Genomic DNA, 131,687 nt, shown 5'->3' with positions numbered 1-131,687 from the left:
TTGTCCACCCAAGTTCAGCACCCGTGGCTGTCAGAAATTAGTAAATAAACATTAAATGCCAATTTCTTGAAATGTCAGTTCGGTAAAAAATACCGCGCGGGCCACTTACGAACCATCCCGCGGGCCACGGGTTGGACACTTCTGACTAGCAGGTTTCCATCCTAGCAAGATGTTCGAAGCTATTTATTTCAGTTCCCACAGCATATTGATGTTTCTCATCATGTTCAGAGCATATCATTGATTTTCTTTCACAGTCGATCTTTAGACTGCCAGTCCATCACATTTCACTAACCAGCATGTCCAATTGGTAATTAGCTACTTCGTGCAGCGATTGTTCCGGATTTCCTGTTTTTTGTAGCTTTCTTTTATTCCAAGTTCAAAATGTTGTTTTACTTTTGGCACTTTTCATCTATTTTGCATTCTTCTATCGTTGTCATACGTACATTTGCATTTCTTGTTCTTTAGTCTTTGTCCTTGTACCGAGGTAGAGAGTTATTTTTAATAAGATCGTTTGTGCCCAACCTTGCTCATCAACTGGGCATGGAACCAGCTTAATGCGTTAATGAGTATCAAGTTATACTGGATTATAAATTGATAACTGAAGCAATTGTTATGAAACATGAACGGTTATTATGACATCATATCAAATTTTAGAAAAAATTCTATCATGGTCAAATGTATATGCATGGCGTGCAAAGTATTTGAAAATTCAATTCAAAAATGGTTGATATTTTCAGTAATAATCTGAATTACAAATATATCCTTTGGTAGATTCAGAACTATTATATTTATACCCATGTTGACTGTAACTGCTGGAATGGTATCGGAACTTTTTCTTTAGTCATTGAAAGCTTTTACTCGTGTTGCACATAACTGACACAAAGAATAACATTTATATAGCGCCCCCTGGTGCCAGAGATCTGGTTCCCCCCATGACAGTTAGTTGTAAATTCGTGAAATAAATCAAGTTAACTTTTTAATTAATTTTAATTATATTGTATAAATTGAGCATGGAAAGTACATCGGTGATAACGTTAACGAAGCCACGAGGAATATTTTTACTTTGCGCAAAAGTAGGTCACACAGTTTGTTGTTACAGATATGCAATTAAGTTTGGAAAAATGTTTGTCGGGAAATAAATAAATTTGAATAATAACAATTCTTGTAAATAAATTTGGACTTGCTCAATTATTGCATAAAACAGAGATAAAAGTGTTCATTGAAACAAACTTTTTTATTTTGGTGAAATTCTAATAACAGCCATTGATGAAAACATAAATCTCAATTAACTCTTAAACAAAACAACAGTCAAGCTCAACTCAAACCAACAACCAGTTAAATTTCAATTCTTTGTCTCTGATACCATACCAGTCAAGATACCATACCAAAACTTTCAAACTCAAGATTTATGTTCATAAAATGTTTCTATTTTAGTTTTCTCAAATCATCAATTCATGTTCAATTTCTTGTATTTTTCAGGAGAAAATGCATTTAAAAAAGTGCTGAAACTTCATTCTAAATATTTGGATCGTGAAGGTGACCTCAGCATTCAAGGCGTCAACGTTTGCAAAGATGAGATTCCCGTTGTTCACCCTACTATCAGGGAAATACCCTTCTTTGAAGGGAAAGCCGCTCCAAAAGAAGAGAAATACCAGCCATCTGATAAACTCTCGGAGTTGCTGAACAATCAACGAGAAAAAAGAAAACAAATCCAATTTGATGAACTTTTAAAGAAAGATGGTGACTCCAGTTTCATCAGCATCATCGGATATCCAGGGAGTGGTAAATCGGTTCTAAGTAAAAGGTTGGCGAGATCTTACACCTGGCCCCATCACATCTGCTGGCACAGAAAGTTCATGGACATGAATTACAGGGAGAAATTGACAATTGAGGAGCTGATATTCAAAAAGGCTTTACCTGGCCTCGATGACGACACATCTGCCCAAGCATTCAACTGGCTGGTAGAAAACGACGACAAGGCCACGTTGATATTTGACGGCTTTGATCAAGCCGAGTTTGAATTGAAGGGAAACTCTCCTAAAGAAGATTACCAAACTCCAATGCATGTGCGTGATATTATGGCCAGTCTTTGCAGCAAACACTTCCTACCGAATTGTCGGCTCATTTTTACATCTCGTCCCCATTCTATGATATTTGTGCCCAAATCTTTACGTCCCAGCCCAACGTTGCTTCTTGGTGACCTGGCTCCTGCTGACATGAAGAAGCTGTTTGTGGCCTACACCGGCACAAAATCGGATGAAATTTGGACGAAACTAAACAACAACGCTCCCCACCTTGTCCCGCTTTGCCACAATCCGTTGATGCTGCAGATGATAATCTCGTCCCAATTCCATCCTTCCAAGAGGATCGGTGATGCCACAACTTTGACTCGAGTATTTGCGACGGTGGTTGAAAATCTTCGTCGTAGTGAGAATCTCAGGTACCAAGAGGATTTCAATGAACTCGTGTTAAAACTGTCGCAAGTCGCCTACAATGCAACTAAAAATGGAACTGTGGTGATTACCACTAAACAGCTGCGGAAAGTTGGTCTTGATCCCAGCACAGTCCAAGATATCGTCATCCAGTTGTTCGCTCACGATGGTGCCACCAACAGCAGAGTATTTGATGGCGACTGCAGACTGTATTTCTGCCACCAAACCTTTCAGGAGTTTTTTGCTGCTTTTTACATCGTCTACCAAATGCTGGTGAAGGACTTCAAGGCACTTTTGAAGAACCTGTTCAAAGACAACTGGTCTGTTGTGAGAAGATTCCTGTTTGGTCTTCTTCTTGACTTGGGTCATCTTCCTGACTCAGATGCAGGTTTGTCTTCTTTACCACATCCAGTGCTGCATGAACTGATAATTTCGTGTATAGCGGGCAATCCAGATGTCAAACATGATGTCTGCTGAATAAACAGATGTTAAACATGCGATCCAGATGTGGCCATTTGTTAACTGGAATGTTTTCGGTGGCGTCTTTAAGTTGATTGAAGTTGAGGTTATGATGCATCAGGTTTTAATACTTAGCCCACTCCACTTGGCAGTTGTTATCGTTGTGTTGACAGATAATTTCAATGACAAAATGAGAGGATTATTATGAGCTGGTGATTTAGTTATTCTGTGAGACCGATGGAAAGATGAAGGAGAGAATTATGAAAGAAGTGGAAAGAAGCAAAGGAAACAAAGCAAAACAAAGCAAAGCAAAGAAGCAAATGTTTGGTTTGGTGGTTTTATTTGTTTATGTTTGGTGGTTTGCTGACAGGAGTGACGAGTTACTCATCAGTAATGATGGTTTGGAAACGAGGAGGATGAGCGATGGATGGAGCGATGGAGGATGGATCATGAGGATGAATCATGGATGTAGTTGATGAGTTTTGCTGCTTGGACAATTTGCTGGAAACGATGGAGAAGTTAGAAATGCACAATTTGAATAATTCGATGATGTTAAGAGTTAAGAGCGAGGACAGAGATGGAAAACATCCGGGGAAGCACCTACTGAGATGGCTATATTGAAAGAAGGGACACAGCAAAGTTGACAAGAGGAGCGTTGATGAGGAAGCTCCAGGATCTATTGAGAGAGGCTGATCCAAGAAGACTTGGAATGAACAAGATGAGGAGGCTTCAATATTAAAGAAGTGCAGTTGAGGGAAAAGTGAAAACGTCGCTGCCCAAATCATGGTCGACCCTAGCAAGCCCAGGATAAAGATCTTGTCTTCAGCAAAATGAAGATGAAATAACCAGGGTTGGACCTGATTCTTGTTTAAGCCTCGTTAAATAAAAGCAAAGTTTTAGAGAACCGCAAGTGGCCACCTCTGATAACATAAACCAAACTCATGCAGCTATCATGGCATGAAATATTAGAAATGTGACTCGTAAATGTTGTGCAGCTTGACATGCCCGATCAATGGTGACATGTGCTTGTGCTGGGTATGCTGCCAGGTGTACCGGTTACCATTGATATTCAGTTTTTGTGAAATAATATGTTTTACTAATACATTGTTATTTGTTCAGCTAAATGCGTTAGTTTATAAAATGTAAAAATCTAATAAAGATTTTGTTCTAAACAGAAAACCTTGAAACAAAAAAGGAGATCTTTGTTGAAACTTTGCACCAACGACTGGCAAAGATCTCGTCAAAATATGTCAAAAACAGAGGTAAGATATATGAAGGTTTTATCGGTGGATTATGAAATGATGCAACGATATGGCATTTGTATTGTATAAGAATGGTTTAATGAGACGTGACCAATACAAATGCTTAATTGCGTAGAATCGATTTGTGAATGTTTGCAACCAAACCTTGACTTGTTAATCATCATGGCTCAATGTCTCCACCTGTGTACATAGGCAGCTGATGTCAATACTTTAACACACAATTCGATATAATTTTAGCAAAAGTGACAGCAAATATATGTCACAATGTTGATTATGAAGTAGAATATGTTTGTGACATCATCATGCAATTTAGTGACGTTATTTCTTATTTTCCATTGGGTAGCTGGTATCTCACGATACTTTCAAAGTCTGGATAAAATTATACAATGTTTCTGTTGATATGCAAGTTCACCATCAACCTGCGCAATACAATATAAAATTGTGATGTAACAATCATAATTTTTAATTTTGATGTTTCTTGATTATTGATTGTTTAGCCACATGTGGTTGCAGATTTACGAGACTACATAGCAATGTAGTTTATATTTTCATTTGTTTTATTTCCCGCTGACCACCAAAACATATCTGTATCGTCCCACTTTTATGGATATATTATTGTAGCAATTCTACCCACATAATCGCTTTATAACTATTATGTTTATTTAGATGATGAAGCACTCAGAGACAATCTAGTGGACCTGTACGCCTGCGTTGGAGAAGGAAAAGATTCGTCCATCGCAACCAAAGCAGCAGAGTATTTTCCAACAACAATCCATTTACCGCGGCCGATGAATTCAAACCTGGTCCCTGGGTTGTGCTTCGTCATGAAACACGTCACAAAGCAATTGGATGAGCTCAATCTGGATTACTGTAACCTGGATGCGAATTCATTTCACGAGATCGCTTCGGTCATAAAAGAGATGAAACCAGGACAAGTAAGATATTATTGACGTGGCATATTAATTTCCCGCATACGCCCTACAAATTTGATCGGTACCACAAATGAAAAATATTTTCCGTACTTTTGTATATAAAACACGCACATAGTATGTTATAACAAGATAGAATCTGTCCATCGATGTCATTAGCACTGAGTTGAACCGATGTTATAGTTGACGTCATCACAAATATTTCAACTCTAGATTGGAAAGATGGATATCGATCGTAACAATCTGCAACAATCAAACATCGATGACGTCATCGGGTTGTTGAGAGTCGTGAGAGATGAGCTGTCGATGTGGAGATACTTCATTGATGATGATGGAAGTAGTCGATTTCCTAATCAGGATGAACTCAACAAGATCCAATCAGCTCTCAACAACATTCAAACCGGGTTGGAAGTTGAAGTTGATGTTGATGGCATCACACTTCGCTCACAGAAGTGAGAAACGAGACAAACTCCAAGAAGTGCTAAATGATGCGGAAAACACCAGATCGGTTCATCCCTGCACCACACTACGCTCGCGATAACTATTGTGATGGCACTCTACAACATGGTTTGTTTTATGTAATTTGTTACATTATGGCGAGGAGATCGTGCTCATTATGACGTAACAAGCAGATGAAGACAAATTGTTTATATTCATTCTAAGAAATTCAAAATTTTGAAATTAATTTTGGTCGTTGTTGATGACGTCACTCATGCATTGAGAAATTCATTTACTCGAGCGCGATTACGAGTGGTCAATGCAGCGATGTCGTGGTCACTTCTACATTTCTTCAAATTGTTTTTAAATTTGCATTTTATGATCGCGATTTCTTATGTAATTGTTGACGCTGTTCTGTGCTTTACAACTTCTCTCTATTATCTTTTCTAGAATATCCGAAGGTTTTGATTGTTACAGTTTATTACGTCACACTTGTCTCTTGCAATCAATTTTACTCCCGTGCGTCATCTTACGAGTGCTTTTTTGTATAATTTTTTGTAACTTCACGATTTAATTTTGACAGTTTTCCATATTTCTATGCTGTATTAATCGTCGCCTGATTATTGATATATCGTGTTTTTATGAAGAAATTTTGATGATTTCTATGTTTGTTGCAGATGGGGCAATTTTGATATTGTTGTAGATATTGTAGCGAGTAGTTGTTTAATAGACAATTATGTTCTTTGCCTCCACAACTCACCGATTAACTAGAGTTGTGTGAGCGAGTGCTTCGTTTCAAGTCGTTTTTATGCCGAATTTCAAATCAATTTTTCAATCATCGCCAAATTCAAGTGATTCTTGCGATTTATTAAATTATCAACTGACGATTTTTCACCGGAATAAATCGCGCATTGAAGCTATTTTTCGCGGTCACTTATAAACCCGACCTCAATGTATCTTCTCATCCAAGTTTATGAAGATGAATCGCACGTGACCAAAGCAGTCTGCTGTGAATCGACGTCATGACTTTGGCGATAAATTAGTGACGTCATGACTTTGGCTGTTTATCAGATTGTTTGAAAGTAAACTTCTGGTGAAAGTTTAATTTAAAAGGACAGCAATAAAATAGAGAAAGTGACGAAGCAAACTCAAACCACTACGAGTCGAAATAAGACACATCACTTATTCTTATATTGTTTTAGCATAAGGAGATGTCTTCCTACTTCTGCTGGTTCTCTACAATCTCTCCTTTGCGGTTGGTGATGAAATACTCGCAGTGTTTGGTATTTACACATTTTAAATCGTAATATGAGTATTTAATATAAAACATTTCTTTTATGAAGATGATTTTATCCATATCGATGGTTGCGTCACTCAATACCAACGAGTTCGCCAGTTCGGGAAAATAGACAAGTTTATTTTCGTTTTTAATCAACTTGTTTAGCCGTGGAGGCTTCGAATCGCATTTTGGAAGTAAACTGAAGCATCTTGAGCCTCTATTTCTTACCAAGGGTCGTGATAATCTTTGTCTGATAAATATTCGAGCAACTTGACTTGAAGATCTAAAAGATATTTGTCGATGATTGACATGTCAGCAACAACCCCTTCATTGAAGCGCTCACATGAAATATGGCGACTTATAAGCCCCGCTTAGATCCCAAATAAACTTGAACACTTGCGCTCTCATTTTAACCAGAAATGTTTTGGGTCAAATTATCGATAAGAAATTCACTTTATAAGCTAACGAGGGAATTATCAAGACTTTTAAAATGGCAACTTTTCCTGGCAAGCTACGTCATCCACTTGACCATAAATTAAGTGTCGAAGAGAAACTCACAAGTCATATAAAGTTTTATCGTTTAGTTTGGCGGACGTGGAGATTTTGATGTCTAAATAAGGCAATGCATGGCCCCCTGGACCAAGCTTCGTCCACCAGAGGACGCTCCGTTACCTCGCGTTTTGCTCCGATACAAAAAGCATGAGACTTGCCCCAGTTTAAGACGCAACGTGGCCATAGTTTAGAGTTTTTTACGACCTCCACAACTTGCTTAAAATCACTGCTGCTTCCAGCTAACAGTCCAGGAGCGTCATCAGCTGGTGTCGAGACTTTGAACTCATTTGAACCCGATGCTCACAAATGTGAAAGGATCTTTTCCTAAAGCAACAGCCGAGCACAATATTGCCACCACGAACAGTGACGAAGATAACTTGCGTCCTCTTTCCAACCCTCTTTCTATCGCTGGCGTGATCGGGCGGAAGTTGGAAGTAAAAGATGGCCTTTGTTAGGTTTTGGTTAAAGGGTGACTATGTCTTGGTTCTGAACGGGGCTTACCCGAAGCAAGTGATTGGTCAACGCAGTCAGCGAATGCGCCTCAATTTCATAACTAAAATTGTCTAGAAGCGAATAGAAAGCCAGGCCAGGAGATTGATTGATGGCTGATCATTAGGTTTGTTGTCAATAGACGCATAAAGTTTTGTCGTGATGACGTTTTTTAAGGTTCGGGAAATATTTAGTGTTTTTTTTCGTCAAATTTAACCCATTTCGCTCTATTGAGTACCATTGCGCCTTGTTGAGGATTTTACTTCGAAAATGTCAGTGATGCGATTGTTGTAGCGCCAGTCATTGTGATATGATTGTGATATGAATATGATATGAATGTGATATGATAATATGTGATATGAATGTGATTGCATTCAGTCATTGATTGTAATGTTAAAGATTGACCGCACAAAGTCAGTAGTGAGATTAACCGGGCGTTAAACCCATCACCAGCTTACTACTCGTGTTTGTTGAATAAGTATCACTGACAGATCTTGGAACGTTAAAACAAGCCGAACGATGACATATTGTGACGTAATAATAGCTGGTTTGACGTCACTTTATACACAAATAAGTGCGTTTACTCTAAAATTGCTTTCATACCGACAAAAATGTTTACATTGTAATGTTTTTATGTTGATGAACACGTTCGATGTCCGATTGCTTTTTTTTGTTGTCGCTAGTCAGTAGTCACTGCTCATCATATAGTTACATCACAATAAACGACATTGTTGCGTCAAAGGTTCTGTATTTGAAATTTAATGAAAAGAAGAAATGAAAATAATTTCTTAAAATTTCTCTTTATGGGTTCTTGATAACCTTCTTGATGACGTCATAGTTTTGTCTGTTACATCATTTCTACGTAGCTGTTACATATACGTCTACGTCACGGTTTTTTCCGTGCACTACCTGTAGAAGGTATAAAGTTGTTTAAATATTCTTTGCCACGAATTATCTAATGAATTTGTATTCCATGATTTATTTTATTTACATGCAAGTATTTACTAAATCATACCTTCGGGAAGTTGAACAGATTTTAGTTCTGTAAAAAAATATTTGAAATTAGTTGAAGTCGTTCAAAGTGTCGGGGTCACCAAACCAGCATCGACTCTTATCAGGGTCAACAACTCGGCTCTGGCACTTACCGTCACCTCCGTGCTCTGCCCATTTACTGACGCACTGGCGGCTGCGAACGCCCCGCTAGTGGCGCCGGTCTTGATCAGTCCGGAAACGTCACACGGCAGCTTGATGCTTCCAACGTTGGCAGTGGCACTGGCTGCGGCCCCCCCACAAGGCATGTTGACTTGAAATTTCTGGCAGCCAGTGCAGAAGCAAGGGGCCTTGGTGCCAGTAGTCTGGCATGGCGTGGCTGGTCATAAATAAACTCAGTGAGATTGAAACAAATTAAATTAAGCAGAAAAGAAATTGTGGTGAACAACTGACGTAATGAATCACAGGACGACGTCATCTTACCTGAACTACGGACGCCACCTGAGTAGCTGGCTCCTGCGCATGCGTAAGCCCTTCTTCTGAAACATGGCCGACGAACAACTTTCGTCTGTGGCGCCGGTACACATGGCGTGGCTGGTCTGAAGACGACGTTGGTTGGTGGCGCACATGGCTCGATGGTTTTCAACAATGTGGCGCATGGCTGGTAGGTTGGCATCGGTGGAGGGGTTTCCCCTTCCTTCCAGACGCGAATGAAAGTGTTTCCCTTCTTCATTTTTTCCTTTGCTTCTTCGGCCGATATTCGGTTCCATTCGATGTCTGGATCATCGGAACTCACTTGGCGCCCATTTGCGGTCGTCAAAGTTTGGACTTGATCGCCGCTAACAACGCAAGGGTTGCTCGATTGCTGAGTGGTCTGGGCGGCGCAAGGAACACTTGCGGAAACGGAGGCAGCGCTGGCGGATACGCAAGGTGTCGTCGTGGAAGTAGTGCCCACGCAAGGAACCTTGAAGTCAGTGGTTACGCAAGGAACTTTGATGTCGCCTACGCATGGAACCGAAAGTGTTGATGACGATGATGATGACGTTGAAGCGTGGGCACTGGCGTAGGCGGATGCTTTGGCTCTTCCGGATAAGGAGCAGGGAACGGATGCGGAATCATAGGAGGAACCGGTACCGGCGCTGGCATAAGCGTGCGCTTTGGCTCCTAAAAACGAGAAAATGTTTTATTTAACTGAGAAGTTGGGGAGACAAAATTTAATTAAATTGAAGAAATATTTGAAATTAAATTCAAAGAAATAATTTTTGACAGAAATTAAACAAAATAATTCACATAATTATGAAAAAATTTACTGCGAACTAAAACTCAAAATTAACCACAATAAGATGGAAGTTTAATAAAAGTTTACAATTTAACATAAACTTATTTTTACAAAATAAAACCAGAATAAACAGAGAAATAAATGTCTTTTCAAAAAGTTACAAGTTTTGATGAAAGAAATCAAATAACTCACCACCAGATGGCAGACTAATGGAAGCGGATGACGCGATTCCAATGAAAACGGTGAAGATGAGGAGACGCATTCTGGAATATTCTACTGATCACGATTACGCTGAGAAGACAAATGAGGAGGAAATCGCGGCGTCGATCTTTATAAGCTGTGTTGAAACCGGATATCTCCATTGTTCTTTCTGCCAACCATCGATCGATTTTCCAAATATGGGCATGAAGTGTGCCAACGTCACAGCTGTCGACCGCTTTCAACTTTCTCGCGATTCAAATTTAGCTTTCATGGGATGAGTGAGGGAACGATGATTATGTCGTCACAACTGTTAACAACTTCAAATTGTTTGCGAATTGCGGAAACAATAAAGCGCGTCGGGAAGTTCCCAGATGAAATATTTAAATAGAGAAATAGAATGAAATAGATGAAATGATGAAATACTCAACATAGGCTAATTACGTCAGATGAAAACAGAACTATTACGTCATAAAATCATTGCCAGCAAAAATTTGTCACGTGACCAAAAAATCATGCAAATATTCCTCCCTGGAATAATCTCATCGCGCAGGAGACAAAGAGAAATAATTCCAGCGATAACCAGCGGAGGAACCTCTTTGAATTCTTGACCCTGTTTGCGATCACGTGCACAAGTGGTTCTGAGATTGTTTTCAAACAAACAAACATTTTTACTAAAACTTTCAATTTTCTACGTTGACCCACCCACTGTTGCGTCATATTATGGATTATGACGCTAACACTTCAACTTCACTTTAAAGCCCTCTGCATCTATAGTTCTATGCGAAAGCGGCTGATCAAACAAATCGCGATGGATGCGATTTTTGACGAAATCGTCAAATGACCAATCAGGCGACCTCTTGATGGCGACCCGGACGCGATTGCGAGTTGCAGCGGCAGAATCCGGATTCTCGGCAATTAAAGAATTTGGAAGAAGCGACAAAAGTTTTGTTTGTTATCGGTTGATTAAAACAATGAGTTTTGTAAGGAAAACTTTTATTACGTTCTCGATCAGAAAAAATTAAGCTTTTATTTCATTTTTTCAAACTAAGTCAAATCGATGAATTCCGATCTCAAGCAAACTTCCCATCATGCATCTGTGAACTTCATTGATTGGCCGATCTTGTAACAATGGCAACGGTATCCCATAATATATTGCACAATAACAATAGTCGACGCAATAATGGCCACCAATATGAAGTCATGGAAAATCAGGCCAACCAGGTCACTGCCCACTTGATTCCAGTTTAAACCGCTACCAACCGGATCTGGTTGCAAAGTCTCATCACCAGATGGCGGCGTTGTTGAGGTTTGTGGTGATGTCGATGCATCTGCGACTAAAATATAACAATTATAGTTGCGAAATGATGTAACAAGCTCATTGTGACTCACCAATCAGGCCTGTGTCGTCACAGAGACCTGGGCACGCGCACGGACTTTTCAAAATAAATTCCTGGCAAATAAAAAGGAAGCTCGGAACACACAATTGTGCTTGGTTTATATTTGAAAACGTCATAATTACATATTCTGTGACGATTAGTTCACCGACGAATTGAAGTTCATGATCACGTGATCCAGGAATGCATTCAAGGATGACCTCGGACTTCCTGTGTAATGGATGAGGATAATAAACCGCATGAGCTTGAGCTCTCAAAGCATTTTATGACCTCACCTTTTCGCAGCGCTCGCTGAGCTAGCGTAAGTGATCGAAAGTCCTTTCGATAGTGACGTCACAAAGGTTTCGGTTGATTGAATCCCCAAGTTGTATTCCAAATTGGAATTGTTTTCGTGGACTTGCAGAACCTTAAAAGTATCACAAATGCTATTGTTTCGTCATAAAAACCTTTCCCTTACTCGAGACTCTCACCGCTAAATCAGTGAACTTTTCGTTCTCGAACCCAACACAGGGATTGTATTGGTAGAAGTACCCATCACCGCCATCTAGCGTCCATCGTGGGCCGCCACTAGACGACGCTAGACTTTTTAAGTTGATATAACCGGAATTGTCTTCCATAAAGCATCTAGTCACAATCAATTTATTGTTATGACGTAATCGTTACGCCATTGGTATAGATAACAGTGACGTGATCAACTTACTTGCATGGTTCCGTCCTGAAGCAATTTTGAGCGAAAACTTTGACCGAAAAATTTAAAAGCAAGGTCAGAAAATATTTCATAGTTTCTGTTTTTCTGCGCAATCTGGTTTATTTTGAAATTAAATAGAAATCTCATAAAATATTAGCAACATCTTTTCAATTGTATGTTCGACTGAGTTATGCTTAATCTTCTAACGAGCTCATTAACTTAGTTTGGGAAACGCTGTACCCTCTGAAACGGCTATAAAGCTTTAAAGACTAATTCTCATTGCGGACCCTCTTAAACTACTTTACGGACCCCAGTTTGGGAAACGCTGTTCTAACGATCACCCATTCCAGCTTATGACGGGGCAGTGGACGACCTACTTAGATCTCACTCCATCTGCTTTGCTTTGCTGTTCTTCTGCTCTCTGTGCTCTAACTCTGCCTTCATTTTACGACCAACCATGCATATGCATACATTCCATTGTGGCGTCATTATCCTAACTCTATGACCTCATAAAGCCTCGAAAACCTTTAATAAAACGTCACATTGTTTGCTTACAAAGGGCCAGAGCCATAATCTCCATAGCATTTGCAACGATGGAGGACACTCGTGTAAGATCCCTTTCATCCACACCGAGAGTTTTACTTCGTATTTTATGACGTCGAACGCAAACAAATCATTTCACGGGCGAGAATATTCACAAAGAATCGGAGAAATAACAAATCATCGTAATTAGACAGCACAGTGATAGGTCAGGCCTGGGAAACGGTGATCCCTTTGTCGTAAGTGTCCGTCTGTCCCTTGTACTGTGCTGTAGGCTGGGAACAGTAGCACGTGTAGCCGAGAAGAAACTTTGCAATGGCGATGACGCAACCGATGACGACAACAAGTATGAGGTCATGGAATATGAGACTTACAATGTCGGCCCCGACCTGATTCCAGTTGAGACCGGTTTGAACCGGATTAGGGTTGCCACCGTCTGTGCTGGTCGTTGTGGTGTCGACGTCACTCTTGGTCGTGGTGGTCGCAGCAGATGTTGTCGTCGTTGGTTCTGTTTCATGCAAAGAATCATGAATGACGCAATATTATTATTGACGTAATACCCACGTCGTACATGTCATGCAGTTTATCCTTATTTTACGCTGGTGTGATGCGATATACTTACGTAAGACGCCGAAGTCATCACACAGACCGGGGCACGCGCAAGGACCTCGGAGGATAAAATCCTATAAAACGTCATCCAAGAATAATTTAAACACTTAATGACGTCACTGTTTCGTTATAATGAATGACGTCAACTTACGTATTCAGTGACGATGAGTTCACCTATAAATTGAAGCTCGTGTTCAAAGTCAAGTTCAGAAACACATTCCAATACCACTTTTGATTTCCTGTCAAAATTTGATGACGTCATTTACAGACAGCTTCATCAGTTACATATTTGATGACGTCATTACCTAACAGGATAGTCAGGGTCATCCGAGTACATAACAGAGGTGCCCTCCGTGAAGGAGAAAACAAAATCTTCAGAGGATTGGATTCCAAGGTTGTACTCCTGGGTCGGGTCGGTCTCGCTTATTTGATGAACCTTTCAACAGGATGACGTTAAACTTGAACTTGACGTACTTGATGACGTTACACTTGAACTTGAAAGACATCGCTTTCATTAAAATAGAAAACTAACTCACGGCCAGGTCTGAGAATTGGACAGAGTTGAATCCAACGCAAGGGTTGTATCGATAAATCCAACCAACCCCATCCGGTATCTCCCATCTAGGCTGTCCTGTGCTGGATGCCAGACTCTTCAGATTGATGATCCCGGAGTTATCGGACATCTCGCATCTGCGGAATATACGGGAGGAGTTTACTCCATCAAACAATTTCAAACAGAAGCGATGAAGCCGATATGTTGCTTGTTGGTCGCGATGAATAATTAACAAGTATTCAGCAAATGTTTATTTGCATCTCGTGACCAGCTACAAGCCTGGAGTTGTCCCAGCGCTGTTTGTTGACAAGTCGGTAAATATTTAACTCACTTGCAGTTGTCGATCTTTACACAGCGCTGGCCACCGACTGCGCAGCACGAGAGAGCGACCACCAGCAGCAAACTCAAACCCATGATCTGAGATTTTATCAAAATGTCAACAACACTGTAAAGGTGCAGGGTTTGATGAAACTGTACAAGGATTAGTTAAACAAAGATTTTTGATCAAATTGTTGAAAAGTTTGGTTTAATTGAAATTAATTATTCAGAAGTTGGTAAAAGTTTCTCATAACGTGTTTGTATATTTTGTAACACAAGAATGCGGCGACACCAACCAACAACAACACCTCATAAATCTCACCAAACTGAAAAACTGTTTCTACAGTTCTGCGATCTATCTAATTTATCTTATTTCCTTGAAAATGTACAAGTTATGCTGAAAATAATCAACTGTTTTTGCGAAATGTTTGCCTGGAGAAAAAAAGACAAAAAACTTTTTGGTTTACGCAAAAAAATTTTTTGTTTTTTTTTCAGTGAAATTCAAAACATCGTTTCATATAAATCCTCAAAATGATGTCATGAATATACTGACGAAGTTTCGCGGCGTTGTGCTAAAAGATGACGTCATTGTACAACATGAAGCCTGAAGCCCTGAACACAGCAACAAACTATTGAGCTAAACTTTGTCAAAATTTCTCCTGAGTTTTATGGCAGAGTTCAGGAAACACCGCGGAAGAGCTCGCCTTGCTGTTTGAACCCATATCTGGGGCAATCTCTTTGTTACGACACAGCTATGTCACTGAACAGCACGGAACTAACTTCTGCACAAAAGCGACGCGGAAGTTAATTATTACATAACACATCGTAACAATCGGTGAATGCTGAGTGTAAGCAAATATAAATCTTTGAAGTCAATCAAAGCGGGAATGAGGAGGACATGAAATATTAACATTTTGTGAAACAAGTTCTTAAAAAACTTGTGAAATAAATTTTAAAATTTAGCGGTAATGTACGAACTTTCATCAGTTGAGCAAAAATATCAAATTTGAAACAAATAGAAAAGTGATTTATTTTAATCTTTTATTAACCTACAATTTGCAATGAAATTTCATGAAGTAATTAGTTTGGTTTGATAAATGTTTATCTTTAAAACGAAAGAAATTGTCGTTGGAAAACTTACAAAAAAGTCGATCATTGGTTAATAAGCGCAACAAATATACAATTATCTTACATATTACAGACGTTACCTTTCTATTTGGGTGCTGTGACGTAATTTGTTTGTCTAATTAGGCAATTAATTTGTTGTAAACCCTTATATTGTGACGTCAGTCTATTATTGCGTCAGGTTAAGCCTCGTCTTTGGATTATTATGGTCGTTGTGGAAAAATTGCCTCCAGGAGAAAAGTGAAGACGTCAACCGTGTCTCAGTCATTTTTACGTCATAACAGACGTGTTCTCGGATGGCCCGGGGCGGACGAACGCTAAACAAGTTTGACCGGTGCTCGTATTTCACTTGACAATAAGCGCGATCACGAAATAAAAGAAACTTGTAACAAACGAAATATTATGCGATTTTATTAACGATATTTCCAAAGATCGCGATTAAAAGACGTTTTAATAAAAGTTTGTCGCAATGTGGAGCGCTTAAGAAGTTGTCCAACAAAATATTCTGAAAGAAATTGTTTCCATAGTTTTAAGCATTTAACGAATTTAATCTAAGGCAGTCTCAGCTTTTGCCACTTCCTAGTGTCTCCAAGTTCAAGTTCACAGATTTATGACTCGATTATGAGCAAACAGGTGATAGAATATTCAAAGAACTCTCGCATCGGTTTGTTGCAGGTCAAGGTGAGAGCTGTCAATCAACTGAAAATCTTAAGATTTGTGATAAATCTTTGAAATGATCCACTGACCTCCCTCCCTGACATCAACTCCTCCCCCCACAATGGGAGTGCTTTCTATGAACCCGGATAATCCGGGACTTGAATCGGCCCCGAAGCTTTCAAAGCAGATCGCTGAAACGGAGGAATATTTCGGACCCGACCCCGGGTCCGGGCCCGGAGCCGGACCCGAACTTCCGCCCGAGGAAGATCCCGAACCAAAGAAGATGAAGCTCGGTTCGTTTGAACTCGACACGACCTACCCGCGCACCCTCCCCGGGTTTATCAGATTATGCCAAGTTGTAAGTCTGATTCTGTGACGTTATAATGTGCATTTTGAAAGCTGAGTGGTTGCCACAGTTGTTTAAATTACTATTGTGATCTCCAAATATTGTGACGTAACAATCTTCATTTGTCTAGTTGCTGCTCGTTGTTTCCTTTATTTGTTTGATCATAAAAGCGGGGGAGTGGACGGACCAGGGAACCTACACCTTCTTCTGTCTCTTCCTCATCTTCGGAGCTCTCATCAGCGGTTACCTCTTTTTCACCATCCTCGCCGGACTACGCGGGGAGACCTTCTGTGGTAAGTTCGCTATATTACGCAATAAACATAATGTTGACTTGATGTTATTATGACGTCATCATATTCTATTGTTGTTTTCCAGGATTTTCTTGGATACTTGTGGTGAGTTTTCTATTGTTCCATAACTGTTACCAATTATGACGAAACAATCGCTAACTCAGTCTCGCTTCTTCGCAGGAGTTGATTTATTTCGTGAGCTTCGGGTTCCTCATTTTCATCGGATGCTGCCTGGCCGCCAACAAGGCGGGAGCCAACGCCGCCCTCCAAGCTTCCGCGGTTAGACTTTTACATTATGACGTTACTCAGCGAAGCGTGTTATATGATGACGTCATAAATACTGTATTATATGTGTGACTACTTTGACGTCAAGGTCGCTTCGCTGCGCAGGTGTTCGGGTTCGGCGCGGTCGTCACTTTCATTTATTACATCTGGGTCACGTGGAAGCTTCGAAGGAAGGGCAAAAGTGAGGATGAAAAACCCGCCGCTCCACCAGGAAGTGACGTCGGCGATGACGTCGAGAAAAGAACAATGACTCCGGGGTTTGAGAGGGAAGCGGAAGATTGCCGGATCGACATGGAGCGGATTCCTTCCCAACTGCGGAGGTGCGGATCTTTTATGACGTCAGACAATATCATTTAAATGTCAAGGATTGTGACCAGGTTATTGAAATAGTAATTGGTAATTGAACAAGTCAGATTATGACGCAATAATTGCAGTCGACGAGCGTCTTTAAGCTTGGGAAGACAAAATCATTCTTTGCCGATGAACATGACCAGCGACCAGATCTACGAGAACCACACAGCGGCCAGCGATGAAGGATTCAATCCACACAGGAGAAGACACAGGTACCATCTCATATCTACCAAGATAAGTCTCATATCACTAAACTTGTGTGTGACGTCACAATGTTGATTCAGTGCGTCGGAGAAAGACTCGGCGTACAGTGACGGAGATATGACCCCGAGCAGGGGCAGGAAAAAGGTGATTCCCCCGAAGATGCGTCGAACAGCGAGCGCTTACGACGCGGAACCAATCTACGATCTGCACAACGTCCTCCAGAAGCAACCTCTAGCTCACATGAGCCATCGCTCTTACGGAGGACAGCATCATGATGATCTGAGAAGAAGCAACAGCGTCAATAGGAGGTCGGTGTCATCGCGTTCAATCGACATTTCTTCACAAATTTTTGAAATTCGTCATAATGCAAATATCTTTCGAGTCAGCCATGACGTAACTAAGGTGGTTGATTATGACGTAGAACTGGATACGGATACCCCCGCGAGTTATCGACGAGTTCGTTCTCTAAGATGGGGTTCAACAACGACGGGTCGCCATTTGAGGAGGACGACCTCCACAGGACCAGCGGGAGAGGGAAGTCGATGCCGGATTGGCTCCGCGCCGCTCTCGGAAACGAAGTTGCCCCTAATGACGTCATAGACGACGAAAGCGAGATCGCGATGCCTCCGATGAAACGCGTCGCGACACTTCCGGTCATGAACCAAAAGGAATTTCCGCTCCTGAACACTTCGGATGAGGAGTCAGTGAACTATCCCTCCATCTCTAGGAACGGACGCGGAGGATTCACGATGCCGCATCACTCGATGCAGGACGAGATGGTGAGGAACCAACATCACCAACGCACCGGACACAGGAGGAGCCATCATCACCACGGGAAGCGGCATCGGCACCACCGGCATGGAGCACATCACCATCACGGAGGAAGACACCACGGGGAGCGGATGAGGAGACAATTCAACGGATCCCAGGAGGACTACATCCGGCAGATGATGGAGAGCGATGAGCTGGTCGCGAAAGATCGCGGGATGCGCGGATTTGCTCCCAGGGAGGGGAAACCGATTGAGGCTGGGAGGAGGAGAATGATCCCGGAGCAACCAGTCAGCATCCACTTCCCTGAGAAGTCGAGATGGGATGACGAAGTCGCTCAGTTCGACAACCAGGTCATGGAGAAGTATCTCGCCGACACCCAGCAGATGAGGTCATAAAAGATTTTAATGACTCGATCGTGACGTCACGATCCCACGTTGTTTGTAAATAATTTTTAGAAAATATTTTCCTTTTGAGAAGTTTTTATTGCGAAAACGTCCTTGTTGGCTTTTTTGTGACGACATAATACGGCAACTGCAATCATTTAATTATTATTCGCTTTTGAAAAAATCTTTAAAAAATTTCGCTCGCGGCTGCTGAGTTCATCGACAATTTTTCTTCTTTTGTGAAGTTTTTGTGAAATTAATAAAATTTTCTTTTCAATCCGCGCAAAAACAACGGGCAGGTGTTAATTATGACGAAATAAATATAGCGACGACACAAACTGAAAATCAGTCTCTTGAGACTACTGAAGCGTGAAGCGGACTTCTGCCGTTTATGCCGTCACACACAAATTACTCCAGCAGGTTATTGTGAGTATACCGCGTAGACAGAGCACAGCAGACGGCGTCCAAATCGATGGAACCTGAAACTTCTACGTTTGAAAAGAAGTTAAAAGTAAAGCGTTGTCTGTTCAACTTGTGACCAATTGATAACTTACTTGAAATGGTCTTGAGGCGCGACCATAGTTCATGGTTATTAAGTTAAAGCTTAAGTTGCTCTGGCTTTGTGGAATGATGCCAGTGTAGCCTGTTTGCATTCAACTCGACACGATTTGTCCATTTAAATTTTAAATGTTCATGCTGTTGACGTCGAAATATTTTCCAATTCTACTAAAGACTTGAACAACATCACCAGACAGGAGCTCAAATACTAGATTGTTGTTATTGTCAGAGGCAACTAAAAATGGAACGCTAAATCAGACTATGTATGCGCACATAATGAAAATCATTTTCATTGTTGGGTAAGACAGAAAATTGCGATAAACCAGCGACAGTTTTCTTTCTTTGCGTCGAATGACTCGACCGTAAACGCTGAAAATATTGGACATGGCTTAGTTAGTTGTTGACAACATATCCTGGAAAGTGGAAACATAATACAGGAAAATACATGTATTGCAAATGACATGAAATATATCGCTCATCTCCATCAACCAACCGACATAGTTTAGGTCAGTTCACAAGAAGCAAGTGGACGTGGGGGCGATAATAACCGGCTTTTTTAGGCTGGCACTGAGTCAGTGGCGACCTTCTGTCATTTTCTTTGTGTCTTTCTGAAATTTTTTTAATTGTCATTCTAAGTTTTGTCAAAACATGTTGAAACCAAATTGACGACAACAAATAATAAAAACGAAAATGAAAACACCGTTTAAAATAATTCAATTTAAAATCAGAGCTAAATAAAATGGAATTTTTACCAAACTTTTCTACATATTTTCGCTATTTTTACACTGAAACTCTTTACAAAACAAATTAACTTAAGACTGCTACCTTTTTCCGTTTACACAGACGCATTATTTTTGCTGGAAATATGAATATACGGCACCCGCATTATGGTGCTCTATGAGGTGTCAAACCGGTGTCGTACCAAATACTGACCTTCTTTATGACGTAATAAATTCAGAAAGCTCTGTACACAGGTAGGCTATAAAACTTCCAGACAGAGGTAGGCCAGCACCTTTGACCTGTATACTGTGTTTTATTTGCCAGTGTACATGCATTCGCAAAAGTTACGATATCATATTATTCAGCCACTGAATACCACTCACAGAACCAATTCATTCCCTTTGTCTTCTGCAATAATATGCTAAGACAACGAAAATATTGTTACGTCACTAAGGGGATGTGAGTGTGCCTATTAAGCAGGACACCAACTAGACTTGGACAATTAGTCGTTTTTATAGCTTTTTGCGATTAGATTGGAATAAGAATTGAGGAATTTGCATAAACTAGAATTCGAGCTAGAATTAGATTGACCACATATATAAAATAGATTCTGTTGTTGTTATGTGATTGACTGCGTGCAAGTGAATAGGCATTGTGACGAAACTATACATCAATGGAAAACGTCATATGATATGTACGGCACACATGCAACGGCAAAAACATCAGTTTCTTTGTGCGGCACGGGCTGTGTGGTATTTTTGGCGGAGATCTATAGCACTTTGATTTTTATTATTTTGTTACACGAAGGAGTTTCTTATTTCACTCACGAAAAACTTCCGTTGGACAAACTAACATTTTTAGCAAAATCAAAAATTAAATTAGAATTAAAATTACCGACATTTTGTTTTAATTCGTTGAACTAGACAACTATGGGAATTATTTGGTTGTCCAAGTCTGACACCGAGGCGCGTCCAAATAGAAGTGTTCCAGATAAATGTGGTTCATATCTTACTCAAAGTGAGCAGTCATCTACTAAGATTCTATTTTGGATACTTGTGGTAAAGACACCAAGAAATAATAATCGAATTTATATCGAACACAAACAAATAAATAACAACCAAGATCACGCATCGCTGTTCGGCAAGTTGGCTACAGAACAAATAAAACCAAAAAATTTAGGTTAACTGAGCAGGAAGCCGGGACGAGCTGTTTAACGGGACGGGCGTGTGGCAGCCTTCGACTAAATTTCCAAAGCGTTCACGTCAACCTTACAAAATAAACCAACCACTATGCACTAGAATAAACTATGCAGGTCCTTGATTACGTAACAATGGTTGCGTGAACGACGCTTGTGCAATCACTCACGATTTGTTGTGTTTGCAGAAGCATCATTTCCTACGATCGCGCTATAGCGAGTGATAAACAGAATATATTGGACGTCACAAACAGTTTAGTTCGAAATACCCAGGATTGGTTGGTTTGTGTTTGAGGATAATTTTGAAAAAGAAAAGACTTCATCTGATTGGCCAAGTTTGAAAGTGACAGACGTTCTAGAATAAAGTTGTTTTGAAACGATTTAATCCTGTAGCGATCTAGTTTAGTAAACGTCATCTAAGGTCATTGGACAGTGTGAAGCATGACGTCATTGACTATCAATGTATTAAGTCCCAACCAAAGAATCAGTTCGTCTAAAAAGGTCCTGGTTTTACTTTCATTGATGAGGTTTCAAATATAAGTCTTATATTCTCCAGGTTTCACATTTTGGTAAAATTTTCTTCGCAATTCACAGCAAACAAGTGAATATGAAGGTGGTGATGGCGGGCTACTCCAAGACTGGCACCAAGTCAATGGCGGCCGCTCTACGACTGCTCGGTTATAAGGTTTACGACTTCATGGATCACTTCTGGTATCACTACGAGGACTGGATGAAGATTATGGAGAGACAATCAACTGTGGAAGACTTCAGGAGGATGTATCAAGATGTCGATGCATTGACTGGTTGTCCTGCTTTTGCTTTCTGGGAAGAAATCCTCAAAGCTTTTCCCGACGCTAAAGTAACGTCACAGAACACATTGTTTGCTGGAATTCAAACCTCAACGTTTGCAGAAGTTTTTGTTTTCAAAATAAAATTTATCTCAGGTTGTTCTGACGACTCGCGAGGAGGAAAGCTGGTACCACAGCACTTTCGGCCAGGCGAGGGTGCTGGAGAGCTACTACAAGTTCCCACTCATGCAAATTCTCACACCGACTGGCAGAAAATACTTCAAGTTTTACAGGGCTCTCGGTGAGCTTTGTTTTGTGACTGAACTAAGTTATGACCGAACGATCACGTGAGTGTTATGCTTCAGCGCGTGTGGTTGATGGCGTCGACATGAAGCACCCGTTCCATTACACTTATCATTACAACGAAGTTTTACAGAGACAAAAATATCGCCAGCATCAGAAATACTGTGAACAGGTTGGTTGTGCATCAATATTTATCCTCTCATCTGTACTGCTGGCATTTCACAACCTGCAGCACTTTAACTCATGGAATGATTGCAGCCTGCAAGAAAAGGACGTCAGCAGTAGGCCCACTCGGTCTGGGAGAAATTTTATCCGGTTAAAGGCCCCTTAGCGGATAAAGTTCTTATTGGGGAAGAAACGTGTCACCCACTATCTAGAAACGTATGAGTAGGAGAGAATCTGGAGCAAAATTTTGTAATCCATTTACCCAAAAAATTCCGCTGCTCAGTTTATCAATGTAATGATTGAATATTTTGTATCATGATAAACTTTGCCGTCAAATATGACATATGTTGCTAATACCTCAAAATTTATTCTAATTTTTAAAAATTAAAAAAAACATTTTGCGTCGCGTGTGACTAACAAAGCGAAAAGCTAAATTTTCAGTTCTATTAAACATAAGATTTTCCTTATTTCCGGCATCCATATCTAGTTCATACTGTTATAAGAATATCTGGCCGCGAGAAAGGCGTTATCGCCTTGAATTAGTGAATTTCTGCTAGCCACATTTGTTGGATTTTGATTGGTTGAGATATATTGACGTCATACATCATATTTTTAGAATGCGCCGGAAGAGAAATTATTGGTGTACAGCGTCAAGGAGGGATGGGGACCGCTATGTGCTTTCCTTGGCAAGGACGTTCCTAGCGTGCCCTTCCCACACTCCAATGTTGGAGGAGTTTTCATCGAAGATCTTATGGATGTGCATCCGGCCTTCGACAGGATGGAGCGAGAGTGGAGGTGGGCTCTCTTCCTCCTCACCGCGATGGGACTCTACACGAGCTACAAGATCTACAGCCATGGCTGGATGGGGAAAGCCGCCAATTTCTTCTCTAACTTTGCACGACGAGGATTTTCTTACTTCAGACAATAATAATAATCAACCGCGGATTCTCAAACCATTGCCAGAACCTTCCCAAAAATTTGGTATTTACTCGTCATGTTTTCAAGTCGTTCAGGTCTACATCACAGAACGAACCAACCACTTTGTGCTGAAATAATTGATGCGTGCGTTTTATGTGTCCTACGTAACAACGGTTGCGTGAACGACGCTTGTGCAATCTCTCACGATTTGTTGTGTTTACAGAAACATCATTTCCTAAGATCGCGCGAAAGCGAATGATAAACAGAATATATTGGACGTCACAAACAGTTTAGTTCAAATTACCCAGGATTGGTTGGTTTGTGTTCGAGGATAATTTTGAAAAAGAAAAGACTTCATCTGATTGGCCAAGTTTGAAAGTGACAGACGTTCTAGAATAAAGTTGTTTTGAATCGTTTTAATCCTGCAGCGATCTAGTTTAGTAAACATCATCTAGGCCCTAGGGTCATTGGTCAGTGTCAAGCATGACGTCATTCACTATGACCTTGCGCTAACTGTGCGTATTGTTGAGGTTTGTGAACAGTTGTTGATTATTGCTTGATCGATTGTTTGTTAATCTGACTCCATTGATAGCGCATTCATTAACCCTGATAACCAGTTAAGCATCACAGTATCAGAACCAAACTGTCGAAGTCTTTAATATTGATGCTTTATTGATTCTCAACGAAACGGTTACAGTTATCAGAACACAGAACAAGGTTGCGTTCAGTGGATGGTTAATACCAGACTCTCCAATTGAGAACTAACGCATTGAGCGCTGTAGTACGGATGACGTAAATCAGAAGTAATCAAAACTGGGTCGTGTATACTAAACACGACCAAAATATAGTACAGCGCTTGTTGACAAAACACACGAAATAGAACACAAAAAAATTATAATATTATCAAATCTGCACGAGAACTCGGTAGGAATAAGGGCTAATTATGAAAATTACCACAATGTGTTAAGTCCCAACCAAAGAATCAGTTCGTCTAAAAAGGTCCTGGTTTTACTTTCATTGATGAGGTCTCAAATGCACTTCTAATATTCTCCAGGTTTCACATTTTGGTAAAATTTGCTTCGCAATTCACAACAAACAAGTGAATATGAAGGTGGTGATGGCCGGCTACTCCAAGACTGGCACCAAGTCAATGGCGGCCGCTCTACGACTGCTCGGTTATAAAGTTTATGACTTCATGGACCACTTCTGGTATCACTACGAGGACTGGATGAAGATTATGGAGAAACAATCAACTGTGGAAGACTTCAGGAGGATGTATCAAGATGTCGATGCTTTGACTGGTTGTCCTGCTTTTGCGTTCTGGGAAGAAATCCTCAAAGCTTTTCCCGACGCCAAAGTAACGTCACAGAGCACATTGTTTGCTGGAATTCAAACCTCAACGTTTGCAGAAGTTTTTGTTTTCAAACCAAAATTTATCTCAGGTTGTTCTGACGACTCGCGAGGAGGAAAGTTGGTACAAGAGCACTTTCGGCCAGGCGAGGGTGCTGGAGAGCTACTACAAGTTCCCACTCATGCAAATTCTCACACCGACTGGGAGAAAATACTTCAAGTTTTACAGGGCTCTCGGTGAGCTTTGTTTTGTGACTGAACTAAGTTATGACCGAACAATCACGTGAGTGTTATGCTTCAGCGCGTGTGGTTGATGGCGTCGACATGAAACACCCGTTCCATTACACTTATCATTACAACGAAGGTTTACAGAGACAGAAATATCGCCAGCATCAGAAATACTGTGAACAGGTCAGTTATGCATCAATATTTATCCTCTCATCAGTACTGCTGGCATCTCACAACCTGCAGCACTTTAACTCATGGAATGATTGCAGCCTGTAAGAAAATGACGTCAGCAGTAGGCCCACTCGGTCTGGGTGAAATTTTATCCGGTTAAAGGCCCCTTAGCGGATAAAGTTCTTATTGGGGAAGAAACGTGTTACCTACTATCTAGAAACGTATGAGTAGGAGAGAATCTGGAGCAACATTTTGTAATCCATTTATGCAAAAAATTCCGCTGCTCAGTTTATCAATGTAATGATTGAATATTTTGTATCATGATAAACTTTGCCGTCAAATATGACATATGTTGCTAATACCTCAAAATTTATTCTAATTTTTAAAAATTAAAAAAAAACATTTTGCGTCGCCTGTGACTATAAGCTAAATTTTCAGTTCTATTAAACATAAGATTTTCCTTATATCCGGCATCCATCCCTAGTTCATACTGTTATAAGAATATCTGACCGCGAGAGGGCGTTATCGCCTTGAATTAGTGAATTTCTGCTAGCCACATTTGTTGGACTTTGATTGGTTGAGATTTATTGACGTCATACATCATATTTTTAGAATGCGCCGGAAGAGAAATTATTGGTGTACAGCGTCAAGGAGGGATGGGGACCGCTATGTGCTTTCCTTGGCAAGGACGTTCCTAGCGTGCCCTTCCCACACTCCAATGTTGGAGGAGTTTTCATCGAAGATCTTATGGAAGTGCATCCGGCCTTCGACAGGATGGAGCGAGAGTGGAGGTGGGTTCTCTTCCTCCTCACCGCGATGGGACTCTACACGAGCTACAAGATCTACAGCCATGGCTGGATGGGGAAAGCCGCCAATTTCTTTTCTAACTTTGCACGACGAGGATTTTCTTACTTCAGACAATAATAATTAATCAACCGCGGATTCTCAAACCATTGCCAGAACCTTCCTAAAGCTTGGTATTTACTCGTCATGTTTTCAAGTCGTTCAGGTCTACACCACAGAACGAACCAACCACTTTGTGCTGAAATAATTGATGCGTGTGTTTTATGTGTCCTACGTAACAATGGTTGCGTGAACGACGCTTGTGCAATCTCTCACGATTTGTTGTGTTTGCAGAAGCATCATTTCCTACGATCGCGCGAAAGCGAGTGATAAACAGAATATATTGGACGTCACAAACAGTTTAGTTCGAAATACCCAGGATTGGTTGGTTTGTGTTCGAGGATAATTTTGAAAAAGAAAAGACTTCAACTGATTGGCCAAGTTTGAAAGCGACAGACGTTCTAGAATAAAGTAATTTTGAAACGTTTTAATCCTGCAGCGATCTAGTTTAGCAAACATCATCTAGGCCCTAGATTCTAGGGTCATTGGTCAGTGTCAAGCATGACGTCATTCACTATGACCTTGTGCTAACTGTGCGTATTGTTGAGGTTTGTGAACAGTGGTTGATTATCGCTTGATCGATTGTTTGTTAATCTGACTCCATTGATAGCGCGTTCATTAACCCCTGATAACCAGTTAAGCATCACAGTACCAGAACCAAACTGTCAATGTCTTAAACATTGATTTATTGATTCTCAACGAAACGGTTACAGTTATCAGAGCACAGAACAAGGTTGCGTTCAGTGGATGGTTAATACCAATCTCTTCAATTGACAACTAATGCATTGAGCGCTGTAGTACGGATGACGTAAATCGGAAGTAATCATACCTGGGTTGCGTATACTAAACACGACCAAAATATAGTACAGCGCTTGTTGATAAACACACGAAATAAAACACAAAAACATTATAATATTATCAAATCTGCACGAGAACTCGGTAGGAATAAGAAGGGTTAATTATGAAAATTACCACAATGTATTAAGTCCCAACCAAAGAATCAGTTCGTCTAAAAAGGTCCTGATTTTACTTTCATTGATGAGGTCTCAAATGCACTTCTTATATTCTCCAGGTTTCACATTTTGGTAAAATTTGCTTCGCAATTCACAGCAAACAAGTGAATATGAAGGTGGTGATGGCGGGCTACTCCAAGACTGGCACCAAGTCAATGGCGGCTGCTCTACGACTGCTCGGTTATAAGGTTTACGACTTCATGGATCACTTCTGGTATCACTACGAGGACTGGATGAAGATTATGGAGAGACAATCAACTGTGGAAGACTTCAGGAGGATGTATCAAGATGTCGATGCTTTGACTGGTTGTCCTGCTTTTGCGTTCTGGGAAGAAATCCTCAAAGCTTTTCCCGACGCTAAAGTAACGTCACAGAACACATTGTTTGCTGGAATTCAAACCTCAACGTTTGCAGAAGTTTTTGTTTTCAAAATAAAATTTATCTCAGGTTGTTCTGACGACTCGCGAGGAGGAAAGTTGGTACCGGAGCACTGTCGGCCAGGCGAGGGTGCTGGAGAGCTACTACAAGTTCCCACTCATGCAAATTCTCACACCGACTGGGAGAAAATACTTCAAGTTTTACAGGGCTCTCGGTGAGCTTTGTTTTGTGACTGAACTAGGTTATGACCGAACAATCACGTGAGTGTTATGCTTCAGTGCGCTTATGTGAGGGCGTCGACATGAAGCACCCGTTCCATTACACTTATCATTACAACGATGTTTTGACGAAACTGAAATATCGCCAGCATCAGAAATACTGTGAACAGGTTGGTTATTTATTGCTCTATGATATCATAAAGGCTTATTGTTTACGTATAATCAAATCCATCGATTCGAACACAGCTCCACATGCGGTGTTTGTGTTTCCTGTGAACCTGATTGAACTGTTTTCCTGATCTCTCTAAAATTGTAATTTCAATGCAGTCCTCTATAAAATGGATACAACCTATTTCATACAAGGAAATTACGTCAGCAGTGATCAGCAAATTCGTAATATCCGGTGTAATTCTCTGCTTTTAGTTGAGTTTTTGTGTAAGTTGCTGGGTCTAATTTATAAGACCAGCACTGCATCACCCTCATGTAACATCCTTGCTTTGGGTAAACTACGGCCTACCACCACAGAAATTCTAGTATTTTAGATGAGATTAAACTCGATAATCACGTGATAAACTAACCATGATGGCTGCACGTTGATTGGTCAAGATTTATCGACGTCATACACCATATTTTTAGAATGCGCCGAAAGACAAATTATTGGTGTACAGCGTCAAGGAGGGATGGGGACCGCTATGTGCTTTCCTTGGCAAGGACGTTCCTAGCGTGCCCTTCCCACACTCCAACGTTGGAGGAGTCTACATCGAAGATCTTATGGAAGTGCATCCGGCCTTCGACAGGATGGAGCGAGAGTGGAGGTGGGTTCTCTTCCTCCTCACCGCGATGGGACTCTACACGAGCTACAAGATCTACAGCCATGGCTGGATGGGGAAAGCCGCCAATTTCTTCTCTAACTTTGCACGAAGAGGATTTTCTTGTTTTCATCTCTCTATTTCTTAAAACTGCTTCTATACATTTTGTCCACGGCTGAAAATGCCTGACAAATGTTTTTTTTATTACGTCATAAAGATCTGTGTATTTGAATTAAATTAAAAAAAGCGCGGGCACAGTGTTTGATCAGTTGAGTTTCGAGTAGCTGGGCGGGGAGAACCTCTTGCGCAAGTACTTGAGCACGGCGAGCGGGAGGCAGCTGAAAGCGGTCATGGCCAGCACGCGCCAGACAAACCCGAGTGACGTCAGAAAGACGGGATCTACAAACAAGCAAGCCGGGTCAGTGGTGACGTATTTACAACGTCATAAAGCGAAGAACATACCGAAGTAGTCGCGTAGAATGGCGAGTGAGGCGACGTATATGGCTAGGCTGAGCGCTTCACTGAGCAACATGAGCCAATGCCAGGTTCTTATGGTCAGCGCGACCATGAGAAGTTCCGTGAAGACCAATGACGTGAACGAGATGCTCACGGCGTGAATAAAGTCGGCGTCGAACAACAACAATGCTCCATACATTATTGCGCCACCTACAAGCACACAGGTATGAGCCCGGGTTGAAAGAATGAACCCATATCGGGGAATTACCTTGGTATATGCTTATCAAGACCCATATAAGGAAAGTCTTCAGTGACAACGAACGGCCCTGTAATGCAATAACTTCATTATGACGTCACACTACTCTATTATTACACAGTTGTTGTTACTTTGTGGAGCTCTCTGTAGAGCTCGGGATAGGTGAGGGCGACACGGGAAGTGACGTCTTGATCGAGCACGAGGGAGAACACAGGCAGCATGGTGAAGATGGTTGTGTACCTGCGCAGAGAAGAGAAGTTAAGAGGATGACGTCATTGCTGATGACGTCGCTCTAACTCACCCCACCATGAGGTATCCCTGGTATAATGAGACGGAGGAGAAGTAGAAGATCGAAGAGAAGATCGCCTGCGAGGAGAGTGAAGAATCATTTCCATAAACATCAAATATTTCATGCGCTTACCTGCATGACAGAGATAATGAGGCCTCTGTGAATGATGAACTGGCTCAGCGATGCGGAACGCTTGTAGCTGTTTCTCCCATGGACCATCAGCAGCGGCCCCAAGTGGCAAAACTGAGTGATTGAAAAGTCTGCAGCGAGCGAAGCCTGTTTACCTTCCTGCGAGAAATATTGAGACGGTTAAAATTTAATGAACCTTTGACTGCTACGGCAACCTGACTATGCGCGACCTTCCCAACAATTCCAACCCCACAGTCGGCAGCTTGTATCATGCTCACGTCGTTGCCACCGTCACCTGCACAACATGCATCAACCAGTGTGAGAGTTAAAACAGTGATTCGAAGAATTTTTGAATATTTCAAGCAACGCTATTGATGTTATATTGAAAGAAACTTGAAATGCTAAAACGTTTTCACCCGAGTTCCCCGATATGAGATACCTTTAGCAGACAATCACCTAGCACACATAAATCTAGCAGACAATCACCGATAGCACAAATCCTTTTCCGGGTGTGGTTCTTCAGCAGATGAACGATCTGGGCCTTCTGGGTTGGTGAGCAACGACAGACGACAACAGCTGGACACTGGCAGGCAAGTTCGACAAATTCGACTGCATAGTAGCGGAGACACACCTCCAGCGATGATCCATGGATGACTAACGCAGTGTCTGGAGCGCGACGTCGAAACGAGTTCAACTCGAGATGCGCCTCCGTGCGGCTGCTAACCTTAATGACGTGGAAAACGTGTAACGCAGTGACGTCTGTATGATGTCATAATTGAGAAAGAATATAAACCTGCTGAAAAACGTGGATGTCCTGATCACGTGATACAAGTCGTGAACTTTTAGCGATGCAGGTGGCAGTTTCGAGTTTGTCTCCAGTCAGCATCCAGACCTGCAATACATCGACATCTTACATGGAGTCAAACTATCGACACCGCGCAGTTTCACTCAGTACCCTAATCCCAGCATTGCTCAGCATCTCCAGGGTTGGTCTGACGTCATTCTGCAATTTGTCCTCGACACCCGTCACACAGAGTAACTCCATATCGCGCTCTAGTGACTCGATGACAGCACTGACTCGAGTTGCGCGGTCCGTCACGCTCAACTTGGCCTGATTGTATCGACGCTGAGGATATTATCAAGTTAGATTACTCACTCAAACAAGACTCACGCTCAAGCCGAGTCACTTAAGCGGAGTGCGACTTTAATCAGACAAAGTTCACCAACTTCAAAGTCAAGATAGACATCTCCAGAAAGACGCTTCTTTGCGACGACCAAAGTCCTTAATCCTTCTCTCGCCATGTTGTCACACTTCAATGCACAACAAAATTAATACGTCACTGCAATGATGTCACCTGACTCCTCGTCTCACCTCCTCGTCCAACCAGTCGTTGTACTGCACGATTGACGTCATCACCATGTCCGCACCTTTCATGTAGAATACTATCTGTCCACTGCTCTCATCCTTTATAATGATGCCCATCCGCTTGCTCTCCGAGGTGAACGGGAAGAGCTGGAGGAGAGCAGGGATGAGATTTTCATGGAAATTACACAAAAGAGCAGAAACAACGAGACGGAACCTGCAGGATGGCGAAGTTGAGGATGGCGCCATACGGTGTCATGAGCTGGATGCGGTTCAGGTCCCTCTGGTACAGGGAGAGGCCGACTGATTCTGTCCATTTGACGAGAGCAATCTGGAAGATATGGAGCTCAAAGAAAGTCCCATTCATCAATAAACGAGGAAGAACTCACCTCGTCAGGACTTGATGCTTGATAAACTTTGCTCAAAGCGTTGAAGTCATTTTCATCATCAGAGTCATATACCGGCGTCACGTTGTGGCAAAGCGCCAGGGCTGGAACATGAAAATATGATTTCTATGGAGAAGCTAGTAACGCCAGCTTTTGTTATCGTCACATGGTGGTTCCATAAACAAGTCATGAACAAGAATTAAAAATAAAAGTTAACCCCATAGTGCCACCTTATGTCTTATTTTATTTTATTTTACTATATGCTGGGTTAACATGATTCCGACAGATCACAACGACATGTGCAACAAGTGGATGCTTCGAAGATAAAGTTCAATGCGACTGACCTTTGACCGCTTCAAGTGATTTGGAGTGGGCACTTTTCTTCACTTTTGACATCACAACTTCCTTCCTCCTTAAACCTCCCGAGACCACTTCCTCTGGTTTTCCTGAATCCTTGCTGCCTCGAGTGTTTGGATCCACAAACGACTGGCGGAGATGCATCACGACCTGATGAAACATCAAGTGCATTGTGAATTTGTGAGTCTCAATTTATTGCTTCCCGGGATGTTTCATGATTGTTACCTCGTCCATGGACTCTGTGCCATAAGCTACCGTGCCAATGTGGAGTCGCTTGAATATCATCTCATTCTGAGTCAGAGTCCCAGTTTTGTCGCTCAGAAGATAGTTGACTCGTCCAAGTTCTTCGGGGATTGTGCTCGACCTGTTAAATAATTAGCGTCATCGCTTATTGCTCAAAATTCAAAAGTGACCGGTTCATGCAAATTACAATGAACTCTGCGGGGGATTCCCGACATCAGTAGTGGGGGAAGCACCAACCTGACAACTGTCCCTGGGATTAATTTGTCTCTTTGGATGAACCAGCTGTAAACCGCCTTGCCCATGTCCAGGTTGACCCTGAGACTGATGGGGATGATGTAGGAGAATAATATGATGAAGCGGAACATGTAGCGATACCACGGTCCATTGAAGCCCTGCAACAAGAAATGTTACTGTGGATGAGATCGGTTAATTTTGTTCTGGTTCTTCTTATATTTGTGGCACCCAGAAGGTTAACATTCCAGTGCGTTCTGGTCGACAACCTACGCATTGGATTCCCTCCAATCACATCGAAGTATGTGATGACAACTCACCTTTATTGCGATCAACGCGAAAGACAAGATGACGACGGCAGCAAACAAAATCTTAGTCAGAAAATTTATTTCTTTATCCACAAGACCGACCTATTTAACAGAAGAAATCTTATGAAACGACAAGAAAAAACATTAAACTATGTCAGACTTCAAGATGATGCACGATGTTGAATTTCTTCAAAGAATTGCGTTGACTAACTTTGGTGGATGGATGTGATTGGTTCATTACACTCCTGGTGTCACGCCCAGTGTAAACAACGACGGCAACAACTGACCCGGATGCGAGGACAGTGTTGGCCCACATCGTGTTCTCAACGTTGAGAGATTCCTCACTCAAGTCCCCTGTAACTGGGTTCATCTGAGTGGATAAGATACGATGTTACGACAGACGTCACTCAAATTAACCAATGACACCATCTTAAAAATTGGAGCAACTAGAAAACATAAAAAATAGTATTTCTCCCCAAGGTGGCAGCATTGCATGATGAACTGACCATTGAGAAAGCTCCGACAAATCGATGAATGTCGTTGCTAGGCTCCTCCGCATGGACCTTGCTCTCGCACGTGAAGAGACGAGAGTTTTCCTCCATGGCTTGTGTGGAAGAAATTGACAGTTTGAGCTTCCAGTCTGTCTCCCCATCCAGCTGGTCGGTTCGGATGAAACAAGATCCTGCTCATCAAATTTTAAAACAAAACTCGAGTGAGGTAAAAAGTAGGAAGACAGCGATCTCACGCACAATATGGGAGCACTGACCACTCTTCTCAGAGGTTTTCAGCAGAACCAGATCCGCGGGGACTCTTTGGTCCTTCTCGATCACCAGTACGTCGGAAACCTGGGAATAACTAGCTATCAGCTTTTTCACAAAATTTCACAACTCACTGGACGTTAAATAAACAAACAAGACAAATTATGACCATTATGACATAACCAGTAATTTTGTGAAGCAATCATTGTTGCATGAAATCCAACCTGAATGTTGCAACTTTTGATGAAAGAAATCCCACCATCAGGTTTCAATTTCTTATAAATGGCAGAGTTGATCTCTTTGTCGCGATAATATCTTCGTATTTCGTCGATTGCTTCCCGCAGGACGGTGACGCTGAGCACAAACCCCTGAATGGGGCGCAACAGGTGATTATGTTCTTATGTATTTGTCGGGGGCCATTACTCACATCAAGAAATATCAACAGAGTTTGATCGAAGTTTAACCACTGACCAGGGGGGCCCAGTATGTATAGAGGTATCCTATCTTAAGCGCAGGGACAAACTGGGAGCAAGCCATGAGAAGAAAATACAAATTCAGGAAAAACTTGAACTGGTTGTACAAAACCTGACAATAAAGATGACTTTCAAACAAACATACTTTCCAAAAAGAATTTTGTGTCTGTAGGATAAGTTTTGAAATAAAGTAAAAGCTAATTCATCATTTTCAAGAATCGACGACTTACACCGGGAAGGAAAGTGACGATGTTGTATTTCTGATTGCAAATTTTATTCACAGGAAATGTTTCACTTTCCGACGGTTTCCCGACAAAAACATTCCTGGATTGCAGCTTGCCCTTGTCCACGCAGCAGCTAAACAACGAAATTTTTCATTGAAACGAAGCGATTGCCTAAAAAATAATGACATCATCAGCTCACCTGGCACAGCATGATGACATCACAAAACAGCAGGAGCAACATCCCGGTTGTTGCCGTGGAGACTGCGTGGTTGTCTCGCACTCGTCATGATCTGTGGTTGAGGAGGAACCCATCGATATCAAAGGGATCGCGTCGCCTCCATTTTCAAGAGAATATCTGCAACGACATGAGTAAGATGACGATCATCGTGGCATGCAAGTGCATGCGTGAGCAATTGTAAGTTTTGCTGTGGATATGTTTCAATTCACTTTTGCAAGTGTGAAATAATTACTTGGAATGAAAAGATTAAATAACTGTGATTGTAGCTGATTAGCAAACAAACACGTTAGAATTGTGTTGGTTCAAATCAACCAAAGATGAAAAAACAACAACAAGCTATAAGGGAACTAAACACCATTTAACGACAGCTACAAGGTACGTTTACTGTGCCGATGTTATTGTTACATCACAATCACACAGTGAGTATCAACAAGACCTCACCCACTAAGTAAGTTGTGTTGTTGATTGCCACGCATTGTTACTCACTACTCGACAACCCATGCAAGAAACAATCAAAACCTTACGAAGTGAGGGGGGAGTACTTGACACGATGGAAGTCGTCAAGCAAAGGTTTTCGAAGATGATCCATTAAAATAAATAAACAAAGCTTGACAATGAAGTGACGTGAGATCCTGTGCGGCAAAAAATCATCAAATAAAACAAAAAAATCTGTGAACAACAAAGCAGGTGCATGACAACCCAAAATATTTCACCTACTTGACTGTTTCATGAACAATTATTGTGTTGCTTCTCTTAACTTTGTTTTATAAAGAACATAAATACATCTGATGACTTAAACCTGAAATAAAAAGACAATTGACACAAAAATGTTCATACCCATTGGAACAAATTTGATTAGGCAGAAAAACTACATCTTTGAATTCCAGCGAATTTCACGACACACAACAAAAGTCCCAGTTTTCCCGCAATGTGAATTGTAGTCCAGAATATTATACAATAGAAGATAAACTAAAATTATCATGAATCGTTTAACAATGACAGGATGGTAGCGACAGAGAAAGCACAAGTGACAATTTGCTTCATATTAATTAAAAAGGTCTCCGGCTGAAGGAAGAGGAGCAAGTCCCCCGGTCACACTCGGTAACATTCGAAGATCTGGTAAATTTTGTATGTGGGACTTCAGCTCCTTCCGCACTTCTGCCACCTTTGCCAATTTCTCTCGATAATCCGCAAGTTTTTGCTCTGATTCGTGCAAGAGACTCTTCTGTTGCCTCATGAAGTCCGCCAACATCCGGGCAACTTGTCTCCGATCTTCAATCTCCGCAACAAGTCGTCCGTTGTACTCAGCAAGCAACATACACGCCTCTTCAACAACTGAGCACAACTTGTCGGCGGTCTCCCGTTCGCTGATCTGCTCAAGTCTGGACACATCCTGGACTTCGGGAGGCAGACTTGCAATTTTCTCTCTAACCACCGCATCACTTGATGCTGCGGTTTCAAGGTCGAGAAGAGCTTTTGCCAATTCGTCCGCTTCTGGTGGATCTCGAGGTGAGAGCGTGAGGTAATCGTCATCTTCATTCTGATCAATCAGCTCCTCAAGTCGACTTTTCTTCTGACCAACTTCATGGTCATCTTTCTTCTCATTTTTCACGGTTTTTCGTTTCTTTGCAGATGGTTTACCAGCATTTTGAGTGGTTTTTGTGCCAAATTTCTGATCAAAAACTTTGCTTACTGATTGCCGAATCTGCGCTATGTAATCCGCATCATAAATATTCCGCTCAACCCAAATATCCAACATTCTGCCGATGGACTGTTTTGTTTTCTCATCGGAATGCTTTGCAACGTGAGTAAACGCTGTGATAAGGACTCCACCATATGATTTGGTGAACTCAGGTCCCTTTTTACGGCTGTTTTGTATGACATCATTGGCTAAATAAAGAAATGTCAACTTCTTTTTAATCTTTGCCTTAATAAGTTCGGTTTGCCAAACTTGCACAATTGTCCGTGCATGCTTCCTGTGATGTATGACCCACAATGATAACGTTTGTATGCTTTGCTGAGAATTGTTCAAGTCGCTCAGTTTCTTTATCAAGGCTGATTCTGAAAATGTGGACATAACAAATCATTCGATGGAAGTTGGCCGACTACAGTTTAGAAGTTAATGCGCCTGTACAGAAAAGAGTGAAACTGTTAGATTATTCAATTACCATGCCTATTTGACCTTGAGAAAATGTTTCAAAAACATTAAATCATTCTATCTCTGAGTGAATGTGCACAAGCAATGCTCAAACGGGTATTCCAAGAGCAACGACGACTTTTACTTGTTCGCGATCTGTCAATCTACTGTAAACTGTTTAACTAAAACCAGGGCCAGTTTGGGAGAAAACCTTCCAATCAAAAGAGAAAACGAGCACATAGCAAAGATCGTAACTTAGTAAGATGACATGTTGACATGACATGTTCAACATGTACGCAAACACCGTGCAACGATTTATTATCACCAGACATATAGAAAATGAAAGGGAAGTTACAAAACACGAAACAAATTGATTTTGTCACGCGCCAGATGCAAACGCCAGCTAGTGAATACCAGAAAGTAATTAATACAAAGCTTCTTGATATTTGACTGAATTCTTACAGTCTGTCTCAATATATAACTTCAGCTACTTTTTCATGAGCAATTAGCTTTTTTTTACAAAATTTTTGGTGTAAAGAATAGCGAATTTGAAAAGGAAAACAATAAATGATAAATAAACAGAGCAAAACTTTCAGTAATTTTACCCCGAGTCACTATCACATTAAATCTTCCACAACTTGGATTGTCTTTAATTAGGAAATATAAACAGGGCCCAACATTTCGTGTTTGTTACATGAAAGCACTTGTTCACAGTTCACACGCCACGTCACAAACCTGACATCTTGGAAGATCTACACGGAAAATTGTTTTTAGGCCACACTCACTCTGTGTAATCGTAATTCGCAACTGCCTTTGTTTAATTCGACGTTGTTTAGTTGATTTAATTCGTCAGGTCGGAACGAAGATTGAATTGATATAATCTATTGATAGGTTTTTGGGCCCAGGGCAGTATGTCAAAAGGCCATTTGAATTTGAAATCTGTTTTCAGCAAAGAAAGGACCTTTCGTCCCAAAAAACATTTTGAACCGGGAACAACGAAATTCGAACTTCATAAGAAAGCTCAAGCCAGCTTACGTTCAGGTGATACACTTGCAAGAATAAAACTAAAGTAATTCACAGTACTAATATACACGGTACCGGTACTGATAACGACTATAGATTGGCTGGTATTTTGATAAATTATATTATCAGTCATCACCACTGGAAAATACGGATATAAAAGTTTTCTAAATGTGTGAGGGAACTTTTCTAGTCTTGTTGTGTGAGTATCCCACACTTTTCACTATGGGGTATTTTGAACTGGCTTGTTGATTGGTCGGAATAACATCAGACTGAAATCCAGGGTCTTTTCGTTGACTCTCTATGGTGAAAAATCATTTATGCTATTTTTACAACCTCGGATTTTGGCGTATGTAAATTGTTTGGAACGTATTTTCAAAGTACATACATATTTTTTTAAGTCAACTGATTTTTTTCAAATAAACTATTTTGGTGTAATATTGATGTTGGTGAAAAAAGGCTGCTGGCTTAAATTAATTATCGAAGAACAAAGTTTGCTCTTTGCACTCTGGGTATCACAATCTTTATCATTAGACTGAGGAAAGTCTTTGCACAACTTACTTCCAACGATGGTTCCTCATCGTTTGAGCCCTGGTTACCGAGGTTGCCATTGTGCAAGTTGTCACTCGACACATATTTTATTTTTATTCGTACAATATTGCCCAAATTTAGAATTGTTTATCCAGAACTGAACAAGAGCCAGGTCCATTAATGCCTTGACCAAAGCCATTACCCACATTGCAAAGTTTGATGTTTTTTTTTGAGAAATCCTCGTGCACTCACGGCAGTGCAACCGGGGATCGGACAAGGGTCGCATTTTTACAAGCCAGGCCAGGTCACTCCAATCTCTCCTCAACTGAGCTACTCAACGGTTCTAGCAAATCTGGAAAATACTTATTATTTTGTTGAAATTTAATTTAATTTTTCCCAGGTCTTGATCTGAAGGCAATTGTCAACCTTCCTGATGGAGAGGATCTCAATGACTGGGTTGCCGTCCATGTTGTCGACTTTTTTAATCGAATCAACCTCATTTATGGAACTGTGTCAGACTTTTGCACCAGTGAAGTAAGATGTTTAAAAGTCTCCATTTACCCAAATTCTCTACCAATGTAGGCTGTCAATTCTGGCGAGCATGGAATGTGATTTCAATGTATGTGATGATGAATGATTCGGCAAACTATTTTTTTACTCTGGTTTTGAAAAAAAAACATAATGTTGGGTGTCTCATACTTTTGCATTCTAACTTGAAAGCCTGACTGGAAAGGAGTTACGAGATAACGACAAAGAAATTACGATGTAATAATTCCCCAATATTCGAGGCTGATATGAAAATGCAAAAACAAACCTATAACGTTTTTGTATTCTGTGATGTGTGAGTCAGCATTTTGTCACGTTTGTGTTTCAATGTGATGACATGAAGCTCATTGTAATATTTCTATGGCAAGACATGCCCGGTAATGTCTGGAGGACCAAAGTACGAGTACCGATGGCAGGACAACAGCAAGTACAAGAAGCCGACGATATTGTCGGCTGAGGATTACATCGGCGAGCTGATGCAGTGGATCGAGCAACTTATCAACGATGAGGATATTTTCCCAACTAAAGTCGGTCAGTTATTGGTCATTATTTTGAAATTTTTTGGATCAAAAATGTTGTAATTTCTCCACAAAATCTACTTTGAAAATATCAATCTTTTTCATCCTTTCCAGGCACTCCATTTCCGAAGTCGTTCCAAACAACTTGTAAAAAGATTTTAACACGTCTCCATCGAGTGTTCGTCCATGTCTACATCCATCACTTTGACAGAGTTCATGTGAGTTCATATCCCTTCTTATAAGGACATAAGAGAGAGCTCTGTGGTAGCATATACACTGTGAGTGCATTGATTTTGCTGGTTCCTGTAGTCACTTTGCCAAAGCATTTTAAAGCAAAGTCCAGCTTTGAACAGTCTGGCCAATACATTGGGCTCGATCAACTTATGGTACAGAATGTAGCAGATAGCAATGTTATATGATGTCATTCACCTCGTGAGATAAACAAATGTTGTGAGTGCGCCATCTTGTGTATAAAGTTTAAATATATCTCGTCAACTTCCAAAATTCGTTGAGTTCAGTTTTAACTTGTGTGGGCAGAGCATGGGGGCAGAAGCTCATATCAACGCTTGCTACAAGCACTTCTTCTATTTCGTCAAAACTTTCAACCTGGTCGATAAACGGGAACTGGAACCACTGGTACGTTTATTCCATCACAAAGCTTCCTGTTGCATTATTGAACCATGTCTTGGAAGTGATGACATTTCTGTTTATTCCAGAAAGAAATGCAAGCCACCATCTGCCACCATTGAAATCTTATTTTGTCCATCTTCTACCACTTGGAGGAGCTTTCGCAAGGGTCCGTTTTCAACGAGGGCAAAATAATATGCCTAAAGAAGTCCAGAGACCATGACATGAAATTGTGACATCACAAAGGAGCATTTTGTCACAGGACAGATGACGTCATTCTTGTTTCAGAGAAATCTCTTTTAATATTTTATATATTTCCAAGTTTTAGATCATTTTCGCCTTTTAACATAATCGTAGCCATGTTCAAGTTATGAGGTTTATATTAAATACTGTTCAAGCCAATCATGACATCGTTGCTGTCAATTACACATCTGAAGCCTTCGATTGTGATGTCATTTAAATGTCTACTCTGTGTTGCCAGTCGATTATTGTTTATTATGATGTCACTGAGCGTCGATTGTGTTATTATTTTTATAGTTCATACATTTTTATCTTCTACGTCGCAAGTGAGCCTTCTGCCTGTGGCAAAACTTCGAGTGTTTGCTGTTGCGCTACTACTTCCGCCTTTACTGTGTCGTCACAATGTTATGACAGCGATGAATCGTGTTGCGCACTTCGTTTGACGTCATATGCCTTTACTTAGTTGTGGATATTTGCCGAGGACGCGCCAGATAAGTGTCGCTTCCTGCGGTAGAAGCTCGTGTAACCATTCCATCATTGTTTCGTCATATTTCTTTCAATTGTTCCAAAGCAGTGACGTCAATTTGCAGCTGAGTAATTTGCAATATAACGTCGTTATATCTTGTCAAATACTTTCAATAAATTCTTTGTATTCGGCTGATGTCTTCATTCTGGAACACAGAAGTGAGATTGACAATCTTAATTGTGACGTCAACGTTTGATCATCGACAGACATCGTTGTCATAGAGATGGACATCGCATTGGGGAAATCTGGTAAATTGCCAAGAAACTATTATATTATGACGTAGAATGGGTGAAAAGAGGTCAACGATAATCGGCGTCGAGAGTTTCATCAGACACGAACATGGAATCTATGGATGCAGCGCGACACTGACGGCTTCGATCGTTGTTAACTTTTGACGTTTCCTCGCTCGAGATCATTTCCTTCTTCAAAGACATGATTAATGGAACAATGGTTCTTGAGGAACTTTCAAAATCATTTCATGTTGAGGAGGATGCAACGTTTGGAAGCTGCGTTCTAGAAAATTGGCAGGTTGGAGAACTTTGAACTGTTGGTGTGGAAATGGAGTCACAGACTTCATCGTTGAACCGAGGAAAGTCTTTGCGAGGCTTCAACCCGGCGGTGATTCCCCATCGTTCGAACCCCGATCACCGAGTTCGTCTTGGCAACCAAAAAAATTTGTAAGTTAATAAGCCGACTACTCAATCTGAATAAAGCTTAAAATAAAACCACGGCTCCCGATTAAGCAAATTCCTGTCACAGCGTTTAGGTCGGCAGAATCTCTTGTTTGGAAGCTATTTGCATGAAATACTGCAAATTACTATGACGTCATAGTCATCAGCATAACTATTATGGCGTGATACAATCAGTGCCAGTTCCGATGGATCAAAGTTTTCATTTGTTTTTGAATTCGTAAAATGTTAGTTTGTTTGTAAATTTAACCAGAAAAAATTTGTTTAGTCATGTTAACAGTTCTCTGACTCAGCAAAATGAATTCTCCGGGGAGGATGCCACGTTTGAGCGGTTTGTTTTTAATGCTGACTCATTGTGCGGCGCGATAGCCTATTGTAGCATCCGGGTCCACGACCTGAACTTCATTCCAAACACGACCCTCGTTGTTTGAAATCTGGGGTCATTCTTTCTGTCGTCATAAACATGGCAATGTCCCTGATAATCATGTTCGGAAATGGGATGATAATCTACATTATGACGACATGAAGTAAGTTCCGGAACGCGCAAGGTGTCTTCAAGGCGTCGTTGGCGATGTTCGACTTCCTGATTGGGCCTGTGTCCCAAGTATCCTTCACCACCACCCTGATCCTAGGCATCCTCTTCAGCTCCGGTACCTTGTTCCTCTTCCCATCCATCGACCGGCTCCTAGCGGTCCACTGATCGTTCAGATACACCCAGGTAACCATAGACACATAATAACTTGACTAGAACCACTCATATTCGGTTCCTAGCAAGGCAAGTTGCTGACCCGGTGCCGCGCCATCCACACGCCTGCATTCATCTCGACCCTGAGTGTCACATCCGCCCTCCTGGCAGTCGGGAGCGGGAAGAGATACAACTACGACCTTGAACTTCATGCTAGAGGTCAAGATAAACCCACTCAGGAAACCTCGTACGTATTGTGACGTAACAAGCAAGCTCTTACGTCGATCAAAGCGGAATGTCGTTGCAGCCGGTTTACATCACGGCGTCTTCTTCTTGGTCATTGTTTTCACCCGCGCATGTTCGTTGTCTTGGTAACCGCCACCACGTGGGTGCTCTTCTGGCGGGAGAGTAGGAAGACGTTGAAAGCGAAGGAAAACAAAATCAATTTGGAGACAATCGCCGGAAAGTCGACGCGGCGGGTAACAAAGGGGTTGGTGACGTCATCAGGCTTGGTTAAATTACTTGAAATTTTATACAAACTTAAATTTTGAAATATTCGACTTCATCCATATTCAGGAGGAGAGAGAGATGAGAAGAAAATCTTCCACCGACCGACGAGAAAGAAGAGCATGGACATCTTGTTCACGGACGAGGACAGAGAACTTGACCGAGATCATTGTGTTCATGGTCACCTCTTTCACTGCTTGCGTGCTCCCTTTCCTGGCCGTGCAAGCAGACAGCATATCGCCGAAAGAGGGCGAGCTGGAGCACTTAAAGAAGTAAGCAGCTTTGTTGCGATTTGCCCGAGCCGCGAATGATCGCGCGTGTTCCTGCAGGTACGGGAGGCACTTGGAGGAAGATCACCAGCCCACGCTCTACTCCTCTTCTTCAACAGCCTCTGCAACTACGTCATCTACAGCTTCCGGGATGAGCTGAGAAAAGCGACACGGAAGCTCTTGTCATCCATACTATGCAGGAAATGAATGTGATTGGTGGACTAAAGTCACGTGTTTTGCTATTGCTGACGTGAATAAACTTTGCTACGTCATAATCTCGAAGGTTTTTTTTTGCGCATGCGCGATAGCAAACAGCTCAACAGAGCGCGATAATAAGCGCACGATGTAAGAATTTATTACAAGGAGCAGTAAAAAGCAAACGCAGCTGATTTGTACAAAATATGAAGCGGAATGGTTAATACTTGGACCGAGGTGAACCGGCAAAACAAATAAAACAGAAAGAGTGTCTTCCTAGAACTAAACCAGTCGCTATCAATACAAAGAATAACCGATAAGCGGCGACGACTGGCAACCAGCCAACCGCTGCATTTCTGACGCCATGTTGACGTCACACTATGTGCATGACCAGTTTTTGCGTCATTGATCCCATTTACTCGCGATTTTCCTCAAGCCCAGTCAACGCAGTGTCCAAATGATTCCCGAGCGATGTTGAATGATCTGCCGGGTTATGAAGGCCGTTTTGCCCGCAGGTTCCAATATTCGACTCGGGGTCAATGAAGTGGGCTTTCCTGATCTTGGAGTTGCATGAGCGAATGTAGAGATAAGCCTGAAAATAAAAATAATAATTATTTCCGAGTACGTCAGATATCGAGTAAATTTCCCACCGTGTGCCAGATTAGGCCGACAAACAGAGCTGATATGACGTGGTTTATAAAAATATCACGATAAGAATAATTAGAAATCACCTTTCATTGGCGCCTGATATCATTCTGAATATGACGAACGCGGTAAATAAGTTATTAATGACAAAATAATTAGTCATGAAGTGAGTGATATGTCTTTTTCTGTGTATCTAATCAGGAAGTGACGACATAATCTGATAAACGGATAAAGTAAAGGAAGTGACGCGCGAGAAAGTGTGTGTCACAAATTACACAACCCCTTCGATATTTCGAGGCAAAGGCTGGAAAATAAAAATCCACTTTCTTGTCAGAAACAGCAGATGCCTCCGAAACCTAAAAAGCTTTGCGCGCAATCAACTTGGTTTTCCTGCTTTTAGATCAAACAGGCTTCGAATTCATCGGTTTGTTCGAAACTTTTAAACTGAAATTGGCGAGTCCAGCACAAATCCCATGGAGAGTTCGGTCGAACATCAGGCTCCAAGAAAATCAGTTTTGAGTCAAAACCTAAAGAGCAAAGTTTGTTGCAACTTGCATCATTGGTCAAACTGAAACTGTTTTTACGTCACAATGGCCTTCAACTTGAATTACTTCCGAAAATCAAATAATATCCGGCAATAATGACGTAAGAAACACATGCCGTCTGTGGGATCAAAGCAGACTGCGCACGTGACATTCCTGGATAAACGAGCATTGTGAAGTCATACACGCGGCGACGTAGACAGTTATTTTATGAAAACCTCAACTATCTGCTTCTAAGTCAACATGCACAAGTCTAATTATGATGTCATAGAGTAGAGTCTGAGACGACAGTTTTAAGCTTTTAACAAGAAAGCTGCCACGTCGTAATAACAAGTTCTTTGGTTACAAAGTCCAGAATCGTTGGATTTTTAAGTTGAAATCGTTATTTTTGCTGAAGTTGGTGAAACTTAAATTACAATCTTGCCCATATTATGACGCAACAAAATGCGGTCTGACATCACAAAGAAAGTTCAAATAGTGCGAGATGACAATTAACCTCAAATAAAACAAATCAAAGCGCAATTGAGTAAAACTTTGGATTGGCGCCTCAGCGTCACCTGACATTCAAATTGCGTGTGACGTCACTAGGCAAAGATGAGATTAAAACGGATGAATGAAAGGTTTGGTGTTGAAAGAATCTGATAAGCACGATCCTATCAGGAAACCTCTCTGAAATAAAGTCATAGTGACGTAACAATACACAGTGATAAGCGTGGGAAGCAAGATAAGGGAGGGGGCCATTTGCTGCAAAATGGTTTCTGCAAATGGCGAGACGATTGACATATTTGGCCGGGCGCCACATTTCCTTCATGTCCATACTTAGCTGAAGCGCAAGGAAATGATGACGTCACGATGTAGACATCTACTTCGCTGCATATTGCGCGATAATTTAATAAAAGATTAATTTCGAATCCATTTAATTAGAAGCGAGCTCATATTCGACTATACCATTGTGACATCATAACTACATGTCCTGCCAATCAAACAACATCAAACAGTCAGGCTTCGATGTTAACTTGACTGGAATTTAAAGCGTTTTTCATAACTTTTAGAGTCGACGACTGGAACTGCCACGCTTGGACGAGCATGGTCACGTGAGCGTATCTGGGCTGCGGTTGAACCTTGCGCGGGAGACCACAAATTACTTGGAGCATGTCCTGCCGCCTTCCACATCTGCCTGTGCTGTGTTTCACTTGGCGTGAAGCTGTTCAACACTTGGCGACACGCACGACCAATATGAACGTGCCGGGAGATTAGATGCGGATTCTAAATTATCTGACGATTGCCGATTTGTAGAAACTGACCGTGAATGAAGCCACGGCGCTTCCAAGCAGGATGCCAGCCGCCACGTCGGAATATCGGTGTTTGAAGTCGGTGATCCTTGTGCAGCATATCCACAGCCCCCACGCCATGATGCCCGCTTGCACTAGGTGTCGCACTATACGCGTGTTTTGCGACCTCATTCGAAATTCAAGATAAATCTAAACAATATACCACTCCATAAACATCACATTTCTGTGAGGGATTCATAAAGCGTAAGTTTAACGAAGTGAAAGCAGATATTTGCATGATATGCGACTTACAACCATGAAGACAGTCACATAGAGGGAGAAGGAAGCATGTCCTGAAGGAAACGACTTCCTGTGAAAAATTACACAAGTGAAATCACCATGATGTAACAATGATGATGATATAACGCGTCATATTCTCGTATATTGTCATCAAGAAAATTGTCTTCACGTAAAGATATGGATACAACACCTTGCAATATGAAACATTACCTGGCGTCCAGTATGCGTTTCGTGAAATCGTGAGCGGGGATAAGGGGGTGCGATGTGCGGAGACAGGTGTAATTTTCAATGTAAACATGCCGATTCGCATCAGTGCACACAACACTCGGCTGGCAAACATCGATGAAATGTGGACGTGGACGACCGACGGCTTGTTTTCCAACATCGGTCAAGAATTGGTTGATTGACGCGCCCACAATGAAATAACCTGGAAGGGGGAAGAGCTGAGTGATATCTGACTTTGTGAGAAATTTGGCGGAAGTATTTCAATTAAGCGCTCGTCATTATAAGGCTAAGTTAAGTCATCAATCATAAGCTGAATGGCCAGTCAACTTTAAAGACTACTGACATGGGCTGTGCTATATACAGAAGAGGTTGCTTGAAAACTTACCAGCAAGCCTGTAAATAGCGACCACTAGTGGGTGGAATGGCTGGGTGGGGACGGACAGGTGCTTATTTCTTTGAAGCAAAAATATTTCAACAAAGAGCCCCTGAAAAATAAACACATTTAACAAATATACGAGCAGGAGATTCAAGTTCAATCAAGCAGCAGCAGATGAAGCGGTTCCCACCAACATGAGCATTATGACGAAGCCGGACACCATCATGGCGGCCGAGGACACACTGCTGGGGTGGTACGGATATCGAATCCCGTCGTCGTTGCAAAAGAAGCCGAGCCTAGTGAGAGGCACGACGTCCAGCAAATTGTAAACCCACAACGGAATAACAACTGCAAGAAAAATCATATTAACTCAAAGGAATTAGAGCAGGGTGGTCCACGAATGTTGTTGTACTCACAAACAAACAGACAGAAGGCATCAGCTAGAACTTTGAGCAATCCTTTCTTTAGTGAATTCATTTTATATAAAAAATACGTAAAACTTTATAAATATACAAAAAAATACTATTTATGTTAAAATCTGCAAAAACAAATATTTCAAGTTGTTTAATTTGCCTTATTCCACTTTTTGTGACTCACTCCTGACAAATTCAACACAGGAGCCCGCGGCAAACCTGTCTGAGATGGAAAAACCAACCCTAGAGAGCCACTTGCTCACTTTTCAAAACTTTTTAAAGCTGGTACAAATTTTCAAATGAGCAAGCATCACAACTCTTAAACAAGTTCAAGGCCGACGCCAAGGTAAAATTTTTACTAAAGAAATCATGTGAAGTACGTCCCAGGTAATTACAAATGTTTTGCGCCACAGAAAATTTACCAAGTCAAGTGCCTCAGCATAACTATGGCCTTGCAGTTAGAAATAGAGATTATGAACGAATCAACACATGATACAAAAGCTGCCAGCCCACTATATAACCATAGTTGTCACTACAAGATAATAACAACTGACAAATAATAACAACTGACAAATCAGAATGCATATATGTCTGAAAATATATAAACACCAATACATACATTTATATACTTAGTAAAGGACCACTTAGTCTAGACAACTAACCACCAATTCAAATTTAAATGCAATATTGGTGTTGGTGTGAAATTCTACTCCATAGCGGTGATATTACTTCACTGAACTCCCTTCAACCTGCCCGATACCAACTTTATGACGTGTGGTGAAATGTGGGCTTGAGATTAACCTGTATACATTCTTCCACTCTTAGAAGAATATTTATAAGGCAGTTATAAAAAAATAGTCTATTTATATACATGTATACGTATAGAAAATTAAAAATGTTTCAAATAAATCTCACAAAACCATGGTCTGACAATCTTAAACATTTTTATGGTTAGAAGCGCAATATTTCTGGTTCAAAAAAGTCGAAACCACCCTCAAACTCATTATTACATTTACAGTATATACATAAAACCAAGTATATAGATAAAAGCACTAAAAGAGTTAAAATTCTTTTCAGATTGACTCGATAAATTTATAGAAATAAGGAATTTCACACAAAAATTTTAACAACTTAAAATATTTCATTTTAGTGATAAATATTTTTGCATTTCCTTGGTTGTTCACTGCATCGTTGCTTATAATGTCACATTTCTCAATCTGTCAATTAGCCAATTACAAATACCCTTGCATGTCCTTGGAGCACCTTATCTTGTGTTGCTTTAAGGCAGAATCGTATCAACAAAGTAATATCCATCAAAGAAAAACAATATATAGAATATGCAGATAAAATCAAAATTGGAATGTTATTACAAGCTATCAGCTAATTTGTAAATTTATAAAACAATGGCGACAATTTGTTTATGCACATTCAATAATTAACTTAACTTGAAGGTTGTTCCTTTTAAACTTAAAACAAAATTATCAATTATTATAATATTTATTCATATAATTATACAAACTCTTTAAAATGCGACTCAAGCTCGATTCCCATTTGTGCTACCATTGTAGTGTCCTTAAGCAAAGTACAGTGGTCCTGCCAGTTCCCAGTTTAGGAAATACAATAGAAAAAAAAAATATATGAGACAATCGAAACTTGCACATAGTCAGGCTCAGTAACAACGGCTCCAGTGACGAAGAATCATCATCAAGTTTATGTTTTGCAAAAACTTTCCATCAGTGCAAGGATGAAGATTATCAAACCATATTTACAGTAGCTTGTATTAAAATGAGCTATCACAAGCGAGAAATAGTCAAATTATGCTACCATATCAAAATCTTTATGCTCAGATCAAGCAAAATCTTTACACGACTTAAACCCGGTGATGATTCCTCATCACTTGAGGAATGGTTACTGAGCTAGCCTTTGTGCAAGTTCCGATTGTCTCACATTTGTTATAATTGTTTTTGATTCCCAAATTTTAAACTTTCCACTAGGTGACCTGGTCCACTGAGCAGGAGCAAATGTTGTTAACGCCTTGCCCAAGGTCGTCACAGTGATAGCACTTCACTGGGGATTGAACTCAAAATACGAGCTGCATTAATTGCAATGACAGCTCTTGAACCACTCAGCTATCGAGCCAACTTAGAATTAACCAAACAAAACAGGAAGTTCAATCAATCCATTGGTCAACCATTGCACTCACAGCTCACACACCAAGTGCAAATTGCAGAGTTTGGCTTCCACTCACTCCAAATCAATAACTGCCTTCCATGAGCTTCAGTGCTGTGCTTAACGTGTATTATTTTACACTTAATGACTTGGACAGAACTTCTTTGCACTCAATTTTCAACTGATTAAAGTTAAACTGTTTTGTATTGTGCCTCTACATCCCACTTTCAGACTTGAGACTGCGTCGGAGAAGTTTTGCCCCCTGCACTTTTTAATTGTTTGGTGCACCCAAGATCTTGCTGAAAACGACCATAATCTGCAATCCGGAACTAAGTGGTTGAAGGCCACCCGTCTTTCCTAGTACAGACATAATATCAATTCACTGCTAGACAGTAAAACTTCTGTCAACATGGACATGTGTGTGGGCTAATTTGCATTTCACAGTTATTCTAAGTTTCTATCAAAAAGAATAGAACAAAGAATGAAATAATAAAATGTAATATTCCATACAGTTTGAGTCCTGTAAGAGCAAGAAAGCTTTTTTTAGGATGATCTCAACGAAACACTACAGCATTCTGGCAACAGCAAAAAATTCCAGGCTATCTTGATGCAAACTGTCCCAAAACTTCCAAAAGGCAAATTTTGGGTCTAGGGCACACACGAATGACCTCACAACTTGGGTATAGTAGGGGTCTAATATATCACGCGGTTATGCACTAGAAGGCAAATTTATACCTTGTTTACCCGTACCAACCTACTTTGAGCTGATGTTTACAATGTTTACAAGTAACCGTTGGTTTACCGTTTATAGACGACGCCACATCTATTTCACCACTCAAGTCATATCTGCTCGTATTTTAAATGTGCAATAATTTTCACCACAGCTTGCAAATAGAGGTCACGTAAGGTATTGTTCAGTTGTTTCACTTCTGCCCTAAGTGTAGTGACAATATATGATGGAATATCTAATTCTATAATTAAACTACAGACCGGACGCTTTCATCACGACGAATCACGTCTCTATGTAAAGCTCACTTAGCTCAGTGTCTCTGTGTCTCAACTATTTTCGGCAATTTTGAGTTTTTCCGATTTTCCAAGAAAAAAAAGGACGGTAGCTTTTTTCCTAATTTAAGCAAGTAGGTAAATCTTATTGTCTTCACAAGTCAGTGTCTCCCAAGCTTTTATAGAGTCCAATTTTTCTAGACATATTCCTCATTTTAAACTGCCGCTTGCAATGTTGAAATAATCGAACGAATCTGGCCACGATTTATTTTTGAGAGCCGGAAGCCGCAAAAATGTTATAACATTTTGGAAATGGCAAAACGAAGATCTGTAACATTGCTAAAGTTTTTATCTCAGTATGTAGTATGCAGAGCTTTCTGAACACTGTCGAAAAAGGCCACTATTTCAACGGGAAATTGTACTGTCAAAACATTTTTCGCACTTAAACGTTTTCCATGCTTAAAAGTTACAAATACCACAGCAACCTAAATCTAACTTAAAACTTATATTAAATTTCAATTTATATGTAGATAAAAAAAATCAACACTTTTTTAAAATAACAACAGAATGGCCACTTTCTTGAACAAATAGCATGTGGTTGCATTTGCAATGGTTTGCATCGCTCCCTTCTGTCGCTGCAGCTATTTTTGGAGCCACAAATAACCAGTTAGTTCGACAGATTAGTTCATAAACACACTACTGGCCGCATCTCTTTGGTTGTAACTAGACGGCGGCAGGAGGACGATCTCCGCTACAGATTAAAGCAGGCAGGCTCATAGTAAATCATTCGTTTCTAACATATAATGCCAACTACTGTTTCGGGATTGAATGAATCCTACTTCTGCTATGAAGGGGAGAGGTATAATCCGAAACTATAATTTACATTTTATGTAAAGAATAAACTATTTATTACGAGCCGTCTTGCTATAATGATTGCAGTTGCAATTAGCCAACCACAAGGTATATCTGAATTCCACCTCAACACCTCCCAAGCTGTTTCTCGCAAAACAAATATTTCCAAAGTCAAGTCATGTTTTTGTTGTGCTTTAAATAACCCAGCCTTTTATCCAAGGTTGAGCAAAATGTTTCCAGACGCTCAGAGTATTCTACATAAATTCGTTGCGTACGATGCGCAAAACGGGAGAAAGGAAGTCCTTTATATGACGTCATAAAAATGTAATTTTTCCTGCTAGCAAAGCCTATGCGATTGCAAGCAACCAATGACAACTTACGAGATGTCTGAATGGATTTTTTCTCTCTCAATACGTTGACGCATCGCAGTAACGTGCGAGGGTTATCTGTTGACGTGCGCTACAGAACTTGCAAATACTGTAATTTCAAAAATAAATCCTTCTTCATTTTGTTTTCCTTGTGACGTAATTCATCTTCAAAGCGATGTATTGTAATAATCGTGTAATAATAACAATGAATTACTGCGTAATATTTATCTCGGTCTTATTCAACTCATTGAAGCTTTCAGCCAAGTAGCTCATTTTTTTTGATAAAATCAACATTGGCGACTTTTCAGCTGTCGTAGGCAACTCACATGCAATCCAGGAGAAAGGAAATAAATTTACTGATGTCACAAGAGGTAATTGTTTGCGGACAAAGGTTTAAACCATTACAACTTGTGATATCTTTCAATGGACTTTTTTCTTTCTCTCAGATAACTGACGCGTCGGAATTATTTATGAGGCACAGATGGTGACACCTAAACTGCGAAGTCAGCGTTTTCTAATCTTTTTGATCGCGCATTTGACTCGAAACACCTATTTCCGGAGAAATTTGTTTATAGGAGCAAAATGCTGGTAGTTGCGGTTCATTCTAGAATGAACCATTTTTGTCACAAGTCGTCGCATAGTGGCGTGGACCAGTGTTGTGCAGCCACCCAGATTGTGGGGCACGCGTCGACTGGCCGCCACACCCTGCGTCGTGCCGCCTCCCAGGCATGCCAGGCCACGTATTCTGTTGAGTACAGGAAGTCAGAGGAACAAGGCACAAGACCGATAACGTGGCAATATTTCTTATACTCTAGCGCATTATTACGTCATAATAAATGCCATCGTGTTTAAGGAAATAATTGAAAGCGGTAACGAGACACATGAACTAACTTAGATGTTGCAGCAACATTTGTTTTCATCGCAAATAGAAGACGCAAAATTCGAAGTTAGAAAAGTTATTTTGCCTCAGATTATTTTCTTGAATGAATTAACAAATTAGAGGAATTCCTTCATGATGCAAAGTTTTATCTTCTTCACCGACGTTTGTATTTGTATTATTATTTAGACAATAGCAAGTATTACGTCACGCAACAATAAAAACATGTACGGTAAAAAGTAGAATGGTAAACAACACAAACATAGACATTGAAAACATACGACAGTAAATGGAATGAATCAATATCTTACAAGATTTCAAATAATTTTTGTCCAGTTTAACTGACAACTGCTCTCGTATACAGCAGCCTATAATGGGCTACCATTGAACCACAAATAATTCAATTAAAGGCGAAAATTCAACAAGAAACCGACCACGTTATAATAAACTCATAGAACAAAATATTTACAAATGATGAATGTGACGGGTTATTTTTTTGCAAAACTTGTTCGACTCGATAATCAATCAACATTTTCGCAACAAACAACTTGAAAAAATTCAAATTTTAGGAAGTGTTTAAAACTTTGTTTTTTCTGTGAATGTGAGAAAAGTTTTGAAAACTGCCACGAAGATTTTTCTGTATAATTTGTTTCAATTAATTCTTGCACGCCAAAGGTGACTACAATGCTTTTGTAGTACAACGCCACGAGGTGGCAGTATTGAAAGCTGTTCCGTCTTATGTCTGCTCGAATTCACGAATGGTGTCAAGAATCTGTTAAATTTTATAATAAATTTATTGATTTAAATCCAATTTACTCTTGTTCATTTTAAATATTTCAACTCGGCAAACCAGCGATTCCAGCATCGCGCATAATTAGTGATGAGTTAAAACCAGGAATCGGTGACAGACCGTAGTTGCACAAATTAATTTTGTTGCTCAGCTTCAAAGCTCATGTAATTAGCGTGAGGTTTTTCGCTCACCCAAACATAAAAAGCTGCTCCTCCTTCACTGGCGAGATAGATGCTCTGGAAGTCGTACTTGGATAGATGACCTTTCACCTTCTCTATGACGTCGACAGGTATATCTGTGACCTGCCGGGTTTCTATCAGCCTCTTCAGACTTCTTGAACCCGTTTGACACATCATGGCTTGGATAGACGACCAATTCTGCAATAATAATCCTCTATGACGTCACAAAAGCGTTTATAGTCTCAAGCTTTCACCTTGTTCTGGTCACGTGGATGCGCATTAGACGAGTAAATCTACAAGCACTATAAACATCATATAACCTTTAATTTATCTTCATCTCTTTCACCGAGCAGAAGGTACACGCATGCCATGACGTCACAAATGACATTTGGGGGCTTGGAGTAGCTGCGTAGTTCCGATATCAGGCCAGGACGCATGTTGCGGATCGATCCGCGCACGCGCTCTGCGATATAGATGGATCGCGGTCGAACAACTCTAACACACGCGCACAGAGTCACTTACCTAGGTTGTGCTTCTGCCTTATCATGTCCTTGCCGAGCTCGATCTCATCCTGCAGGAACTTCTCGCATCCGTCGAACTTTGCCCACTGAAGCGCGTTCTTGAGGTCATCGCTGTCGCCGCTGTCAATCGCGCTCAAGATGTCTGTGGAAGGCTGCATGGTCAACTCAACGACATCTTATATAATAGGAGGCATGCTCACCGTGCCGCCTCTTGCTGATTTCTGTGACGGGAAAGTCGCTCGCTTGCTCCTTCACGCTTGACTGGCTTTCAGTTGAGCTCGCCCGTCTATGACAAAACAATTTCTTTTATACCGTGCAACACGTCAGCATATGGGCAACCTACCCCTTCTCTTCTACGATCTGCAACACCTTGTCTACGTCATCGTAGAACCTTCGTATTCGAGCTTCCATTTTAACAAAGATTAATTGTTACGTCATGACTTAGACCATATTATTTCCAGCGCGTTATTCGCGTGCGCAGCGGTTCAATGAAACGTTCGACCAACTCGACCAGGCAGAGGTCTTTGTTGAGAGTCTTAAGAATTTCGAAGAGCTTTTAAGTGGGAGAGTTTTTAAGGAGGTTCTCAATGGAAGTCGCTCAAGTTTATTTTAACCGAAGTCTTTGTCATTCCGGCATTTTTGCAACGTTTTTCGAATTAAAACGAAGCAACGGACTATTGAGACACATCCCACCCCCCAATAACTCTCTTGCCCATTGCGAGTGTCGCTGACACTGGAAACGAATCAACAAGACTTACATGACGTCAGCAATGACCTCTGTTGATCTTTCTGGCTGGCTCTTGCTGTTTGAATAGCGTCCACTAGTGACGGAACTTTGACTCCATCTATCGACGTTTGTTACGTCACTGGGTTGGGAGAAAAATGTCGGCAGAGTTCCTTGACGTGACGTCATGGTGTTCCTCGGCGCAGTTGCTGAGCAGAGTCTTTCAGAGGCGTTCCAGAATTGTCTGTTGAAAAGAAGATGATCATCTTGAGGGTTGGAAGAACAACATAAATAGCCTAATACGTAATAAATGTTCATGGCTGTATGTAATAGTGACGTAATACTTCACCTGTGCATCATCCAGTACATTAAAATCTTCACCAGCAGTGACAGAATGACGCAGGCGATTGACACAGAAGCAAGCACAACAATGTCCATTATGACGACATCCACCTTTGATCCAACTCCGCAAAATAATCCGTAAATTTTGATAGGATTCGTCAACTCAAAGCTAAACGACTGAAAACAAACCGACCCTTCAATACCCAAGCAGCGACAGAAGGTTTGGGAAATAAGCCCGACGATTTGAGTGAGGAAGATCCATCATGATTACGTGGCACTTTGCCAATAGAAGATGCGCTTATTTGTCACAATGGGGTTCCATAGCGTTTCAATGTTCGAAGCCAATACGAAAGTAAGATTGTTTGAAGGAGATAAATCGCCCGCACTCAACAAGTGATGCTTACTTGCAAACTAACAACGGTCTTTGTTTTGTCAGATTGTAAAAAAATTAGAATTATTTAAGACTTCAACAGTGACGTCATGTAGACGAAACCAGTATCTTGCCGCCGACTGGGAACCGCGTTGACCTTTGAGTGTGTAAGATATAATTGTCGCTTAGCACTTCAGTTGGTGAAGAAAGGTAAGTAGGTTTCCAGCAGACCAGCAATTCTCATACGTGCAAGGAAGCGGCAGCTGTTAGCACCGCGCTAAAGAAACAGAAATAGACATCATACTAGAGAGGTCATAGCATATGCGGCTGAGTGGATGAACTTTTGTGGAATTCGAGTTGGTTTGTTTTTGCTTCAAGCTTTGTGTTTATAAATTATGGCGAGGCGAGTACGACGAAGCGACGAAGGAAATGACTCAACTCATTCCACTTCCCTTTGATCCCTGAGCAATAAAAACAGCTTTATACGAAGAGTCAGCTTGCAGATGGAAAATAAGGTCTCACAGTGTCACAGGCCGGGCCGCTGTTTCATCTTCGCCTTTTAACTTGCTATATAAGTGGTCTTGTAGTGATTGCCAGAATTTACAGAATATTGACAGAGAGCTTGAGGGAGAGTTAGACTATAGACACCACATTACGATGTAATATATAATCTATGCTTAAACCACATAGTCTATTTTAATATGGTTGAGATGATTTAATGCACGTTCCTGACGGTATTTTAAACTAAATTGGTGTATGTTGTAAAAAGATAAAACTTTTCAAAAATAAATTGCGTAGGACTAATGCTTCAAAGTACATTTTCCCAGGGCAATGTTTCCTTTTTTGTTACCCTATTAGGTAGGCTTACCATAATTTTGTGCCTTCAAAGCGGGACGCTTTCGACATATGACGTCACAATAACATTTTTATCGAATACAATGAAATAAATAACAAACAAGATCACGAATTCTTCTTCAGGAAGTACCGGTACGCTACACAGCAAAAACAATAATAAGAACATGCTAATGTTCGTGTATGGCTTCTATGCGGTATGCCTATGCTGGCTGACTGAATGCCAAACCGGGACGTTTGGCCGACCGATCGGGACGCCGGGACAAGACGTTAAAAAGGGGGACTGTCCCGGCTAAAACGGGACGTATGGTAAGCCTACTATTAGGTATATACCATTTTACGCTATACACCGCGGTTTATACGCGTTATAAATCGCTGTAAAAAGTAAAATATAATTTTTCATATTTCTTCACACTTTGTCAAAGAATATTAGCGTCATTCCATAGCTTACTAGATTCCTAACTATTTCTATTTTCTTTCGTAAATTTTGGGAAAGTGTTTTAACGCGACGCAGCGCGATATATTTTCGCTTTCGCCACCCCGAAGCCCATAGTTTTAGACTGGAGCTGATGGAGGCGCTAAATGGCAAAATAGAAGCAAGAGAAAGCATCGTTTAGTTTTACAATGGGGTGAAATGAGTTCGATACTTGCTGACTTTCGGCAAAGCAGGTTAAGCATGAGAATTTACCAAATCTGTAAAGTATTTATAATATTGTATCGACTCGGTAGCTGAGAGTTCTCAACAATTCATCTCGAGTTCGATGTTCGATGCACAGCCCCTAGCCCCCTACAGCTACTTCCAGATTTGGCTTCAGCGCCAACTTTCAGGCGAAGAAATGCGGTTTTGTTCCATTTTATATTATAAGCATTTCGTTGGAGTGGCGCAAATTTTGGCGATGCATTTGTCGTCGCACTGAAAGCAAAATAAAAAATCTGTGTCAGTCGGAACTTGTTCAAAGGCTGACTCGAAAACCGCTGCGCAAACGATGAAAAATCTTCGCCAGGTTTAAGTCAATCGCGCTTGTATGTGTGCCTGAGTGGAAAGGTAATTTTCAACTAGAAATTGTGCACGCAAATACTCTAGTTTTGGCGTTCACCGAAACCTCAATCCTTTGTTTATTTGTTATATATTGATGTTCAAACAAGTGTGCACGTTGATGAATCTCGTGCGTGCAGTTGCCACACTTTCCACTAGCACTGATATAATCATAGTGGAAAGCATGGCAACTGCACTCTTGAGGTTCTGTAAAACTTTGCTTGCTAAATGGAATTCAAGGTGAAAGTGTGATCTCTAAAAATGAACACATTCAGTTTATTCTCTTCTGTAGATAAAACTGATAAGTGTCAAAACAATGTTTTCTTTTTCAAGAGATTTCACTTCAATCATCAGTGGAAAGCACCTAAGTCCTTGTGTTTAACTCAGGCTTCATTGCACACTTCCAAACTGCACCTGATGCATCTGATTTTGGCTCCTGCATTTCAGTGATGGTGCCCACAACATAAGACAAAAACTAGCTCAAAATATTTGCAAAAATGCAAATAAAGTTTCTTGTAAAATAAAAATTACAGAAGGGGGAAGGTAGCCGACTTGCAAAAACAGATGTGCCGATATTTATATGGAGCCAAAATGAATACCAATATTTGAATAAGCGCAAATCTCTCAGCAAGGTATGAAATATAAAGTTCATCGCCGGTCTCATCACAATCGTCACCAATGCTTCTGCTTCAACTTGTACCTTCCATAGAAATAAAGTAAAACATGTTAAGATAAATATTTTGTGATTTGATGAACAAGCAATGCAGTGAAGTTGATAATAACGAGTGGGTTGAGGTTCATTAACAGCACGCAGTGATTCATCAGTAACAATGCAATGTTGCCATGTGAACCCAATGTTGTTGAGGTGTCCATTTCACCAAGTCAACTTATCATTTAGATCATTGGTGATGTGTTTAATTGATTGCAGTGTGTCCAGTTAGGAATTTAGAATCTTTGATAAACACACATTTTGAAAAATGGAAGTTCTTGAGTCTGTGGCAGGTCAAATGGACGAGCTCCTCACCAACCGTCTTTCACTGATTTGCAACTTTGCACACTTCTCTGTCGTCATATTGGGGATAAAACAGACGTGGGGTGAGTTGAACAACGGCTTGCTTGTCTATCGCGCTAAGATTTCTTTGATGAGGACAGTTGCATGGGACAAACTTCTGCACTAAGCCGGGATTTCCTCTCTTTTGTTTCATTTAATGCAGCTATTTTTTTCAAAAGTATCAGGTGTTCAAAATGTTTATTGTGACATAACAGGGGAGACTCAGTCGAGATCGCAGCCGTTTGCCACCTGGTTCATGTCCATGATTTGTTGTTTCGGCGGAGGTTGTTTGGTGCATGTTTTTGTGGGGAAACCCCTACTCACCCCTTTTACCAACACAGAGGTGAGAATACATTGTTGGTCGAATTGTACCTAGTGAGGCTCCATGTGTGTATTACATGTTATTTATTGCGTGTTTATTTCTATGAAATTGCACAGTGACAGGGGTAAAGTTTCTGCGTGTGTCAAACATATAGTGACTAAAATACTGTCAACAGCTGCATTTGGTGAATGATAATCTCATTTTTCGTTGAGACTTTGTTTTATTTATTTATTTACAGATGGTCATCTTGGCCACCATCGTGTGGTGGCTGGTGTTTTATGCACCGGCAGATTTGTTCCATTCGTTCCTTCAGCCAACACCAGTGAAGATCGTTTTCCTCTTTCTTAAAGAAATGCTCAGGACAAGAAAAATAATGAAAGGTCACTCACTAAATTAAAAACTTTGATTGATTATCATCTGAGTGACAGTTCATCTGAGTGACAGTTCATCTGAGTGACAGTTCATTTGAGTGACAGTATTTGAGTGACATAATTATGACATAAATTATTCATTCGAGTGACATAATTAACCCTAACCCTCATCCTAACCCTAACCCATTACTGTAGTTTGAACAATACTTACCAATGTGTCACTCAAATGAACTGTCACTCAGTTGATCAACTACCAAAAACTTTGTGCGTGAGGAATAAAGTGACCATTTGCTTTGGATGATCTTTGCAAGGATATTAACAAGGAAGTATTTATAAAATAAATATTTAAAGTGAGCCTTAATTAATGATCCCATGACACCAATTTTCTGACCAGGTGTGGCGTTGGCACGCGAGGTGTATCCCTCATCGCTTCTCCTATGCACAGCTCTTGGCATGCTAGGTGCTTGTGGGGGAGGGTTCATCAAGAACACGGCTCTGCTTCTCCGAGCAACGTGGAACCAGGAATCAATCAAAACATTCTCGTTCTCCGTGTATGTTATAGATGTCAACGATGTATAAAGTCACTTGTTCTTGTTGATCTCATAAGTCCTTATCTCACAGAATATCCAAGTGCTGCCTGCTCTTTGCCGCCCTCTATAATCTCCAACTTGACGGTCAGTGTCCCTTCTCGGCGAAGGTCATTGCTCTCCTGCAGACCACCACCATGTTTAGTGTCGTGGTCAGTTCCCACCTTCACCTTTTTCTTTCGATCGAAACTCGCCGATATCGATCAAATTTTATTTTATCGTGGCAGGTTGGAGCACTCTTTGGCTTTCAGCTCGACTTTTTCTCACCACTAGAGGGCACACTTAGCAGTACTTTTGTGAATTATTCCGCATTTTCGAGTTCGGAACAATCAAAGGGTGATGAGAGTGAATCAAAATCAAAAAAGAAAAAAGGCAAAAGTGATTGAAGAAGATTCCACATTCTGCGCCGTCTCCGTCTAATCAGCAATAATTGCCCTCCATGACATTATCAATATATGCAGTGAACTTCACTTATTTTGTACTAGCCCAATATTTTCGTACATGCTTTCAGGGTATATAAAGTTTGGAAAGCTTCATTCTGTAGCAATAATTTTGACAACAAATCGCAGTACAATGTGTGTTAACTATGCAGTAGTAGTAATTTTCATTAATTATTTTATTAAATTTTTGAGGACATTTTGTTGAAGTGTTTGTAATTAGATGATGATGCTGCTTTCAATAGTGTAGTAAAGCAGCTTCCAGGTAATCATTCATTTTTTTGTTGTAACTTCACCAAAACCATTGTTACAATTCAAAGTAGTTTGCTGTGGTCGCAAAATGGTTTTCACTTTTTCTTGCACGTTTGCTTCGCATCTTCTTCATAATCAATCGCTTCAGGAAAATAAATTTTTTGAAAATTTCTGGTGTTGTTTATATTTGACGTTCTGACTAAGCCGCAAGGTAGCGCTGTGGGTAAATTAAGAGAAAATTGTTGGTTATTAAAGCATCGTCCCTTTCGCTAAAAGAGCTGAAGTTTGAAGTCAACTGTAGAATTTGGTAACGTAATAACCCGTGGTTTGTGATTGGACAATCGCAGGTCGTTAATTTTAGTAACTCATGCTGCCGGTTCTGTTAAAATATTATCAGTCGTTTGTGAAATTTTACTGGAAAATTACGAAATTGATTATGAACCACCATAATATTATCATCAACCATTTTATTTTTTTGGGGGGATAAAAAAATCAAGCCAGTTGTTACTAACACGCGCCAATGAACAGGAAAAGTGACAAAGCCGAGAAGGCTTAAAACGTGCTCAAAAGAAATAACGTTGATATTTGCCGGTAACAACTAGCACGGCCACTAAACCTATAATTAGTTAAATCTATAAAACATAAGTTGAAAAAGTAGAAATTAAGCGGACGAGCAGGTGGTGTGTTCAAGCAACAGATGAATGAAAATTGCTTCAACGCTATATTAATAAGCCTCGATGAATATTATTATTTGTGATGCTTCCCACTGTAAGTTCCCGCCTATTAAACAATGCTCTATCGGCACAAAGTAGCTGATTGCTTGCTGGAAGCAATGAGCACGTAATAACTTTGGTTCTGTCTAAAATTCGGTGAGAGATTGGAAAGTCAAGATGAAAGAAATTATTGGTTGACTGCATTCGGTCTTGTCATGACGTATTCAGCAATCTCGGCACGTGCATGGTGAGCTGTCAGCCAATCAACTTCAAGAAGACGACGGCATGGTAAGCTGTGAGCCAATCAACTTCAAGAAGACGACGGCATGGTAATTCTGCTTCAATGAGTGACCAGGTTGGAGGGAACTTGTGTGTTTGCGAAGGCCCGGATGCGAATCACCCCTGATCGAGCGCGGGTCCTCCTCGAAGAATTCGAATTCTACCCTCTCGGTAAGTTGACGTCATTGGCGTACGCAGGGAACTTTCGTGGGGAGGGTTTTACGAGTTGACATTTATATATTTTAGGATAATTATGGGGCTTTTCACGGGAAGGCCGCCAACGAAAGGGCTTGAGCCACCAAACCCTGCCCTTGTTTTCGCCGACGTCGATATTTCTTATGTTAAGATGAAAGTCTGGTGCGAAGCAGTTATTGTTTTTATCACTGATTTTCATTGTGATGTAATATAGACGAGTATGACTGACGTCATGCTCTTGCCAACCATGCAAGGACAAAACACGTCTCAACTGCCCAGAAGTGCCGAGAGAATATATGCGGAAGTTTCATCTTCATCTTCGATGAACAGCGCTACGGTAAGCCATAGGCCCTGTCCCGTATATATGCTTCGCAGGGTACACCATTGAACATAGCAAATGAGAGACTGGTTCCATTCTGGGATATCTGCGCACATTCGAGCTAGTGTTGGGCGAGAAATTCAACTGCTATAATCGCTCTTCCTTTCCTTCCAATTTTATCACGAGATGAAATCGAAACCGTTTCGCTCAACGCGGGCACGATGACCCGTTGTAGTAAAATGTGGATACGTCATAATGGAAAATTTAGGAAAGGGAGGTCCGCCAGTTAGGGGAGGGGATTACGTAGTAGGTTTCTATTGGTCAATCTCCTGACTATAGTAGTCGTAATCACGAGAATGGCTTGTCTAGTGACGTAATAATCTTAATAGTTAATATATAAATAACGCGCGACCTTGCCATTAGATGAATGGAAGTAGCTTACGAATTAGAGTGGTGAGGGCGATAAATCGCGGCAGGATATCAAAGTGGACGACTTCGACAGAGATATCCTGCGTACCAGGCACTCAATGCGTTTGTAACAGCTCTTTCCAAAGTTTGGTAGATTAAATTATTCAAAATCTGAGATCTTTCATGGAAACCAATTTAGCTTTTAAGCGGAATTAATTTACTGGAACACACCCATCATTAATATTCTTAATTAAGAGGGCAGTGTATTGTTAGACTGTACGGAAATCCCAAAAGGTCTTGGCATGCTTTTATTGATTTGGCAAAAAACTTAATAAGTATGATTATGTAACACCAATACAAACGTTACTAGCATACAGGGCGTATTCCTGCAAAGTGCCAACGTTTCGTTAACCAATATCAGGTTAAGGTGTAGGAATAAATTTTCCAACTTAAACAAGTAGGAATGTTTGTATTGTCTGTTAATATGCCTCGTGGCAACATGATTGACTATTTTTATGGTTATGTAAGTTGTAATTGCTAAGCCCCACTCGTAATTAAGCTTGTGTTCTGCGAAAAGTATTTTAGAAACTTTCTAATGTATTTGATTTTATCTCCAGCCTTACACCGAAATCTCCTCTTATTTAAATTTATATGATGTTTTCCGACATCACGTAATTACAATTCACCGTTGTAGATTCTATAACCTTGAGTAACCTTAGCTATTCTGATAAACGATTGTGTCGCCAGTAACAACCAGACTCAAGTAAAATAAAGAAACAAAGCTTTCTCCTTGGAGTGGTGTGTGGCGCATAAGATCAATTGTGACGTTAGGGTTTCTTTCGGTCAAAAAATGGTTAAGGTTACCTCAGTTCAAGCCAATGGAACGTATGATTTCTAAACGACTTTACTGTTAGGTTTTTCCATAAAGGTTTAATTAATCTTTATAGCAAGTTAGTCGATTTTGTTGGAGTTTCCCTGCGTACTTCTCAGCCAGCAACAAACGCAAAAAGTGCAAATAATCACAGATAATAACGCAGAGTGACTAAAACTGGCCGAAAATTGAAAGATTATCTTTGATTTCAAGACCTAGAAATTGGATCGGTGGAAAAATCCAAAAATTTGAGCGAGAGAGACAAGAGTGTTACGAGGAATGTCATTTAGTCCGTTGCCCGGCGCTTCTTAAACGTGATTGGTCGATTCAATATGGTCTGACCCTGGGTTAAGCGCTACTACGCGTGGAATCATCGATGCGTGGGGGCACATGCCGCTCATACCACTAAGATTATGAATCAAGATGAGTTGTATCAGTTTGTGGCCTAGCACTGTACGAAGTCGTTGTTTGAAGAAGGGTATTGTGTGCTCAATACTTGCGCCTGGCTTCATTAGCCTCAGTGCTTAAACTGGTTGGAGTTCTGCTGTAATCTGGTAATAGCCTCAAGCAAGTAGCAATTAACCTGCACTCGGGCATTATAGCTGTTCGGTTTAAATTGCTTGACTAGGCCTAAATTAAGTTAGTTTTTTAGTTTTTGAGTAGCTAATGGAGATATGTATTTTACCAAATGGGCGCGACTTATGCACGGGAACCTTAAATACTTGGTGCAAGCTGTCTGCAAACTCGTAAATATCTTCTGATGTTGAGACGCTTCACTGCGGTTTGATCTACGTGACAAGATTAGTGAGATTAAGCAACATGGCCCTGACGAACTAAAATATTTCTCCCTAAACTCTGATAAAATTTACTTTTGTCACCCGGGGCAATATATTTTGCGTAAACAACATAGAAGCTAAGCCTGTCGTTTTGAGAAGGAGATACGCTTTGGGCTTATTTGCCGTCCCACTACGTTAATTAGGGCAAGCGACAGCAAATATTTGATATTTATGTGTTTCGTAGTAAAGTGGCGAAAAATATTTATTTAAGCTTGTCTGAACGTTAAACGCAGTTGAACCAATCGACCTAGTTAGTGCAGTTCCCTGTTAGAAATCCATCGCTCTCCTAGAAAGGTTTCACAATCTGGATTATTTTAGCTTTACCACTCTTTGCTTACCCTGTCTTTCTTTGACAGTTATTTTTGCATGCACTGCAAAATAGGTTATATTGTACATATTTCGATATATATTGCATATTTATATTAGTTATTATCGATTGCCGAAGTTTGTGTTCTTCGTCGCACTTAAAAGTTTGTCCGAACTCAAGATGACTAAAAGAATCCGGTGCCAGGCTAACCAGAAGAAGCCAGGAAAAGCATTGAGTTATTCAGTGACAGTTTTGAAACTTCTACTTTTCTACTCAGCGCTAGAATTCAACTTGGTGATAGGTATTTAATTGCTGCTAAATTATCCTTTCATATCTCGATTTAACAAGACTTTCACATCACGAGCGCGTGTTCACGTTGTGGTAGCGATCATGAATGTGATAAATTATATCTTAGGCTACAAAAGAATGAATCCAGCGGACGAGGCGAAGCAGAGTGTCTGTTACGAGCACTTGGGCTGTTTCGCTTCACTGCCGCCCTTCCCCCCCAAAATGCCCCTCCCGGTCTCACCGAAACAAGTTGCAACGAAATATTTCTTGAGGACCCGGCAGAACCCCCTTGAAGATGAACCCATTTCCCCGGACGCAGACAACATCACTCGATCCAGCTTCGACCCGACCAGGCCGACCAAGATCATCATCCACGGGTTTGTGGTGAGTAGTCCGTGGTTCTACGTCGGTACTTGCGATGTAAGGACGGTATGACGTCATAGTTACCTCTGTAGATGACGAATCCTCAACTCGCTAAATGGGTTCCGGAAGTTGCAGAGACGATCCTTTATCAGGAGGATGTCAACGTCATAATGATTGACTGGGTGAAGGGAGCGGCCATGGAATATGACAACGCCGCGTCTAACACACGCCTAGTGGGCAGCCAGGTCGCTCACCTCATCAACATGCTGATGGTGAGTTGTGTCCGAGGTGTGACGTCACTCATAGGTCCTTGGCGTAACTCTGCTCTTCTATTCAGGAGGTGAAAAACGCAAAGTCCGAAGATTTTCATTTGATCGGGTTCAGCTTGGGCGCCCACGTGGCTGGGTTTGCCGGGAAGCGAGTGCAGGAGGGAGCCAAGAAAAATATGGTGGGGCGGATTACCGGGTTAGATCCCGCCAACCCCTGGTTCAACTACGACAGCCCCAAAGTTCGACTCGACCGAAGTGACGCCAAATTTGTTGACGTCATTCACACAGACACGAGCACGGTTTTGGTGATGGGTGAGTTTTTTCTTTCACATATTGCTCGGTTGCGTTATGTTATTGTAGAGGGTGGGTAACCCGTATCCTGCCTTTTGTGACTTCATAACAGGGGCGAATTTATTTCAATTGTTACGTTGAATGGATTCGTTTCGAGTGACAGGTAATACGATAATGTTTTTGCTGGCGCTTAGGAAACCGTTACACCGGATAGCTTTCCACCCCCCTCTGATAACAATCAGCTGAATAATTATATCTCAGACCTTTGTTATTGTTTCAACTCTGCTCCAACTCATAAAACTTCCTTCCATTCCAGCATCTGGCTTGAACCGAAACCTGGGTCACATCGACTTTTTCCCCAATGGCGGTGCGGACCAGACTGGGTGCAATTCGTGGAATAAAGACGCAACTTGGATTGAAAGTAGGTTTCATAATCGTTTAATAATTCCGTATTATTATTGCTTAAAAAGCTTCCCTCGATTCTGCGTCGCATATCGTTTCCCGTTGCTTTATGACGTAATTGCTTTTTATTTGCGAATCGTTTCCGTTAGGGTTACTCTTGGTAATACTAAATTCATCGAAATCAAATTCGAGAATGAGTGTTGTATGACGTCATACAATGGAATATTTTGGGAATGATAAGTCCAGCATCACGTGATCCTTCCGCTTGCATCAGCGGTCACGTGTTGGAGGGTATCCGGGTCCATTTGATGGATGAGACGACATTAAAGGTTGCACTTGAACCTGCCAGTTGTGTCTGACCACCCGACATTGACAAGATGCGAGATGTCGCCGGCGGCCTCTGTCCACTTTGCTTGGACTTGTTTGTCTGCGCCTCATTCATAGATCCTGTCATGCCGCCTATCAATTAATCGTCAAATTCTCCACGCGCCGTCAATGTAGTGACGTCATAAAGGAGTTCTTAGATCACAATGCTTACTCGGTGTTTGCTTAACCTCCTATCATAAAGAAGTGAATAAAGAACGCGGTTCAAACCAACCAATCTGGGATCCAACGTTAGTTCAACTCGTTATCCTGTGTGACGTCACTCAGTGATTCATGTAAAAAAACAAGGTGTGGAAATGGCGCGATTGTAAAGTGAAGATCACCTCACACGGTGACCTCGAGTAACCTCGTCTACATATGACGCGGTAATTAAAAATTCAATGAAGTTTTCGTGAAATAAATTTGGTCTTTAGCAAATTGACACCAAAAACTCATTGACACCATTTTACAACATGTCCTGTGCGACGTCACCTCGTAAAAAATAAATCGGAAAACTTGATGTTTCTTCTGGGGAGGTTTTCGTGTCACGCACCACTGGTTTCGCCTTTAATAAATTTCTAGGAAACCGAGCGTGGGTTGCCTGGATCCGCCGCTAATAAGCTTCGCGTCATTGCACGATGCGCGAAATACTTTTCATGGTAATTCGTGATGGCTTGTGTTGCGTCGTGATATGAATTTCTGATTTAGACACTTGAGCGCCATCTGTCGAGAGTATTACGCCTAAAGGGGCGTGAACCGCGTCACGGTCACGTGATCGTGGTGAACCGCGAATGACGCGCGTCGTGAGAACTCGGAAGTGCGGAGGGCGCTTCACCCCCTACTTGTACTCAAACGTGTGGGGTCGGTTGCCATGGTTTCACACTTGTTGCTTTTGCAGCCGTCACAGACAGCACTGTATGCGACCACCTGAGGGCGCCACAGCTTTTCAAAGCGAGCATCAACGCGACAGGGGAGGAGAGCCACATGGCGGCGTACCAGTGCGACAACTACGAGAAGTTCAAGGTAGAGTGCCATGACCATGACACGGATGAATGACCACATTGTCCGATCACCATGGTAACCTGTTGCTTTTGTCACAGCGCGGGGTCTGTCTCCGTTGCCAGGGAAAGAGGGGGCTAAACAAGGGGGGCAACAGGTGCAGGAGAATGGGGTACTGGGCCACCCCACCCCGGGGCAAAAAGAACCAGCTGTACTACCTGATCACATCCGGGGAAGCCCCGTTTACAGGTAGGTTGCTCGTTTATGTCGAGATGTAAGTTGTGAATATCACCGTCATATGACGTTGTCGCTATTTCAGTGAAACACTACCAAGTCCAAATCCACTGGCGGAACCACACCAAGGCGACTGCGGAAGGCTTCAAGGCCAGACTCTTCCTTACATTGCACGGCACTAAAGGCAGCAGCTCTGAGTTCGCCCTCAACGAGTAAGCACTCTTCCATTCTTCATCGTATTGTCACATAATGATGACATAAGTAACGGTCGTTGTTTATCTCTAGCGGTTCGACCTTCCACGTGGTGGCTGGAAGGACGACGCGGTTCCTTGTGACGCAAGACACGACCCGCGACATCGGCCAGATAGAAAGAGTGACGTTCCGGTGGGAGCGGCCGACCTGCTGGACCTACTTCTTTTGCCCGAAGGAGAACGTGCATCTGAAGCGCATCAAGATCTTCGACGCGCAAAAGCAGGAGAGGTAAGAGTGACGTCACGTACGCACTGTCCGCAATCCGACAGCGTTCTCATGCTCATTTCCATCTAGGTCGGTCTTCCTCCCCATCGGAAGGAAGCAGAGGATTAAGAGGCAGGAAGTCCTCCCCAAGCAGCGCTTCGAACTCCTCCACACAACCTACATCAAGTCCAACTTCCCCAAGCGATACAAGACCCTGGATCGCGAAGTCGCCGCTTTAAAACGATCCGAGAACGCGATTGTTCCGCCCCTCGTCCCCGTCTATGACGAGAAGTTGATTCCTCTCAATCCGCGGAAGCGTGCTGCGGATCACTCTCTCCGCTCGTCTTCGCTCTCCGCCCTCCTCAGGAACCATCTCCCGCCTGTATGACGTAAAATTTGGTACCGCGGTCATTCCCGCTTTCGAACCAGCTACGTGGATGGTTGTTGACGTCTGCGTCATAGATAAGTCGATTGTGCGGTAATAAAGAGAGCGAAGAAAGATTTATTTATTTTATTTATTGACCTTATAAAGCGCTGTGCTTTATATTCTTATTTATTCGCGACATTGATGTTCTTTGTTTGTGACGTATGCAGCATCCACCGAAATCGGTGATTCCCTATGCTGCTCTGTCACGTGATTGCTTTCGCGATTTGCCACATTAAGTGCCTCTTTGTCACTCCCTATTCGTCGCTTCTCGTTTCGTGCAATAATTACCACTGTGGGCGCTATAGGTACTGCTCACAGGGCGCGTATTTACCTGAGGTTCCAACTTGTTGCAAATTCTTTATTTTAGGTTCTTCCGACTTAATTTCTGTAGTTGAATTCAATTCTGACATCACCGTTTGTTTCGTTTCACTGTGATTTCTGTTTAAAAATGGCGGCTTAAAAATGTCGTGTCATTATTGCCGGGACAGACAGCCACGAAGTTATATTTAGAGGTGAAATGTGTTGAGCCCAGTGCCAGGTCAGCTCTGTGTGGGGTTCTCGTATCGATGTCACAATGGCGATATTGTTTCATAACAAAACAATATTTGGCAAGAACATTACGCTAAATGGTCCTTCCAGGTAATTTTGAGCCGTTCCGCGAGCAGAGTTTGTTTTGGTTTTCACAAAAGGATGTGGAATCGTGCCACTGGTATCTACGAATTGGACACGTGACACAACAAATCGCATCTCACCCAATCAGAGCTGATGGCTTGGTTGGGAGCAGAAGTACGCAACCACGCAACTGGTTTCTCATTTAAAAATTTTGTACAAGTGCTTTGCTACTGGTTTCCCGCACACCCAAGGCAACTCAGATGTCCTTTGGCCTATGGTAGTGTTAAAAATTCTTTTTCTAGTTTTTTTGCTGGCAACTATTCATCGAGTGAAAGCCAACTCGTTTAAAGTAGGCTGAGTTACTGACTGTAGCCTCACGCAGTGCTGAGCTTCTACCGACTGGTTTCGCACCGGCACTGCTCGTCATTATGAATAAAATTTTGTCCAAATGCGCCATAAACTACTGTTGTTATATCCAGCAAGCTTACGCAGGAAATTCTTCAGCGAATTTTATGGTTCAATTGTTTTCAAACTTTTCCAGTCGCAAAATTGTTCAATATCATTCAGATTTTCAAAAACTGTGTCAAAAGAAACAATAAAGTTTTTAGGAAATAAATTGTACTTGCGATACACAGTCCGCTAAGATACAACCTCTAATGCAAACTTGTAAAAAAATTGATAACTTGGTTATTGTCTTTTTTTGTTAAAACATGATTGCTCTAATCTGTATCGTATCTTATGGAACCCGGGTTATTCTTCATTGAGCCCGTGAGTTCCTCGGAACAAACTTTGAAGTCGGTCGCTTCACGTCAACTCGATTTAAGCTTACTTGCAATCATGGAAACAACCACAAGCTTACTTGCAATCATGGAAACATCCACAAAGTTCTGAAATGTTCGAATTGCTGCAAAGTTTCTGCCTTGTCCCAGCAAGGAAGCGCTACGTTGTGCATTATGACGAAATAAAAGGTTGTTAATAACGGCTGACTCAGAATTATAGTTTGAAGAAAAGAAACACACAAAAATGTTAGTTTTTTAGATGCGTCGTGTTTAATTGGTTAATGTCGAATCAGAGTCATTGTATAGGCCTACTTCTGCCAGGGTACGCATTGGCTATGGTAGAATTTCAATTCTGACATCACCGTTTGTTTCGTTTCACTGTGATTTCTGTTTAAAAATGGCGGCTTAAAAATGTCTTGTCATTATTGCCAGCACAGGCAGCCACGAAGTTATATTTAGAGGTGAAATGTGTTGAGCCCAGTGCTAGGTCAGCTCGGTGTGGGGTTCTCGTATTGATGTCACAATGGCGATATTGTTTCATAACAAAACAATATTTGGCAAGAACATTACGCCAAATGGTCTTTACAGGTAATTTTGAGGCGTTCCTGGGGCAGAGTTTGTTTTGGTTTCTCACATAGACATTCTATTTTCGGAACAAAAATTAGTGGACTTTGTGCGGAATATGGAGGCGGTAGCTGGGAGGACAAATATAGTCACGTGACACAACAAAGTGCATTCCATCAATCATTGTTGATGGCGGGTTTCGACCTGGAATGATCTCGGATGTATTTATGGGAGGCCAGATCATGTGATCGGATCGTCAGGAATTCGGACGCGACGATAATTTAGCTGCGAGAAACCACGTGATGTCAACACTCTCATAACCCGAAGATGTTCATCAGCGCATAAATATGGGGAACGCGGCTTTAATTAGTGGCGGATGCTACTTCAGCACCGCATGCGCTACAACTACTGTGCTAATACCTGTCGATCCGTAGCTTGCACCGTATTTAATTTCACTTCTTCGGGTCTCCTTTGTTCATTTCTGCACATCTACGACGGTTTTGGTCTTCAGAGAAACGGTTTTAGAGCGGTAACATTTAAACACAAAGATTGTGTAAGATGTCTATGAAAGTCTTGCCGCCGGTTGAGATTTTCACATCCAAGAACTGATTTTAGTCATCTAGTGACTAATTAATGCTAAATTTAGACTTTAACTCCAAAAGCTGCAAAAATATTGAGGAAATCTTATTAGATGTTTATGTGGGACGTGGTTGTTCCTCAAGGACCGAGCTGATTACCCAGTTTGCTGATTTTAAGGAAATGGGGCCCGGGTTTCCACCCCCTCCGACTTACAATCTAGACAAAAAGTTCTAATATTTACATTGAAAGTTTATTCAGCTTTGAAAATACTAATTTTGTGCAAATTGACGAGACACGCTACAAGTTGAACAACGGAACCACAGCGCCACCTGACGGCTGTTGTGTGTAAACTCTTCTGAAAATATTCCTAATCGTGGGCGCTAATCTACTGCGTGCGCAAATATCACGTCATCTAAAGTTTGTTATGGTGGCTCAAATGACGTCACCAGTAACTTGTAAGAATTTGAAGATATGTGATGTCATAGGTAATGCGAAGAATGATAAAAACTAGAACATTACAATCTTCCGAGTTGCATTGACCACTAGGTGGCATCACAGGTTCTGATACGAGCCGAGCAAAGCAGACAATAACTTCTCCACCGCCACCGTCTGCTTATCGAGGGGTTTCCCCTCTGACGTCACGGCGCGTTTTATTGCGTCATCGAGTTTCTTGTTGGAGAAGCCAAGGCTGTATATGAGGTTGTAGTTGGCCGCCATCCGTTCCACTTCAGTGCGCGGGAGGGCGTCTGCAAAATCAGTGAAGCGAAACGTCAGCATTAGTTGTGACGTAAACTTGACGTAATTGAGGCGAGATGAGGTCACCAGATTTGAAAGGGTGATAGTTCCTGAGAGCGTGCGCAAGTCTCGTGAAGTTCCTCATCCATAGATCTGTTCTGCGTGGAGACGAATCCTCCTCCTCGATGGAGGGCTTTTCCTCCCCGTCCCACACTGCGGTGGAAATGGCAATTACAAATCAGTGACGTCACAATCATTTCAACAAGAACTTACTTCTTGATTGAGGGAATACCCCATTTTTATTTCTTTCTCGGTGAGGCTCAGGGGTTGGGGCCTGGGTAGCCGAGGTCTCACGAACCGACGCTATATGTTTGATGATGTCATCAGTTATGAGGTAACTTAGCAATTACTATTGAATTTGAAACCTCACAGATCACGACAAACGTAAAAAGAAATCACATAAATATACCTGAGCTTGGAAGTGGTTCTTGGCGAGAGAGAACGGAATTAATCGACGATGACGTAGACAATGCCGATTTTTCCGGTGAGGTCACGTGGGAGAGGTGGTGGCTTCCGAGGTTGAGTCGGTGGCACGCATGAGCAAGTGGCAGAAGAAAGAGACGCCAGCTGGGGTGATGAGACCAATTTGTTTAACGAGGAACAGTATTTGACAAAGATTTACAACTCACTTCACCATTCCTTGAGCAATTTCGGATCGTTGCAGCATCTTCGTGAGAACTGAGCTGGTTAGTGGGATTCTTTGGTTGAGGAATATTTCAACGATCTTGTCCGCGTGTATTTCACCATTTTCGAGTCTGGATCAAAGATTAACTTTGTTTCAATAAAGACTGGAGCTACGCAGGGATGTTGTGAGAGTTTAACCTGTCGGCTTTCATCATCTGTTTCTTCATTGCATCCAGATCAACCTCATCAACATCGGCGAGTTGCTCCTCCAACAAGCTCACCATCTTCTCGTCCACCTCGGATGCAGGTGGACTATGATGTCTATGAGAACTTGGATCAGCCTCATTCATCTTGGGAGGTTCCGGAGATCTTAGAAAAGAGACAATCATGATAATTCCTTGAAAAGATTCATCGCAACCTTTCTTGTTTCACCTTTCAACCCTGGATCGATCCAATCGTGAGCCACGGTTTGCGGCGCACGATGACAAAAATTGAAGTAACTTCTCGTAATTGATCTCATGTAGATTATTTGAATCTACAGATGAATGGACCATTAATTGTGATGTCACAACTCTATTAGATTAGAACAATGGAGCATATCCACACCTGAAAACTTGTGCATCAATATTTTGATGGTTGATAATTTGAGGGGGAGGTCGTGGCGGAGAAAGACGAGACTCAGTTGCGACTCGTTCACAAATCCTGTCATGTGACGATCAAACCCACTTAATTCAACGTACATGTCTCTGCAATAAACATCACATTTACCATTAACTAATGACAAAAAGAAATTTCTGACAGTTTAATCGAAGTTAAAATTTCTACATCAGAAGATATATTTAGTCAACAACAAGTTTCTTTACTTCATTTTATTGTTGTTGAATCCTCTCAATCTCCGTGATACTAAATCTGCAAGTGACTCATCACTAGATGGCGCCATAGAGTCCGATAACTCTTCGTGATGGAAAGATTCCGAAATAAAATTGTTTCCTTTAAAACAAGAATGAAATCAATTCATTATTGAGCTAATTTATCAGTTCTATGATGTCTATGACAACCAAACCTACCTGGGGGTTGCGATACTCCAATTGGGGGTAATACCGGGTGTTTGTTGATGGCCGGGACCCCGTGCCGATAAGATCGAGTCCGGTCTCCGAATGGAGAAGTGTAAGACGTGACCTGTGGGGAAAAACACATGAATTATTTTCATAAAAACAAATGACAAGAGAACTTCGATATTCTTACGTCTCTGGCAGTCTCGTGCTGCATCGCCGTGCTGTAACCCCTCTGAAGATCAGAGTATTCATAAGCTCGAAAATTTGGCTGAGTCAGCATGGACGGTGTGCCATGGGGACCTCGTGCTGGTGACTTTACATTTTTCCACAACTCACTTAAAAAAAATTGAAGAAAAATTAAATAAATTCCAGGATCCATGGATTGCTTTTAGATAATGATCATGATCACCTGCTTGCTAGTTCAGCTTTTTTAGAAAGAACCTCCACTCTTTTCCCTCCCACAATTTTAAGTTCAAGAACAGGGGTGTTGTCCGTTCCAAAAGGAGCATTTTTTGTCGTTCGATTCATTATGTTGGATCCCCCCTTGCAGAACCATTTACATTTCACAGAAAATTCTGTTGCTAAAAATGGCTCTAACGGATTTAATTCAACTGTAAATACACGTTCTGGATTACAGTAATTGGGAGAAATAGCATAAATCTTGGCTTGTTACTCCCAAACTTTAGTATTATCGTACAAATGTGTGGATTTATATCATATAACACATTCGTCTAATTTAAATATGCAAAGCAAAAAGTAATGAGCGAGCCATCAAATCGCAACTCTCTCTCTGTCTAATAATAATTAATAGCCTCTGATGGTTACGTCACGAGTAATGGGTTGTTTTGTGAATGCTGAAGTTTTATTTTGGGATCTTGCGATTCAGTTGTTGACCAGACTTAAATTCAGATAAATTACCTCGCTTGAACTTGTGTGCCATAGATAAATACTGTTGTTTGCAATCTTTCCTTTTTACCCTTTTACTATTTCACTTATTACGACTGCGCAATGTAACATGCAGTAAGCTTTGTTCAAAGGTGAAAGCCTTTGTCTTTGACAATATATAAAAATGGGAACTTTATCATTTAGTAATATACATAGACCGAATTAAGCAACTAAACAGCATAGTCACGCCGTTTGAGGAATGAGAACTCATATCATCGAAGCAGAAGCAAAACAAGTTATCAACCATCAATCGTCTTCGCTCATATTGTAACAATAATCTTCCCTTTTACCTTTTCACTTGTTACTACTGTGCAATGGAACATGCTGTAAGCTTTTCCCAAAGGTGAAAGCCTTTGTGTCGGTTAAAAAATAGAATGGGAACTTTATCATTTAATAATTTGTATAGACAGAATTTAAGTAACTAATAATAGCTGCCAGTATACACGATTTTTATGGCGAATATGGTTGTTGTGTAATACTTCACACAAGTAACAAAACAACGAATTATTATTTGTCATAGCCTAATAATACTGGTTCAGCTAAATTAGGCTCGCTGAGTATTTTAATGTTGTTCCCAAGTTCTCCTAGAAATTGGGGAAATTTTAGTTGGCCAGGAGCAGCAGTGAGGTTGTCATAATAATAAAGCATCAGAATGTCACAGCTGAAAGTAATTATGTTTGGAAAACTACTGCATTTGAAAGAATGCACAAGCAATAGCACACCTAATACAATGTTAAGTTTAATCATAGCTGTATTTACTATAGGTTGTACACCTGCCATATTCTGCAGTCTGGCCCTATACAGTCTCACCTTTTTCATCTTGAAAACATCACATATTTTTACCTTAACTTGTGCTGTGGCTGTTTTTGGTCCAAATCTCTGTCACTCTGCGAATTTCGTCAAAGAAAGCTTTTGCTGTATATTTCTATCATTTACAAACATAGGCCAAATTCAACTTGTCCTTCAACTCCGTTGAATTGTGTGACAACAAGAACAGATTAGCTCAGTTTTTTGCAAAAAAACAAACAACAACGACGATGTGCAGTAGAAAAAAAAACAAGTTTGATGCCAAACATTTGTTTATAAGATCTCTATGCATCCATGTAAATAACGCTTTCTGCTATTTTGTTTATAGACATCTTATGTTAAAACTTATACAGCTTAAAGTGGTCTAACTTGAACTTAAAACCGCTTTTAATGGTTTACTTTACGGCTTTAATTGTTATAGCTAAAACTAAATCGAAAATATTTATGTGATGGCTTCATATTTAAAATAAACGAAATGAAACTTTAAAATATTATGACAAATATTTGGTTCGTTGCTGTATTACTTGTGTGAAGTATTACACAACAAACATACCTGTCATAAAGACCGCATATGCTGGCGGTAATTGTTTGAATATGAACGAGGACGATTGATAGTTGATGACTTGTTTTACTTCTGCTTCGATGATATGAGTTCTCATTTCTCAAACGGCGTGACTATACTGTTAGTAGCTTAAATTCTGTCTATGCATATGACTAAATGATAAAGTTCCCATTTTATTTATTATCAGACACAAAGGCTTTCACCTTCGGGCAAAGCTTACTGAATGTTACATTGCGCTGTAGTAACCAGTGAATCGATAACGTAAAAGGGTAAAAGGGAAGATTGCAAACATTACATCGGTATATATGTGACACACCAGTTCAAACGAGGTAATTAAGGAGAATTCAAGTCCGGTCAACAACTGAATTGCAAGATCCCAAAATAAAATTTCAGCATTTCGAAAACAACTCGTGACGTTGATTAGTTGTTGTTGATTAATGCCAATGTCACAATGATTGTTGATTGCCTCGTCTGTAGCTAATTAGCGCGATATGAGCCTGTGATAATATTATGAATTAAGAGTTATCACTATCAGTCTCTTCTTGCCATTACGAACAACGCCGCAACATGTAGGACTTTATGCTGTAGTTGCTGTACCAATGTTTTATCTTGATGTATTCGTTCAAAGAAGCTTCAATATAATCAGAATATAAAGTTGTCGAGGTGTACAATTAATTCTAAGATTAAGAAAAGCGAAATAACGACCTTGAGGCTCATTTACTTCGAGGACAATAAACTATTCAACAGACAACATTGTAATTGAAGTGGTCGCCCTTACAGGTTAAGGTACGACAAACAACCATTTCATTACAAGCCAATCTTAGGAACAGTCTTAGTTTGCCGGTGGATTATAATTTTTATTGCGTTTACACAAACCTACTGACTCCTGCAACAAAAAAACACAACCAGCAGCAATGTACAAGTTATATTTGTCGACTCTCACACAACCGCCCCCGAAAAGTTAGTAGTAATAAACACACTTAATGTGTCAGTCGTATAATTAATGCTCACTCATACCTTTCTCTGCGTCGCCACCTTTCTCCCCGTCTCTGTGCGATGCCCCGTTATTGTTATTTACCTTACATATGTGTGATATCATTTTGCTCTTTGCGCTATTTTCCTACACCATATATTTATCTAGGGTCAGCTATAAGTGCACTATTTCCAACTGAAGCTTTGTTTTAAAAATTTGAAAAGAATGCTAAGAAAGCAGGGCTAGCAATAACAAGCATATAACGGAACAAAAATATGATCTCTCTGTAAAAGAAAATCGAGTTTTAATTTCTCTGTCATACTTGCCACTGTTGGAAGCTGCTGACCTCGTTAAACAGGACATGTTGTGGTGATCCATCAGATAAACTGAAGCCACGTCATTGTAAATACTAAATATACGCACGTTAATAAAGACTATCATGTTACACCATACGTGTCAAACTCCCGGCCCGCGGGCCACATCCGGCCCGCTTTACAATAAAACTTGGCCCGCAATGCTAATTTATACATTGAACTATTTCCGGCCCGCGAGATCATTGTAGGCTATAACTTACTTTTTTCAAGCAAGAAACAAGATTATAACAAATCGCACAATACAGCAGCACAACAGTTGCCCATCATACGATAGAATAAATCGATTTATTCTAACGCTTGTAATCTGGGCTGCTTTTTTCTTTATTGTTTGTTAATTCTTTAATGCTTTTGCAAGGAGATGAATGAAACATAATGATGTAAGAGAAGAATAATCAAAAATAGCCCAGTCAAAAATCGTCAAAAACATCAAATAATTGGTGTTGTTTCGCTGCCTGTTCCAGTTCATGTACTCGTGTCATGAAACGTTCAATCAAGTTTTATCCTTATGGCCCGCGACTTTAAATAAGTTTTGAGTTTTGGCCCCTGGTGCGATTGAGTTTGACACCCCTGTGTTACACGATCAAGACCACATAACACTACTTGTTCCTATTCAGTAAAACTATCCTGATGCAAATCCAGTGAATGACTTGCTTGCTAGTCCAGATTTAGCACCTTAATCAAACCACAAGCGTCATACAAAACTACATCATATTGGATACCGAAACAATTTAACAAGGCCTAATAATGCTAATTGACCTGGATTATAGTGGTTTGCCAGGTTTACAAATCTGCCGTGGTTGGGACATAAGGCAACATATCTCATGCATCGATGCGCATTTTAGTCTTATCTCATTCCAACTTGGCGCCATTGTTCCGTCTCTTAATTTCTGTGAAATGCTTCACTACTTTAATTGAGCATGTTGCCACTTATGTTCAAAGGCGGTGTAATATTGAGACAAAAGTGTTGATTGTTTTTGTGGACTTCAGATGGCCAATGATCAAGCAATGTACATAAAGTTTAATAATAATTAAAGCAGAAATGTGCTTATAATCACATCGTAAACTCATAAGATTTAACAAGAGGTGCATTCTTTGTAAACGGCAATTATTTCTTTTCATTGACGTCATTTTGTCTGACGCAGTTGCCTTTTTCGTTTCCTGAAAAGCTCACGGTTCGTGGTTTACGTCATAAAGCACATCGCTTATGCAACAGGCGTTGGATATTGTGATCGGCGTGTTTTTATACAATTGACAGGGAATTCTTAGCTGTATAAGCGCTGGCTTGTGCAGAATTTTGTGTCTTTGCAGTTGAAATAAATGCTGAAGAATTGTTCATCAATGAACCTCATCGACAAGGCAGGTGAGACCAGGTTTTGTTGAGCGCCAAAGTAACCTACAAGTCAGCTCAGCGATTTGATCCTAACAACCTCGCAGGAAACTGCCAGGCTACTTTCCTTGTTTATGAAGCTTTTTAACTCGAAAGAAAACTGTAAACTTTGCATAGATTTGTGTAGCAGTTGCACATACCTTAGTATGATATCCATTACGTTCATTCTTAATCTCTACAGTTTGAATGGTGCTTGGGGTGCACAATATCTGGTGCAGAAAGTTAATTTACATGCCAATTTATCATCACGCATTTTCTATTATGCTGCATATTCTTTGTTATAACTTTATAAGTATAACGTTGGTTTATATTACAGTTTATTTATTGGCATATTTATCCGGTACGCTGCAAAGCAAACTCTTCAATTGTTTCGCTTTCACTTCTTCTATTGTTGTTGACAATCTCACCTTATTGCTGAGAATAATTTCATGCTGTGAACAAATTTCTAAATTCATCCAATTAATGGTTTTATTTTTACAGAGAAATCTTGTAATATGATGCTTGGATGGGGAGAATTTGAGAATGAAGTCGCAGAAGAAACGATGCAAGCGAACAACTTTGCCTTCGAAGCTTTCTCTACAATGCAAGATATTCGAAGACAGGGAAAGATGTGTGACGTCACTTTAAAAGTTGGTGGCAACAAGTTCTCGGCGCATCGCATCATTCTTGCTGCTTCCATCCCATATTTTAGCAGCATGTTCACGTCAGACATGTTGGAGACGAGCAAAAATGAAATTGTAATTCAAGGCATCGACGAAGATGCCCTGGAGGTGCTGGTAAACTACGCGTACAGCGGCCACATCACTGTCAATGTGAACAATGTGCAGGCGATAATGGTCGGAGCAAACTATCTTCAACTACAAGCCGTAAAGAATTTTTGTTGCACCTTCATCAAGAAGCGACTCCACCCGTCCAATTGCTTGGGCGTGAGACAGTTCGGAGAAATGCTGATGTGCGCCCCCTTGGTGGAGAGAGCAAACAGTTACCTCCACCAGCACTTTGTGGAAGTGTCAAAATCCGAGGAGTTCCTTCAACTTCCCAAAGAAAATGTGATCAACATTTTATCGCAGAATGAACTGAATGTGAAGTCGGAGGAGCAGGTGTTTTACGCGGCTGCTGCGTGGGTGAAGTACGACGACGAGACGAGGAACAAATGGATGGATGAGCTTTTACAACAGGTCCGGCTACCGCTCCTACGACCGGAGTTTCTCGCCGATGTGGTGCAGGTTGATCCCGCAGCCAAGTCCTGCCTCAGATGCAGAGATCTCGTCGATAAAGCGAAGGATTATCTTCTGATGCCGGACAGAAGGTCGGAGTTTCCCCCGAACATGGTTCGGCCGAGATATTGCACCGAGATCCAAGACACCATATATGCTGTTGGGGGAATCACCTCAGCAGGGGAAGCACTGAACACTGTCGAAAAATACTCCCCAATGATTGGACGATGGGAAATGACATCACCAATGCGCACGTGTCGCAGCAGAGTGGGGGTGGCTGTTCTTGCAGGCCAGCTCTATGCTGTGGGGGGCTACGACGGCATGCACCGGTTGAACACGGTGGAGATGTACACGCCTGACACGGATGAGTGGTGCGACATCAAACCGATGCACGAGAAACGAAGTGCGCTTGGTTGTGTTGCCCACGACGACCAGATATTTGTCTGTGGGGGGTACAACGGGGTTGACTCGTTGAGCACGTGCGAGGTGTATCGACCCCACACCCAGACATGGCAGTTCATCAGCAAAATGAACAAGTCCAGGAGTGCTGCTGCTGTCGGGGTGTTCGAAGGGACTGTGTACGTCCTCGGAGGTCACGACGGACTCTCCATCTTCAACACAATTGAAAGTTACGACCGGAAGAAAGATAAATGGTGCATGAGCGTGCCCATGCTCTCCAAGCGATGTCGCCATGGAGTTGCGTCACTGCAAGGTCGTATGTTTGTGTTCGGAGGATATGACGGCCAGAAATTTCTTAAATCCGTCGAAGTGTTCGACCGAGTAACGAGCCAATGGAGCTTTGTGGTCCAGATGAGCATGAGGAGGAGCCGGGTGGGGGTGACGATCAGCGGAGGTAAAATCTACGCCCTCGGGGGCTACGACGGGTGCTCAAACCTCAGCTCGGTCGAAGTTTATGACCCCGAGTTGAATTCGTGGAAAGATTCAGACCGTATGTGGGCACACGATGGCGGCGTTGGTGTCGGAGCGGTTCCTCTATCAATGTAATTTGGCTGAATGCAACATCGGATATGACCTCCCTTTGGCTGCAAATGCTGGTTTTATTTATGGTGCAGAGAAAATATTCACGAATTTGATGATGTCACTTGCTTGTTTAATTCAGTGTTTGCCTTCGTCACATATGACTTCTATTAATGTTTCGTTTAAAATGTTGTATTGTTTATGATTTCTATGTGTGTTAGTATTTGCAATAGTTGATTATAAAAGTTTCCACATGACTGTACGACAACCTTATTTCTAGTGTATATCGCTGAATAACAATGGAGTCTTATGAATTTGCGAAGACACTTTTAAAAATGTCAAATATGAGCAACAAATCTAATCTCACTTTTATCGGTTGGAAAAATTCAACTTAATGATCAGATTATGACAAGACAATAGAAAGGATTAGATTGTTGGGCCGGTGAAGCTTGACTGCTTGCATCATACAAGGCACAAGATAAATGTTTTAAGATATCGACAGAACAAAGGGAATGTTTCATTGGCGCCTCGGTACGTCGTAGAATAACTTGTCATTATAGAAGATATCGCGAGAGATCTTAATCAAATTTAACTGATGTTTTAAACTTTTTGAAGCTGACTTGTCGGGGAAACGCTTTTTTAGTCGGAGAAAATCGTTTGACCAGACGATTTCCTTGTTCTCACAACACACGATTCAAGTCAGGCAGTGTCATACATGAGCTGTTATGAGTTTAGTCACTACATGATGCATTGAACATACGACAGTCAGGAAATTCAAATACTTAACAGCCATTGACGGAATCATTCAACTCACTTGGCGAATTAGTCGACATTAAAATTATTCTTGCATAGGACAGAAAAGACTGGATTTGGCCTATTCTAGAAAAGCAAATTATTCTTTAGCGCACAACCCTAGTTTAAAGTGTATAAAGCTGGCATTTTTTACCGCTTGTTGACGATTAAAAGCACAGGAACAGAAACATTTCCTCTCATACTTTTATTTAACAATCACAGAAATTTAAGGTTTCGAAATTTTAAAGCAACTTTGCCAAAACAAACATAGACATCTCAATCAGTTCAAATAAATGAGGGTCGTCATGCGAGCTGTGGCGCCACCAACTGAGCCTTTAACTTTTGTCGCATCCGTGATATTTCTATGTAATTCATGAAGCGGAATGGAATGGAGAGGAGACGATCTTGTCGGTCTTCAAAGTCGAGCGTCGCGCACTTCATGAGCTTCTTCTCCTTCATTTCGTTTCTCGCATCGTTGAGGTGCTCCTGGAGGTAATTGTGATCTGCGTCCATCGGAGTCCACTCATCTTGTGGAAGGATCTGGTGGTTGGCGGACATCAGGAGAGCTCTATTGACACGGAAGTATCTCGCTTGCACCTCCTCGTCAGTCATACGTTTACGCGCTTCCTGCACCACTGGATCAGACTCCTTCAGCTGGTCATGGTGGAGTAATCCGACTTTGCAATATTCGCTCGCCGTGTAGTTTATCTTCTGCAGGTTACGTTCCAGCTTCCCTGCGTCCTCTTGAATCAGTTCTAGCTGATTTCTATGTTTCCCGACCTCCCAGTTGATGTTAACCGAACGGGCTGGTTTCACTTTGGACAAGACCTGCACTCCCCACTTCGTTGCAGACATCTTATAACGAACAACCTAGACTGGCAAATCAAATAAGAAACATGATCAATTGCATATTTCAGCTTTAACATAAACGCAGGGAACAACACGTCTCAAGATAAACATTTCATGACATGGATTAACAACATGGTTATGCTCATCTAGCAAGTTGACTACTAAAACGTCAAAATGAAACTAAACCACTTTAAGAAGTAGTTGAATAGGTTACAAACGGTCAAGTGACAATTATTTATCTACCACGTTGCTATCGACGGCTATAATGTGTCAGTACCATCGTCGACAATACATCGGTTGGGCATAAACACTGCTCCACCTTGCTAACAGCTTAATACTTGCACAAATCAAATTGCTTTGAAATTTGTGACTATTATTCTAGCTATATTATACTTTAAAACTGCAAATTTTAATCAATATCTTTCAAGCGGAAGCAAAATTGCACCAACAATTTTTGTGCCGGTGTGCGAATGCGAAAAACATGAATTTCACACTTATTCAAGCTAGTTTTACTGTTTTCTGATTGGTTAATTTTACTTAAATAGACATCAAATATTCACTAAGCTTAAAGCCCTTTTTCCATTAAAACAGGCATTTTTCGAAAATAAACGTATAGTATATATTGACGTATAGTACGTTATCTACATCTCGAATAGAAACCATAACCTTAAACTTAAATGATAAAAGATGAAAGAGACCCACGAAAATTTAAAGAGAGTTAGAGGAGGAACTGTTGCGCAAGTGTGTGAAAAAAGAACTCTCTAGCACCTATTATTTGCGAAAAATTAAAATATTTGTGCAGGGACCAATTTCTTGCCTCAGTAAGAAATTTAGCTATTTTTGAGTTCTGTATGATGTGTTTGTCTTGATGAAAGAGAAGGATAATTTGTAGAAATCCGAAACTTGGAATGTTAACAGAAAAGGGTTTTAAAATGTTGCACACTGTTGTTAATTTAAAAATATACAAACTAAAAACTTGATTAAATATTTTTGGTAAAATTTCACTTACTGGGTATTTTTGCATATTGGCTAGCTTACTCTTTTAACAGCCAAAATTATTATTTTAAGTGATATGGTTCGATTGAAATTACAATAATTATGTTAAGTGCACAACAAGTGGATGGTTAAAGAAAACCGCAGCGAAGAAACTCCATCCTAGGGAGCGGAATCCTGTTTCTGTGAAAACACTCATTCTTGCCCCAATTTCTATCATCTAGGACGACACCTTGCCTGCAAAAACGTCGGGCAACCTTGGACCACGAGTCGCAGTGCACACCAGCTGCTGCCTTTGCACACCCAGATCTCAGCAAAAACTGCCATACTCATCAGTCCGAGTCTGGGTGGCACATATAAGGCGAAGCCAACGACATTCAAATCAGTTCCATTAAAATAAGAATTCGTGGCGAAGAAAACAATTGTTTTAATAAGGACGGGAAGCCAGTGTACAAAAAACATGTTATGCCGCTGGTTCAAACCCAAACAAAACAAGTTATACTCAACATCCAACAAGAAAAATTTATTCTAGGCTATCACATACAGAATTTCATCCTGCATAACAATTTTAAACTGCATCGTTTCGACAATTTTTTTTCAGTAATTAAAACTTTTTTAAAATCTAAGTAATCTCGGGTGTGCTCTTATCATACTCTGCAGTCTTCGACTTAATTGCACATGTACATTAGGTTTTGGCAATCAATGCCGCGTTTAGAATGAATATTACATAATTTCTCATTTTCTGTAAATTCATGTTTTCTGACCTTGCTATCCACAACTGCCTTAATTAAAACATGCGAACCAGACTAGAAGAACTTCAAACTTGTTCAGAAGGAACTCAGTCGACCTTGCGTCATGTCACCTTTCAGCTTCCAGGAACGGGTTGTTAATAAACTGAATGAGAGTTAAGATTTTTAAATGTGAAGAAAACATTTTCAGTTGGAGGACAGCTTGTGTTTGAAAACTCGTGTTGTTGGTATTTTATCATTATTTCTGGAAGGAAGCAAAGAGTATAACGATAACTATTATAGCAGGAAGAAATCACAACTCTATGAATCAACAACGAACAAAAAAATCGACAAAGCTTCAAGGGTAAAGCAGCGAAGAAAGACATGTAACGAAAAGTGGGTATATGGCACCTGAAATTGAAAGGTTGACCCACTTCGCTACAATAATTACTTGTTAAAATGATTATTGCGGGTGATGATATATGAGTCTCATGAGGTCGTTGTCTGCTTTTCTCACCCTCAGATTTAATTGTTCACCTTAACGGCTTATTGTCTTGTGAAGATGACAACAAAGTGGTCTATCTTCACTCTGAACTTCTTCAAATTAAATTCAACAATGGTTGCACAGGAATGACAACTGTATACAGTATACTGATTATATTGAAATTTCTTTAAACAATTACATTTTGACAAAACATTGGCACAGCAACAGCATAAATACGTCTATGTTACAGCGATGATCTTAGTAGACTGAATGCATTGAACAACTGTGAATAACTTACGCGGGATAGGCAGGCATGACATCTATGTCATGATTTTAAACGGAAAACAGGAAGTCATCGGCACGTAATGTTATCTATTGTGGCGATTACGTCACGAGTCACGAGTTGTTTTCGAAATGCTTGAATTTTATTTTGGGATCTTGCAATTCAGTTGTTGACCAAACTTAAATTCTCCTTAATGACGTTCAGATAATTTCCTCGATTGAACTGGTGTGTTACATATAAATACCAATGTAATGTTTGCAATCTTCCCTTTACCTTTACCTTTTTACGTTATCGATTTCACTGGTTAGTAGTTACTACAGCACAATGTAACATTCAGTAAGCTTTGCCCGAAGGTGAAAGCCTTCGTGTCTGATAACAAATAAAACAGGAACTTCATCATTTAGTAATATGCATAGACAGAATTTAAGCTACTAACAGTATAGTCACGCCGTTTGAGAAATGAGAACTCATATCATCGAAGCAGAAACAAAACAAGTTATCAACCATCTATCGTCCTCGCTCATATTGTAACAATTATCGCCAGTGTACGCGGTCATTATGACAGATGAGTTTGTTGTGTAATACTTAACACAAGTAATGCACAAACGAACTAAAATTTGTCATACTATCATTAACGTCACGTTTCGTAAAGCAGATATTCGAAAACAAGAGTTCCACACTGTGTTCGATCTGTATATTATAATATCGCCTTATTATCACAGATTACTGGATCCACGCCGAGATCCTTCGATACGAGCGGATTTCACCAAACCTGGGCTCTTCATTTGGAAGGGATTTCCTCCCCGGGAAGAAGCTCCTATTTACATTTGCGCGCAGTATCACAGCTTTATCACAGCAGTCTTTTTCTTTGGTATTGCTCGATTTGCTTTTTATGCAATCACGACTTTGTAAGAGTTGTAGTGGTCATGATGAGTCATGATGACCAGATAAAATTTTTCCTGTTGCTGCGAAAAGAATAAAATCAATCATTTTATTTTCGTCATCAGTGCGGTGGTAATCCAAAATTTTAGGTCATTGTGAATTTGGCTGTAGCCTATCATACTTAATGCGTTTGAGCAATTCCCAAATTAAAAGAAAGAAAGTTGAAACCCTGCTGTATTGCATCACCCACTTCAGCGAATCATCTAACTTACTTGATTGTCCAAGTAGACTTGTATGCTTGGCAATTCATGTAAAACGTTTTTCATTGACATAAACGATGCCGGTTTTGCAATTGTGCATGTTTGTCCACTCAGTCAAATATTTTACCAAATATTTTGCCGGTTTTCTATTTTCCAAGGTAAATTTTTTTATTTTATTTGAAGATTTTATAAATTATGCTGGTAGGCTGAAAGTCACGTGATTAACGTAACAGGAATTTGGTTGAGAAAGTGCGATGCATCACTGCGATGTGTTTGGTTTTTTAAAGTTTACTTTAATTATATATTGAGATGATTATTTCTCTTATTAAGTTAAGACTCGCATCTGTCTACCCATTCTCAGAAAGGACCTAACTCAGCCTAGAAAACTCCCGACATCAGCCAACTTAAAGCGGACAATTATTAATAGAAATATGAATTGGTGCAAATTTTATATTTCTAGATTAACAAGAAGATATTCTCAGTTTAAAAAACGTCTCAGTTAATACTAGTTAGAAAGATTACATTTAGCATAACAATCGTCAAGTTCATTTAACTAAAGGTTAAAGGTTACCTGCTATTACACTCAACTTGTCCTTTTCTTGACCTCAACAACTCCACCATCTGAAGTGGAAGACGGTTACATATGTACAGGTTGGCCGACAATAAAGAAACCAATAACTAAATACTGCAAATATGAATTGCACACTGGAAGCGGTGTAATTAAGCCGTAAGTACAATGCACTTTGCAGTTTAGCCGATAGGGATCAACTAAATAAGCTTATCGCCGGTTTATCTTTTTTAAGTTGCGCATTAATTGTTTTCCCCAAATAGATTATTGTTTCTCTAAGTCGTCTTCGTAAGTCGGCATCGAAAGTTGCCGGTACAATGCCATAGAAACATCAAGTTCGGTTAAACTGGTGAGTTATTTTTCTTGGTTAATTTCTCTGACGCTTCTTCATAAAACAAGTTACGTAATTGACCGAAGCAACGTCATCAAACCATGAAGCGTTACGTCATCTGGAATAAAGAGAAAGCATTGCATTAAGGTAAACTTACGAAGCAAGAGTATCATTTTAAGTAATAAAATGTTTTGTCTAAGTCTGACGTCAATTTTATAGCAGAAACAAGCAATGCTCGTCGTCTGCAATCTAATTGTAGAAAATGAGTTGCCGTTTGCAACGATACGTTATGAGTTTATGACAATTTAAAGTTCGTTGCTGTGTTACTTGTGTGACGTATTACACAACAAACACATCTGTCATAATGACCGCGTACATTGGCGGCTATTGTTACAATATGAGCGAGGACGATTGATGATTGATAGCTTGTTTTGCTTCTACTTCGATGATATGAGTTCTCATTTCTCAAACGGCGTGACTAGTTGCTTAATTCTGTGTATACAAATTGCTAAATTATAAAGTCCCATTTTATTTATTAATTATCAGACACGAAGGCTTTCACCTTCGGGCAAAACTTACTGAATGTTACATTGCGCTTGGTATCAAGTAGTAACCAGTGAAATCGATCACGTAAAAGGGTAAAAGGAAAGATTGCAAACATTACATCTGATATCTGCAAAAGCTTTCGTGGAGAAAATGTAAATATAAATTAAAATGGACTGTAGATTTTACCAAAAGGAAAAGGAAAGATTGTAAACATTACATCGGTATATACAGTATATGGTACATCAGTTCAAGCGAGGTAGTTTATCTGAACGTCATTAAAGAAAATTCAAGTCTGACCAACAACTGAATTGCAAGATCCCAAAATAAAATTTCAGCATTTACAAAACAACTCATTACTCGTGACGTAACCGTCACAACGTTACTTGCTAACAACCAAGTTGCTTTTCAGTTCTTACCAGTGCTTAATCTCAGCCGGATTTCATGCTTCGTTATTTCGTTTACGAGCGTACATAGACAGGTTTAAAACCATCACTGTAGCATTTCCACATCATCGGGCGCACAGCTGATGAAATCCTTGAAGTGCTTTGTCGGTATTCGTGGCAGGTGCAGCGAAACTTTTTCGGTTCCGACTGCGGCATCGTCAATACCTTATAAAGTGTTTATAGACCTGCAATGTGAGTTACTTGTTTAATTTTTACAAATACTCGGCGGAGGTCGGTGTCGTACACGACCGTCAGAAATCCTTCATAAGCTTAAAAGCATATATTGTAAGCGTATAGGTCTAACTACTCAGTAGGCTGCAGTCGCACGGGCATGTTAAGCAAGAGGTTTAAGACAATTTCAATTGACGTATTTCTATCACGTGGTGAGTTGGAACCGGATAACTTTATGCGATTCTGCTTGAAACATCAATTTACCGAAGTGGATTCGGTATTGAACCTATTGGGTTTTTTACGAAAGAAAAATTGCGATAGCGTCACCAAGCGAGTCATTATAAACCTATGGAAACTTCAACGTCTTGATGCGAGTTTGAATTTCGCGCTCCTAAATACACAAATATCCTGCGGATAGAAGAGAAAAGTTTTACACAACTTTTACGTTTCAACAAACGTAGGCTGATAATAAACATTTGTACCAACACGCATACGCTTTAAATACAAAATAAGTTGAATCGGTTTCAAGATGTCCTCATCACACATTTAATATGCGTGTAACAGTATAATATGTTCATGGATTTGCTTTGATGAGATAAAACATCAAGGCCCGGCGTTGTCCGGAAACTGATCAACTTCACTAAAATTTCCACGACACACGCGTCTTTGTTGTAATTCGCTACAAAGCTGCTGACGCAATAAACAACCAGAACCTCACAATGGCTTCTACCATTCAACCGATGCAGCGTCCTGACGCACAGAGTTTTATTTTTCAAATTTTGCCACTGACTGATTCTGCCCAAATCCTATCGTTTATTTTTCGCCATTAACTGTGCAGAGCAACAGTTACGATGTTAACCGCTGTAGTTATAGCACAATAAGAACACGTGCTCACAAACAATTAACGAGCAGGAAAAGTGGCGACGACCAAGGGCTTAAAACAAGCAACATAGCAATAATATAATTGCGCTATAAGATGGTAGATTAACATGGCCACCCAAATCCGCTACTTACAACACCCAACACCGTACTCAGAGTGCCTTTAGACAACTTTCTGAAGAATTTTCTCATCTGCTTTTATGTTTGTATCAGTTTAGATTTCATCCCAAGCAATATGGCGGAAGTGGGATTTCATTTTATGCTACACAGCGTTAACTATCGTCAAAATATCGTTTTTTGGCAAATTCTTTTCTACTAATAAGTGCAGTGGTTCTCAACCTTTTTAGGCTCAAGGCACCCTGCAAACAACCAAAAGATTTGGCAGCACCCACAGTCAAACCAAAAACTTTCTGCATTAAATAAAAATAATTTTCGCAACCGTTTTGCTGGAGTAGTGGTTATTGCGCAATAACTTGCGAAACGTAAATGGCACCCCGATTGAGAACCTCTGAATTAGTATGACGCAACAACTCACAGAATCTAATTCTTGCCAGGGTTTGATTCAGTCAAACGTTGTCATAGTGACGCCGCATAAACGACGTATTACGTTTTTACATCGTCTTCATGACGTATAACAGGCTGGTGTCCATTCTAAACTTAAAAAAAGCGTTTTGTCTTATTTGTCAAGAGTCTATCGGCACTGGCTGAGATAAATTATAGATTAGTTAAGTTTTGTTTGAGAAGAAACAACGAAAAATATTTTAGAAGGGAAATGTCGAGGAACAATTGCTTGTGTAATATACTGGATGAGAGGACGGTCCATGCTTTCAAGATGATCTTCACAGTGCAGGGAATGACGAGAAATTTGAGGATTGATCAATGGGTGAAGGCCTGGAGGCCGGTGATGGCGCGACCGAGTATAAGCGCGTGGACATCGTGGGTGCCTGCAATAATCAACTCGTTTTCACTCATCAGCATAGGATTATGACGTAACATATGACAGAAAGAAACCTTCGTAAGTGTTGACCGCTTCCAAGTTCATGACGTGGCGGATGACGTGGTACTCGTCGCATATCCCGTTCCCCCCCAACACGTCTCTCATATTCCGCGCGACATCGAGAGCTTTCCCGCACGAATTTCTCTTTATCAGCGAAATCATTTCAGGGGAAGATCTGCAGATCGCGGCAGTTTAGCGTTGATTTGAAGTGAAAAATGACGATTTAATCTCGACGCACCTCCCATCGTCGATGAGTCTCCCCACCCTGAGGCAAGCCTGCAGCCCGGTAGATATCTCGGTCAACGCGTCAGCAAACTTCTTCTGTATCAGCTGGTTCCTGGCCAGCGGTTTCTCAAATTGAATCCGGTCGAGCGAGTATTGCCTAGCAGTGGCAAGACAGAACTCTGCAGCACCTAGCGCACCCCATCCTATGCCGTACCTTGCGCTGTTGAGGCAACCGAATGGTCCCTGCAGGGATGAAGATATCATAAAAAAGCAAACAACAAAGATTGGGTCCATCTCACCTTGAGCCCTTCTATGTCAGGGAACATGCTTGATGCCGGGACACGGACATCTTCCATCACTATCTGGCCCGTGATTGAAGCCCGGAGCGAGAATTTTCCTTCGATTTTTGGCGCACTCAAGCCGGCCGTCCCCTTCTCAAGTACAAATCCCCGGATGGTTTCTCTGCCTTCACCCTCCTTGGCGCATTTCGCCCACACGACGAACACATCAGCTATCGGCGAATTTGTGATCCTTAAAATGTGAAACCACAAACTAATATTTTATTCCACCCAGGTTGTTAATTCTTCATCAAAGTTTGTTTCCACAAACCAGGATTTCGCCCCATTCAAGACGTATGAGTTTGATGTTTTGTCGTAAACTGCGCGGGTTTCCATACCACCGGGGTCGCTCCCGTGGTTCGGCTCGGTAAGACCAAATGCTCCGACCAACTCTCCACGAGCTGGAACAATGGACATATTATAACATCTGTTACGACATCATCACTGAAATAATAGGACTGGAAATATTTGCGTTGAAAATTATTCATAATGGCACTCGACATATTTGACATACGACATTGTATTTCTAGCACAGAGAAATCTCATTACATCAAATCTGAATAAATTTAAGTTCAAATGGAGCTCGAGTCACCCTGACCTTGTCCCGAGTCAGTCGAGTCACTTAAAACTCAAGTTAAGAGTTTGCGCTGTGGCTATGCTTGTTACCACTGACCTAGCTTTGGCAGAAAGTTTTCTTTTTGCTCTGTTGTCCCGTACGTGTTGATGGGATGCATGACCAAGGACGACTGGACGCTCATGCACGATCGGTACGCACTGTCCACTCTCTCACACTCCCTGTATGACATCATAGCATAAGACAATAATGATGTAACAATGCTTCATAACCAGACAAGCTGTCACCTTGCCAGCAAGCCATAAGCCACATAAGAAGCTCCGGCGCAACCATATCCGCTGATTGTTGCTCCGAGGACACCAAGTTCACCCATCTCATATAAGATGTCTCTGTCAAACACTAAGCTACTCATCAGTATGAGCACATTTCATGATTATCACCTCACAAATGCGATTGTTACCTTCATTCCTGTTGGCCATTGTGATGCGGGGCATCAGCTTTTCTTGGCAATAATCCTGGAACTGATCACGGATGAGGATTTCATCGGGAGTCAGTTGGCTCTCCAAGTTGAGTGCATCCTCCCACTCAAACTTCTCACTCGATGCTGCTTTGAGATGAGAGGTGAGGTGGGGCCCTGAGTCAAAATTTATTTCATCGCAACTTTTCTTTGCTGATGTACACGATAGAAGCAAATACGCGCAAGAGCAATTCAAACTCGGTATCTGAATATTTAGCCTTGGACTGGATGCAGTCTTAGTATTTCACTGTGCGGACCTAAGAAAAGCACTTCACTCATGCAGCATGTGTCAGTTTTCAATTGTGCTGCACTGCACCGATCCTGCAATTGATCTTTTTACTGAGTGTGAAGTCGCCCTGGCACCTGCTGTAGTGATTGTTAAAGATTGCTCTTGTGCTCAAGCATTTAGTTAACTCAGATATATGTGAAATATACGTAAAAAGTTTGGTAATTTGCATCAGAAACTTACTAGGGGTACACAATGCATTCTTGCAAGCGGTGTAGGAGTTTATTCTGGGGTGAATCACACGTGATATTTTCACAATATTCATTTTACTTGATCAATTAAATAAATTAACTTCTAAAAATCTTTAAATTCCTGCATAAAATTGAAAAATGAAATTAAATTTTCATTCAAACAACAATGAATTGAGGTTGTACTATACAGATTCCCTATGTATAATAACCAGTTCTGCTAAAACCCAAAAACAATTGTTTCTAAACAATACTTTAAAAAGAGCAAAGGTCAGCTTTGACTTAAATACAAATTATATAAATCATATAATAAATTAAAAAAATTGTAAATTACCAGTGTAGACAATTAATCAAGTTGTAATTTCTGAAACAAGAAAATAAAAAAGTTGAAAGTTCACACTCATACAACAAGAACCAAATTGTGAAGTGACAATGGTGATTATACACATCCACGTTTGAAAAAAGTAAAAAAGCAACGTCTATATCACAGGAAGCCAGTTACCAAATTTGAAAAATGCTACCTCGGTATTTCTTATTTTAATAAATGGTGGCTGGTGAAGTAAACACTTCTGTTACCGGCCGCCGCTTACCAAAGTAGGAAAACGCGAATACCGTAAACGGGAATTACGCTAGTCAGTGAATTTAAGGGTGTGCTAATTTCAACTTAGAACTTTTTTGGTTGAAAACTGGCATCTTTACTTTCCAGTCGGCTGTCCAGGTCTGACTAGGCCTGGTCTAAACAAAAAAACACTAAATTAAATTAGCAAAACTGCTCTTCACTCTTAAAAACGAAAAATTGGTTGTAAATGTAAATTAAAACTAGGCCTATATCCCAAGCGCTTTCATCCATGCACTAAAATAAACAGCAAAACGTCAACCTTCGTCTGGTTCCATTTTGGGGAATTTATCGAAAAGTGTTTTTGTTGCATAACTTCTTGAACCATAGACATTGTAAAAAGAAGGTAAAATTTAAGATGAAAACTCTGAGTTTTTATCAAATAAATACAAAAATTTTATTTAAAATTATAAATATTTTTTTTTATTGTAAAAATAAAACTTCAGATAAATTTCCCCCTTCCATGTTACCTCATGTCATTTGTCAAATTGTTACTTCTCTCATCCAAGCCAACGCAGACGACCTTCGACCTTGAGAGACGACTTTTCAGTGATCTGCCAGTTCGTTAAGTTGCTGTTGGCTGTGTAGGTTTTGAGAAGTAATACTCGAAAATGACTCTAGAAGAAAGAAACGCGCAGTTTGCCGAAGAACCAGAAGAAGAGGAGGTGAATGTTTGTAACTTACCAAGAGTTGATTGGAATCACCATTCTGTTATTCTTGCTAAACGTAAATTGTAAATTTTCTGCGTTTTGTGCTGGGAATCATGTGGCTTTTCAAGAAATTTTTGTCTTGCCGAATGTCATGTTTATGATATGATGCTGTTTTATGCCGAAAATTTAGCATTGTTTTACCTCGTCCTAGAAACAACAGCCCTCATAAGCGCAATCATATCATAAATCCCCCCCCCCCCCCCCTTGGCAAACTTTTCAATCTGGCTTATTACGTTACCTGTGTATAAATTACATACTAAAGCCTTTTTTAACCTACAATATACTTCTGATTTTGTGTGGACGTCTACTTTAAACATGAGGCAAGTTGGAATTGTGATGTCGACATGCCCTAATGTGGTTGACTCTTAAGTGATTTGCAGAACGTTATTTTCTCTATTTTGTAATTTTGGTTGCTTACTCAGCATTATGCTCAGTGTTTTGATGCTGATCCAAGGTTCAAATTCTACAAAACTGTCCTAAATTAATATTTAATTTATTCTGGTGTATATATTTATTTTGATTTGTCTATCAACTCCATTTTTAGGAGGAAAATGAAGACGAAGATGACGATGAAGAAGAGGAGGAGGAGGAGGATCTCGTGGTATGGACCTTACAAAGCTTTCTATTATCCACATTTAGACCGATTAAACGCAATAAAGACAAAATTGTTTACTCGGCTATCGCTTCATTGCCTACAAATCTGAAGTCATGAAGCAAATTCTATTTAATATTAAGTAAAAACATCAATTAACTGCATATTTACCACTTAAGGTTTTTGTCTCAGTTTGTTGTATTCATTTACTTAATTTCATTCCACTTAATCTTGTTGAACAAAAGAAAAATATTTGCTGGTCATGTTCTTGTTGCCGCAGTAACTTAGTTTCCTGCCTAATTTGTAGCAGATTTTCTAGCATGGTAGTAAACATAAGCAGCAAAGGCGCTTTTTGCACCGAAAATTTTTTAACTGCGTTTCCACTGCGGCATTGTTTATACCAAAGCGATCATTTTAAAACAAAGGAAAAAACAGATATTTCAAACCTTTCGTGTTTTGATCTAACAGTTTTGTTTTAAAAAGGCTTGCATGCCGGAATTTACAGAACATATCTCAGGTGCTATGGTTTTTATGAATTTGTTAGTTTTGTAGAAGTAGTCTGTCATAGTTGTCTGTTTATGATAAACCTTTTTTTGGAGCAGAGCTCTTAAACGCATCTATTGAATAACCATATAAAAATGTTTAACAAAATGGTTATCCGATTAATCAATTTTGTTGTGACAGCAGATAATCCTTTGAGCGTCAAATTATAGAGAGTTTGCCGCTTTTTTGAGTGACAGATGTGGGTCAAACCACTATGTGCTGATACTTCCTGTACTAGTTTGACATTTTTAAGTTCTATCAACTCATGCATGTATGACATTTGATTGTCAAGTAGCTCGTTGTCAGTGAAAAGTTACAGGTTGTGTATTCAGTCCACTTGTTCTAGTGGTGTGGTTCCCACTGAAAGAATTTACCTGGTGCTACGCAAGATGTGTTTGTAGCAAAATTGGTTTGCTTAGTCGTTCTATGGTATATTTTACTTTAAGCAACAGGGTGGCTGCCCTCCTATAGCAGCGGTCATGGCCACTCTGTAAACTCTTAAGTCGGTGCCTGTTTGTAATTTGCTTATTCAGTCAGATTGCTCTAGTGGTGTGCTTTGTGCTGCTCTGTATAACAGTTTGCTTGGATGAAGCATCTGGCACTTTCAGTGTTAAAAATGGGTTTTGCTTCCCTGTGTTGCAAAGAATTAGTTCCAGTTAACACATCTTGCACCTCGCAGGACCCTATGGATGAGGTGAAGGAACTGTGCAACAATTCAAGCGCTTGCAAGGGGTACCGCGTGGAACTTGACAGCTGCACGGATCGAGTGAGCAGCAGGTCACAGACAGAGGAGCATTGTACTCAGGAACTGTTCGACTTCCTTCATTGCTCAGATAAATGTGTAAGTTTGTCTTGGACAGGTCTAGTGTGTGATGATCTAAAGATCTCTTAATATTTCTATTGATCTTATTTTGTTTCAGGTCGCCAACAAACTTTTCAGCAATATAAAGTGAACAGAAAAATTTACTCCCTGATTTATTTAAATTTTGATCGTTGGTTCGAATTCTTGTTCTGGCAACCAAGCAACTGTTTCTAAGAAAAATAAATTTAATGATATTTTAAAAGAATTTTTGCTGCTGTTGTTTTTAGCAAGTTTAAGTCGAGGTGACTAGGTTCATGTAACATAGTAACATGGCAAGCCGAGTTGTTTAAGACATGCAGAATGCAAGTTTGAGGTAATGTGACACAACTAGCATCCAACCACGTTTAAACCAGACACGTAGGATCATTCTACATCCCAAAATGTAACTGCATTACTCACGTAAGTGATACCTTCCATTTTGATAAATTACATCTCCTTGGATGCGACATGTTGTCTCTATGAAGCTCATTCTTGCCATTATACCTTCACAAAAACTGATTCAGAAAGTGCGGAACATTTAATCATTTTTTTTATTTTAAGGAGCATAATAATTAATAAGTTAATAACAGAATCTATAAATATTGATGAAAAAAACTTAAAATATAAATTGTAGCTAGGGTCAAGAATCCGACCAAGTCTTTAAATTGTCGGTGTTCATTGAAGAAGCCTTTCTTGGGAATTTCACTTTAAGCTTCTCTAAATCTTTGTCCGACACATTTCCTTTCAATTTTATTTTTTGAAAAACATCAACATCGTCATTTTTCTTTGATTTTTTTAGCTTAAATGAAGGTTTTGTGACTGCCTCAGTCTCAGCCCTCCGATCATGGCTGCTTGCCTTGTGCCTGGTATTTTGAGAAATGTCCAAATATCCAGTCTGGCGGGTGTGGTAGCGTGGCATGAATGGCTTCGTGTTGAATGACTTGGCATGTCTCATCTCGTTCCAAATGATGTAGGTTACAACACCGGCAATAACGCTGAAGCAGAGTAAGTTGTACGGAGTGAGAAAGTCCGACCACTCTGCATCCACTCCCATATGCCCCTGGTGGTGGCCGCTTTGAAAATTGTGATAATCGCGTCTTGCTTGTGGCTGGTTGTATTCCCGCCATTCATGGAAGTCATATGTCGTTGATTCACCAGATTTTAAGTAGGTGTCGTATTTTGTACGAGCCACGCTTGATTTTAAAACTTCATAGGCTTCCTTGATTTCAATAAAATCCGCGTTGTTGTCGGCTCCAAGCTTATCAGGATGATACTTCTTACATTTTTCAATATAACTTTGCTTGATGATGTCAGCGGCTGCATCTCTGGGTATTCCAAGGATCTCATAATAAGTGGCAAATGTTTTTGTGAAGATAAACCCAATTATAGACGGCAACTCATTCGTGAGAAGGGTTCCACCTTTCTTCAAACTTCTTAAGGTGTGATGAGACCTCAAAATTAAAACCTGGGATAAACCACCATCACAACACGACCTTACAATTGCCAGATTTATCATAACACACTCAAAGATAATCTCCTAAAATATTTAAGGCTTTAAGTTACTTATTACAAAAAATATACAATAACAACTAAGCTTTAAACCAGCCTTGTTGAACATGATACCTGTCCCTTAACCCTCAAAAACTAAAGAGTGAATGATTCAATCTCAGGCTGCACATTTTGTTAATGAAGAGTAACCTCACATTGCAGCATTGTGTGTCGGTGCAGTGTCAAAACCTGTACCCCTCATTGTAACGTGAAAAATTTCATCCTGATTATGGGTTTGAATCCGCAGAACACAAGGTCTAGTGCAGTTAGAATATTGAATATTAAACAGTGACATATTAAAAATTGAGAATAAAAATGGAAAGTGTGGATAATGTCATCATAATAACTGTGTAAGTGGTCACGCTTACACTCAACAGTTAAACAAATAACTCTAAAGAAGCTTAAATTAACAAACAACTACATTTTACTCAGCCATAACACTTGTCTTGTTAGAAAGTAATGCCGAGATCTCAGGCCTTAAAAGAAATGGAGGTGGAAGTGTTCAATATCCCAACTAATACATAATATCCCAACATAATATATCGTAATATCCCAACTCGGCCAACTGCGTTAAGTGCTAGTCAGGTTACAGTTCCTATTCTGCTTGAGTCAAAACCATAATTGGATTTTAGTTTATGACATCACAATGGGGGGACAGGTTTTTGTACTACACCACCAAAATGCGTGACAATCATGATGGAAAATCAAACAAACACCTGGCGAAAAAAAATTGGCGAAAAAACAGCTAAGTGTTTCCAAATTACACACAACTTGCTAATTATATAGATTTTCAATAAATTGTAGATTTTCTCCAGAGCACACACCCTCGTTGCTGCGTTAACCCGGCTATCTATTCAATATCGGCGGAAAAATAGATTCTAGGCTAATATTTTGGTGTAGGCTAAATCTCCGTGTTTAAATGCACATTTTCTGTAGAAAGCGCTCCTGTCTCTTAATCCGGTCCTGTATCAAACGAGTCATGCAATTATTATGTCGCCTAAATTTGAATTTGAGAATCGACGCCTTATAAGTAGTCAGCAAGAAGTCGATAACTTTGCTGCATTGTAATCATCACCTACCATCATATCTGCAGCAACTGGCTTGAAATTACAGTCAATTATGAATTATGATGTCAACATTGTCATGGCTCACTGACTTCGTTATATAAGAATTTCAACCAAAGATTTTTATGGTGATGTCTATGGGTATGGCGATAGAGTGTGTACGACGCCTGCTCCACTGACCCTTGTTTTTATCGCGGCATTCGGTTCATTTCGAGTGTAACTGTCAAGCCGTCACGATATCTGACCAAGTAGTCGTATCTTAGCGATGCAGCTCTTTGCTTTGGCTCAGTCACACTGCAGTACAGTTGCGAATAAATGGCAGATCATGCGCAGTTAAAACTTAAAGCAGCGCACAATGTCGTTGAAATAACTTTATGCCCTGTTGTGCTTTCCTGCCAGCACTGTGTGACTTGTCACACTACAACGAGCTTAACACCATAATTTTCGCTGCCCACAATCAATTTAAATAAACCACCTCCGAATGCCTAAAACTTGCGGCCTGCCAATCTTAGTGTTGGTCACTCTAGTGCCCTTGCCATCCTGACAACTTAGTGCTTTTTATAGTTGGTATAATCTACACATATGTGGCGTTTAGTGCCACACAGTCACGTCACATAGCATTACCATTTCGGACTTCTCAATGCATTCCTTACATACGATATAGTTGGTATTGGCGTGCTATATAAATACTTGTGCTGTACCGCTCGACAGAATGTAATTGAAAGCCTTATATTTTACGTGTTCGAATAAACGATTTAGTTTGACTTTTATGCCACTGTTTGTCTGTTGTTAACGCTGGCAGAGAAGAACACGCAGCTTTTACGGAAGCCAGATCAAGCGGAGTTAATTGACGCAGACACGACATCTCACAACCAGAGATCGCTGCATGTAAATATATAAAGATTATAGTATAAGTTCATAAATAATAATCATTATTCTATCGATTATAATATATAGATATGTAATCTATATATTGGTATAATTCCAAATGCATTTCATTTGTACTCATCCCTCTATGGCACATAATGGGACTGGTGCTTTGACCTTTGAACCATTATTGATTATTCGTTTAGTGTCACCATGTGGTAAAGTTATACATAGATATTGACCACTCGATGGTGGCAACGAAACCTGAGTGACGCAAGTTTCAGCGGAAACCGATTTTTTCTCAATGTTGAAGTAATCCACTTGCGGCGCCATTCACAAAGAAAACAGTTCCTTTGTTTGCTCACAGAGGCGTCGCCATAATGGTCAAAAACCGTCACCGTAGGTTGACTGTGAGTGATAACGACCAACACACGCCGATTTCTCAGCCAGCCAACGTATCCACCAACCCTGTCAGGGCATCGTAGCGGATTGCTGTTACGTAATAAGATCCGCTTATTATTAGTTAACACCAATCCACTACCAAACTCTGCTATGTTTACGGAAACTACTACCGTCTACTGCAGAAAAGGTTTATGACGTCACAGATGAATCACACGGTTATGTTATGACTTAATAAACCGCATTTGACGGGAAGTGGTGAACTTGATGGTAACACAACACACCGATATTCTTAGAGAGAAGTCCACCGGCTAAATTGGAAGCGTCTTTCTACAATTAATAGAACGCCACGATGGTATTTCTACCAACGCTCAACCTGACGACAGATCGCTACTTGATACGCTTCAGTGAACACAGCTCTGATAACAGCTGGCCATTCATGAACCTCTGCCCCTCGCCACACTAACTTCGGTGTGATTACATTGTTACATCACAATCACTTGTCAGGTCTGTATTGGCCGGAACTTCACGCCGATTCGCTACAAGCTTGTGACGTCATATAAGGTCAAATCAGCAAGGCGCTGGATGCACGTTGCCCCATTGTGACCTCACAACCGTCCCATCACGTCACCCCTTATAAGGCGGCGTATACTTAAATAACTCGCAGCATCACGAGGCAACACATTAACATGTCATCACTTCCCGACGCAACAGACACGATTGTAAACGCACAAGTGGCCATTGTGATGAAATAATGCGCGAGAACATTCGATCGAAGGTGTAATGGGGACATTCTTATTTCTCTACACACCTGTTGACGCTGTTCGGGCGATTTTATTTTGGAAAAAAAACATTTTAAAATCGATACACACAGAAAGTACAAGACAAAAATATTCACAACAAGTAGAAGTAATCACCAAGCTTACAACGTCACATCTGCGTCATAATAACCACATCGCTATCTAATAACTCTATTATCAATAGTAAGTTGTGCAGTCAATTAATTATTTTTAATTTATCGTGACGATTATTTCCGAACAATGAAAGGAACTCTACCATTAAAACGTCACAAAGACGATATCAATGCTTTCAGGGTTACTTGCAAACAAGAAGAAGGCGCATTGTGACGATTAAATGAGTGGAAGGCACTTTCGCGCCTGCGCACTTGTTCAAATTTGCTGACCAGTGCGTCCCCAGATTTCTAAGCAATCAACATGAGCATAATAATTTTATTTTATGGTTGTTCTTCCAGCTAGTTTCTATTGTAATGGGGATCTTAAATATTTAATGAGCACCAATAGACGCCTGGTCGACATCACAAAGCTGCTTGACAAAACACAATCAAATAATAATTTGTTAAAAGACAATTAGCCAAATTTCAAAGTTATGGTAAACGATATTTGTAGGAAAGTGGTTTTCACAACCTAATAACCAGATGGTTTGCGCTGGTCTTTGTGGGAGGCATGCTGGTGGTGCGATGTATGTTGGGTTGTGTGCTTGGTGGCACCGGTCGGGGTCACAGTGGAAGAGGTCGCAGCAGCAGCAGCTTTCTGTTTCAGCATCGTCCAATCAAAGATGTAGTCATATTGGTGGTTCAATGTCCGAAATAGAATTCGGAAAAGCTGCAAATCAAAAGTTTAAAATTTATCATTCAAACTTGCAACACATGATTGGTCCATGACTTGATATGTGAAACTCACATTTAAAATCAGTTCATCGTTTAAAGAAAAACTACAACAAAGTAAAATTAAATGGTCGGACAGCTTACAAAGCACAAAAGAAACAAAAGAATTTGGCGTAAGGTTACGCGTCTTGTCCTTCCAAGAATTTTAGTTAAATGAACTGTGTCAGCAACGATGTAACTTGAGCATTACCTGGCGAAGGTACATGTAGTCTGGAGCCTCCTCAAAGCGAAGACCACGGCAGTAGTTAAGATACATTGCAAATTCAGCAGGAAAGCCCTTGCAGAGGACCTGCACACATAAGCGTTATTGCACAAGTTGGACTCTAATCTCGTCGGCTATACAACCTAAAAAGTCAACAAAATAGAAATCATATTGATTACCTCAACAGGGGTCGACATTTTCTTTTCACTTATCCTCTCGTATTTCTGCTTCTTTGTTGCAGCTTTTAATCCTTGCCATGGCAAAGACATCCGATTAAAATACATGAGCACGTAACCAAGGGACTCCATGTCATCTCTCCGACTCTGCTCTATCCCAAGGTGAGCGTTAATCGAAGCGTATCGAGCGGTTCCGGTAAGATTTTTGTCTTCTCTGTAGGGAATGTGTTGCCGGGTGCGACTGTCACGATACTTCTTTGCCAATCCAAAGTCGATGAGAAACAACTTGTTACAATGACGTCCGATTCCCATCAAGAAGTTATCGGGTTTAATGTCTCTGTGGATGAAGTTTTTGTTGTGGACATACTCAATACGACTGATCATCTGGTCGGCCAGCATCAGAACCGTTTTCATGGTGAAGCGTCGAGAGCAAAAGTTGAAAAGATCTTCCAAGCTCGGACCAAGGAGGTCCATGACAAGAACATTGTAGTCACGTTCCTGGCCGTACCACCTGATGTGGGGAATTCCCACACCAGCTTGCAATATTTTATAAACTTTGCTTTCATACAAAAGCTGGGGGTGTCGAGCTTTTTGTGACTCGAGTTTTACGGCAACTTCTTCCCCATTTGCAATGTTTATGCCAAGATAAATGTCACCAAATGAACCACTTCCGATTTTCCTCACAAGTCGATATTTTCCACCAACAATGAATTCACTCGACTTTGAGTTGCTGCTGCTCGCCATTTCAATTTATCTCCTTAATATAAATTAAAATTTCCCACCTTACACGAGAATTTAATTGCCGGAACCTAAAGTAATGAAAAATATGACAGGCTCTGTCTTGTACAGATCGCAACATAAGAACAGACCAAGCCCTGAGAGCTTGAGATAACAAAGCAAGTCAAAATGCAACCACAAGCTAATCGCAATGTGCTAATATTTCATAGTTCAAGTTTTTACATGTAAGCACTACTTTATTATTAAAAAACATAAAATATAACAAAATTAGTCAAACAACAACCTAACAAGCTACAAATACTCTAATTATAGAGGCCATAGTTGGACTAATGGGGGAATGATCGCAAGTAATGACTGACTTGTCATCTTGTAAGATAATGAATGTTGAACGTGAGGCGATATGTCCCAACTATGAAACATCATTGTATGAGTCATAGAAGTTCTTTGTTCAATAAACCTGGCAACTACACATTATTGCCTTGGGGCTTCCTTTGAAAACCTTAGACAGAAAGCTCAACAGAGAAGACAACTATATTATCGCGAGCACCATTAAAAGCAGACATGTTTACAAAATTACTGGTTCTATTTGAAATCTAAAGTTATATAACCTGAAAATCCAACTGTACCATCCTGTAGTTAATTCAAAAAAGCAGATACCTCTTGTTGCTTTCTACAAGTTGCGCTTGCCATGACTGCAAATAGACAAATTGGTTTCCAGCAACCTTCTGTGAAACGTTTTATTGCGCCACTCTTTCTATACAACTTTGTATCTTTCACACACAGGCTTTATTTTCAAGTTTCACAATCGCTGAGAAATTTTAAGAGATTGCAACTTTTAAAAGCTAACTGATAATTTTCTGCTGTAGCTGCAGAAGCGTAAATTTAAAGAAACCGCCGGAGAAATTCAAGAGACCTTTAAATGAATCATCCCAACTGCAAATAGGCACAAAAGTTGTAATATGTTCTGGGCACAGAAAACAAGTTTGGATTAACAATGAATGTAAAAGAGATTTTTTAAAGCAACTAATAAGGTGGAAAACATTTTAACTGTCCATTTACTGAGTAAGTAGGAACTTATATGATTGTCAAGTTCATCTTTGCAGTGCCTTGATTGGTTATTGAACTTTATATATATCCCAGTACTCATACATAATATTACATATCAAACCTGATTTAGATTAGACAGTGTGTAGAGCAGGCATGCACAACTCAAAACAGTACACGGGCCGTTTTAGGGAAAAAAATTTTTCGCGGGCCGCGTGCTAACATTGTTGTAACTAACGTGTAGCCTACTTTATATAATGTGACCGATTAACCGTCGAATAAGAGATATTATTGAGAAGATGGTTACTGTCAAGAGACGGTTGCCTCTCGCACTACAGTATCTAGTTGTTTTTAACGCTTATCGGCGGTAAAGCATCGGATTCGTTGATTATGTAACTGTAACCGTGGAGAAAATGCCTGAATGAGCGAAATCACGGAATATCTCGTGGGCCGCACGAAAAGGTTTCGCGGGCCGTATGTTGTGCATGCCTGGCGTAGAGTGAGGTAATCCACATAATCCTTCTATTGCCAGAGCTTTGCCCAATTATATAATTCTCTTTATTTCTTTCACATGATAAGTGATTTCATTAACTCTGCTAAACTTTGTTGTGAAAATCATAAAACAGTCGCATGATATGAAAGCATGTGTCATGCCAATTCCTTGTATATCATAAAAACTTGATTCAAACATTAGCAGATTTGGCTTAGTTGCCCCAATGACTTTATTGCAAGGATGTGCTAAATTCAGCATGACTAATAGGCACTTTTAACATCGACCATTTATGTCATTTACAGAAATTGAAACTTAGCAGGTGGTTTCTCTTCCAATCCCGTATTTTGAAGACAACTAAGCAACCAGTGCAAATGTTCTATTGCATGGTCAACCAGCAAGGGAATTATGGTCGCGTTAATCTTATACAAGCAATAAGTAAGTTGACTTGTTTTGTTCAGCAAAATGACAAGAATCGTCGGCTTATCAGTCACCTTCATAAAGCAAAGCTGATACAAATCGGATATTAAATCATTTTACTGGGTGTTTCAAAAAATTATATAAACTGTGTTAACTTCTAGTCTAGTAGTTATAAGAGAAAGTAAATACTTTGTGAAATGTCGATATATTGCTTGCCTACGCCTATAAAGTTTTTAAAAATAATATTATCAATTTATTTCTTAGGTAGTTTCAGAATAGCCTGCCCACTGACCGCGAAAACCTACACTATTAACTGGCAACAGCAAAACACGACAAAAATTAATCGAAAATTGAATTAGTTAAGTGGACCATATCATTAGGCAGCTAATTTTCAATTTTCTGCTCACACAATCGGAGTTTAACTTGGCTGTAGATGCCCATATATAACTTTTAACCCTAACCCTGATGATAGGAGTACTCGACTCTTCACATACTTAGTCTTTAACATGAGTGCGATAGTCAATTTCTGTTGAAATGTTAGAACATTTGTTGACTTGTACTTGCTTTGCATAATGTTTGGTGGTTTACTTGTTGGTGTTTGAGAGTATGAGGTCATAATACTCCTATAATTGAAAAAAATCAACCAGCATAAACAAAACGAAAATAGCACAAAGAAATATTTACATTTTGCCAATTTACAAAGATTCTATGCCAACAACTTATGGTCTGGTGAGTCTAATGACAATCAAGGCATTGATTGGTCACAAAATGCTAAAGTACAACGGAAAACTGTGCGGGTATTTTGAGAATGCAAGTTTTGTGATGAAGTTACAAATTTTAATGAGGCAGAACAGACAACTGGCCAAATTCATTTTTTAGGGAAATAGAATAAAAACTTTTGGCTGTTATTGCAATGAAAACATTATAACATTAAAACATTATAAATGCAACATTATACATATCGTTATAGTTTTCACTTCATCGATTTGACAGAAACTTGCTACTTTCACGATTTAAACCGTTGAAACTGGTTGATAGGTTTCAGGGCCGATGACTTAAACCTTTGCCAGGGGTGCAAAAACAAATGTGGGTTCAATTCTGATGTCACTGATGGGATCGTTTACGAGATGTAAATATTATAGCTGTTAAGCTAAAATTTTTATCCGCTTTAATCCGCTCACTCAAGCAAAAAACATAAAAGATAATTGTTCCCCGAATCACATAGTTTTAACTCAGCACTTTAATGGCTTTATGCTTAAGCTTTATCACATTATTATGCAGGTTTTTGGGCCGTTCTTGATACTTCTTTTTTCAGTGCTGCCCACCGTGATAGAACATATTACAGCAACTTGACTCATTAAACATTGTATTCATGTTGTTTATGCACAACGTGTTGTTGATGCAGGTACAATTAATCAAACTTTAGGTGGTTGTAAGGTCATAATAAGATGCACATAAGCAGGCTCATCAGTGGTCCTTTTACTTAACTGAGCTAATCTGTGTATTCGAATTCTCATGAATCAAAATCGTTTTCAATTTAGCAAATCCCAGACTCCAGTATATTTTAGAATTTAACTCATCTTTCTATGCATGCATATACTCATTCTGATAAAATAACGCACATTTTTGAGTAAGATTCAAGGTTTGCCTTAACAGCTGGTTGTCCAATGTTCGTATGTGAGCACATAAATCATTATTAGCAAAAACAAATTAATACAGTTGCAGGGACACTTGATTTCAAACTTTTCCGCGGCAGTTGTGTCGATTGGGTTTTACTGGAGTAATACAAGGTGCAACGTGAAAAATCGTTGGAGATTTTCTAATACTTTTTCATTTCATTCAGTGTTTTTGGGATTACGTTTTACAATCAACTTTGAGGTCTAGGCTTCTTAGTAACCGATATATGATAATTTTACAATCATTTGCAGTACACAAGAAGACAGTTTTGTCTGAGGTTTATGCAGTTAATTCATTTTACTTGAAGTGATAATGAAAAGGGCAACCACACACGAAATGTCATCACATTCAAACCGATTTAAAATAAACAAAGAGAAAGCTGCCTGTGTCACTACCAGTTTACACAAAAGACTTAAGATAGCAGTTCCTACCATAATGCCAAAATATTAATCTCTAAACGCGTGACTTCTCACCGACCATAGTGGAAAGTATGGCACCTACACGAACGATGTTCATCAATGTGTATGGCAATTTTTTTTATCTTTACGTCTTATAATAAATAAACAAAGAAAAGCTGATTGTTTGAATGCCATTTTACAATAAGTAAACAAAAAATTAAAACTTCAGTGCACGCCATCACGCCAAAACCTTGCACGCACGATTTGTTGTCAAAAACTGCTTCACTTTCCAGTTGGGCTTACCGAAAAACTCTAGGCAACACTCTCTAATCTGGACTTGTGGTAAAGCTGGAGTGCAGTGTATCACCTTTTTCAGCAAGATCTTGCGTGCGCCAAACAATCAAAAATGTCAAGTGCGGGTACAAAAATGCTGGGATGAAATAGAAGTGCGCAATTACATAGTAATGTATAGTCTGATATGAACCCAAATCCGAATAGATTTATCGGCCAAATATCGATATCACCTGTGTGAAAGATTTGAATGAACAAGAATACTAACAACGGTGACCTCGAATACAATGTTACATATTATTTTATCGATTTCGTTAAGAAATGTTCTATTTTCCCATGTACGCTAAACTAGAGTGAACATTACTTATCGAAAATAATTAATGTAAGCATTTTGCTGTTCAAATCTCCATTTGATAATTAATTTTTAGAAATTATACACATTACAAGCAATATGTGGAAACTTTTTGATAAAATTTTTTCATTTGGTGCTTATATGAATAGATTTGGTGTTTGTTTGGGTTGACCTCTATGATTTTCTGATTTGCACAAACTCCCACTTAAACTTAATGACCACTTAATGTAATCGCATGTCGAACGAAACCAATGCGTAGGATTTAAAGCACTGTAAAATAAAAACTATGCAACCTTTTTCTTTACTGTGTAAAGGAATTTGTATGTTACCCACCTGAGTGATATCTTTGCAATTCGATGCCCAGAAAGTTTGCAATTTAAAAAAGGATTAATATTTCAATCATGAGAAGCGAGAGTTTTGGTCAGAGGGGATTATTTTTAAGTTAATTTACGCGTTGGAAAATATAGTATGTCGTTTTAAGTTGAAACTTAGGCTGCCATTTATCGAAGTAAGAAAATATCAATTGCGTAACTGACTAGCCGTTTACTGAAGTAGCTATTTCCAAATCGGTAACTGGCAGTCGGTGAACTAGGCCTAGATGCTGAATTTAAAAATTAAGTACACAGAAATTCTTTTCAAGTCATTAAGTGCAAAATTACGCACCTTAAGCATGTCACTAGCCTATCGTTCAAGAAATAAGGCGAAGTTGGTTGTCTAAAAGCCAATTACATACGTAAAGAATTAGCTTCAAGCTTCAGAGCATAAAGACAAGTACCTAGGCATAGGCCTATACAAATGGCCTAGGCTTGTTTCTGGCCAAAAAATGCTTGTTTTCCTGTCCGGTCTGAACATATGCGCTAATCAAGTGTAGACATGGTACCGTATAGGGTTCTCTACTTATTCCAACTAGCTGTTTAGTAACAACTAGCTTGATTTTTCGTCAATATCGCGCTTTTGACAAAAAATGAAATGATTGATAGTCCAGGTTAGTGACCTAACAATGAAAATTCCTTAAGTCAGCAAGTACAGAAGTCTGGAATTTAGCCCATCTACGGCGCAGGTTACTTGAACGGTTGGCCCCACAATAGACTGTGGAACTGCTGCACGAACTCTGGTAGCTTAAGGCCTAAGCCTAGTACCAATTATTAGATTTTATACTCCTTCTTAATACCACGTTACAAGAAACTAACAAATAACCATGCCTTGACAGCTTAACCCAAGCTAAACTTCACTTCCCAACCCAGAACAATTGATTCAACAGCGAGCTTGTGTATGACGTCATTAACGTCATCCATTTCCGTATTTATTGAAGCGTAGCAAAGATATTGTCGTGGAAACGGGCGTTACAATGTTTGAGGATATATTGTACGATAAAAGGGGCGTCATTTCGAAACGATAACACTTTTTAGTACAATACGTATACTTTTGTAAGTGAAAATGGCAACTATATTTAAGAAATAAATCATAAAATAATCGCTATCCTTTGCTTGCTTACATCCGTTCCGTGATGGGTTCCATGACAAAGCTAAAATTAAAATTCAGGCTTTCTTGGAATGGATACTGCCTTAGTTTTTGTTGTATTTTACTACTTTTAAAAGATCTAGATATTTGCATTGAATCAAGGAGGAGTTTGGGTTTATCTAACCCCACTGACATGGCTACTTCATCATATAATCAGTCAATCATGATCTTCATATTTTCCACTTTCTCCATCTTTGCCACCTCTGTTCGACAATTGCTTAAATCATTGCGTTGTCAGTTAACACCTTCACTTGTAGATAAAGTTGTTTGGGTATAAAAAATTAACATTTCAATAACGTATACGTTATTGAAATACGTTACTTCAATGACAATACGTTTCTATAGGATAGGCATAATATAGCAGAATAGCCTACGTCAGGGTGGTCCAAGACTGCGAACATGAAGGGCCACATTAGGGTCTGAGAAAAACTTCACGGGCCGCATAGTGAGAAATGATAACGCGTTGCTGAAAGTAGAAACGTTGTTAACTACTGTTCGCAGGCTATGAACATTAACAAATCTTGTCGCTTACAAAATACAGTTGTATGAATGAAATGAAATGAATGAAAGGAAAGGACTGAGTTTGCTGTTCTGATCGACCTAATGTTTTGCTGCACGCCTAACTCACTTTTTAATCTCTGCTTGCGACTCTGCGTTTTTGCTTTTGCATACGGTGTCGATCTCTGCTTTAAATTCAGTGGTCGACAGACGTAAGCAGGCATCCAGGGTTTCATCAGCCATTCTGTTCCGTGTGTCGCTTTTTAATCGCTTCATAATGGAGAAAGTGCTTTCACATATGTATGTGCTACCAAACATGGAGCATATCTTCAGTGCGAAGTCGTTTAATCGTGGAAACTGTTCGTTGCTTAAAAGCCTCCAAAAGGCGTCGTAACGCTCATTCTTACGTGAAAGAAGAAAAGGGTCTGACTGCAATTCACATAGTTCTTGCTGAACGTAAGATGGTTGGGATTCTATAACTATTTCCATTGGATTGTTGAAAAGCTCCATTTGTGCTTTCAGCAAATCAAAGTCAGCGAATCTGTCGTTAAACTCATCGATGATGTCACCAATTTTGTTAGAAAATGCAGAAAAATCGATACTTTTTCTTTCACCAAGTACTTCACTGCATGCAGGAAAGTGGGTAGCATCATTCCTTTGCAAAGAAGCCTTAAATAGCACAAGTTTCTTGCGAAAACCTTCAATGTGTCCAACCAATTGAGAAATATTTTGTTTCTTACCTTGCAGTTTCATGTTTAGGATATTGAAGTGATTACTAATGTCTGTCAAGAACGCCAACGAACCAATGAACTTGTCATCACTCAACTGAATTTGGTATGTCTCGGTCGTCCCTTCTATCTCATTCTGGAGAAAATTTAGTATTTCTTTTCGCAAAGAAAAGAAATGTTTCAATGTTTTGCCTGCACTTAACCATCGAATTTTTGAGAATAGTGGAACATCTTCATATTCTGCACCCACATCTTTTAAGAACTGGATGAATTTTCTATGTCTCTGGGCTCTGTTTCCCCCTTTGATGATGTTGACTATATTCGTCACACTAAGCATAACATCACTCATCTGCAAAACTTTGGCACATAGTGCTTCTTGGTGAATGATACAATGCAATGTTGGGCAGTTCACTCCATGATCTTTTAGAATGCCAACTAGTCCTCTCTTTCGTCCTGTCATTGCCCTGGCACCATCTGTTACAACACATGCACACTTCTCAAATCCTCCATAAGCATCAACGACAGACGCAAGGCTGTTATATATGTCGATACCTTTTGTAGTTCCACGAAGTGGAGATATCTTGAGTAGTTCTTCAAATACAGTAAAGTTTTTATCAATAGTGCGAATGAAAACCAAAAGCTGGGAAACGTCACTGATGTCAGTACTTTCATCCAAGGCTAAAGAGAAGTACTTGCATTGTTGAACAACGTCTTTCAATTGCACAGTCACGTTTTCGCTCAATTCTGCCACTCTTCTTGCAACGGTTTGATGAGATAAAGAAACGTTTTCAAATTTTTTGGCTATTTTTTTATCTCCAAAGGAAAGGGCCATCTTAATCGCACACTCTTTTACAATCTCCCCGTCTCGAAAAGCTTTTCCATGTTTTGCGAGCGTTAGAGCAACTTCGTATGAAGCTTTAAGGTCTGCAGTTGAATCGGGTTTGGAAAAACCAATAATCATTTTTTTTTTGCTTGGAATAATTGCCCTTTAACTCTTTCAAAATTGCTTCCCTAGAAGTTCCATGGTATTGGCCATATTTTTTCTCATGCATGGTGCTGTAATGTCGCTTTAAATTAAACTCTTTAGGCACTGAAATAACTTGCAAGCAAACCAGACACTGTGGTTTACCATTGCTATTGGCAAAAAAATACCTTTCCTCCCAAGTAGAATTGAACTCTCTGTTTTCCTCTGACACTTTTCTTTTGACACTCATGCTTTTAGTAAACTTTTCCCCTTGACTAAATAAACGAGTTGCAGCTAATTTACAACCAAATTCGAGAGTGTACTCTGCGCTAGCAACAAAAGCAAAATATCAACGCACGTTTGTGTCGTCACAAACCGACATTGTTCCCTCATAGTTACCTATTGACCCGATTATGCACGACTTATTTAGGGTTGTGGCGAATGTAATGTATTTATAAAGCGTAGGTGTATTTTTAAACCTTGGATTTAGCACTGATAATTCCGGCATCCACAAAGTGTTCGCGGGCCGCACAAAAGCTTCACGCGGGCCGCATGCGGCCCGCGTGCCAGGGTTTGGACCACCCTGGCCTACGTTATAGCAACATCAAGAATAAATAAAATAGATGCGTGTAATAAGGTTGTTGTACTTGCTTTCACTTGATTCTGATATAATCGTATTTGAGTTATGTGACATTTTTTAGCTTTCAAGGTTGCAACACCCTTGTGTTTAACATCTTTCATCAGTCCGGGTTTTGCCGCTTTACTCCATCACGCAGTTACTGTAAATGCGTGTGTGGCGTGACCCGATCTTCTCGTATTGCTGAAACAAGACCAGTTCGATACATTTTCTCCGGTAGTTAATAGTGAAGAAGACCTGATACGATTATTCAATTCCATTAATAAATAATTAAACCAAAACATAGTCAATAGGCCAAATAAGTTTCGAAAGCGATGATTTCATTCGTCTTAATTTCATGCATGGATCCATTTACTCAATCTGCACCGACTCAGAGAGCTTTGAACATTATTTTGGAAGAACCCGCGCCCAAATTTTCAACCGTCAATAACTCGAAAACGACATGTACGAAAATGGTCAGATTTTCACAAGTTAAAAGCAAAGTTATCTGGATTTTGATTTGTGATATAATTTAAATATTATGAACAGTGCAGTTCGCACAAAACACTTGTTTCGCCAAGTTATAAGTTATCAAATCAATGATCCTCAGAAATGGAATTGAAAATATCGGTTCATACGCAGAACGAACACGGGAACCAAGACAGAGGAAAAAATGTACAAATTAGATGTTATGGAGGATGCCACAAACAATAATGGCGTCCGATTTTCTTCAGTCTTTGACTTGCTAGTTGGTGAATGGCAAGTCACCAAGCAACACCAAAACAAACACAGAACTACAGTTGAAGAATTCTTAGGAAAGGCCACCAAATGCCCACCGCTACTGCACAAAATTAACTAATATATATGAATGTGATTATATATATCCATATAACTTGTATATATATGTAACTTAGGGTAATAAGCCAAGCGCAGGGAAGTGAGTCACTGACGATAAATTTTCTTAGAAGATTAATTATAATCAACGATTCAAACAATTGCAACGAGCGTTTGCTATTTTGAAATAATCCCATTTCTTCACATATTAAACGATTATGTATTTAAACAAAATTAGTTTCTTGGCAAACTGCCAAATTGTGACGAAATAGTAAATCCCCCATAATGAAGGTAAATCTCAGACGAATTACTTCAAATGCTAATTGTCAGAATCTTAAAAATTAAACAATCACCCAAACTAAGCTCATTTATTCATCAATCAAACACATATTTACACGTCATCAAGAAACAACCGCGCAATGACGTAGACAGAAGGCAACCTCGGTATTGCGCCAAAGCGAAATTGCATCCATGAGCATAATTTGGTGACTCTCGTCAATTGGTTTTGTTCTGAATGTTATCTTCTAAAGCTCATTTGGTTTTTGCAATCAAAGCTAAAAGTTTTTCAAACAAGTATGGAAGTAAATATCACAAAAGTGCAAATGCGAATCCTGCAATTCCAAGGAGCCAGAACAAATTTATAATAAGTTAAAGATGGAGAACGTCAATGAATATTAAAACATTGCATAAATAAATTATCACAGTCGAAAAATGTAAAATCACTTCCCTAATAGTTCTATTGCAGAAGAATATTGTTCCCGTTCTAGAATAAACGAACGTCGATTGTCTTCCATGATAAATTATCCTGAATTACTTCCACCAATTCTGATTCATTCGATAATTTATGGCGACAAGCCTGTGACTTCCAAGCTTTTTCTCATCAGTGATAATATGGCGCTTTCATTCGTGGCGTGTGGCAGTAATTCTTCGTGGCTGCAACCATTAAAGAAGCCACCACTGTGTTGCGCCACGGAGTCATCGAGCAGCGTGTAAAGAGTGGTCTGGTATCCATAGTGAACGTTACTGGGTGCAAAGTTTCAGAAATAGTAAAGTTTTAGTTTAAGTCATGACTATAATGACTATAAAGAGGCCAAGAACAACTATGCTCTCTAAAAAAATAAACAAATGACATGTTCGTTGCGTGAACGATATGTCACAGCTAGCAAACAATAGACTTACCGCCCGAAAAGAAGCACTGGTGGATAAATCCAGAGCTTCCATTCAAAACTTAAGTTGTCAAATCCTTCTGTGTTGACCGTTCCTGTAATTATTGATGTGAAATAAATGATATAGATTATAAATGAAAATTCCTGCCAGACTTTGCGATATCATTCCTGAAGCCAAACCCAACTCACTTTCGCTAAAGCTTCTGGACATCTTAATCACTGGGAATCTCCCTCTTTGTGGGACTGCATAGTCCCCATTAAATTTCAATTCATGAACCTACTTCACCTTGGACAAATCCTACCTGGATTAACAGAGTAAGTTGTGATGTCATAATCATTCAGCTTGTTATTGAGGTCATATATGAAGTAGATGTTGGCGAGATTCGTTTTCAAATAAACCATCGAAGCTTCCACCAAGCCACTGGGTTCTCTGGAAATGTCAGATTCCGCAAATTCTACAAATCTGATGAACACAGAATCACATGTTTTCCAACCAATCATTGCTTTGTATTGATTTAAAATATGTATTTGCAAGTCAACAGTTTGCAGATAACAAAATTTGCTAGTGACTGTGTTTTTAGTAGGAGTAATTGTAACTAAAAGTATTGGTTTGGAACAACATTTGCAGGTAACACTGACCAAATCCTGAATAGTCATATTTGTTAGCAGAGGTGGGTATTCCATACTTTAAAAGTACAGTCAGTAACAGCACCGGTGCTTGACAAAAAAGTACTGACTGTACCAGTATTCAGCGCTGTTTCAAAAAACTAGTTTGGTACTTCGTCGGTACTCTATGCCGGTATGCTTTGTATAACAGATCCTGCAGCAAATGCAATTTTTGCTCTATTTTGGCCCAGTAACAGGTTACTTTACATTCTTACATAAATAATTCGGTAGTTTTCAAGCATCAAATGCACCGGTATCATTACTGAAAAAGTGGCACGTTATTGTCCACCTCTGATTGTTAGTGACAATATTTGTAGGTAAGATTATTTGGTGATAATAGTATTTGATAAGAACATCTGACTTGTATCCTTCCGATGTGAGGTTGATGATCCGGACCGGTCTCTTAGCGCTTTGCTTCTTCATCTTATCCAGGAGCAGGTTGGTGAGGAGAAAGGGACCAAAGTAGTTGACAACGAAAATACGATTCAATCCATATTTGGTCATACCTTCCAGCAATATACCTGCATAGATAGATATATATTCTGTGGTTTTGTTATCCTAATTTGAAATGAAAATTTCTTGAAAATCAAGGTTATTGAATCATAATCACCTGCATTGTTGATGAGATAATCGAGGTATTTTTCGCTTTCATCAAATTCTTTTGCAAATTTTCTCACAGAATCAAAATCTTCGAGATCAACTTGCATTGCTCGAACCTAAACCGAAGTTTAAATTTATTCTCAACTTCATTGTGATAATAACAGACATCATATACCTCATGGTTGCCGCTTTCTTTGATAATTTCATCTTTAACTTTGTTTGATTTCTTCAAATTCCTCGATGCGATAACAACACGAGCTCCTCTCTTGGCAAGATCCATCGCCGTCGCTTTCCCAATCCCAGAGTTTCCACCTGAATATTCCTATATTGACCATGATAGCTAGTTGAGTTATCGAGCAGTGTCAAGTACTAACCAGTGATAAGAACGGTCTTTCCATTCAACTTCTTGTCACTTTCATAAATTGGTCCTCGCTTCACATAATTCAACCAGTAATATCCAACAACCACTGCAATGACAGCACTAACCAGTAATTTGAACGACATTTTATGCATAAAATATTCTTTTAAAAAAATCTACAAGATTGCGTGAAATATAAAACAAATGTATATTATAGATTAAAAAAAGCATTTTGTGCTGAAAAGTAGATCAATTAAAAAATGTCTAGACACAATACAAAAAGTAGTGCACCATGTTTAGTATAACAAGATTAACCACTACAACAAAACACCAAACAATTAAAATATTTAAATGGAGCACCAAGTATAATCATGAAGACTTGATAAATTACGAAAATCTACAGAAAAACGCCACAAAACAATACAATGACAATAAACTTGCATTAACTTTAAAATTGTCGAAAAAACTCTGTTTATTAGAAATAGATTTGAAGAATTTATTTTTTGAAATGTTTCCTTCAGGATGAAGACTTCAGTACAATTCATAATCACAGTGATAAGGCCAGCAATGATTCATTTCATGAATTCTACAGTCAACTTCGAACTGAGCTTCCAAAGTTCTCCCCTGGCAGTTTTGTTGATGGCGTGGGATTGTAGTTCTGTGTGTTGGCATTCCATGAAATATCCTCCACTATACTTCACCACATCATCGTCCAACACGCAATACAAAGTTGTTTGTGCCCCATAAAATACATTCCTGATGATAGAAAAGAGCTTTACATCTACCGTCGATGCACGACCTGATAACAAACTGATTTGCATTGCAACTCACCTCAGAAAAGGTTGAAACATAATTTTCAAAACATTTTTCCAGGCTAATGGAAGATTATTTCCAATTTCTGTCTCAATCATGCCTAGTTCAAGTCAAATTTTTAATGGACTTTGTGAAAAGATCTTTTTTTAGAATTTATCTGACAAATCAAAAATTAATTATCATGCACCCACCTGGATGCACAGCGTACGTTGTTATATTGAATTTCTTCAAATTCTCGTGAAGTTGCTGAGTGAAAAATATGTTGGCCAGTTTGCTCTCACCGTACACAGCAAACATGTCGAAACTTGAAGTGACATTCTCATAAATTCTGTTCATTGTTGGCTGGCCCATTCTGATCAAACATTGCCAGAATAGTTAGTATCGGTTCAAAGAAACAACAACTTTGATGTTGAACTTACTTGTAGCCCTCTGAAGAGAGGTTAATGATCCTGACTGGACGGGATTTTGATTGAATTTTCATTTTGTTACTTAAAAGGTCAGTGAGGAGAAATGGGCCGAAATGATTGATTGCAAAAATTTTATTCACTCCAGACTTGGCAAATCCAGCAAGACTTATCACTCCTGTGATTTACTGCAGTTACAAATAAAATAAAAGAAAATAAAGTAATCAGACAAACCTGCATTGTTGACGAGATAATCGAGATATTTTTCGCTTTCATCGAATTCTTTTGCAAATTTTCTCACAGAATCAAAATCTTCGAGATCAACTTGCATTGCTCGAACCTAAACACAAGTTTAAAATTTATTCTCGACTTCATCGTGATAATAACAGACATCACATACCTCATGGTTGCCGCTTTCTTTAATAATTTCATCTTTAACTTTGTTTGATTTCTTCAAATCCCTCGATGCGATGACAACACGAGCTCCTCTTTTGGCAAGATCCATCGCCGTTGCTTTCCCAATCCCAGTGTTTCCACCTGATTTATTAATGTAGAATCCAACATTGTAGCAGCTTAATTACATTATCAAGAAATGTTTAAGTATTGGGGGAGTACTGTGAGGGTGATTATTCGGGTTTATGTGAATCGGAATCATAAAGATTGATCCAAACAAATCTAGATTCGTATCAGCACCAAATCATGAAATTCCATAAAAAGTCTCCAAATCATGGTGGAGATGTGACGTAGTTGCTAAACAGTTATGATGGGAAATTGGAAAGCAGATGATTTTCAATAAGAAATGTTGACTGTAGTTTAGCGAGGAGAATAGATCACTACTTCATAAGAAAGTTGATGAATTTGTAAGTAGTATTGTATTCAGGATTACCGTTGTTTGCATTTTTGTTCGCATGAATCTTCCACTCATGCGATATTCGGCGAATTTATTTGTGTTTGTATCAGCCAATCTGAATACTCCTACATTGACTAAGACAGCTAGTTGAGTTATCAAACAGTGTCAAGTACTAACCAGTGATGAGAACGGTCTTTCCATTCAACTTCTTGTCACTTTCATAAATCGGTCCTCGCTTCACATAATTCAACCAGTAATATCCAACAACCACTGCAATGACCGCACTAACCAGTAATTTGAACGACATTTTGTGCACGAAATATCCTGTCAAACCAAATGTAAAAACCTTGAATCGCATATAAACTGAAATTAGTGAAAGATACATATTAAAGACAATTTTAAAATTTTAAACCGTAGTTAGTTATTGGACAAACACATGCCATGCGATTTCGTGTTTAAGAATTGAACAAAGTTGATCTCAGCGATTGCGTTGTCAACTCGCACAATCATTCACTAAAGTTACGACACAAACTTAACGCATAATGTGGTGAAGAGTAACAACGTTGTCGGCGGAAACAAACAATAAACATTTAAAAAGGGTCATATTTTTAAAATGGATACCCAACAACCCCTGCAGTAACAGCACTAATTTGAGAAACATTTTCTACACAAATTGTCTTGTTGAAATGCTATGACATTAGTAAAGTTCTTTATTAACTTTCACAAATCTCCACAATTGCAAATTTCCTTAAATATTATAGCACTTAATATTACACCAGTGGTAGAAATTATGCATTCATGTTGGTATCTAGAAGATGCAGAGGAAGCCGACATGATGTTCTCATCACAATAAAATACTTGCCACCATAACATGGCACATGAGACATGCTTTGCATCATTCACCAAACAAACTTACCCTTCGAGCTGTAAGTTGCCTTCAAAGCAGATTAGAATGCTTCAATGTGATTGCTGTGTGAGCCAACTAATTTAGGTTTGAGTTAATTAAACTGATTATCAGAAAATAAAACAAATTAATTAGAATTATTCATTTATTCTTGATTGTTAAACACAATGCAGATAATACAAAAAAATGAAAAACTTATAAAAGTACAAATATTGAACAAAACAGTTTCGTGAAAATTTTGAAAAATAGAAAAGCAAATAGCTCTGACAGAAAAATACAGACATGAATATATCAACAGAAGCATCACTGAAACTTAAATGAGCATAACATACTTCCCTTGCGAGAAAATGCAATGCGACCATTACCAGATTGGAAAGTTTTCTGTTTTTGTGTAACAAATCTTCCAAAACAAAATGAAACATTAGTCATTATACACTCAATTAATCGCCTGCACAGTTAGCAAACTTATCAATCTGGATATTTCACAAATCCTAAGCTGAGACCTTAAATCATGAAAGTAAAGAAATTATTAAAAGAAAAAATTATGTGAACTGAAGCAATTGTGGCAGGATACAGACAAGTGCAAATATTTCTATCATTCTTTTCACATAGACATCAAAGGCGAGGAAATTTTGTTGGAATCATCACTTGAGTCCACACAACTCCAAGCTTCTACCCCCAAATGTTGTTTGTGGTGTCGAGTCAGATTTGCAAAACAATATGGAGCGAGTGTTTTTTGAAAGATCATTTATTTTTCTTTAAAAGCATGGTGGGTGCACTTTTATCTTTGTAAAAATTTGCTAAGCAAAATTTAAAAAACTTTAAAATGTTTGAAAAAAATTTAAAATTGGACATGACTTTCTGTATGATATAAAATTTGATGATAATTAATTTATTTTTAAAGTAAATTTGGAAAAATTTCTCTTAATGCTGGTTTTTGCTTCCATAAACTTTTTCATTTCCAAAAATTGCATTTCCATGATAATTTTAAAACGTTACTGGCATAGACCTACAATGAAGTTGAGATTCAAAGAAACGGCAAATCAAGTAGCAGCCAGCAGGTTGCCCAGGTCTACCCATGCGTTGGTGAAAATGTGTGATACAGTGACAGCTTCGTAACACTCCGCAATATGGTTCCTTGCTCCCACTGTGACACGTGTTTCAGTACTGGCCTGCATAAGACTCTTCCATTATCTAGCTCAGTGTTTCTCAAAGTGAGCCACTTGGCTCTCTAACGATGAATTTGTAATGTTAAGAAAGGAGAAATTTGACTGAAATGTCTTTCAAATATTTATTGAAATTTATACATAGGCTTTACAAGATTACTTTTATTTATACAGTAATCGCCGCTTTATAAGCCCAATTCAGCATAGTCCTGATTTACTCCATTTGTTCCTGTAGTAAAATGCTTCGCTTTATAAGCTTAAAACTCCATTTAATAAGCACATTTTCGGAGAGATTTCACATAATTTGAGCGTGAGAACATGGATGATGATGGTTTTGCACCATGGTAGGATTGGTAGGCTAAACACCAAATGCAACCAAGAGGTATTGTTTCTGCACACCATCAATCTGGCGAAAAACTAACTACAGTATCCCATGCAACTGTTGCGTCACAAACTTAATTGTTGGTCGTTATTCGTCTATAATCGTACTGTGATGTATTGTTACTGTTGCGATGCGTGAAAGATACAGAATTTTAAGAACTACAGTAAAGTGAAAACTTAGCAAAGTGTGCAGCCAAAATTCAAATTGTTAATGAAGTTGTTGCATGCGACAACAAACTTGCCTGTGGTCTGTGGGTATTGTGTACCGTCATTTGTAGGCTCTAGCTTGACGAAAACACACATTCCGCTTTATAAGCCCATCCGCGTAATAAGCCCAAAACGGTCCGGTCCCCAGGTGGGCTCATAAAATGGCGACTACTGTTGTACTTGTGACATAACAAACAACGATTATTTGGCCAATATGGACTGATTGTTGATTTCTGTTGGGGAGGAATTGACAGTGTTTAGGTTGGTGAGGGAGGAATGTGAAAAAAGCTTGTGGTGCACATACCCATATACATTGATGTTTATACACAGAAAGTCAACGAAAAACTTTATGGAAAGTACTTTAGTCCTTGGAACCAGTAAACCATTTCCATTGGAATGCCGTTCGTTTCAAACATATCTTACAGTAAATGTTCTGATAATGGCCAGAATACCACTTTGGGAAACTGAAAAATGTCGTAGAAATTTGGTGGATGAAATAGATGGGTTCAGCTTTTTGTGCTACTGAAGCAACAACAGCTTCTTCACCACATGTCTGTGACATAGCAACATAGATGCACTTCTTTCCCACGGGTCTGCAGTTTGCCAGTCATGTGCTGACCGTCTTGTAAGTTGTAATTGGAAATGATGATGAAAAGGCTCTGCAGTCGGCATATGGTTATAACTCAAGCTTTCTCAAATTGTCATCTTATTTAATTGTTTTGGCGTCTGAAACATAACTTGAAAGTTCAACTCATAAATAAAACATCATCAAATAACTGCACCCGTGAACGTAAATTGAACATGTTTGTTGAATTATTGAATTCAAATGACGACGTTGAACATCAAATGAAAGAAAGGAAATTGCTAAGCTTCTGCAAAGACAAGTGTAACTATATAGGCAACTAATTAAAAAGTAGCTTCTCACCTCTATTTTCAATCTGAAATTTCAAAATATTTTTTCCTCTCGGGCTCTACCCCTGGTCATAAACTTCGTCATAACGTCCTCTATTTCGGTGAAAGCTGAGAAATGAGAATGCGAACAGGAGAAACTTTTTGGATTGCTCTTTGATTATGTGATGATTGATTGTCAAGATTCAATTTATTAAAAAAGTTTGAGATGCATAATCAGAGACATTAGTCGAGTTTTCAGCGCCCAGAGACCGAGGCAGTTCAAAGTTTTAGGCGGAGATTAAATTCTATGTTTCTATGTCCAGTCTTTGGATATTACGACTAATTTTTCCTTATCTTTCTAGTTTTTCTCTGTCAGTTACGCAATGTGACAGACACAATTGTTCCGCGTAACATTAGACGTCATAATCAAATTGTGTTTTCTTCGCTTTAGCAAACAATCATTTTAGAAAAAAGAAATCCAAAATTGACTTTGATGTTCCTGTTTAATGTCAATGAAATAGATGTTGAATTTTATGTTTTTATCATTTTGTGTCCAACTGTATCGATCCCGGTTTGGCTGAACGGTGCAGTAGCAGCTTCGAATATTATTATCAAAATAGTCAGGTCCCAAGGTAAATGGTTTTTTAAATAATTTAATCAATCAATTAAATAACTTTTTAATCATTTAATGAGACACTTTAATAAACAAAATAGTCCTGCCAGCAAAAGACAGACTGTGTGATAATAAAGGGATATTATATTATACAAATCGAATAGAATATAGAATTCTTATTTTCAAACGTCTGCTTTACGAAACATGACGTCAATGATAGATAATATTGCGTACCGATAACTTCCTGTTTTCCGTTTTAAGTCGTGACATAAATGTCGTGCCTGCCTATCTTGCGTGAATTATTCACAGCTGTTCAATGCATGAAGTCTTGTAAGATCATCGCTGTAACATGGACGTTTTTATGCTGTTGCTGTGCTAATGTTTTGTCTAAATGTATTTGTTCAAAGAAACTTCAATATAATCAGTATATAGGCTACAGTTGTCATTCCTGTGTAATCATTGTTGAATTCAATTTGAAGAAGTTCAGTGTCAAGATAGACAACTTTATTGTCATCTTCACAAGACAATAAGTCGTCAGGGTGAACAATTACAAAGACCTCATGAGACCCATATACTATCACGCGCAATAAACATTTCAACAAGTAGCCTACTTATTGTAGTTGAGTGGGTCAACCTATAAAGTTCAAGTGCCATATACCCACTTTCCGTTACAACTGTATCTACAATTTTTGACATGTTTGGTGTATAGGCCTGCAGTGAATTTCCATTCATTGGTGGGAAAACAAGAATTATTTTTGTGACTTTACAAACAGCTATAAAAAATACTTTGTTACAAAACTAAGTGAAAGCACCGATAGCGTCACAATTTTCTGATTAACAACCAAGTTGTCTTTCCAACGCTCATCATAATTTTAATGATTAACATCTTAAATTGTGTGATCACTTTGTTTGTGGATTAAGCACGTGCGACCTTTGCACGGCTTCTTTTCCACGACGTGCTGAGTAGGTCATTTTTTTGCAAAACCTCGACTTAATAGGTCGCATTATCTCGCTGGTTGTGTTGCTGCAAGTGCCACGTACAAGATCGTTGTGGCAAGTATCTAGGTTCAGCCTGAGCTTGGAAATATCCTCCTCTGCATTGGAGTGCCTACAGCTTTTTTACTTGAATGGTTTAATTGAGGCCAAAGCTGGAGATAAATGTTCATCAAGCTTTTTCCTGGTGAGTTGCACTGCAGGTCAGGTTCTTAGATCAGGTGAAATAGAGAGGAGGATATTTTACAGGATTCCAAGACACAGAAAACTACAATCCCACTAATGTGGAAAATGATGTTGAATGGTATGATGGTTGTTATCCCTGGTTGGTACTTATCAATGCTCGACAACTCAACAATATCTTTCATATTAAAGTTAAATAACTCAGGGAAAGACTCAACTTTAATCGCGATCAATATTTTTTATAACGTAAACAATAGGCCCATATGGCTTTGCAAGGCTTAACTGCTCACATCCTGCGTCGTGTTTTTCAGTCAGGTCAGGTTTTTAGCTGCTCCCGCGGCCGCAAAAAACCCGTCGGTTGAGTTTCTAATCGTCGGCAATCTATCGAAGACATACTACTGGAACTCAATCGTGCAATCAGCTTTTGATATCGCATTGTGCAAAGATTAGAAACAGGTCAAAGAAAGTTCATGACTGCTGGTCCCGCCGGAATGCTTCGTCACGCAAGAGCGATTGTCAAAGCGATTTGCCGCATGTTCGTCACCTCTGGAGTAGAAGAATGTAGAATTATGTAAATAAATCTAGAAACGTTTACAATTACATTCGTTTCAGTTTAACCTAATCTCCCCTCAGTTGCTTTGGTCCGACCAAATCATGTCTGTTCTTTGTAGGTTGCTTATTCAATGTCGACTGTCTCGTACGAGAATAAATTTCACTGCCTATTTAGGTTCGAGCCATGTAAGTGGATCTGAAGGATTTTGATTCTGTGAGAAAATTTGCAAAAATATTTAATGAAAGCGAAAAACCTCTCGACCACCTCGTCAACAATGCAGGTTTGTCTGAAGACTTTATTTTTATTTTCTGTTATTTGTAACTGCAGTAAATCACAGGAGTGATAAGTCTTGCTGGATTTGCCAAGTCTGAAGTGAATAAAATTTTTGCAATCAATCATTTCGGCCCATTTCTCCTCACTGATCTTTTAAGTAACAAAATGAAAATTCAATCAAAATCCCGTCCAGTCAGGATCATTAACCTCTCTTCAGAGGCCTACAAGTAAGTTGAACATCAAAGTTGTTGCTTCTTTGAACCGATACTAACTATTCTGGCAATGTTTGATCAGAATGGGCCAGCCAACAATGAACAGAATTTATGAGAATGTCACTTCAAGTTTCGACATGTTTGCTGTGTACGGTGAGAGCAAACTGGCCAACATATTTTTCACTCAGCAACTTCACGAGAATTTGAAGGATTACAAAATAACAGCGTACGCTGTGCATCCAGGTGGGTGCATGAAAATTAATTTATGGTTTGTCAGATAAATTCTAAAAAAATTTCTTCTCACAAAATCGATTAAAAATTTGACTTGTACCAGGTATGATTGAGACAGAAATTGGAAAAAATCTTCCATTAGCCTGGAAAAATGTTTTGAAAATTATGTTTCAACCTTTTCTGAGGTGAGTTGCAATGCAAGTCAGATTGTTATCAGGTCGTGCATTGACGGTAAATTTAAAGCTCCTTTCTATCATCAGGAATGTATTTTATGGGGCACAAACAACTCTGTAATGCGTGTTGGACGATGATGTGATGAAGTATAGTGGAGGATATTTCATGGAATGCCAACACACAGAACTACAATCCAACGCCATCAACAAAACTGCCAGGGGAGAACTTTGAAAGCTCAGTTCAAAGTTGACTGTACAATCCATACAATAAATCATTGCTGGCCTTATCATTGTGATTATGATTCGTATTTGAATACAAGTAGCTGTCCAAGTTGTTGCACTAAAATTTATCAAACTCTGTTTATGTTTCTCCTTTACAGTGAGCTCCACTTCACCTCCTCCACTATCGAGCAATGTTTGTAAAACACCAAACTATTCTTGCTTTCCTTTGCATGACGATCATCCTTGCCTGGACGATTGTCGTTATTGCGCTTGTTCACTGCCTGTTTATTGTTTTGTATCCGCCGACAACGTTATTACTTGTCACCGCATTATGCGTTAAGTAACGTTTGTGTCGTAACTATAGTGAATGATTGTGCGAGTTAACAACACAATCGCCGAGATCAACTTTTTTCAATTCTTAAAGACACAAAATTCTACAAAATGTTTTTAATTTGTTACCTAAAATAATTTTACGTTATGCCGAATGCATTATCTTCTCCTTTTAGTTTATCAAGGTAATTGATGTAAAAAATGTCGTTCAAATTACTGGTTAGTGCTGTCATTGCATTGGTCGTTGGATATTACTGGTTGAATTATGTGAAGCGAGGACCAATTTATGAAAGTGACAAGAAGTTGGATGGAAGGACCGTTCTTATCACTGGTTAGTACTTGACACTGCTCGATAACTCAACTAGCTGTCATGGTCAATTTTGAAATATTCAGGTGGAAACTCTGGGCTTGGGAAAGTGTTGGCGATGGATCTTGCCAAGAGAGGAGCTCGTGTTGTTATCGCATCGAGGAATTTGGAGAAATCAAGCAAAGTTAAAGATGAAATTATTAAAGAAAGCGGCAACCATGAGGTATGTGATGTCTGTTATTATCACGATGAAGTTGAGAATAAATTTAAATTCGGTTTAGGTTCGAGCAATGCAAGTTGATCTCGAAGATTTTGATTCTGTGAGAAAATTTGCAAAAGAATTTGATGAAAGCGAAAAATACCTCGATTATCTCGTCAACAATGCAGGTGATTATGATTCAATAATTCTTTGATTTTCAAGAAATTTTCATTTCAGTTTCGAACCACCTACAGTACCGTGCATTGATCCATGCAGGGTTAATCCTGCTAGAAAAGTGACACTGAAAGTTGAAGGTGTGACAATAACTTGTCTATTTTTCGATTGAACTACTTTGCAGGTTTGACGCTGGAAGGCATGACCAAATATGGAATAAACCGATACTTCGTCATCAGCTACTTCTCTCGTTTCCTCCTCACCAACCTGCTCCTGGATAAGATGAAGAAGCAAAGCGCTGAGAGACCGGTCCGGATCATCAACCTCGTGACATTCGCGTACAAGTCAGTGTTCGCCAACAAATACAAAAATAGTTGCTGTGACTCAGAAACCAACATATAATGTTACTTCCCGTAATTTTAATTCATTAATAAAATGCTTTATTAATAATTAGATACGCAGAAGTCACCGAGTCTGGTATGACCAAGGATCCAAAAGGGTTCATGGACATGTTCACAGTCACCGCCCAAACTGATCTTGCCAACATTCAGTTCATGCGTAACCTCAGTCGCCAGAACAACGGCATCACGACTTATAATTTCAATCCAGGTAGGTATTGTGTGAGGTCAAATAAGTTCATTAATTCAAAGACCTGTTTCCCACTCTGTGATGACCTTGACTTGACGAGCTTACAAAATGACCGACGATCAAGTGCAGCGAATACAGTCCAGGCTAATTATGATCATAGGAAAATATTAGCAGACTTCACAGCTGCCTGCGACACAATATGCCGTCGCAGGCTCAAGATCAATTTGCGTCTTCTACGATTGAAAAGCAGTCATTAAAGTCTCACTTTCACTCAGAGGAACTCTGTAAAGAGATATAGATTTTTAAACGCACGCAACCCTGGTAACCAGGTCTTGATCGACGACCAATTATCACGGAGTTTAAATCGTGGCAAAACTTTCCTCAATCTGAGAATAAACATTGCTGCGCTAATTCGTTTCAAATTACACGACGGTCCCGCGGCATCGGCAGTAAAAAGTACCGGGGTACAGTAATTCGGTGCTATAGTACCGCGGTACAGCAATTCGGTGCTATAGTACCGCGGTACAGTAATTCAGTGCTATAGTACCGCGGTACAATAATTCGGCGCTATAGTACCGCGGTACAGTAATTCGGTGCTATAGTACCGCGGTACAGTAATTCGGTGCTATAGTACCGCGGTACAATAATTCGGCGCTATAGTACCGCGGTACAGTAATTCGGTGCTATAGTACCGCGGTACAGCAATTCGGTGCTATAGTACCGCGGTACAATAATTCGACGCTATAGTACCGCGGTACAATAATTCGGCGCTATAGTACCGCGGTACAATAATTCGGTGCTATAGTACCGCGGTACAGTAATTCAGTGCTATAGTACCGCGGTACAGCCACCTCTGGCTTTCAGCACTCTAAGCTGTTTGTTAATATTTGCAGGATGGGTCTACACAGAAGGATATGACACCAATCTGTTTTATGAGGCGCGGCTTCTCTTCTACGTTCCAATGATTTTATTCGGACAGTGAGTCTATTTTTGGTTACCCGGGAAATAGCCTAATACCCATATACTGTGTCACGTCTTATTATTGTTTAATTTGATATAATTATTACATCATAGACCTTATAGGAGTTTGTTACCAAGATAAGATGTTTACCAAATTAGTAAGGTGCTTGCAGCAAATAAGGTCCAAGAAGTAATAAGGCCACCTCCCATGTTAACTTTTTGGTTTCTAGTTTAATCGAAAACAATTGCAATGGAGAAACTGTAAAAAATAGAATGAGTGTAGTCATGACCCTTTCCAAGCAAACAGCTACATATGAGTTGAAAATATTAATTCATTACAAAATTAAGTGTATTCAAAAATTAACGAGCCTTATAAATAAAAATAGCGCAATTTGACAAATCCTATGAAATGATGTTTTTGCAAACTTTTATCGATTTATTTTCGCTAATTTCAAAAATGTTCACTCAGAGAACTTCACTACGGCTACCAGCCCCTGCTCAAACTTCTTCTCGACGACTCTGTAGTGAAATACAGTAGTGAATTTTTTACTGGCTTCGACCACGAAGAATTGCTGCCACACGCCACAAATGACAGCGCCTGGGAGCCACTGATGAAAAAAAGCTTGGAAGTCACAGGCTTGTCGTCCATTTAAATTATCGAATAAACCAGGATTGGTGGAAGTAATTCATGAATTACTGACATGAACATGATCGACATTTTGTTATTCTAGAACACGAACAAAGCCCCTCCCTTTAACAATTACCCAAGAAGCTTCAAATGTTGTTTGTTTATCATAAGCTAACATAATAATGCGATATTTGAATATTAATTGACGTTTTTCAGCTTTTAACTTGTTTAAATTTTGATCTATACTGTTGCGCGTTTCTTCGTGATGACGTGTCATTATGTGATTGATTGATTGATAATTTTAAATAAATGATCTTTTTCGGTTGATCGATTTTTAAGGTTTCGACGATTAAGATGCAACTTTTTTACCATGGACTACATCAATTAAAACAATTTTTGTCAATTTAAACGATAAATTTTTAACTAAAATCGCAAGTTTAATCGGTCGGCGAGACATTGGATACCGGTTCCTTGGCAGTTTATCTTATCTGCAGTGTATTAATCGGTTGCTTACTCCCATATGAAGTTGCTTATCAACTGCCTATAGTTACTTTTACTTTAGTCATTCGCTGATAAAGTTGTTTGCCGACAATGAATTAGTAACCAGAGCATTGGGCGCCATAGCTTCATGCCGGTGCTTAATCGTAGCGTGGACAATAACAAATAATCAAAAGCTGGGTTGACAGCCACGTCCAATCACAGTCTATATAGGCGTTGTAAGGTCGCATGGGGTAGTTGTGAGTTTTGTTACAGCCCTCCCATCTCCTCTCAGGTAACGAGCCCCCGATTCGAGTATTCTAGGATTAGAAGCTTGCTGAGACGAGAAAAGGCAACAGAAGCAGAATTGAACAACAATATCCAATGCTGTTGGGAGCTATGATTCATACGTAGAACAAACACAAGAGCATAGGCAGTTTAAAACTTTTTATTAATCAAACGTTTCGGTCAACCATTTTATCAATGTGTTAGAGAACTGATTATGCAGCGATTTTTGTAACTGCTAGAGTATGAGAAAAAACCCGGTTGTAGTTAGTGGCATGAAGTGAATAAGGACCAATTAAACGACGCTGTCGAATGTTATAAAGAAATAGAAGAAGCGATTGGTTGCTGTGTCGAGACTTTCTTTTATTTTCAGTTTCCGATCTTGACAAGCCCTTCATAAAATGTCCTGTTTAGCAAACTTCATTGTGGTAATAAAATGTTCGTGGGGATGTCTGGCTGCTTCACGCTTGTCATTGGAGCTTTTTCCGGGTTCTTTCCACTGACGTGAGGGAACTTCTGTGAGTTTGTGCTATGTATTATACGCACCATATGACCTATTGAGCCGGTACGACAAACATGTCTTATGGAGAGGATCTTCAAAATATTTCTGCTCAAGAAAATCACCGACATAAGTTGTTTTATGCGTAAATTTTATTTTGGAATTCATAGTCGGGGTTTGATGAAGCCGCAGATTTCCTTCCCAGTTGTCGCCCAGATATGAAAGTTTAATAAATTCCTCGTTTTGTTTTTTATTTTTCTTAAAAATGTTTGGACCAGAACTTGGAAGTGTTGGCCAGCAGTGGTCAACAAGAGCAAGGGTCGTTCATGTCTTGCTCAAATAGACTAAAGCGGCAGCGCAACCAGCAATAATAAACCCGGGTGACATGTCTACACCTTGAATCCACGACGTCACCGAGCCGGGAAGCTCTATAATTAACTGCATTAAAGTTAATGTCAATCCAACGCTCATCACAATTTTAATGATTAACATCTTAATTGTGTCATCACTTTGTGGATTCAACACGTGCGACCTTTGCACGGCCTCGTTTCTACGACGTGCCGAGTAGGTCATTTTTTTGCAAAACCTCGACTTAATAGGTCGCATTATCTCGCTGTTTGTGTTGCCGCAAGTGCCACCACGTACAAGATCGTTGTATCTAGGTTCAGCCTGAGCTTGGAAATATCCTCCACTGCCTACAAGTTTAACCTGACTTGTACATGTTTGAGATTAGGTTTGGAGATAGCCTTCCATCAGCCTGGAAATATATTTTTGGAGTTTTATTCAAAATTTGCCGAGATAAGTTAAATTGCAATTTATTATTTTACCAGAGCGAGTAAAGGGAGACGACTTATTGCGTCATCATATGATGACGTATTTAACAGTGGAAGATATTTTATGAAATACTAATGCACGAAACTACTACATATTCTCTTTTTTGAACATATGTTTTACTTATTTGGTTTAGATTGTTTGTTGCATTATTTACCCATTTAAATGTTTATTGTTTATTTCCGCCGACAACGTTGTTAATTGTCACCGCATTATGCGTTAAGTAACGTTTGTGTCGTAACTATAGTGAATGATTGTGCGAGTTAACAACGCAATCGCTGAGATCAACTTTGTTCAATTCTTAAACACGAAATCGCAAAACATGTTTTGTCTGTACCAAGAACTAAGTACGGTTTACACGCAATTCAATGTTTGTTATATTTACTTTATCAAGGTAATTGATGTAGAAAATGTCGTTCAAATTACTGGTTAGTGCTGTCATTGCAGTGGTCGTTGGATATTACTGGTTGAATTATGTGAAGCGAGGACCAATTTATGAAAGTGACAAGAAGTTAAATGGAAGGACCGTTCTTATCACTGGTTAGTACTTGACACTGCTCGATAACTCAACTAGCTGTCATGGTCAATATTGAAATATTCAGGTGGAAACTCTGGGATTGGGAAAGCGACGGCGATGGATCTTGCCAAGAGAGGAGCTCGTGTTGTTATCGCATCGAGGAATTTGAAGAAATCAAACAAAGTTAAAGATGAAATTATTAAAGAAAGCGGCAACCATGAGGTATGTGATGTCTGTTATTATCACGATGAAGTTGAGAATAAATTTTAACTTGTGTTTAGGTTCGAGCAATGCAAGTTGATCTCGAAGATTTTGATTCTGTGAGAAAATTTGCAAAAGAATTTGATGAAAGCGAAAAACATCTCGATTATCTCGTCAACAATGCAGGTGATTATGATTCAACAATATCTTCTGGTTTTCAACAAACTTTTATTTCAAATGAACAGATGAGAACCACGGCATGTCCTTGTACGTACGCAGGTGTATTGCTGAGGGGTATGGCCCAAAATGGATTGAATCGTATTTTTGTCACCAACTACTTTGGTCGTTTTCTCCTCACCAACCTGCTCCTGGGGAAGATGAAGAAGCAAAGCGCTGAGAGACCGGTCCGGATCATCAACCTCACGTCAGATTTATACAAGTCAGAGCTCGCCAACATATATGCTTATATATTGATATGACACTTATACATAACAAGCAACTTGAGCGTGTTCTCAACGAATGTTGTGTAATAGCTGATAGTAGAATGTGAAGTCGTGTATTCTTAATTAGATATGTAGAAGTGAAGGAATCTGACATGACCAGGGATGCCGAAGGTTACTTCGACAGTTGCTTCATGTTCGGCCAATCTGACCTTGCCAACATCCAATTCATACACAACCTTAGCCGTAAACTGAAGGATTATGACGTCACCGTTTATATTTTTAATCCAGGTGATAGTTGTGTGAGATCAGATAAGTTCATAAATTGGAATATATATTTTTAAACTGATGACATAGTGTCAGTTAGTTTCATTGCAAATGAACAAACTTTGGCAATCACGGCTTGAGTGTTCACTCCCCTTACCGGAAAGTTTACGCGGGAAGCACTTTGTTTATGACGATGTCGCATCCAAAGCGTCTTTAAACAAAGTCAAAATGGTTTCGGTGTAATGCGCATGTGACGTCGACAAAGGCTAGTTTTGTTCTTGTTTAGAAGTTTTACAAAGCTCTGCTGCTAGGTATTCGAACTTGGATCTAACGATTTCCAGACGAGCGTCTTTAAGGAGCCGTCAGACAACAAAAAATGCCATAAAATCGCTTTTGTTTTATTATACAGTGAATTTACTAAAAGACTGATTATACGAAAAATTTTGCATGTCAATTTAGTATGCTTTGAATTATCATTTCATAAAATGCCATCAAAAAAACATGATTCATACTTTTTTTACAGAGGCGCAAAAACACAAGAATTTTTGGTCTAAAAAAACAATTTTAGCTACTTTCATGGCTATTTTTAACCTAAATCTGCAACGAATCTAGGATATTCAATCATGCGAACTGCTAGGGTAATACCCAGGCTAGAAAACAACACCAACCATGCTGACTTCTGATTGGTCTAAACAGGTTTTTAAAACCCTACGTAAGAGTCAAACAAAATCATATAAATCTTACTTTTACCCTGTTTGACGGCTTCAACTTCTAGATGGACTTTCCATAGAAATGCATTTTCGCCAAAAAGCCGATCTAATTACCTGAGAAATTGCCCTTTTGAGCGACTACGAACCATCATCGAGCTTCAATCGTTCAAAGATTTTCTTCACTGTCTGATTAAACACTCCCTTGCTCCTTCTGACACTTTAAGCATCCTGTTATAATCGCAGGATTCGTCTACACAGAAGGATATGACGACAACCATGACTTGCAAGAGCTCATATTCGACGCTCCAATGTTCTTATTTGGGCAGTAAGTTTATTCCTGAATGGTTGCAACAAGGTTTCTTCACACGAATGTCCCGCATTAATTGTGTTTGATTAGTTTATTGATAAATGCAGTATTACATCATAAACCTCATAAACTTTTATAATCAAAGAAAATCTTTATCGAATGAACAAGAATTAATAATACACCTATGGGCTGTGTTTTGATTAAATTTTTGTTGATTTAATTTCACTAAATTCAAACCCGTTCTAACAGGGACGTCTACTACGGCTACCAGCCCCTGCTTAAACTAGTTCTCGATGACTCTGTGGTGAAACACAATGGTGGTCTTTTTACTGGCTTTCGCCACGACGAACTGCTACCACACGCCACAAATGAGAGCTCTTGGGAGCCACTGATGAGAAAAAGCTTGGAAGTCACAGGCTTGTCGTCGCCATAAATTATCGAATAAACCAGAATTGGTGGAAGTAATTCATGAATTACTGACATGAACATGATCGACATTTTCTTATTCTAGAACACGAACAAAGCCCCTCCCTTTAACAATTACCCAAGAAGCTTCACATGTTGTTTGTTTATCATAAGCTAACATGATAATGCGATATTTGAATATTAATTGACGTTTTTCAGCTTTTAAATTGTTATCGTCCATGCGTAATTGCGCGTTTCTTTCTTGATGACATGTAATTATGTGAATGATAACTAAATAATTGTTTCGCGTCCACCCACACCTTATAGTTGCACAACCACATGGTGCAGCTCACCCGCGCATTTTGCGATTTATTTGTGTCTATGACCTTTGACTTTAGGCTGACAGTGAGTTTGGCGACCAGCGCACATCACACCAGCGCACATCACACCAGCGCACATCATGAAGCTGCAGTGAATACAATAAGGCTAATAAGGTCGGTTGCGCTTTCTTCCGACTAACACCTGGATGTTTGACTTGATGAGCATTGCTTGCCCGAGACATTCACCTTTTTCTGCAGGGGATTTTTTTAATGGGTTACTTGATTACAACTGCTGGAGTTGACCAATCGGCAGACTTATTGAAGGAGCAGCCCATGTTGCGGCCTAATT

The 131,687-nt window shown here is 39.8% G+C and overlaps 27 protein-coding genes and 1 long non-coding RNA gene across 36 annotated transcripts in view; 15 read left to right on the top strand and 13 right to left on the bottom strand.

Moving 5' to 3' along the window:
* The window catches only part of LOC143460259 (NACHT, LRR and PYD domains-containing protein 3-like), a 20,642-nt gene extending 14,202 nt beyond the window's left edge, over positions 1 to 6,440 (top strand). For all 3 annotated transcript variants that reach the window (XM_076957701.1, XM_076957702.1, XM_076957700.1), the window contains exons 4-7: positions 1,480 to 2,820; positions 4,067 to 4,153; positions 4,820 to 5,088; positions 5,296 to 6,440. In XM_076957701.1, the coding sequence (XP_076813816.1) occupies positions 1,480 to 2,820; positions 4,067 to 4,153; positions 4,820 to 5,088; positions 5,296 to 5,538 (1,940 nt within the window). In that variant the 3' untranslated portion in view covers positions 5,539 to 6,440. The remainder of the gene's footprint in view (positions 1 to 1,479; positions 2,821 to 4,066; positions 4,154 to 4,819; positions 5,089 to 5,295) is intronic.
* Positions 6,441 to 8,564: 2,124 nt separating this feature from the next.
* Positions 8,565 to 10,430, bottom strand: LOC143459763 (uncharacterized). Its single transcript, XM_076957032.1, has 5 exons — positions 10,302 to 10,430; positions 9,314 to 9,994; positions 8,986 to 9,209; positions 8,856 to 8,882; positions 8,565 to 8,749 (listed from the first exon to the last, which is right to left on the bottom strand). The coding sequence occupies exons 1-4, from the start codon at positions 10,369 to 10,371 to the stop codon at positions 8,877 to 8,879; spliced, it is 981 nt and encodes a 326-aa protein (XP_076813147.1). The 5' UTR covers positions 10,372 to 10,430; the 3' UTR covers positions 8,565 to 8,749; positions 8,856 to 8,876.
* An 863-nt stretch (positions 10,431 to 11,293) lies between these two features.
* On the bottom strand, positions 11,294 to 14,695 carry LOC143458746 (uncharacterized). The gene is made up of 12 exons (XM_076955598.1): positions 14,426 to 14,695; positions 14,078 to 14,231; positions 13,847 to 13,977; positions 13,693 to 13,780; positions 13,555 to 13,615; positions 13,148 to 13,443; positions 12,781 to 12,830; positions 12,175 to 12,328; positions 11,980 to 12,110; positions 11,830 to 11,914; positions 11,700 to 11,760; positions 11,294 to 11,644 (listed from the first exon to the last, which is right to left on the bottom strand). The coding sequence occupies exons 1-12, from the start codon at positions 14,506 to 14,508 to the stop codon at positions 11,397 to 11,399; spliced, it is 1,542 nt and encodes a 513-aa protein (XP_076811713.1). The 5' UTR covers positions 14,509 to 14,695; the 3' UTR covers positions 11,294 to 11,396.
* Positions 14,696 to 16,221: 1,526 nt separating this feature from the next.
* LOC143460649 (uncharacterized) lies at positions 16,222 to 19,101 on the top strand. The gene is made up of 8 exons (XM_076958242.1): positions 16,222 to 16,552; positions 16,671 to 16,833; positions 16,916 to 16,935; positions 17,011 to 17,109; positions 17,221 to 17,435; positions 17,550 to 17,678; positions 17,751 to 17,978; positions 18,092 to 19,101. The coding sequence occupies exons 1-8, from the start codon at positions 16,316 to 16,318 to the stop codon at positions 18,834 to 18,836; spliced, it is 1,836 nt and encodes a 611-aa protein (XP_076814357.1). The 5' UTR covers positions 16,222 to 16,315; the 3' UTR covers positions 18,837 to 19,101.
* A 2,490-nt stretch (positions 19,102 to 21,591) lies between these two features.
* On the top strand, positions 21,592 to 23,940 carry LOC143459904 (uncharacterized). The gene is made up of 4 exons (XM_076957219.1): positions 21,592 to 22,156; positions 22,242 to 22,386; positions 22,451 to 22,560; positions 23,170 to 23,940. Exons 1-4 carry the CDS (start codon positions 21,905 to 21,907, stop codon positions 23,479 to 23,481), a joined length of 819 nt encoding a protein of 272 aa, XP_076813334.1. The 5' UTR covers positions 21,592 to 21,904; the 3' UTR covers positions 23,482 to 23,940.
* A 560-nt stretch (positions 23,941 to 24,500) lies between these two features.
* Positions 24,501 to 26,792, top strand: LOC143459193 (uncharacterized). Its single transcript, XM_076956226.1, has 4 exons — positions 24,501 to 24,828; positions 24,914 to 25,058; positions 25,123 to 25,232; positions 25,833 to 26,792. Exons 1-4 carry the CDS (start codon positions 24,577 to 24,579, stop codon positions 26,142 to 26,144), a joined length of 819 nt encoding a protein of 272 aa, XP_076812341.1. The 5' UTR covers positions 24,501 to 24,576; the 3' UTR covers positions 26,145 to 26,792.
* Positions 26,793 to 26,879: 87 nt separating this feature from the next.
* LOC143459192 (uncharacterized) lies at positions 26,880 to 28,720 on the top strand. 2 transcript variants are annotated; one of them, XM_076956225.1, is made up of 4 exons: positions 26,883 to 27,498; positions 27,584 to 27,728; positions 27,793 to 27,902; positions 28,369 to 28,689. In XM_076956225.1, exons 1-4 carry the CDS (start codon positions 27,247 to 27,249, stop codon positions 28,687 to 28,689), a joined length of 828 nt encoding a protein of 275 aa, XP_076812340.1. In that variant the 5' UTR covers positions 26,883 to 27,246. The 2 variants fall into 2 exon arrangements, with proteins under 2 accessions (XP_076812339.1, XP_076812340.1); XM_076956224.1 differs by lacking the exon at positions 27,793 to 27,902 and having other exon boundaries at positions 26,880 to 27,728; positions 28,369 to 28,720.
* A 3-nt stretch (positions 28,721 to 28,723) lies between these two features.
* Positions 28,724 to 35,108, bottom strand: LOC143459190 (putative phospholipid-transporting ATPase IIA). Its single transcript, XM_076956222.1, has 27 exons — positions 34,970 to 35,108; positions 34,777 to 34,884; positions 34,214 to 34,369; positions 34,021 to 34,147; positions 33,789 to 33,902; positions 33,542 to 33,685; positions 33,326 to 33,404; positions 33,066 to 33,241; positions 32,771 to 32,929; positions 32,572 to 32,661; positions 32,258 to 32,412; positions 32,003 to 32,141; positions 31,765 to 31,927; positions 31,424 to 31,524; positions 31,252 to 31,365; positions 31,044 to 31,184; positions 30,899 to 30,982; positions 30,627 to 30,797; positions 30,465 to 30,563; positions 30,158 to 30,395; positions 29,902 to 29,966; positions 29,675 to 29,830; positions 29,555 to 29,619; positions 29,385 to 29,493; positions 29,266 to 29,323; positions 29,004 to 29,207; positions 28,724 to 28,940 (listed from the first exon to the last, which is right to left on the bottom strand). Exons 2-27 carry the CDS (start codon positions 34,839 to 34,841, stop codon positions 28,807 to 28,809), a joined length of 3,306 nt encoding a protein of 1,101 aa, XP_076812337.1. The 5' UTR covers positions 34,842 to 34,884; positions 34,970 to 35,108; the 3' UTR covers positions 28,724 to 28,806.
* LOC143459191 (regulation of nuclear pre-mRNA domain-containing protein 1B-like) lies at positions 35,052 to 36,707 on the bottom strand. Its single transcript, XM_076956223.1, has one exon. The coding sequence runs from the start codon at positions 36,327 to 36,329 to the stop codon at positions 35,298 to 35,300; it is 1,032 nt and encodes a 343-aa protein (XP_076812338.1). The 5' UTR covers positions 36,330 to 36,707; the 3' UTR covers positions 35,052 to 35,297.
* Positions 36,708 to 37,160: 453 nt separating this feature from the next.
* Positions 37,161 to 40,528, top strand: LOC143459237 (MOB kinase activator 3A-like). The gene is made up of 6 exons (XM_076956287.1): positions 37,161 to 37,430; positions 38,341 to 38,474; positions 38,855 to 39,017; positions 39,119 to 39,222; positions 39,542 to 39,640; positions 39,721 to 40,528. The coding sequence occupies exons 1-6, from the start codon at positions 37,301 to 37,303 to the stop codon at positions 39,751 to 39,753; spliced, it is 663 nt and encodes a 220-aa protein (XP_076812402.1). The 5' UTR covers positions 37,161 to 37,300; the 3' UTR covers positions 39,754 to 40,528.
* A 141-nt stretch (positions 40,529 to 40,669) lies between these two features.
* On the top strand, positions 40,670 to 42,825 carry LOC143459238 (uncharacterized). Its single transcript, XM_076956289.1, has 4 exons — positions 40,670 to 42,018; positions 42,079 to 42,250; positions 42,348 to 42,550; positions 42,608 to 42,825. The coding sequence occupies exons 2-4, from the start codon at positions 42,128 to 42,130 to the stop codon at positions 42,705 to 42,707; spliced, it is 426 nt and encodes a 141-aa protein (XP_076812404.1). The 5' UTR covers positions 40,670 to 42,018; positions 42,079 to 42,127; the 3' UTR covers positions 42,708 to 42,825.
* Positions 42,826 to 42,880: 55 nt separating this feature from the next.
* LOC143459236 (phospholipid phosphatase 2-like) lies at positions 42,881 to 46,672 on the bottom strand. The gene is made up of 7 exons (XM_076956286.1): positions 46,518 to 46,672; positions 46,292 to 46,449; positions 46,111 to 46,210; positions 45,711 to 45,927; positions 45,513 to 45,570; positions 45,234 to 45,410; positions 42,881 to 43,334 (listed from the first exon to the last, which is right to left on the bottom strand). The coding sequence occupies exons 1-7, from the start codon at positions 46,576 to 46,578 to the stop codon at positions 43,158 to 43,160; spliced, it is 948 nt and encodes a 315-aa protein (XP_076812401.1). The 5' UTR covers positions 46,579 to 46,672; the 3' UTR covers positions 42,881 to 43,157.
* A 5,270-nt stretch (positions 46,673 to 51,942) lies between these two features.
* On the bottom strand, positions 51,943 to 54,540 carry LOC143460016 (uncharacterized). 2 transcript variants are annotated; one of them, XM_076957369.1, is made up of 7 exons: positions 54,346 to 54,540; positions 54,031 to 54,240; positions 53,473 to 53,558; positions 53,274 to 53,414; positions 53,072 to 53,214; positions 52,764 to 52,949; positions 51,943 to 52,554 (listed from the first exon to the last, which is right to left on the bottom strand). In XM_076957369.1, exons 1-7 carry the CDS (start codon positions 54,432 to 54,434, stop codon positions 52,519 to 52,521), a joined length of 891 nt encoding a protein of 296 aa, XP_076813484.1. In that variant the 5' UTR covers positions 54,435 to 54,540; the 3' UTR covers positions 51,943 to 52,518. The 2 variants fall into 2 exon arrangements, with proteins under 2 accessions (XP_076813484.1, XP_076813485.1); XM_076957370.1 differs by lacking the exons at positions 54,031 to 54,240; positions 54,346 to 54,540 and adding an exon at positions 53,616 to 53,950.
* A 2,295-nt stretch (positions 54,541 to 56,835) lies between these two features.
* On the top strand, positions 56,836 to 59,787 carry LOC143460690 (trimeric intracellular cation channel type B-A-like). Its single transcript, XM_076958295.1, has 6 exons — positions 56,836 to 57,691; positions 57,863 to 57,990; positions 58,208 to 58,349; positions 58,735 to 58,891; positions 58,962 to 59,079; positions 59,155 to 59,787. Exons 1-6 carry the CDS (start codon positions 57,574 to 57,576, stop codon positions 59,311 to 59,313), a joined length of 822 nt encoding a protein of 273 aa, XP_076814410.1. The 5' UTR covers positions 56,836 to 57,573; the 3' UTR covers positions 59,314 to 59,787.
* A 3,785-nt stretch (positions 59,788 to 63,572) lies between these two features.
* LOC143460229 (pancreatic lipase-related protein 2-like) lies at positions 63,573 to 68,099 on the top strand. The gene is made up of 10 exons (XM_076957657.1): positions 63,573 to 63,845; positions 63,960 to 64,216; positions 64,288 to 64,467; positions 64,533 to 64,776; positions 65,072 to 65,176; positions 66,419 to 66,543; positions 66,621 to 66,768; positions 66,839 to 66,965; positions 67,039 to 67,233; positions 67,300 to 68,099. The coding sequence occupies exons 1-10, from the start codon at positions 63,725 to 63,727 to the stop codon at positions 67,595 to 67,597; spliced, it is 1,800 nt and encodes a 599-aa protein (XP_076813772.1). The 5' UTR covers positions 63,573 to 63,724; the 3' UTR covers positions 67,598 to 68,099.
* Positions 68,100 to 70,404: 2,305 nt separating this feature from the next.
* Positions 70,405 to 74,591, bottom strand: LOC143461014 (uncharacterized protein C1orf87-like). Its single transcript, XM_076958746.1, has 12 exons — positions 73,054 to 74,591; positions 72,835 to 72,979; positions 72,657 to 72,768; positions 72,453 to 72,579; positions 72,196 to 72,335; positions 72,022 to 72,124; positions 71,788 to 71,958; positions 71,595 to 71,720; positions 71,375 to 71,532; positions 71,179 to 71,268; positions 70,993 to 71,118; positions 70,405 to 70,916 (listed from the first exon to the last, which is right to left on the bottom strand). Exons 1-12 carry the CDS (start codon positions 73,170 to 73,172, stop codon positions 70,723 to 70,725), a joined length of 1,611 nt encoding a protein of 536 aa, XP_076814861.1. The 5' UTR covers positions 73,173 to 74,591; the 3' UTR covers positions 70,405 to 70,722.
* Positions 74,592 to 77,495: 2,904 nt separating this feature from the next.
* Positions 77,496 to 80,149, top strand: LOC143458581 (kelch-like protein 18). The gene is made up of 2 exons (XM_076955364.1): positions 77,496 to 77,665; positions 78,173 to 80,149. The coding sequence occupies exons 1-2, from the start codon at positions 77,623 to 77,625 to the stop codon at positions 79,912 to 79,914; spliced, it is 1,785 nt and encodes a 594-aa protein (XP_076811479.1). The 5' UTR covers positions 77,496 to 77,622; the 3' UTR covers positions 79,915 to 80,149.
* A 716-nt stretch (positions 80,150 to 80,865) lies between these two features.
* LOC143458583 (cytochrome b-c1 complex subunit 7-like) lies at positions 80,866 to 83,307 on the bottom strand. The gene has a single exon (XM_076955366.1). It carries the CDS (start codon positions 81,532 to 81,534, stop codon positions 80,983 to 80,985), a length of 552 nt encoding a protein of 183 aa, XP_076811481.1. The 5' UTR covers positions 81,535 to 83,307; the 3' UTR covers positions 80,866 to 80,982.
* Positions 83,308 to 88,007: 4,700 nt separating this feature from the next.
* On the bottom strand, positions 88,008 to 91,366 carry LOC143460416 (glutaryl-CoA dehydrogenase, mitochondrial-like). Its single transcript, XM_076957910.1, has 9 exons — positions 91,217 to 91,366; positions 90,691 to 90,864; positions 90,518 to 90,629; positions 90,330 to 90,451; positions 89,928 to 90,057; positions 89,618 to 89,849; positions 89,332 to 89,561; positions 89,108 to 89,268; positions 88,008 to 89,040 (listed from the first exon to the last, which is right to left on the bottom strand). Exons 1-9 carry the CDS (start codon positions 91,296 to 91,298, stop codon positions 88,973 to 88,975), a joined length of 1,311 nt encoding a protein of 436 aa, XP_076814025.1. The 5' UTR covers positions 91,299 to 91,366; the 3' UTR covers positions 88,008 to 88,972.
* Positions 91,367 to 92,405: 1,039 nt separating this feature from the next.
* Positions 92,406 to 94,749, top strand: LOC143458584 (cytochrome b-c1 complex subunit 6, mitochondrial-like). The gene is made up of 4 exons (XM_076955368.1): positions 92,406 to 92,502; positions 93,092 to 93,148; positions 94,362 to 94,523; positions 94,603 to 94,749. The coding sequence occupies exons 1-4, from the start codon at positions 92,449 to 92,451 to the stop codon at positions 94,633 to 94,635; spliced, it is 306 nt and encodes a 101-aa protein (XP_076811483.1). The 5' UTR covers positions 92,406 to 92,448; the 3' UTR covers positions 94,636 to 94,749.
* A 307-nt stretch (positions 94,750 to 95,056) lies between these two features.
* LOC143458582 (uncharacterized) lies at positions 95,057 to 97,175 on the bottom strand. The gene has a single exon (XM_076955365.1). It carries the CDS (start codon positions 96,037 to 96,039, stop codon positions 95,164 to 95,166), a length of 876 nt encoding a protein of 291 aa, XP_076811480.1. The 5' UTR covers positions 96,040 to 97,175; the 3' UTR covers positions 95,057 to 95,163.
* Positions 97,176 to 99,215: 2,040 nt separating this feature from the next.
* Positions 99,216 to 101,298, bottom strand: LOC143459635 (casein kinase I). The gene is made up of 3 exons (XM_076956849.1): positions 100,467 to 101,298; positions 100,276 to 100,374; positions 99,216 to 100,023 (listed from the first exon to the last, which is right to left on the bottom strand). Exons 1-3 carry the CDS (start codon positions 101,205 to 101,207, stop codon positions 99,826 to 99,828), a joined length of 1,038 nt encoding a protein of 345 aa, XP_076812964.1. The 5' UTR covers positions 101,208 to 101,298; the 3' UTR covers positions 99,216 to 99,825.
* A 943-nt stretch (positions 101,299 to 102,241) lies between these two features.
* LOC143459636 (uncharacterized) lies at positions 102,242 to 103,564 on the top strand. The gene is made up of 3 exons (XR_013117765.1): positions 102,242 to 102,263; positions 103,041 to 103,173; positions 103,420 to 103,564. It is a non-coding gene; the product is annotated as an uncharacterized LOC143459636 (long non-coding RNA).
* A 4,200-nt stretch (positions 103,565 to 107,764) lies between these two features.
* Positions 107,765 to 110,165, bottom strand: LOC143460863 (general transcription factor II-I repeat domain-containing protein 2-like). The gene has a single exon (XM_076958522.1). The coding sequence runs from the start codon at positions 109,579 to 109,581 to the stop codon at positions 108,019 to 108,021; it is 1,563 nt and encodes a 520-aa protein (XP_076814637.1). The 5' UTR covers positions 109,582 to 110,165; the 3' UTR covers positions 107,765 to 108,018.
* Positions 110,166 to 111,388: 1,223 nt separating this feature from the next.
* On the bottom strand, positions 111,389 to 119,857 carry LOC143458745 (uncharacterized). The gene is made up of 16 exons (XM_076955597.1): positions 119,475 to 119,857; positions 116,808 to 119,275; positions 116,069 to 116,215; positions 115,442 to 115,578; positions 115,276 to 115,381; positions 115,057 to 115,219; positions 114,829 to 114,989; positions 114,656 to 114,737; positions 114,400 to 114,580; positions 113,841 to 114,000; positions 113,642 to 113,778; positions 113,477 to 113,582; positions 113,228 to 113,387; positions 112,503 to 112,663; positions 112,214 to 112,295; positions 111,389 to 112,057 (listed from the first exon to the last, which is right to left on the bottom strand). The coding sequence occupies exons 3-16, from the start codon at positions 116,196 to 116,198 to the stop codon at positions 111,877 to 111,879; spliced, it is 1,947 nt and encodes a 648-aa protein (XP_076811712.1). The 5' UTR covers positions 116,199 to 116,215; positions 116,808 to 119,275; positions 119,475 to 119,857; the 3' UTR covers positions 111,389 to 111,876.
* Positions 119,858 to 120,048: 191 nt separating this feature from the next.
* LOC143461329 (retinol dehydrogenase 12-like) lies at positions 120,049 to 123,399 on the top strand. Of its 5 annotated transcripts, none has more exons than XM_076959219.1 (7): positions 120,363 to 121,350; positions 121,541 to 121,800; positions 121,957 to 122,066; positions 122,120 to 122,282; positions 122,350 to 122,510; positions 122,602 to 122,683; positions 122,759 to 123,399. In XM_076959219.1, exons 4-7 carry the CDS (start codon positions 122,221 to 122,223, stop codon positions 122,790 to 122,792), a joined length of 339 nt encoding a protein of 112 aa, XP_076815334.1. In that variant the 5' UTR covers positions 120,363 to 121,350; positions 121,541 to 121,800; positions 121,957 to 122,066; positions 122,120 to 122,220; the 3' UTR covers positions 122,793 to 123,399. The 5 variants fall into 5 exon arrangements, with proteins under 5 accessions (XP_076815337.1, XP_076815334.1, XP_076815335.1 ...); XM_076959220.1 differs by having other exon boundaries at positions 120,364 to 121,233; positions 121,957 to 122,062; XM_076959218.1 differs by having other exon boundaries at positions 120,364 to 121,350; positions 121,957 to 122,062.
* Positions 122,808 to 126,406, top strand: LOC143461328 (dehydrogenase/reductase SDR family member 13-like). The gene is made up of 8 exons (XM_076959217.1): positions 122,808 to 122,963; positions 123,052 to 123,554; positions 123,617 to 123,753; positions 123,812 to 123,917; positions 124,088 to 124,247; positions 124,358 to 124,512; positions 125,385 to 125,469; positions 125,921 to 126,406. The coding sequence occupies exons 2-8, from the start codon at positions 123,425 to 123,427 to the stop codon at positions 126,102 to 126,104; spliced, it is 957 nt and encodes a 318-aa protein (XP_076815332.1). The 5' UTR covers positions 122,808 to 122,963; positions 123,052 to 123,424; the 3' UTR covers positions 126,105 to 126,406.
* A 2,139-nt stretch (positions 126,407 to 128,545) lies between these two features.
* LOC143461327 (retinol dehydrogenase 12-like) lies at positions 128,546 to 131,337 on the top strand. Its single transcript, XM_076959216.1, has 7 exons — positions 128,546 to 128,711; positions 128,774 to 128,910; positions 128,970 to 129,075; positions 129,169 to 129,328; positions 129,460 to 129,620; positions 130,550 to 130,631; positions 130,863 to 131,337. The coding sequence occupies exons 1-7, from the start codon at positions 128,582 to 128,584 to the stop codon at positions 131,044 to 131,046; spliced, it is 960 nt and encodes a 319-aa protein (XP_076815331.1). The 5' UTR covers positions 128,546 to 128,581; the 3' UTR covers positions 131,047 to 131,337.
* The last annotated feature ends 350 nt before the right edge of the window (positions 131,338 to 131,687 follow it).

The sequence above is a fragment of the Clavelina lepadiformis genome, chromosome 5, assembly GCF_947623445.1.
Source record: "Clavelina lepadiformis chromosome 5, kaClaLepa1.1, whole genome shotgun sequence".
In the NCBI taxonomy this organism is placed as follows: domain Eukaryota; kingdom Metazoa; phylum Chordata; class Ascidiacea; order Aplousobranchia; family Clavelinidae; genus Clavelina; species Clavelina lepadiformis.
This window is presented reverse-complemented; position numbering and strand designations above follow the sequence as displayed.

What these genes read in the sequence shown, in the direction of transcription:
- LOC143459763 (XM_076957032.1), bottom strand. Translation starts at nt 10,371, where the DNA reads ATGCGTCTCCTCATCTTCACCGTTTTCATTGGAATCGCGTCATCCGCT. An exon ending in CATTAGTCTGCCATCTGGTG is followed by an intron (nt 9,995 to 10,301) that starts GTGAGTTATTTG and finishes TCTCGTTTTTAG; the next exon opens with GAGCCAAAGCGCACGCTTAT. An exon ending in AGGTGGCGTCCGTAGTTCAG is followed by an intron (nt 9,210 to 9,313) that starts GTAAGATGACGT and finishes ATTTATGACCAG; the next exon opens with CCACGCCATGCCAGACTACT.
- LOC143458746 (XM_076955598.1), bottom strand. Translation starts at nt 14,508, where the DNA reads ATGGGTTTGAGTTTGCTGCTGGTGGTCGCTCTCTCGTGCTGCGCAGTC. An exon ending in AAGGGATCACCGTTTCCCAG is followed by an intron (nt 12,831 to 13,147) that starts GCCTGACCTATC and finishes CGTAAAATGAAG; the next exon opens with GCAGAGTTAGAGCACAGAGA. An exon ending in AACTAATCGTCACAGAATAT is followed by an intron (nt 11,761 to 11,829) that starts GTAATTATGACG and finishes TTTATTTGCCAG; the next exon opens with GAATTTATTTTGAAAAGTCC.
- LOC143460649 (XM_076958242.1), top strand. Translation starts at nt 16,316, where the DNA reads ATGGGAGTGCTTTCTATGAACCCGGATAATCCGGGACTTGAATCGGCC. An exon ending in TTATCAGATTATGCCAAGTT is followed by an intron (nt 16,553 to 16,670) that starts GTAAGTCTGATT and finishes TCATTTGTCTAG; the next exon opens with TTGCTGCTCGTTGTTTCCTT. An exon ending in AGCAACAGCGTCAATAGGAG is followed by an intron (nt 17,979 to 18,091) that starts GTCGGTGTCATC and finishes ATTATGACGTAG; the next exon opens with AACTGGATACGGATACCCCC.
- LOC143459904 (XM_076957219.1), top strand. Translation starts at nt 21,905, where the DNA reads ATGAAGGTGGTGATGGCGGGCTACTCCAAGACTGGCACCAAGTCAATG. An exon ending in AAGCTTTTCCCGACGCTAAA is followed by an intron (nt 22,157 to 22,241) that starts GTAACGTCACAG and finishes AATTTATCTCAG; the next exon opens with GTTGTTCTGACGACTCGCGA. An exon ending in ATCAGAAATACTGTGAACAG is followed by an intron (nt 22,561 to 23,169) that starts GTTGGTTGTGCA and finishes TCATATTTTTAG; the next exon opens with AATGCGCCGGAAGAGAAATT.
- LOC143459193 (XM_076956226.1), top strand. Translation starts at nt 24,577, where the DNA reads ATGAAGGTGGTGATGGCCGGCTACTCCAAGACTGGCACCAAGTCAATG. An exon ending in AAGCTTTTCCCGACGCCAAA is followed by an intron (nt 24,829 to 24,913) that starts GTAACGTCACAG and finishes AATTTATCTCAG; the next exon opens with GTTGTTCTGACGACTCGCGA. An exon ending in CAAGTTTTACAGGGCTCTCG is followed by an intron (nt 25,059 to 25,122) that starts GTGAGCTTTGTT and finishes GTTATGCTTCAG; the next exon opens with CGCGTGTGGTTGATGGCGTC.
- LOC143459192 (XM_076956224.1), top strand. Translation starts at nt 27,247, where the DNA reads ATGAAGGTGGTGATGGCGGGCTACTCCAAGACTGGCACCAAGTCAATG. An exon ending in CAAGTTTTACAGGGCTCTCG is followed by an intron (nt 27,729 to 28,368) that starts GTGAGCTTTGTT and finishes CCATATTTTTAG; the next exon opens with AATGCGCCGAAAGACAAATT.
- LOC143459190 (XM_076956222.1), bottom strand. Translation starts at nt 34,841, where the DNA reads ATGGATCATCTTCGAAAACCTTTGCTTGACGACTTCCATCGTGTCAAG. An exon ending in ATGTCTATCTTGACTTTGAA is followed by an intron (nt 30,798 to 30,898) that starts GTTGGTGAACTT and finishes TAATATCCTCAG; the next exon opens with CGTCGATACAATCAGGCCAA. An exon ending in CAGGGATACCTCATGGTGGG is followed by an intron (nt 29,494 to 29,554) that starts GTGAGTTAGAGC and finishes TTCTCTGCGCAG; the next exon opens with GTACACAACCATCTTCACCA.
- LOC143459191 (XM_076956223.1), bottom strand. Translation starts at nt 36,329, where the DNA reads ATGTCCACATTTTCAGAATCAGCCTTGATAAAGAAACTGAGCGACTTG.
- LOC143459237 (XM_076956287.1), top strand. Translation starts at nt 37,301, where the DNA reads ATGTCAAAAGGCCATTTGAATTTGAAATCTGTTTTCAGCAAAGAAAGG. An exon ending in CAGACTTTTGCACCAGTGAA is followed by an intron (nt 38,475 to 38,854) that starts GTAAGATGTTTA and finishes TTCTATGGCAAG; the next exon opens with ACATGCCCGGTAATGTCTGG. An exon ending in TATTTTCCCAACTAAAGTCG is followed by an intron (nt 39,018 to 39,118) that starts GTCAGTTATTGG and finishes CATCCTTTCCAG; the next exon opens with GCACTCCATTTCCGAAGTCG.
- LOC143459238 (XM_076956289.1), top strand. Translation starts at nt 42,128, where the DNA reads ATGTTCGTTGTCTTGGTAACCGCCACCACGTGGGTGCTCTTCTGGCGG. An exon ending in CCGGAAAGTCGACGCGGCGG is followed by an intron (nt 42,251 to 42,347) that starts GTAACAAAGGGG and finishes ATCCATATTCAG; the next exon opens with GAGGAGAGAGAGATGAGAAG. An exon ending in GAGCTGGAGCACTTAAAGAA is followed by an intron (nt 42,551 to 42,607) that starts GTAAGCAGCTTT and finishes GTGTTCCTGCAG; the next exon opens with GTACGGGAGGCACTTGGAGG.
- LOC143459236 (XM_076956286.1), bottom strand. Translation starts at nt 46,578, where the DNA reads ATGAATTCACTAAAGAAAGGATTGCTCAAAGTTCTAGCTGATGCCTTC. An exon ending in AAACGCATACTGGACGCCAG is followed by an intron (nt 45,571 to 45,710) that starts GTAATGTTTCAT and finishes AATTTTTCACAG; the next exon opens with GAAGTCGTTTCCTTCAGGAC. An exon ending in ATGTGACTGTCTTCATGGTT is followed by an intron (nt 45,411 to 45,512) that starts GTAAGTCGCATA and finishes TATATTGTTTAG; the next exon opens with ATTTATCTTGAATTTCGAAT.
- LOC143460016 (XM_076957369.1), bottom strand. Translation starts at nt 54,434, where the DNA reads ATGGACATTGTTGTGCTTGCTTCTGTGTCAATCGCCTGCGTCATTCTG. An exon ending in GAGGTCATTGCTGACGTCAT is followed by an intron (nt 53,559 to 54,030) that starts GTAAGTCTTGTT and finishes GTTTTGTCATAG; the next exon opens with ACGGGCGAGCTCAACTGAAA. An exon ending in GAGCAGCTTTTTATGTTTGG is followed by an intron (nt 52,555 to 52,763) that starts GTGAGCGAAAAA and finishes AAAATTTAACAG; the next exon opens with ATTCTTGACACCATTCGTGA.
- LOC143460690 (XM_076958295.1), top strand. Translation starts at nt 57,574, where the DNA reads ATGGAAGTTCTTGAGTCTGTGGCAGGTCAAATGGACGAGCTCCTCACC. An exon ending in GGGGATAAAACAGACGTGGG is followed by an intron (nt 57,692 to 57,862) that starts GTGAGTTGAACA and finishes GTGACATAACAG; the next exon opens with GGGAGACTCAGTCGAGATCG. An exon ending in AAAACATTCTCGTTCTCCGT is followed by an intron (nt 58,892 to 58,961) that starts GTATGTTATAGA and finishes CTTATCTCACAG; the next exon opens with AATATCCAAGTGCTGCCTGC.
- LOC143460229 (XM_076957657.1), top strand. Translation starts at nt 63,725, where the DNA reads ATGACTAAAAGAATCCGGTGCCAGGCTAACCAGAAGAAGCCAGGAAAA. An exon ending in TCATCATCCACGGGTTTGTG is followed by an intron (nt 64,217 to 64,287) that starts GTGAGTAGTCCG and finishes TTACCTCTGTAG; the next exon opens with ATGACGAATCCTCAACTCGC. An exon ending in TCTGAGTTCGCCCTCAACGA is followed by an intron (nt 66,966 to 67,038) that starts GTAAGCACTCTT and finishes GTTTATCTCTAG; the next exon opens with CGGTTCGACCTTCCACGTGG.
- LOC143461014 (XM_076958746.1), bottom strand. Translation starts at nt 73,172, where the DNA reads ATGAATCGAACGACAAAAAATGCTCCTTTTGGAACGGACAACACCCCT. An exon ending in ATTGATGCACAAGTTTTCAG is followed by an intron (nt 72,125 to 72,195) that starts GTGTGGATATGC and finishes ATTCATCTGTAG; the next exon opens with ATTCAAATAATCTACATGAG. An exon ending in GGTATTCCCTCAATCAAGAA is followed by an intron (nt 71,119 to 71,178) that starts GTAAGTTCTTGT and finishes TTTCCACCGCAG; the next exon opens with TGTGGGACGGGGAGGAAAAG.
- LOC143458581 (XM_076955364.1), top strand. Translation starts at nt 77,623, where the DNA reads ATGCTGAAGAATTGTTCATCAATGAACCTCATCGACAAGGCAG. An exon ending in GAACCTCATCGACAAGGCAG is followed by an intron (nt 77,666 to 78,172) that starts GTGAGACCAGGT and finishes TTATTTTTACAG; the next exon opens with AGAAATCTTGTAATATGATG.
- LOC143458583 (XM_076955366.1), bottom strand. Translation starts at nt 81,534, where the DNA reads ATGTCTGCAACGAAGTGGGGAGTGCAGGTCTTGTCCAAAGTGAAACCA.
- LOC143460416 (XM_076957910.1), bottom strand. Translation starts at nt 91,298, where the DNA reads ATGAATATTGTGAAAATATCACGTGTGATTCACCCCAGAATAAACTCC. An exon ending in TTGAATGGGGCGAAATCCTG is followed by an intron (nt 89,850 to 89,927) that starts GTTTGTGGAAAC and finishes TCACATTTTAAG; the next exon opens with GATCACAAATTCGCCGATAG. An exon ending in AGACTCATCGACGATGGGAG is followed by an intron (nt 89,269 to 89,331) that starts GTGCGTCGAGAT and finishes CGCGATCTGCAG; the next exon opens with ATCTTCCCCTGAAATGATTT.
- LOC143458584 (XM_076955368.1), top strand. Translation starts at nt 92,449, where the DNA reads ATGACTCTAGAAGAAAGAAACGCGCAGTTTGCCGAAGAACCAGAAGAA. An exon ending in AGGAGGAGGAGGATCTCGTG is followed by an intron (nt 93,149 to 94,361) that starts GTATGGACCTTA and finishes TGCACCTCGCAG; the next exon opens with GACCCTATGGATGAGGTGAA. An exon ending in TTCATTGCTCAGATAAATGT is followed by an intron (nt 94,524 to 94,602) that starts GTAAGTTTGTCT and finishes ATTTTGTTTCAG; the next exon opens with GTCGCCAACAAACTTTTCAG.
- LOC143458582 (XM_076955365.1), bottom strand. Translation starts at nt 96,039, where the DNA reads ATGATAAATCTGGCAATTGTAAGGTCGTGTTGTGATGGTGGTTTATCC.
- LOC143459635 (XM_076956849.1), bottom strand. Translation starts at nt 101,207, where the DNA reads ATGGCGAGCAGCAGCAACTCAAAGTCGAGTGAATTCATTGTTGGTGGA. An exon ending in AAATGTCGACCCCTGTTGAG is followed by an intron (nt 100,375 to 100,466) that starts GTAATCAATATG and finishes TTATGTGTGCAG; the next exon opens with GTCCTCTGCAAGGGCTTTCC. An exon ending in ACTACATGTACCTTCGCCAG is followed by an intron (nt 100,024 to 100,275) that starts GTAATGCTCAAG and finishes TTTGATTTGCAG; the next exon opens with CTTTTCCGAATTCTATTTCG.
- LOC143460863 (XM_076958522.1), bottom strand. Translation starts at nt 109,581, where the DNA reads ATGATTATTGGTTTTTCCAAACCCGATTCAACTGCAGACCTTAAAGCT.
- LOC143458745 (XM_076955597.1), bottom strand. Translation starts at nt 116,198, where the DNA reads ATGTCGTTCAAATTACTGGTTAGTGCGGTCATTGCAGTGGTTGTTGGA. An exon ending in AAAGACCGTTCTTATCACTG is followed by an intron (nt 113,779 to 113,840) that starts GTTAGTACTTGA and finishes AGGAATATTCAG; the next exon opens with GTGGAAACTCTGGGATTGGG. An exon ending in CTCACATCGGAAGGATACAA is followed by an intron (nt 112,664 to 113,227) that starts GTCAGATGTTCT and finishes TGTGTTCATCAG; the next exon opens with ATTTGTAGAATTTGCGGAAT.
- LOC143461329 (XM_076959219.1), top strand. Translation starts at nt 122,221, where the DNA reads ATGAAAATTCAATCAAAATCCCGTCCAGTCAGGATCATTAACCTCTCT. An exon ending in CTCTCTTCAGAGGCCTACAA is followed by an intron (nt 122,283 to 122,349) that starts GTAAGTTGAACA and finishes ATGTTTGATCAG; the next exon opens with AATGGGCCAGCCAACAATGA. An exon ending in AGCGTACGCTGTGCATCCAG is followed by an intron (nt 122,511 to 122,601) that starts GTGGGTGCATGA and finishes GACTTGTACCAG; the next exon opens with GTATGATTGAGACAGAAATT.
- LOC143461328 (XM_076959217.1), top strand. Translation starts at nt 123,425, where the DNA reads ATGTCGTTCAAATTACTGGTTAGTGCTGTCATTGCATTGGTCGTTGGA. An exon ending in AAGGACCGTTCTTATCACTG is followed by an intron (nt 123,555 to 123,616) that starts GTTAGTACTTGA and finishes TGAAATATTCAG; the next exon opens with GTGGAAACTCTGGGCTTGGG. An exon ending in GACTTATAATTTCAATCCAG is followed by an intron (nt 124,513 to 125,384) that starts GTAGGTATTGTG and finishes TAATATTTGCAG; the next exon opens with GATGGGTCTACACAGAAGGA.
- LOC143461327 (XM_076959216.1), top strand. Translation starts at nt 128,582, where the DNA reads ATGTCGTTCAAATTACTGGTTAGTGCTGTCATTGCAGTGGTCGTTGGA. An exon ending in AAGGACCGTTCTTATCACTG is followed by an intron (nt 128,712 to 128,773) that starts GTTAGTACTTGA and finishes TGAAATATTCAG; the next exon opens with GTGGAAACTCTGGGATTGGG. An exon ending in CCAATGTTCTTATTTGGGCA is followed by an intron (nt 130,632 to 130,862) that starts GTAAGTTTATTC and finishes CCGTTCTAACAG; the next exon opens with GGACGTCTACTACGGCTACC.